General features: G+C 40.3%; 2 long non-coding RNA genes across 2 annotated transcripts; one reads left to right on the top strand and one right to left on the bottom strand.

The window, feature by feature from the left end:
* Positions 1–16,583: 16,583 nt before the first annotated feature.
* On the bottom strand, positions 16,584–113,042 carry LOC307020901. Its single transcript, XR_013803004.1, has 3 exons — positions 112,944–113,042; positions 112,077–112,168; positions 16,584–17,422 (listed from the first exon to the last, which is right to left on the bottom strand). It is a non-coding gene; the product is annotated as an uncharacterized lncRNA (long non-coding RNA).
* On the top strand, positions 65,097–66,185 carry LOC307020911. The gene is made up of 3 exons (XR_013803006.1): positions 65,097–65,247; positions 65,541–65,613; positions 66,105–66,185. It is a non-coding gene; the product is annotated as an uncharacterized lncRNA (long non-coding RNA).
* Positions 113,043–130,313: the final 17,271 nt, after the last annotated feature.

Genomic DNA, 130,313 nt, shown 5'->3' with positions numbered 1-130,313 from the left:
TTCTGTACCCATTGGCTATAAATCAATATATGATTGGTTGATCAAACTGTCAATCCAAACGTTCGCTCTCATTCAGTGCAATGGCCAGGGCATTCATCAAGGATATAGAATACCTTGGTTGAATGATATTCTACCCAGAGACCCAGAACAAGACCTGATTGGTTGTGTGGGGGAAACTTCTGAAGCAATTGGAAACGGGAATCAGAGAGACACGAGGAGAGCTGGAGCTTTGATGGCAAACACTGGTGGTTTATTTGGAGTTACGGCCGGAGAATTGACAAGACAGGTGGTGTGTCACGAGTTGACACAGCGGTTGCCAAACCAATTCTGAAGAACTCTTTCTGCAGCTCGAGGTTTTAACTAGTTCGGAGTGTAATAATCAACATTCTTCATCAGTGAGACTAAAGCAATCTTTAACCTACGTCCCTGAACTGTTAACTACCTCATGGCGGCTTGTCCTCGGTCATAGACTGGCTACAACAATGCGCCCAAGCTGCCCCTCCTTAAGAGAGAGAGCAGCAATACCCAAGGCCGTAGACCTATGCCATGGGAAAAGAGACAGTGAGAGGAGAAAATGATGAACTGTGTCGAAGGTTGCACAAAACACAAAACCACTAAACACAAAACCACTCAAATGCGTAGTGGATGGAATGAGAAAGACAAACCAATCAACGTAACACTAATATTACAGATCAACAACACAGATACGATTGTCATTTATTCATTTGTTACGACCCCCTCCACTCCACTAGGGGTCTCTGCCTTTGTGTTCTGCTTGCTGGCTCTTGTTTGTGTTTCAGGTGATCAACCTGATGAGCCACACCTGGGCCGTCGACATAAAAGGCCAACACCAACTGCCCTCTCACTCTTTTGTTGGACACGGCCGCGTCTTTGTTTCTGCACATTTTCACACACCCATACACGCAATCATTACTGATAACTGACTTCCACAATTATTAGGTTTCTTTGAAGACCTTTGGTTTTTGTGGTATTGTAAATAAATATGCTTTTGTTACACTTAACTTGTCTGGTCTCCCATCTTTGTTGCAGCCTATGAGCCAGGCCGTAACATCATTTTATTTCCATTTTCTTAAATTGTATTTATATAATTAAATCGATTTTTTGTTTGTTTTATCTGAGTGTTTCAGGGTATTCTCTGAATACCGTCAAGACCCTGACGGTTCACCACCGATTTTATCTGACAAGAGCGTTTATGGCTCCTCATCCAGTCTTGATCAACCCAAGAGAGAACTAGACAATATATGCAAGCACAGCCAATCAAAAGGAGCCACTAGGTTTTAATTACAGGATGTACTAATGCCATGTCTGTTTATAATAATACATCTACATTTGTAAAGTTAATACAAAAGCTGGACATGAAAACTGAACTCAAATGATGCATTCCTTTCATGTTCCCCTTTAAAATCCAATTCAATTACAGATCGAAGGACCTTCTTTATATTGAGTCCATTCTTTTTGAAAGGATATATAAGTTTGCTCTATTCGGAGCTCTGTTGTGCAGCGGAGGGTAGCTTGTTTGTGGATTTAATGCAAGGTTACAGGAAGGTTTTGGCTATTTCCTACAAATTGAATTTGTCCCTATCAGAACATCAACGTTTCAAATGGATACAGCAAGAAAAGTAAGGCCAGACATCATTTTTACCCCCTCATCATACCTGAGGGCTCTTGTTTTTTATAATTAATGAAAACATGGACATTTTCTCTAAGGATAAGGGCATTGTTAGCGTGACACTCATCCTCAATTAGCATTGCACTCTGCTTCATTATTCAGTGTGAAATGTTTGTAATGATGCCAAAGTAGAGGGCATGGTGTTCAAATTGAATTCATCCCAGAGTGGATTGTCCCTATACCCAATTACAGATTCTGAGCCACGAGACAGTCCTGCATAACTCTGCTTGAATCCACGTGGGTTTATTCTGCCTGTTGCTGATAAAAATCAACATTTGTAATCCCCAGCATGACGGATTATCCCTCCCAACTGGGGAAAGTTTAGTCGTTTAAAAAGCTGGAAACATCCAACTGAGAAATCACCTGAAATAGACGGACATTACTTTAAAAACAAAGAAGCCATCCAGACATGCTGCATGTCAACAATCAGCAGTGAACCGTAGTGGATGCAACCCAATCTCATAGTTCAAACTAGATATAAAAACACAAGATTTTTTGTTTAATAAATACAAAATGTTATTATTACATTTAACAGACGCCAACAGCATACACTGACACATGCAAACTGTAGACAACCATCAGCAAACACTGACCCTGAGATATTATCATATTCCATTTACTCATGTTAATAATTTCTGTGTCCTTGCATCCTAATTTAAATACATGGCTTTTTTTCACGCGTGTGTTGTATCAGGCCGGCTTTGTTTGATCAAAGAATATCAGTTTAATTAACCTGCATGTCATTGTGCCTTGGATGGAGAAGTCCTTATTGTTGTTTCATTTCATTTTAATATAAATGAATTAAGCTGTGGACACACATCCTGTGTTTTTTGGAGGCTAACATAACAAATGTTTAGGTTATTGGATTATGCCCTCGTTGCAGGCTTTGGAGAATAACAGTTTCCCTTTAGTATTCATTGAGGATACAATAGGGAACGCCACATGTGTAAGTGAACATACAGTAATCCTAAAGTGCAGAATCTTAACACTAAGCTGCCTGATAGGAAATAATGTGAAGCTGACACCCTTCAGATTATGGGTTTTATAGGAAATGTGTTCGTTTAGCTCAACTAGTAACTCATATCAAGGAATACTCAGTTAACAAAGCGTTTTTCCCCCTTAAAACACACACAGCCTGGTGTAATGAGCGGCACTCGGGTTACTCTTATTCATAATCACTGAAAAACTCCCAGCCTATCCAATTTCCGTCCCCTTTTTACAGTTTGAATCTCAACGCATGCCTCACAACAGTAGAAACAAATGAAAAGGGTGACATGAATCCAGATACATTTGAATTCCGCCTCTTTATTAGTTTTATCTGAAGTGTAATAATGCATTCAGGGCCAAGTGGAAGCATGCCGGGGGAACGGGGGGGGGGGGGGAAGCATCTGTCGGAGGGATCCAAATGCAAAAGCAGAAGCCCAGAAGAATGAGAAAAAGGAAATCACACACTTAGACATATACTTACAGCGTTCAAGTCAAAGTAAAACTCCACGCTCAGGCAGGGAGTAGTGTCTTTAATTAGTCATTATAACTTTTGAATGATGAAAATAAAATGTCATATACAGTAGATTTCTCAACAACCATCAAGCCAACTTAGTTTTACTCATGAATTTCCGTGTGTGTGTGTGTGTGTGTGTGTGTGTGTGTGTGTGTGTGTGTGTGTTAAAGTGTCGGCACATATTCACAGTCAGTTTGCTATTTCTAAATTAGTTTAATCACCCAGTATCACACAACCTCAGGGATGCATTTCATTGTCTAATCTGCATACTGTTATGATTATAAATGAATGTCAGCGCCTCAATATCTGATATAACATCTACTTTATTGCAATAATAACAATAATGGCCATGGACATTGTTATTTATGTATTTGAGGCAGAGCACAAAGTGGAACGCATGCTGATGTCCATGTTAACAAGCCCATACAAAAGATTCATAGAAAGATATGAACAATGGGCAAATATGTAGACACAATATTGATGTCTTTGTCTTTCCTGCGAAGACACAACTAAACACACACACACACACACACACACACACACACACACACACACACACACACACACACACACACACACACACACACACACACACACACACACACACACACACACACACACACACACACACACACACACACACACACACACACAGAGGGCGTTAGATAGAGTCAGGGATGGTGCTATAAATTACAAAATGCAACTGCAGCTTATCTCAACGTTGATTAAAAAGGAAAACTGGCCCTGAATACCATCTAGATGCCCAAAATGGTTAGAAATGAATAAATCATAGCTCTTATCCCAAACAGCAGAAGGAGAAAATGAGCAATATCCTAGAAAGCTCTAATTTTTTTCCTAGCGTAAATATGAAGGGTTGTTTAGTGAATTCTAAGCAGATGCTTACCTGATTGGAATTTGATGCACAGCAGCAAAGGTTGAGTTATGGGCGATCCAGTGACAGGAGCACATTTTAAAATCCATCCTTTCATTTCACTATGAAGAGTCATTTGAAAATACTCCAGCAAGTACATCTAAAAATAAATTGGCTGTGTAATTGGGCCTTTATTGAAGATCAAGACAAAGTAGAGAAGTTAATAATGAAATGTTTTTTGCAAGCATAAATATTGTACATTTCAAGGTTTTTGCAGTTTTGCTTCTATCCCGACTAAGTGACCATGTACTAACATTTTGCCCAAGTCAAATTAATAATCACAATATTTTCACAATAACAGCCTGCATATTTTTGAAGTAGGCTAGAAATAGTTAATAAGCCCAGAATATAGATTGGTTTATTTTTATCTCAGTCATTTGCAGGAATGAGTTGGACAAATGGCTCTATCTGTTTCTATAAATGATGGAATTATCCGCCCTATTTAAAATGTAGGTTATAGCCACTGCTCTGATTAATGAATTCAAGAAGAAAAATGTAAATGCATGTACTCATCCCAGACCCAGCTGGGTATGTTTCCCTCCTCATCGCCACGTAAAAGAGCAGATCTTCACCTTCTGAAATCTGAAGAGCTCAAGTAAACAAGCACATCGCTCAGCCTCACACTGGCTTACTTTGATTCCCCGTTGTATCAGTTGTGAAAGACATATAATCTTTTGCACTGCTGCTCTTTCATTTCTCCCGTCTGTACAATGAGCATGACCAACACAGAGGAGTGAGAGAATAAAGTGGTAAAAAAATGTGGTGCAAGGGCCAGAGGAATATAGCACAGGTCCTGGTGAGCAAAAATAAACAGCTAGACTGTGTAATGATATATCGGGGGGCGATGTTCTAACTTTATGAAATATAGCCAGGATGAGTGATATTAAAGGTCCCCTATTCATGGGGTTCCCAAACTTTTCAGCCCCACCCGTGCTAGTGAATTAATTTCAGTTTTCCGGAAATTATACAGATGGCTAGTCCGCCCCTGAAAGAGTCTATGCCAAAAAAAAATATTTAAAAAATGTATCAATTTTTTAAAATAATTTTTATTTTCCATTTTTATTTTGTAATCATATTTTAACCCCACTTTGGGAACCCCTGCCCTATTCGACTGTTTTTCATCAATATATTATAGGTCTCAGATATATACAAAACATGTCTCTGAAGTGTTTGGCTGAAATACCAAACAGATCATTGCAGCATTACCCATAATCCCCTCTGTTTCAGCCCTGTTTCTAAAGTGCTGATTCTCTGTCTGTTACTTTAGATGAAAATAAGGAGCCCCTCCCCACGCCCCTCTGAGAGAGATTTGGTTACAAAGAACACAATGGTGCTCTAGGAGGAGGTTCAGGTGATAAGGTGGTGGGGGGGTTACCTTTGTCGGTGATTGGCAGCAAAACATCGTTATGACATCATAATCAGCTCATTTTCAGACAGGTGTTTATATACGATACGATACGATATTACTTTATTTGTCAGATCAAGTCTGAAATTTGACTTGCGTCACAGCAGCTCCATGTCCAACATCAACAGACAAGTATCCAGACACAATACATGAAACACAAACAACAAACATTTAACATAACAGCACTATGAGTGAGAGAAAACATGCTCAAAGTTAAAAAAAAATAAGATATATAAATAGATCAGGACAAAAAGTGAGCAAATCTTTTTTTCTGAAACTTTCAGAATCTCTTCAGAGGGGACACATGTTTATGTACAAAGGACATAAAAAGTGGATTTTGCATAATAGATGACCTTTAAAATGGATCCAATATGAATGAGAAATGTTAGAAAACACAGCTCTTGTTGGATAAAATAAAGTACATTTGGTTTACATGTGAATAGACCTAGAACTGCAGAGCCTTTCTCCCCCCTTGACTAGCTGTGAACCAGTATTATCAAATAATCATCACGATTTGGTGTATTTGAACATTTTGTTGCTACAAATTCCATCTATTTTTCAGAATGGTCAGTGCCAGACTCAACTCTATAGGATACAAAAGCAGCAATTTCCTCCCATCACCAGAATATGATCCAGCACGACTGTTCCTATTGCGCACTGCGCTCTGCAGCTGCTGGAAGTTTTGCAATCCATTCTCTATAGCAACCAATCCATTTCTCAATCTAGTGCAAACTCTTCTTCCTCTCGTGTTCTCCAGTGGGAATGTTATGTCTTCTGAGTCAAGCCTGCAGTCATCCATTTAGCTTTTTTTTCTTGTTGTCATTGCTACCGAGAGCATTAGTTTGTACATTGAGTAAAAGGCCAAATAGAACACTTTTAGTAACCTCATGATCTAAACGTGATAGTGTTGTCTTCATCTCCAGTGGTACATTCAAAGAGTATAATCAACGGATCAACTGTCGCAGAAGCAATATAAATGATAAAAGCTCTAAAAGCAAAGCACGGTCGACCTCTATAAAGCCAAGCACCTTTTTCAGCAGACCACTGGCAGGCGAGAGATACACTTTTAAAAACAATGCTTTCTAAACTTGTATCCCTTGAGTGTTTTTGACAGTGGGTGTGATTAACTTCAGGGGGTTTACACAATCTCACATGTGATTTTGTGACAAACTACTGAATGTGATTGGAATTTCAATGAAATACTGGGAATGTGGATTTTCTGAAAAATACACAGTATCGCAGGCATTTCAGAAATAACTAAACCATTTGCACCAGCCGGGAGCATGGTTGGAAATGGGCTTTTTAAATCACAGCTGTCTTCACACTGCATGCCCTGAATGTATTACCATGTAAGTTTTCTCAATAAAATCCATGTAAGTGATTTGTACCATTCAGTTGGTTAATTTGGGCTTCTTTCAATTTGAAATGTGCAAACAACTCACGTTAATGTTAACTGATTCACAATTAGGGTAGGTTTTCTGCACTAGTAGAGTGATGTCTTCATTCAATCTGAGAGCACATCCTCGAGCACGGGAAATGCCACAGAGGCCAAGGAGGGCAGGTTTTCTTTCCTGAGTGAGTACACACTGTGTACTTCACGGATCAAGCTATTTTCAACCAGAGAGCTGCAGCTAAGTCTCTGCGTGATTAGCAAATCAGAGAATACTTTCCCTAAGTTTCTTTAAGAGGTGTTCGGTCTGAACTTCACATGAATTATAGAGGTAATGTGGTTGCATACAAGGTCAATTTAAAGATGTGAGAGAACAGGGGGAAAAAACGGGGGAGGTTTTACAATCAGTCTTGGGTCTTACATACTGTAGCATACCATACAGTATACACAATAAGGTCAGCTAGATGAATACGTTTCTGCTGTCATGTCCATTTGATACGGCTAACAAATACAAGCTACAAGAAAAATAATCAGTTGAGTGGTTACATCAGTCTGAAAAATAGTGTCATTATTTTCAATTTTTTGTCGGTTCTTTTTTTTGTTTGATAATTCCATTTGAAGTCCAACTATGCAAGAGTATATTTACTCTACTATAACACCTCTTGTTAAATACCAACTATGTGCAATATATATTATATGTGCCGTTAAAAACTATACAATATATACCTGGCTGCTAAATCCTTAGAACTGTTACAGGGTGTGTATTTTGGAAAAATGTGTAACTCTTTTATTATTTTTGTAAAATATGTAACTTTTTTATTATAATGTATTCTTTTATCTTGAGTACTTTTTTTGTATGCATGCTTAGGTAACATCAAGCTTTCTTTGGCTCTTTTCTGCTGTAACAATGTACATTTCCCCTCTGTGGGACTCATAAATGATTCTGATTTCCATCATATCTAGCACTTCAATATTTCCTATATGACATTAGCTCACATGCTTGATATCAAAGGAGGCATCATTCCTAACATAACAGTTAGGAAGTCTGGAGGGCAAGAACACGTCATGTCTTAATCCTCTTCTTCTCCGTCTTTTCTTCCACATTATGTGTTGTTCTGACTGTGTCATTATGCAGCTGCCGTATGTGTGTTTGTGTCTTTACAGATGTGAAGGCTTAGCGGGGTTGCTGACCACCTGGTGCTTGACTGGCATGTTTTCTGCGCAGCAGGTAGCGTCGGCACGTCTCCAGTGACATTTTTACACAACCTTGTTCCTTTTCATACAAGTTCACCTGCCTCCCTTAGTCACTTTATAACATGCTTTGATGGTAAAGGACATTATCAGAGGATTTCAAAGCCTGTAACAGCAACATTAATCAGTGGTCCGGGGCAATTGTGTCTTTAAGTTATAATTGTAACTAGTGATTACGTTTTCTAATGAGAATTGTGCATGCAATCTGTAATTGTTTGTTTTTTCATTAAGGTGAATTAGTATTGTTAATGTGGACATCAAAGAGATTCTTAATTATACTTATGTAGGGCTTAAAAGTCTGAGTCTAGAATGTATGATTGTGATGGCTATGGTGTCTATGTCGCTGTGTGTGTTTCTACATGAGTGCATGTGTGTGTGCTTTAAACCCTTGAGCCATGAGAGCTTATGGCTCTGAGGGCCCAGCCCCTCCAATTATAACACGTTAAAGGCAGAATTCTCTTTACTTCTCTCCGCAGGGAACCGGTGGAGAAGCCTTGTCTAGTTTCTCACTCTACCCCGAGTAATAATTACCTGAGATAATTACTTTCCTCTCTCAAGCAATTAATGCCAATTCCGGGGGCAATGGTTTGGGACTCAGGCGGGGACTGAGGTTATGCACACGCTCAGACATTAACAGCAGGGAGCTTTGATTTTCCTTTAACTGTCTTTATTAAAGACTTTGAGACATGAAACCTTAAGACGTGAGAGCCGCAGTGTGCTGAAGTGAAGCAGAGGAAGTCATATCAAGCAGCGGTACATGCATACAAAAAACTTGTGTATTGGGGGGTGAAGTTAACTATTAGAGAGCTGTAATGTTTAGCAGACTGATCATTTAACGATCAAGAAAAAAATATCCAACTTATCTTAAGAGTTTTATTTATGCAACAATGTCAGAAAAAGTTGTTTTCAGCGTCTTAGGTATATCTTCATCATCTAATTTCATATTAAACGGAATATCTTTGGGTATTTGAGTGACAAAACAAGACATTTAAAGATATCACCTTGGACTTTTAAAATTTGTATTGACCACAATATCAATGAATTAAGAAAATGATCAGCAGAGATGAGAACAACTGTTAGTTACAGTTCTAAAAAAAAACTTAACGAAAGAACACTTGTATGTTCCCGAGAATGAAACCATAGCACTCATACACTTCGACAGGTATTAAAAAAATAACAAAAAGCAGCTATCTCTGACTATGTCCATTAATGACAACCCTTCTGACAGTGTCACACAGAGCAGCTGTTTCTGATCCTGCTGTGTGTTTGTGTGCGTTTGTGTTTGCACATGCACACGTAAGAATAAGCAAAGCTGATAGCTATCACATGCAGCTGCCACCCCCTCGTTCTCGGGTGCCAGTATCTCATCATGGGGTATGCAAAACATTGAAAGAGAGTGACCCACGCTCACAAGCATTCATCCCCCCCGCCCCCACCTTGGAATCCCGCAGCTCTCGAGATAGAAAGACACAGCAGGGAAAGATGAACCCCCATCTCATTGTACGGCAGCGGATCCCATCAACTGATTAGTTATTCTAATTCTTGTTTTTTTTATTCCCTTATGGAATGGGCTGTTAACAATATGGGTTGTTAACAATATGGGCTGTTAACAATATGGGTTGTTAACAATATGGGTTGTTAACAATGCAGCAGGTATATGACCAGGAACCCTGTTTTGTAAGCTCTGCATAATCAGTGCTTTGCTGCTTTTTGAAAGTTGTTTCCCTTGAGACGAACTGTGTGCATTGACGTGTTTTTCATATTCATTATGCAACGTTATCATGCGTCAAAAATTGGTATAGTATGGTTTTCCGAAAGAACAGATATAGAATTTCCTTTCTGTTTTCCACTTCAGAACTTTGCAACCTAAATGCCGTTATCTAGAGGAATCTATGAACAGTGATTCAAATAAGGTTTAGAAATAAGAAGAGTTTTGTTTTTTTATTAATTAGGATATGTATCTATGTATTATAGACACGGATGACAGCAGCATTTGTAGTATACAGAGAAATCCAAGCTATATTTTGCATACTTTACAAAATAGTGACTACTCAGAAGCAGATGTATTTCCATACAATTAAAAACTGCATTAGTCCGAACAGAAAAGGATATTCCAACAAACAACCCTCAAGTGTCTTTGTATCATATTCCTATGAAATTGGATATTATGCAAGGAAAAACATGCACTCGTTATAGTGACAGTGGACCCTGGATGAGATAAACAACCATAATCAACAACATAAATTATAAAGTGCAGTCTTCAATGTCATAATACACAGTAATAATGTGCAGACAGTGCAAAAAGAAGGCAATTTGATCGTAATGACCCTTTTACCTTTCCTGTGTGCAGCAGCCATTAGGCCAAACATTTCATTTGGGGATAAAATATGTCAAGATGTAATGAGAAATTTAACTGATGCCTTTAATGCTTCCCAGAGGATCTTTGTCCATTTTGGTCATTATGCCTTTGCTAAGCCATCAGACATTGTATAATGTGAAAGAGAATAATACACGACACCACATTAATGTAGTCATTATTACTCCCAAAATGTAGAAACATGCCATCGCCCTGAGGTCAAACATCACACTCCTACTACCAATCTCTTTGTTTTTCGGTTGTTCAGAATCAGAATCAGAATACCTTTATTAGTCCCACAGAGGGGATTTGCATCGTTACAGCAGGAAAGAGCCACAGACAGCTTAATGTTACATTTGTTAAAAAAAAGTTATGATATGGAGGCGTGTGGTGCAGTGGGTTGTGCGTTGGTGTTCGGGTCAGGGGGTCATAGGTTCAAACCCCGCTGCAGTCAGCATGTCGTTGTGTCCCTGAGCAAGACACTTCACCCAAAAATTGCTCCTGTGGGGATTGCCCACAGTATTGAGTATGTTAGTCGCTTTGGATAAAAGCGTCTAACAAATGACATGTAATGTAATGTTATTAAAAAAAAAAAAAAGATGTAAAAAAAATAACTTTTCAAAATACAAATCTTGTAACAGTTCTTAGGATTTAGCAGCCAGGTATATATTACACAGTTATTAAATTGCATATTTATATAATAATGTATATATTGCACATAGTTTGATGGTATTTAACAGCAGCAAGTTACACAATTTACAAAATGCAAAAAACACACCTTGTAACGACACAGTTATTAACGGCATATATATATATATATTACACATAGTTGATATATATAGGATATAGGACTGTGTCTTTGGTTAATCAAAGAGGACACAGTGTTGTTTGATGCCAATGCTTTGGATTGTACAGACAATTGACTGAGAGTCTATTATATGTATTGTTTTGGTTGAGCAGTTTCATTTTAGTCAAGTTTTATTTATTGAGGATATTTCAATAATTTGATATTCAGTGTCCAATGTATAATAATAATAATAATAATAATAATAATAATATATTTAATTGGTTAGCGCTTTCACAGGTGCTCAAAGACGCTTTACAGATAATAGTGAAGAAAAAAGAAAAGAGAAGAAAGGAACAACAAATAAATATATAGTTAATGTTAAAGTCAAATAATACAAAAACAATCACACATGAAAAGCCAGATTGAAGAGTTTTTGTGAACAACATACATATATGTATACAACATAATACATGGCTTGCAGGAAGTCGCTCTCAGTTTTTAGAAGCTGCTCATAGCATTCACTAGTGGAAGGAAACAGATTTATGTGAGCTTTGACTGAAGCAGAAAAGATAGCACTACTTTTGCCTCATACGTTTTATCTCTCTGAGGGGTGGTGATCTATCATTGGCATGGTGAGAAAAACCCTTGATTTGTTTCTTTGTTTTATTTGGAGTAAATTGCTTAATCCCCTAACGTTTTATAGTTATAATGGACATATTGTTTAATTAAATGTTTTTCACTAGTTGACACTAAAGCAACTAGTACATGATTTTGCATATTAGCATATTGTGTTTATACATGTGATTTATGAGTGCTCCTTTCAGCACATGTTTGTAGTGCCTGTTTATTCCCACTACGATAAGCAAAGCTGATTTACAAAAACATTAGAAAGATAGTTCAAAAGCACAGCAAAAACAACTACTGCCTCAAAACTAACCGAGTGCAATCAATGCCCCTCTGACACTCATAAACAATCAGCTTCATAAATGTCAGATTTATTAAATGCCTCTTGTAGCCCTATCGAACTACAATAGCATTAGCTAAGTGCACCTCATGAACTGGCAAGCCAGTGTGCCATGTACAACGTGCTTCTCTCACACACTGAGTACACGTGTCACTGAAGTTGAAAAAAGGAAAGCACTGCATCAACATGCACACAGGAAGTCACTTAAAATATCAGGAGACATTAAATCCCCCAATCTTTCATTCTCACATGCAGAGACAGACACAAAAACACTTTCTGTGAGTAATCTGGGAAGAGTGACAGACAGAGAAAGAAAGAAAGATGTGTGAAGTAGTTAAGAAAGACAGCCTCATACAGGGAGATGGCATTTCAAATGTATAGCTGTTGATGTTGTTGTTTGTGTGCCATTACCATGAGATTCAAAATGACCACATTGTGCCATCAATAGGGAGTAAATGACAGTGCGTCACCTTTAGAGTGAGCTAGAAACAATACCTGTAATGGCTCATTTTGTCCATGAACACAATGAGCCCATCCTTTAAGGCTGTTTTTGGCTTCTGGGAACAGATAATGCGCATGTTAAATATTCATGTAATTACTATAGATGAAGAGCCTTGCTTGTGCCGAGAGGTGACATTTCAAATGCCACTCTATAAATCCTCAAGTCTAACCTATAATGCTTAACAGGGTTCTTATTCAGGTTCAAACAGATGAGATGAAATGTAATGATCCCCACAGTAAAGAAGGGCCAGTGCGACAAAGAGTGGTAAACTGATGGAGGAAGCAGGAAGAGTGGAATATAGATTTAAAATGAAAAGTGGTATTTAGAGTGTGGATTTGAAGGAAAATGTGCACAAAGAATATTCCAGGCTTTTCCATTTGGAAGCAGTTTACATTACGTTGGTCCTCTTTCTTAAAAGACAAATGTATGCTTCTTGATTTTTGCAGCACAAAATAATTATGGAAATAAAAATGCAAAGACATTTATAGCTGACTTTCAGTCTCCTGATTTGAGAGATAATCTGTATTAAAAAGAGTGGTTTAAATTATAATAACTATGAAAAGAATGAGTGAATTTAGTGATGATTAACATAACAATAAAGTTAGTGTGTCTATGAAGATCTTATAGCATATTTCAATGCTACATTTTGACATCTAAGGTTATATGAGATATAATATAGAGATTAAAAGTAGAACAATCTTTAGAACGTTTTGCACACACAAACATACTGAATGACATGAGATGAAAAAAGGGCTAAGTCAAAGAGCAAAGTGTTTAAACAATAAGTAAAGGGGCTTTTTAGAAGAAAAGGTGATTGTTTTATGCTTATTTAATATGCATTAGATAAGATACGCGATCAATTACAGTCTGATTTGTAGAAGTGGGAGTCAGTATATTCTGAGGGATATTTTAAATTATATTATATTACTGTCAAAGGGTACCAGAACTGCTAATTTAAATCTTTGTTGTCCGATCTATATTTTTGTTTATTGATTAGTTCAAGTCCTTTCATATTTTTCTACCTCTGTTTCAGTCATCACAGGGTATATGCAGGAATCCTGAAGTCAAATGTAAAACCTTTTAAGACCTTTTTTAAGACCCTTTCCTACATTTTAAGACCTCATCGTCACTTGGAGTTTTAACCGGTTACCTTGGCGACACACTTGACCTCACATTTACTATATACAGTATTGATTGTCCTTCCTCCTTATCTTCCAATCATTTGGACGCAGACTTGCATTTCCCCATAACGATGTTGTTTAACAACCGGCGTAAACGTACCTTCGCGCGCTATCAAGCAGTGAGCGTGTGATGTCCTGTTCAGATGACGTCAAACCCAACAGGATGCCATAAATAAACTACACAGAATCACACTACACACCTACGCAATGATTACATTCAGGCAGGCTGTAGAATACAACCTCTTTGCACAATTGATATACTTATTGAAAACAAGCTACAAAATGTAATACCTTGGAAAATGCCGTTTAATACTTTTTAATAGCCTTCATTTTCCCTAAATTGATTTATCAACTTTTAATACTTTTTAAGACCCCGCGGACACCCTGCATTAGCATCTGCTTAAATATAGCAGATGAGACATGCCATCCATATCAAAGATACATACCAAACAAATGTCTGTATATAAAGAAAATACATTAATATTTATAGAGTATGCCTGAATGCCTCAAAATGTGTTTTTCTTTGTAATGCCATGAACGATTGAATGAGTCATAGAGACAGAAGATGAAAGAGGAATGGATGAAATCTGCATGAGAGAGTGACCAGTGATGTTTATGTTTATGTGAACAAACGCTGGATTCATGTCTTCAGTGCTGGCTCCGTCAGATCATGTTAGAGTTGGGTCACTCATTCAGCAGCTAATGGGCTGTTATCAGCACGGCACCACCCAGTGGCTCACAGAGGCCTTCAGCTTACAGCATGGAACAGTTTCGTTATCCATATTTGCTCTGTGATCACTGGTGTTATCGTCTAGTCAAACACGGTCGTACTGGGGGTAGAACAAAAACATTAAAAAAAAAACTACATTATTATGATGTTCCAATCCTAAATAGTCAGCTCAGTTTTTGAGCTGCAGTGTATTTTAGACCCTGACATTTCTCTCAATCCTTCACTGTGATTGTAAGTTCAGTGGTGTTTTTCCCATTGACTTTCTTCATCTGTAACTCTCAACTAATTGCCTCCCTCGCTGCACCATCACTTGAAAAAATGAGATTAAAAAAGGTTATTTTCCTTTAAATAAAACAGATAAATAAAACAATTTGATTATTTCATCATCTCTTTGGTTTTCCCAAGTGTGTATTATAAAAACACAAATTCACAAACACATGCTCCTACATATAGTATATATATTACATTACATGTCACTTGTTAGACACTTTTATCCAAATACTTACATACTCAATACGGTGGACAATTCCCACAGGAGCAATTTTGGGTGAAGTGTCTCACCCAGGGACACAACGACATGCTGACTGCAGTGGGGTTTGAACGCACAACGCACAACGCACACACATATATATATATATATTTCTATTTTGTTTAAAATCTGCTTTGCTATTTGGAGAATTCATCCCTTTCTCTAAAAGCCCCATCTATTTTCTTTTCTTTCTTTTCATTGACAGAAATTCATTTGGCACAGTAAAGTCATCTGTATAGAAGACTGATGGCTAACAATTGACGTGCCAATCCCGTCTAGACAGCAGCACTTCATCCAATTATGTTGGAGATACAAACATGATCGCAACAACAATGGCAGGATTACCAACACCACATAAAGGAGAGGAAGAAGTGGAGGAAGACAAGTGATGAGGATGAAATTGACAAAGAAAGATAGATGGTGACAAGCCTGGACTTTGGAAGACAAGATGGTATCAATAGTGAGAGATGGAGGGAGGAACAAAAAACAAATAACGTAGCCTCTTGCCATGGTCCCATTGAGTGGGCATCAGTGAGAGGAAGCCTTGGGATTAAGTGTGTAGAGAAAATGTCCATATGAAGACAATAACACATACAGATCCCCACACAGACACACAGCATGAGGTGTTAAAGGGGACCTATTATGCAAAATCCACTTGTTCATGTCTTTTATACATCCACATGTGTCCCCTCGTTGGAAAGAGCTTCTGAAAGTTTCAGGAAAAAAGATTCTCTAACTTTTTGTCCTGATCCATTTATATAAAAACCTGTCTGAAAATGAGCTGATCAGATTTTGGCCACTTTATGATGTCATAACGATTTTTTGGATTAGCCAATCACCAACCAATGTAACCCCCCCCACCTTATCACCTGAATCCCCTCCTAGAGCACCATTGTGTTCTTTTAAACCAAATATCTCTCAGAGGGGCGTGGGGAGGGGCTTCTTATTTTCATCTAAAGTAACAGACAGAGAATCAGCACTTTTGAAACAGGGCTGAAACAGAGGGGATTATGGGATGCTGCAATGATCTGTTTGGTTTTTCGAGCCAAACACTTCAGAGACATGTTTTGTATATATCTGAGACCTATAATACATTGATGAAAAACAGTATAATAGGGGACCTTTAATGTCATATCGTCTGCTCAGAAGTTATCTTTCATCAAGAGTATGGCCATCTTTTGATGTATACCTTTGTTTCACTCACAGAAGCTAATGTAATATTTCTGGTGTCTGTCAAACATTAAAAGACATTTCACAGCGTTCTACGAAAAAAAAAAGGATGAGAAAAGATAAAAAAATACTTTATGGTTGTTTATGATGTCTGTGATCAAAAAAGCACGTTAATAAAATACTGTAAGTCCGACAGATCAGAGCTTCCCATTTGCACATGAATGCATGCCAACTGTCATAGTGACGAAAGAAAAAGAGAAATGGAAAAGTAAAGATCTGAACAATCATGTCGAGTAATATCAAATTATCCAAATTGTTTTTTAAATCAAACTTTTAAAGATACTGTTCAAGCTTCAGAAAAACACAGTAGGACAGTATGCAGTCCCATTCTAATAAAAATATGGTTTAATTACTGCTCTTGTAAAAATACAGTCTACAAACAGCACTGTATTAGTTGTGTTTTGAAAATATCTTCCCGTTTATTTAATAATCCATGCCCTTTAGAATTGTTGGTAAAACGAATCAAATATTGATTTTTCATTTGACATTCTGTGATGCAATTAAAGCCTTGCTAAAAATGTGAGTATGCAGTGTGTGTGTGGTCTGGTGGAGGTTTAATTTAGTGTGTGTGGAGGGGGCAGGAAAAAATGCTGACGTAATGTCTGATGACCATCTCCACAAATAGGCTTCCAGCCAGACAGTTAAAGATGATTTGTTGATAGACCAACCTCCTCTAAAAGGTTTGCACTTGCTCACACCAGCATCCAATTCTGCTGCTCAGTGTGTGAATGCCAGAGTGTGTGTGCTTGCATTTCACTTTTGAACGTGTTTTTATGTCTTTACATTTCTCCATCCGCTGCCCTATTTACTCACCCCTTCTGATGCGTAGAGTGTTGGCTTCGTCGTCCATTTGTCCCTTTTATTTTGGGTCAAAGTGCAAACCTCTTGTTAGTATTCCTTTGGAGCTGTCTCACCAGGTGTTGGCAACTTCTTTCCCACATTCTTCCAGAAGTCGTGTTGTTTTTGGTTTGCAATCTACAGTGAGAGAAAGAAAAAGAAAACCAGCAGTTAGCTGAAGCTACCTCCTCCATACTTGTTTCTGCGGATGTGTTTGTTGATAAAGGTCAGCATGTTGCTAATAGTGACCTTTCGGTTTTATCAGTAGGTGAAATGCTAAATCTGAAAATACAAAGCTTTCCTAGAACTAGATAAACAGTGCCTTTTCACAGGCATTAGTTTACCCGTCTTTGTGGCTACCTTTTTAGGGGGGTAATTTCGGCTTTTTAAAGGGGACCTACTGTATCATCCAAAATGCACTTTTTGATGTATTTTATATATTACCATGTGTCCCCGGTGTGTCAGGGAACTCACGCAGCATCAGAAAATAAAACCCTCTCTTTTTTCCTCCGTACCCAAATCTCTAAAAACGGGGATACAACGGAGCTGATCTAGATTTGTGTCCGATATGACGTAATATCGCAAATGTAGGCTGGCTTTACACCCACGGCCCTATCAGAAACGTTAACATCAGAAAGAATGCCCGACTGTTTTGGACGTAATATGGTCTGTGTTTACATTAGCATCGCTAACACTCAGAGCTAACCTGTACTGGAGAGAGCATGTGTGTGAAGAAGCAGGAAATAAAAAGGAACTCACCTTGTGGTATAACCGGCAAGAGAGAAAGCCTTTGAGCTCCATACTGTTTCCGAAATAATCCATGATAATCCATGATATGGCGTTTCATCACCGCAGTATTTAGTTTAGACAGTAGCTGCCTGGTCCCACATGAGCTCAGCCCCCTCCTTTTTTTTATAATTGATTTGTATTTTAAAGCGTTATACCCCAAATCAGTACTTTTGAAACAGGAAGTGAAATAGAGGGATATGAGGCATGGCTAGAATGGGTGATCTGTTTGGTATTTTGAGCAAAACACTTCATAGACATGTTTTTTATATATTTTTTATATATCTGAGACCTATGCTATTGCCTAAAAATAGTATGATAGGTCCACTTTAAGCACACTGGGTTTGTGTTGACAAATTCTTGGAAACTTTAACCCTGATCATGCTGATGCTGGAACTTCGTGTTTAGCTTGTTGCGATGGCTGTGAAATTAAAAGTACCTGAAGGTTGTCTGCTGAATCATGTTCCTCTACAGAGCCGACTGCTTCAGTTTAGCAGTCTGACGATTAATGGATGATTTGTTTCACTGCCTTATTTAACCCTCTGCTTGACCTGATAAATACAGCCGTACTGACAGGAGTGATCACATTTGTAGGTTGTTAATGATGTCACCCTTCAAGAGAGATCCTGAATAGTGACTAATGGGGAAGCTGCAGCCAAATCTTGTAGGTGATAATGATCATGATTTGCAACCTTGTTGTTAAGCAAAGCAAAAAGATTATATACCAATTAGGATTGTTTCATATCATTAAAAAGGTGGAGTTTTCCTGTAAACAAACCAATTTCCAATAGATGTTGATTATAAGCTGTACTTTCTTGGCTACTTGTATCTGTTAGAGCGTTATTAGGACTTCACAATAGCTTTGATGAAATGCATTTTCAAAGTCAGAAAGAGGAGTTTAAATGTTTTGTCCTTTTATTTATTTCACCTCAAGAGTAAGAGTCGTTAATTATTTAGAAACGTTATAAACTAGATGGAAGAAGCTCCCTATGTTGTGCCAATGCCAGTAAAAAAAGTAATAAGCAACTAAATGTATTTATTTCCTCAACCATGTAAGTTGGCTAATGTAGGATGTTGTGAACGCAATGTTTTCCTGGTTTAATGATTTTCACACATAGCAAACCAATGCTTAATTAAAATGAATGGTACATATCTAAAACATTGATGCTTATTTCAGAATGTTCTGCCTCACGGTGTCTACATGGGTTCAAAGTTTCTTTATCAATTGACATTATTTATGATATAAATATGAGGAAACTTGCATTTTGAAGGTTGCAACAAACAATTCAGGCATAATATAATGGAAGCATTGCAGTGTTGATGATAAAGACTAATTTCAGCTGTGAGGTACCGTTAATATGATCTGATTTTGACAAACTACTTGTTATTAACTAACTCCTACTTCTTTTCAATCAGAAATGGGAAGGCTGCTTCTTAAGGGTAAAGGCATTAGAATTTCGGAAAGATCAGCATGCCAATAAAGTGGTTCTGCATTTCAATTAGGGCCGGCTCATTACAGAGTCCTCTGAAACTGCACACTCTGAATGAACAACTCCTTTTTAAAATGTGACATTGGCTGCCTCTGAGGCCAGTGTGCTAATAGAAAAGTTAATTACATCAGAGGCATTCATGTTAATGTATGTACTTTGACAGAGGCAATACAATAAAAGGTTAGAGGAGTGTGTACCAGTCCCTCGATACCAGACACATTTAATTGCTTTGTCTTGGGTCCCGCGGTCAATCACTTTGGCAATGTTGGAAGTAAAATACAGTTGTGTATTAATCCTGATTGGCTTATTAAGCTTTGTTAAGACCAGAAAGTGCCATTTTGATATATGATGATTTCACCGGAATATTATATGTACAGTACTGTATATAGATTGCAATATCAAATGTGTACATTTTGTTAATATGTATTCTTTAGGCTTTGACCTAGAGGCATGAAACATAAAGATTAGAAAAATCAGGGCAAGAAATGACCTTGCAGTCTTTTAGCACACCAACAGGACGAGAAAAGTTGCCCTGCTGCAACACGATCAACATGCATGTAAGATGTTAATATCCTAAGTAAATTAATTGGCACCAATAACTGTATTTTTAGGAAATTTTTCTCAGAAAATATGGTAGATAACACTGATTTAGAGAAAAACAAGCAAAACCACCCTCATTTTCTGTTAACGCTATAACCCTCTTGTCTTCAAAATGATGACAGAATTATATTATGTGACCATTTTAAAATGCACTTTACATTACATTTTGCAATGCTGGCTTTTATACTGAAACAAATCTACTTGCAGAAGCCATTTATGTCCCAGGCACATCACACCTCAAATGAAAGGATTACAAATCTTGCACCTCTAAAATGTGAAGACAATTATTCAACTTGCGTTTATACGTCATATTTATCACTTAAATGGCTGGCTTGCTGTAAAGAACTGTCTGATATTCTACAGCACACACTTCTGGACTTGTATTAAAGAGCCTACAGTAAATCAGGACTGATTGCATCGTGAAACAGCTTTACTAACACATTTATGAAGTGCTTTACATATCATATATTGTTAGGTGATTATCTTGGAAGATTCTAGTGGTTCACATAATACTGTTATGTTGGCTGGATTCTAAACGGGGACAGTGTATTTTACACCACTCAGCGAGCACAAACACACACACTTAGATAACGATTGTGTGAATATCAAATTAAATTCACATAATTTAAGGTGCAAATAAACCCTGTAGTTGAATGGTAATTGCACATATAAGGTGTGAAAGCAATGTGAAATTTCACAGCTTTCAGGTGTTTTATAAATTAGATTATTCATCTTTTATTCATTTTGTATTTAAACTTTGATCTATGAAATTGTACCCATGCAAAAGGAACAATTCTGTATGTGTCTTCTGTATCATCAATTGTTTTTAGTAACACATGTAAAAATCTTGATTTAAAGAGAGAATACATTTGAGAACATTATTTAGCCTGTGTCAGGGTTATTTCCATGATTCACGTTGATTTCCACATTTCAATTGAACCACTTATTTGAACAGATTTGTTAAAGTATTTTTAAAAAAAAAATTAGAACTTGATTTTAACACTCAAGATAGACTTGGTAATGTAATAGTGTAATGATGTAATGTAATGCTTCAACGGTGTAATGGTATAAATGTTAGGTTCTTTTGGAAACAGAAATATAAGGTTCCCTATTCTGTGTTGGTGTGTTTTTGTCAGTTTGAGCCATGCAAAAATACAGGCTCTGGTTGCTCTGTTAAAACAACATGATGTGAAATGTGTGTACACCATAGGGTGTACATAGAATACAAAAACAAAGATGAAAGCCTGCCAGCTGGCAGACAAAGGTATTGTGGGGGATGAACTTTAAGAATCTTGCAGCAGAGGTGGCAGCACCTATACTGGCGATTCCATAGGTGATGGCAGAGGGCAAACAATCCTAATCAATTCATATCTAAGCCAGATTCCTTACAGAACAATCTCCACCAACAATATAGCAGGGACAGGAGTCGGTTGGAGGCACGTTAGCACCTTTAAATGCATGGAAACCGAGGATTTTCCCAATGCAGTGAGGGTAAAGCTTACAGAGGTAGACAGTGATATGGTGTTCTGTGTGGTTTAAAGGGTGTCACTGGCTGTTTGCTAAGTATGTCTAGTATGCTTGCCATGGTCATCCTTTGAAGCTCTCTTTAGAGCAGGGCTTGCATTAAAAAATAATAATAAACCTATTTGTAAAGTGGGGGGACACAAACGGGATTTCGACCCATTGGAAATTACGCCATGCGTATATGTGCGTCAAGTGCAATACATATATATGCACAGTCCCACCTAGTGTCAGCAGAAAGTAATGCAAATAATAATTCCCAAAATATGCACAAACAAAATATGTTAAAATATATTTTAAAATCATGTTTAGTCATCTGATCGTATGTACATTGCTGTCTTAGTCTGCATTATTGTAATTAATGTCTACAGTGTGCCTATTGAGCCGTGTTGAGCGATGTGGGGCAAGCCTCTCTCTCTGCTGTTAAAATGAACGTGTACTGTAAAAACTACACTGCGCAAAGTGCGCATGCTCAGAGTATTTTTCTATTCAATGTTACCGCAAAAAAAGAATCATCGTGCTGCCATAGCTTGGTTTCACTTGACGTCACACCGCTGCGTTCCTTTGGCGCGAAATTCCATTGGAGTTCAGGAAGTAATTTTCTACAGAGGATCTAGCTGCTGTTACCATTGTGAAAATGCCGGAGTGTTGTGTAGTTTACGGTCGTTCCAATCGATCCGGCCGAGAGAAAAACAAGAGGTTTTACCGAGTGCCGAAGGTTGTCGTCCATAAAGCTGAGCAATTTAAGAAGCTAACCGAAGAACGCCGGAAAAAATGGCTTTCAAACCTACATCTGCGGTCGGGAGGAGCAGAGTCGTCTAATGCACGTGTCTGCAGCGACCACTTCAAAAGAGGTATTAGCTAACTTGGTTTTTGTGGCTTTGTTTATGTATTATTGGGTTGTGGTTAAATGCTTATTTACTTAGTAATACTGATCATGTTTAAGTTACCTGTAGTCTAATATGGACTTTGTTGGGACTTTTTAGGGTGCCCTAGCGCTTTGGGTGACGTTGAGTCGGTAGACTGGGCTCCCACTTTTAGCCTCAGTTACCACACAACAAGTAAGCCCAGATCAGAGGCATCTCTTCGACGAGAGCAGAGGATGGAGATCAAGGAAGACCAACAAAGACAATCAGAATGTGAAGAGGCTTTGTTGGATCTCCTGCAGACAACCGAGAGCCCAGAACCGACGCAGCCCCCGTCTGACAGCCCACAACCAGAGGACACCAGTGGGATATTAAATGACCAACAAGGTAAATTAACCACCAGCATTATTATTAAATATTACAAATGTGATTGTCAGAAAATTAATGCAAACTTTGAATTAGGTTTAGGTTTAGAAAGTACTGACTTGAGAATCTGCAATAATTGGAACAGAGAACTTGCATGTCTGTAAAAAGGTTGTCAAAAAGATGACTTCACAACAATTCACATTCATATTTGACTATTTTAAATAACTAATTATGGTTGCTACTGCTATAGATGCAGGATGCCAGACTGATTTAACGATGGAGGACATCGAGAGGATGGAGGATGTTCTGAGACAGAACACAACAGAGCTGGGAGATCTTTGGACAAAGGCACTGGACACAAAGTTCAACCAGGAGTCCTTTGAGGACAACGAAGAGAAGACAAAGTTTTACACCGAGCTCCCCAACTTCTTAGTTTTACTTCAGGTTTTTCAACTGTGCGAGCCCTACATCACCTGTGGCCCTATGTCTGTGCTCTCCAAATTTGAACAGTTCATTTTAGTTTTGCTGAGGCTGAGACTAAATCTCCCTCAGGTTCAACATCTCTCTCTCCACTGCTTCTAGAATTTGACATAAGCTAATTGACATACTTCATGAGAGTACAGAATGTATAATTGAGTGGCCGGAGCGACATGTACTTCAAGCTACAATGCCAATGGGATTCAGACAGGTATTTAGATGTAGAGTTGCTGTGATTGTTGACTGTTTTGAAGTTTTTATCAAGAGGCCCTCTAATTTACTAGCTAAAGCACAAACATGGTCCAACTACAAGCATCACTATACTGTTACATTTCTGATTGGTGTTGCTCCCCAAGGCTATGTCACTTACATATCTTGTGCCTGGGGAGGAAGAGTTAGTGATAAACAGACCACAATACAGAGTGGGCTCCTAAAAAACCTGTTACCTGGAAATATTGTCCTAGCATACCGTGGGTTCGATATTGGCGATAGTGTGGGATTTTACTGTGCTTCACTAAAGATGCCTGCATTCACCAGGGGGAAAAGTCAGCTGTCAGCATACGAGGTGGAAGAAACAAGAAAAATAGCTAATGTGCGTATTCATGTCGAAAGAGTCATAGGATTAGTCAGAAGAAAATATCAGCTTCTGCAAAGCAGGGCTGTGCCCATAGAGCACATGCTAACAAAACCAGGTGAGGCACTAGCATTAATTGACAAGATTGGGGTTATTTGCTGTGCCTTGTCTAATCTGTCAGTGTCTGTCGTCCCATTGGAGTAAAGTCATGGAGCTGTAGTCTTGTAAATAAGAAACCATGTATTATTCAGTATCATTTAATCTTTTCAGTAAACATATTTTTGTGTTCAAACATCTTGTGTTCAAGTCTTTTCAGTAAACATCTTTTTGTGTGTTGTAAATTGTGTAGCCCTACTCAATATACAACTTTCATCTACATTCAGGCTTAATTCATTCAACAATATTCTAGAGATGACAATTGGTCTGGTGACGCTCCCATGTATGGCGATTGAGGGTTATTGTAAATGTAAATAAGAAACCATGTATTATTCAGTCTTCTTAGTATCATTTAATCTTTTCAGTAAACATCTTTTTTACAATAGCAATATATCACACAGCCTTACTTTCTATAGTGAGTGTGGTCAGTGAATATGAAGGTGTTGTAATGCAGGTTAAAGAGCTGCCACTGTGCAAATAATAATGCAACGAGGGGAGAACCACAACTTCCGCTCACAACAAAGTCTTCTGTCACCATGGGGCAGCCAATCAGATCCAAGGAGCAGATGAATGGTTGGACCAAACGTCATCTCATAATTCAGAGAGCTGATTGGCTGTAAGTACGTGCCGCGAAAAGTGTAGAGACGAGAGAGAGGAGCTTATAGATTCAAATCAGTAAAATGGAAAGAAAATGAATGAAGTTGACCATCTACTTCAGCTTTGGTAAGTTAATTGTATGTTATATCTTTTCTTGATCTTCCCCCCCTTCTCTCTCTATCGGGACCGGATAGCCTACAGCTAAGTTGTTCGTGCCCCAACACTTTTGTACATATAAAAACGCCACTGTATATGCAAGTTGCAACACACACACAGTAGCATGAATAGGCTTTTTTTCAATGGGGCTGATGTGTTGTGTAGATTCTGCAAGAAGGAAAATCACGGTCAAACTCCTTATGAAGTGTGGTGAGGTGCCGCTCCACATTGCTTTTCTTCCTGACTGCAACGCTGGTCCCGCAAATCATCAAGCACCTGATTGGTCGATATTCATTGCGGGGGCTGGGGGGAGGAGGGGTGTTAGATAGATATAGAGTTGTAGTAAGTAGAATTCGCTATGATTGAGGTGTCGTTTATGCATAGGGTAGATTCTTTTAATTACATTTCCTTTTTTTTGTGTGTATTTTTTTACATTTTGGATTTGCTTGGCAAGCTACTTGTTGAGGGCATGCGAGCTACCGGTAGCTCGCGATTGACGTGTTGGAGACCCCAGCTTTAGAGTATTATGTGTGGCTCCAAACACAGGAGGTGGAGTCGCCTGGCAAGAATGTTTTAGCACCTTGGAGTGAGAGACATAGCAGACTGGGTTTGATTGTGTTGGCACCGTGGAGAGACACACACTAAATACTAATGCTGTTAAGTAGACACTTTGTAATAATCTAAGGGTGGCACAGTCAGAGAGACCGGGTATGAATTATTTAGCACGAGTGAGAAAATATTGCACAAGCAAGCATCACATACTACTAAACTGTCCTGACTTAATAGCATGACCAGTGTTTCTAGATCTGGAACTAGACAGAACCGTCGTTGCTGATGATTGTGTGTGTAAATAGGAATAAAAAGCGGAATGTGTCTGAAAACAAAATTATTCCAACTTTATGGGCAATAGTGGAATTGCAATAGTGGAATAAGAGTATAGCTAATTTTAGAATGTATTGCAATTTAATGGCCAAAAGAATACTGTGCATCCACACTTGATCTAAACCCCTATTATGAGGATGTATTTCATTGTCTATTATATATTTTTATATTGCCTATAAAATGCTTTCATTGGCTATGTTGAATGGTAGTGTAAATCTTTACAAACTAAATAAGTGGATAGAAGCAACATACCAAGTGTGAGGCTGGTTGAACACTAACGTCCCACTGTGAGATACTAACAGCTTACTGTAATGACAACTTGCTGCAGTGCACTGCGCTGTAGGAGATAGACCAGCTTAAAGGGACAATGTTGAACTCTATTTTCACCTCAGCCTTTATGTTGGTGTATATAGCGAGAGGCGAGCCCTGTCAGTGATATGAAACTGGGCTTTACTCCCAGAAGCCTTTGCTGCTGTGCAGTGAGATAGAGAGGACAGATGGACAGGAACAGTGGACAGATAGAGGGACATAAACCAGATTAATCATCACATCATGTGTGATTAATATGGTACTGAGCACCATTGGCAGGGCAACACTATGAACTAGACTCCCTATTGACAGGTCAATATGTTTACACTGATGTATTTGCCCTCATACACATGCACACACACACACACACACACACACACACACACACACACACACACACACACACACACACACACACACACACACACACACACACACACACACACACACACACACACACACACACACACACACACACACACACACACACACACAATAAGGGTCTTCTTTGAGTCAATATATTTGATTAAAGAAAACACAAACATAACATAAACAGTATATATTAAGTTTGCTCCTCCTGAGGTCATTTAGTTTGAATTAATGGCTGACTGAATATTAACAACAGCTGTTTTAGCAAATTACATTTGAGTTAATCAGAATTGAAATATTCATTTGATTATTTTTCATGTTATATTTTTTAATCACATGTTGCATTACTAAACATTTGGACAGAAGTTTCTGGGCCATTTGAAGCCAGCTGGACAATACATCAGGGCTGGAAACGGCTTCATACATCTGTTGGCTGAAGAATAAACCAACCTGATTTTGGAAGTTATCCGGCTATTTAGTTTTTAGCATAAGGCCATTTTTTAAATGTTAATATTGAGGTTACAAGCTGTTCATACAAGAGGACTTATTACTGAAGCTATGGCAATTGATTTTGATTTGTGGGTTTTTACTTTTACTTTTAATTTGTTGTATTTAAGAATTAAAAGGTAAAAGTGTGATTGCTCTTCAAATCTATTGCATGTCTATTGTAACAAATACCATGCACCTTGTCACTGTGACAACTAGGCTCATCAGGAATTCGAAGGAACAGTGTTATATGATGTATGCATGCATGTCTGGACTATCATATTGTAGAGCTGGACTGGAATGCTGATATCAAAAATATATTTATATATATATATAGGAAAAGTTTGCTTGTATGAAGGACAGCCTATCAGTCGAATGCCTTTCACAGCAGAGTGATGACCAGCACAGTGTCTAATGGCCTCTTTCATATAGTACTTCAAAAGCCCACCCTTTCTCTGGCAGGAATCAAAATGCACAGGGGAGGAATACGGGGGGAAAACAATGGCGTGTCACCTCATGGCTGCAGAATAAAAAGAGAGAGAGATGCTTTGTGTGGCTCTATTTTTCAAACGCACAGGTGTTCTGGCAAACAACTCAAAGTGGGTGTATGTGTGTTTGCTTATCCGCTCACCTCTACTGTCCTGTTCTGAACTGCCCTTGATCACTGAAACGTACTGCGTCATCAAAAAAACGACACATCAAAACGGAGAGTGTTTGCAAAGTTGTGAGAAATGCTCTCTGGGGATCCGGTGACTTTTGTGTTGTTCAGGGTCCTGTGGAAAAAAGGCAGAGCGAAAACAGGAGTGCTCCTCTGTCAGTCTCCAGGAGATAAAGGGAAGGCTTTATCACAGGAATGCACCTCGCCGTGGCTGCCTGTGTGTCACAGCAGAACAGAATCAAGTCATCTTTGTAGATTCAGGATACAGTATTGATCGTCTGGTGCAAGTCCGTACTATAGAGAAGGTTGCCGAGTCAACATTTTCTTAAAAATCATTCCAAACTTTAAATATTTCCACAACAAAGTACCAATTTCATCATGCATTTTGAGCTGGAAAAGTTGAACACTGAATTAATTTCTCAATCAGCAATGTAGAAAAAGTGTATTATTATGTCAAGAGGAATATTCTGCCATGTCAGTTGCACAGGCCATTAAATGTAGGCAACATGTATAACCCTTAAAGTAATGCTAGCAGGTTGGTATATGATACCAACGAAAGGTCAAAGCCATTCAGACGGACAGGATCGTAACATTTTCGTAAAAATCCAGTATTACCCGTTGGCCTTTACACAACTCCGATTTGTACGGCAATGTTAGGTTTGGAAACGGTATCATTTCCTTTTTGGCGGGCATGCATAACACGGCATAACACCTGAGATTCGCTGTGGGGAAGCTTTGGCGCTGTTCCGAGTTTTTTCTAATCTGTCAAAATGACGGACTGCTTTCAGATTTTTCCGTCATTGTGAAAAAAAATCTGAAAATTATTCGATTAACGCGACCTCTGAAGCCATTCTACTTCTACTGCTTTTTCACATTCTTAAAACTACAAGAACTTTCCGAGAACGCTATCGTCAGCCAAGGTCATGAAGTATCTAGCAATGTGAACAAAAGGGAAAGACAATGTGTGCATCTGCCCATTGATTTGGAATAGGTCCAATATCGGCTTTTCTCCTGGCTCATGCTACTACACCCTCTCACAAAATGTCATGAAAATTGTGTTTTCCGTAATCCTGCTGTTAGACTAGCTGACAAACAAAACAAATTGTAAACATAACGACTTTGGCGTAGAGTGGTCACCAACCAGTCGATGCGGGTAGATCGCGCACCGTTAATAACGTTTTTAGATGTAAGCCTATCATCCACCACCCCGTTAGCAGGTGCCACTTGATTGACGTATCTTTGAGACATTCCTTGTTGCTCCCGAAAATCACAGACTGACTTCAACTGATGCTGCATATGTTTGAACTCATTGCACTTATGGTAGATACCAACTACAACAAAATGAACATATTTTACAATGATTAATTGTAATACACGTTTCAAAATGGTTTCGAGTAACTGCATACTGATACCTCTTAGTAAAAACCATGAATTAATGCTTTGACAAGTGTGCAGACAAGACGGCAGGCGAAACACTTTTAAAATGCGTGTTTTCTGAATGGAGGCTAAACTAACGTTGTATCTGCTCCGTCCACACTGAAAACAACGTGATACAGACACAGATACAACAGCGACTGTATTCACCATGACACAGACAGTCTGTGGTTTGTACATGTTTAACTTTTGTCCTGTTTCTCAACAGATATGAGGAGCTGTGAGCTCTGTGTGCTAACAGCTAACGGCTGATGTTTTGGTTTTCTGATTCAACGTTAGTGACGGCAGGCTAAGATCCTCACCACTGATTGGCTACCGCGCAAGCGTCATTCGCATCGGCCGAGTCTGTCCGCGTCTTTGCATTGACTTTACATGTAAATCACGCCGCTGCCAAAATCGCATCGCGTCCGGTGTGAACGCACCAATGCTCTTAGTATGCACGGATAAAGAATGTTGTTAGAATTTTGAATTTGTAAGAATTGTGCTAAAAATAACTAGCTTTAATGTTAATGTTGCACTTGCATGAAGCTTCAGTGGATAAGCCTCACAGTTAAAATGGCACTTTATGTTATCTGCTCACTGCAAGATGTTATTTTTGTCTTTGATGTTGTTGCTGTCAACAAAATAATTTACTCATTCACTCGAACAAATGGAAAATAAGCTACATACATTTATATTTAGGATTGTAATGAAGGAATGAATGAAACTTAAAATGATAGGTATGATGTAAATATATATATTTTTCCTATTTGACATGTTAGTTATGTTGTGTTCTTGGTTAATCAAATTGGAAGCTGCACCAAATGATGTGATGTAATTCAGATACAAGTAGCCTACATAAAAGGCCTCAAATTGGAAGTACTGTCTGGGCTGTCTTTTTCACTCAATTCTGCAATATGTAGATCTCGCCTTTCACCAAGGCCGAGGTCGGGATCTTGGGCTTAAAAAGGTTGGTGACCACTGGCGTAGATCAATGTATTTAGAATGCTATATTTGTTCTATACATGTCCTTATATCCTAGTGGTTGATCTATTCTCCTAATTCCATTATCAGTGGATATTTTTGATGAACAAAGCTACCAGGTTTTCCAGTCATATACATTTACAGTCTGGTTCTGATGTTTGGCAATTTGAACCACCAACGATAGATTGGGATTGAAAATTGGTGCAGGTATATCTACATTTAGCCATGAGGTAAGAAGTTGCAAGCAAGTTCATTTTTACCTTTGGGTCAAACTCGAACATCCAACAAACACAATTAAGATAAGCAAGATTGTTCAAATGATTTAATCAGTAGATAGAGAATAAGTAGGAGAAATAAGAGAGATTACACATAATGTTAAATTGCCTCCTGATATTTTTATCAATGTTCCATTTTTTATAAACTTCTTTTATCAATCTTTGTTTCTACAAACCCCAAAGTTTTGTGAGTACTCTGTATCTGGGCTTTTATAGCAACAAAATTGAAAAGCACAGTGTGATAAATTGAGCTTTCCTTGACAAACACTAAAGGAACAGAAAGGTTTCTTGATTGAAAACACGCTATTCTAACCTCCAGTAAGCCAATGGGATCAGTGCAGGTTACACCGCTGGGCTCCATATAGCAGAATATCTATCTTGTGTGACGAAATTGGTTGGCAGTGAAGGGTAGTATTTGTTGGAATAATTTGGTAATAGTGGCCTGTTGAAATTAGATGAGACGTAGAATGCAATCATTCAGGATTAACAAATGTGAGGAAATTGTGGGTTATTACGGAGCATAAAAGGCAACAAAAATGCCTTTATCAGCAGGAATCTTCATTCCTCGAAATAGAAATAGCCCCATCAAATGGAAATATGCTGTGTGTGTGTGTGTGTGTGTGTGTGTGTGTGTGTGTGTGTGTGTGTGTGTGTGTGTGTGTGTGTGTGTGTGTGTGTGTGTGTGTGTGTGTGTGTGTGTGTGTGTGTGTGTGTGTGTGTGTGTCTTCATCATTGGCTGAAAGCCCACATTTCATTTTATTCAGTTCCATAGAACATGGAGCTTTGTTTGGGCCTCTTAAAAGGATTCCATCTATCCAATCACTCACTGGTATGCATGCTCATGGAGACAGGAATCAGCTCAAGCTCAATTTAGTTCAGCAAGTTTTGAGGCTATGGGCTCAGAACAGTCTCATAATACACACATGCACACAGAAGGATTCACACATGTATTTCATGATCCGCAGAAGGATTCACACTTGTATTTGTCAATGCACACACAAATGTGTTAATCAGATGTCTACTCAATTCTAAGCCAATCACATGAGCGCGCCCCCACGAGGGTAGATTTCTTGCGTTCATGACGTAGCGCTTCATGTACGCATTTTGCGCAGTCCGGAGCTGACAGGTCCATGGAGCCTGCCTGCAGGCGCTAATCTCAGGACACCTCCACTCTCAGTACATTGCCACTTTCCGAGCAGGAAATGCACACAAATAGAAGCCTTTATATTATTAAGGTACAGCGCCACTTTCCGAACCATTAATGAATGCTTGTGTGTACACAAAAACGGCAGGCAAAACCGTTTTAAATGTGTGTTTCCTGTATGGCGAACACAGCTGCTTTATTTATGTCTGTATGAAGTTGTTGTGAGTGTGGAGAGAGCAGCTACAGGTTAGCTTAGCCTAATCGATCAGTGCACTACGAAGCCAGTGCTAGACAGTGAACCGTCAACGGGGGGAGCCCCGCCGGTCATTATCGGCCGATATTCACTCTAAATAGTTTGATCGGTGCTCTCTATAAAGGCCGATCAGGAGAGCTGGATCTGATCGATATGGACATAAACGCGAGTAAAGTATAACCGGAGGCGAGAGAGAGATCAGATCAGCTGCTGAGTCTGACGGAGACACGCAGCTTTGCATGATCACCTGAAGCTCCGCCCTCTGTTTAGCGAGCTGACCGGACAGTGCAAAATGCGTATATGAAGTGTCATGAACGCAATAAATCATACCCTCGTGTGATTGGCTTAGACTGGAGGAGACATCTGATTGGCTATAGATAGAAAAAATGTACAAGTACGAATCGGGTGAGCGTCAGCCAAACGGCAGTACTACACTTCCGTTTGGTTGCCAGGCTCGGAAGCACTTTTTCCCATTGACTTACTGTACGTGGGGAAAGAGTGGTCTGTAAATCGTTGGATAATTTTTTAAAAACTAAATAAACTACCCAGTATGAACACTTGTATAGCCCTTATTAAAAACATTCGTCCCTCAAGTTGTAAAAATGTGCTAATAACGTTATTCTGAGAGTTATTTCCCTCTGCATTATGAACGTGAGCTAACCCACGGGACCGCGCCGCCAGTTACGTGTTCAGCATGGTCCCGACCAATCAGAGCACACTGTGCTCACAGGGAGGGTGGGGGCTGGAGCTATTGGGGCTACAATGAGCCGTTAAAGGCAGAGAGTGAAATTCAGTGATTACACGTAGTTTACAGAGATGCTGTTTGAGAAACCAATGCATAGCCGCGGGAAGTAGGGGTGCTGGGGGTGCTGCAGCACCCCCTGTTGGCGAGTGGTGTACATTTTAAAAACTGAGTGACCACCTAAATAAAATTGATTAAACTTCATAAAATAGTTACGATTTTACTTAAAATAAAATTAGCTGTATACAGTAGCATATAATAGTCATAGTATATATTTGTATCAGTCAGGTGGCTTGAATTTATTTTCCAAATAAATAAAATCCGAGTCATCTAGGTCGTAGGTCGTGGGATAGTGACGTAATTGACGCGACACACACACTACACAGTGACAACTTTTTAGAATGGCGCAAAAAAGGATTTTGGATTTTTTTCTCCAACAAGCAACCCAATAAAAAGAGTGGACCACCAGCTACTCCAACTAGAGTAATATGACACAGAAGAGACTGACACATCTGACTTTGATGCATGTCCATAGTAACATTTTGGACAATGTGGCTGTATCTGCTCTAATGAGGGTCTTCATTAGTGCCACCCCAGAGAGGAAGGCTACATTTGGGGTTTTGTGAAGCCCCAACACATACGCAAGGTAAGACGATATTTTCCTTTAATGCTGCTGCCGCTGTGCAGTGTTTTGCCTTGTCAATCAGTTAAAATTGAATTCATAGTTTTATTAATATTGTAAATAATATTTTCTGACTATTTGTAATGTTATGTAGGTCTGTAAGACCCATAGTTAGCGTGTGGGCATGTGCAGCTGTTGCTAAGTGATTTAGGTCTATAATGGTTTATTAAGCATAACAGTTAAGGCAAGACAGCCCAGGTGAATAGGGTAATTTTTTTTTAACTTAAAGATATCAGCTAGACATTTCTCAAGTTAATTACCTACAATAAGGCAATTGTTTCTTGTATTACAAGTTTTCTGAATATGCAAATGAGCCATTCTCTCATTAAAAATTCGCATATTTGTAACACATTACCGGAACCGAAATCTGAACTTTGGATAAAGCAAGTTTCAAAATTATTGTTTCATTTTGTATTCATATTAGCATCCAAGGCTTTTACAGAAGGGATTTTGGATATCTCTTTTTATCACTCCATAAATCAGAAAATACTGTTAACAGCCCTAAAATATCAATTTTCGCCATGTTTTTAGGTATACAATCTTATATAATTCAGGCTATGAATGATATATGAACAAATCCTTTCGTAAAAGCCTTCATAATGTTGATAGGAATATAACTGGAAGGTTTGGTGTATGTAAGTGCAACTTAAGTGGACATTTCGGAGAGTAGGAGGAAAAAACTCATTTTGAGAAAACGACCTTTAAAGATTGCAGTGTGGCGCTAGCTAAACCCTCCTGTTCTTTGGATGACAGCTTGCGCCTCGACGCTCTCCATGAATGTATTTCATGTTCGGGGTCATTTGTTTTTTGTATAACCTTGCTTCGTGAAAGTGACAATTGTTGCTGTCTTCTCTGTGAAAGTTTTTTCGCCGTTCTTTTGCCATTTTGAGATTTAAATTTCTAGCGGAAAGCTAACCAGGAAGTGTTTTAGCACACCACGTGACGCATCTGAATGAATCATGTTGTCAGAAGTTGACACCAGCCAATGAGATTTCGTTTCTTGGTTTAAGACCCTTCTGTACTTTGCTGATACAAAGGAAATGACCATATTTGGATCCGATGAGATTGTGCAGGAGAGACGGAGCTTTCCAACGATATCTCAGATGACATGGTGCAAACAGCGGTTGCGGTACTTTATGTTACGTTAGAATGCTAACTTTTGGTGAATTTAGGAGAAATATACAGACGCAAATAGACAAACTATAGTAAAATAAACTTAAGTGTGTATTTTGTACGTTTTCCTTCCAAAAGCCTGAAAGAAAACATGTTATGGAATCAAAATAGCACAACATCTCAAAATGCACCAGTGTATGAAAAAATATGTTTTTGCCTGCCGTGTCTCGCCTATAACAAACAATGTATGCTGCTCGTATCGCTGACAGCCGGGCTGGCCCGGCACCGCCTTTTTTCTTCTTTATTTTAAGCGGCTCCCCTCCCCAGTTTTGGCAGCACCCCCTGAGCAAAATGACTTCCCGCGGCTATGAACCAATGTGAGTTGCGTTTATCTTTACCCATGGATACACAATAAGAACGGACCCATATCGTCTTACTGCCATCCCACGGAGCTGTAATAATGGATATATTGCACATGTTTGCTGTAATTCATTATTATACTACATGGGCTGTATGATTAAATATTGTACCATAAATGTTGTATTAAAATAAATAAATAAATAAATAAAGTTAATATTACCGACATTAGATTAACCTCCCTGTAGCTTCTTATTGCACTAAGAAGCTTATTGCACTGTATAGGCTATATATACATATATATATATATATTACAGTGCAATAATTATTTCATGCTAAATGAAGCTCTGTTGCTTGGATATCACTAGATACTGTTACAGCGTAATATAAGTACATAACGATTGATGTGTACATTAGCACAATTACTAGTTAGCTGCTAACTGCCACCTTGTTAATATCAAATCCATCATAATAACAAATCATTACCATGCTGTCATGAACGCGCGGTACTGTTACGTGTACGCAGATTGACGTGCTTGATGTGAACGAGCATTTTGGTTAAAGTTGCGCATGCGCTATGAGTGCACATACGGGTACTTCTCAGACATGCCGGGTAATCTGTGAGGTTTCGCTCTCTCAAAAGTTGGGCCATTTTATCATCATGCGCCAATGAGCAACTCTCATAGGAATGAATGAGGCCCCGCCTCCCACGCTGTATCCAGTTCTTCTTATACATCCATGCCATGGACCGACCCCAGTTCGTAGACGGTTTAGTGTGGTCCATACGTTGTCTCCTCCTATGGCGCCATCTCCTGGGTCTCAGATGTAGCGAGTGCCGGTGTGTATTATGAGACTGTTCTGAGCCCATACAAGTCAGACAGAAATACAGCTAACACAAAGACGAATGGCAGACTGCAACCACTACTTCATTTAATACCAGAGGTGGGAAGTAGTGGAGTACAAATACTTAGTTACTGTACTTAAGTTTCTGGTATCAGTACTTTAATCCACTACTTATTTTTCTGACGACTTTTTACTTCAACTTCTTACATTTTGAACACAAATACCTGTACTTTCTACTTCTCACATTTTCCAAACAGGCTGGTTCCTTTAGTTTGAATGTGTGTTTGGTGGCGTGATCATTATTATTTAGAGTTATTGCGTGCCTATTGATTTGAACACGATCCGTGTATCCATAATTTCCTGGTCTTCTCTAAAGAAGAGGGACCAATGAAAACGTGATCATGTTGCCGTTGTTCAGCATGGAAACATTCATTAGCTAACAATGACATAATTGTTCTATTAATATAAAGGGAAGTTTAAACACGAGTATCTGTACTTCTACTTGAGTAAAGGATGTATTTACTTTTGCCATCTCTATTTATACACTTAGAAAATTAACATTTTCTCTCTTAACTTTGTTGCAATAACTATAATTATCTGATTGAGTAAAGTAGAGAATTTTTTCTTCCCATAATGGATTCACGTTTTAGTATTCTATATGTCAGGGTTAGAAACAATTATCCTTTAGCTTAAACGTTTATTAACTGTCAATGCAAATGTTAGACTAATTACTGGCTTAAATTACAACTTTTTAAAACTTGTTTATGTATTTTTGTATCAGTTTAATTAGTCCATAATACATGCTTATGTTTTTCATGCAGGGAACTTTATAATCGCTGTTTTTTATCAGTGTAAAAAGATGTTACTATTATCTGATGGTATTCTCACCATAGTTTGTTGGGGCTTTGAAGCAAAAATAAATAAATATCACAAGCCTTTCAAGTGATGGTAAACTGTTTTTTTAACCCTTCTGTAATTTCCATGTCAATAGCGTGCCTCTTAGCAAGGTGAGCCATCACATAAAGTAAAGAGGTCTAAAGTGCTTCAAGGTTGACGCTGAATTGGAACATATATAAGTCACTTAAAAAAGTCCATCCCTGTGGATGCCCTGAAATAGTATGAGTTCAGGCTTTTTAAAAAAGCACTTCAGAGGTTTTATGTGCACAGAAAGTCATCAGTTCAGGCTTTGGTAAAAAGTTGTCGGGTTATTGTATATTGACTCACTCTCTTCTCCTGAACACATGGTATCTGTCCAGGGAAAAATATATGAGTTTTCTAATCTTTTAGAAATATAACTGATACAAGAACAGCTATGCAATCAGTCAAAATTACACTTTATCAATACCAGGACGCGTCTTGTATTGTTGGCTTTTATACTTATTGCAATATGTACCCTGGTATTTAAGAGGGTATGCCTGTTTGACATATTTAATAGTTATAGTGGCTGGTTTGCAGACCACTTTATTGTAGCCTAGCAGGGGGTGGGAAGATACAAACTAAACTGGCCTTTCTGAATATTATCTAGATCCAGAGATATCTGAGTGGCAATACTCTGAGTTTAAAGGGCTTGTATGTTTATGTGTATGTGTGTGTGACTGATCTGATGATTTGGAGGGCCACCCAAGCAGACAGGGATGGCATTTGTTGCATGAGAGGGGGGTTGTACCGCTTCTGTCAGCTACACAATCACACACAAATGTTAGAATACCACACACAAATGCCTACCACACACACACACACACACACACACACACACACAGACACAGACACAGACACACACACACACACACACACACACACACACACACACACACACACACACACACACACACACACACACACACACACACACACACACACACACACACACACACACACACACACACACACACACACACACACACACACACACACACACACACACACACGGTATGCAAACAAAATTGCCTGTGGCTTTTCAGATGCCCCCTGGGCTTTTCCTGTCCATCTGTGGTGACAGAATGACCACTCTGCCCCCTACAACTTTAGCACAGCCGTGTGGCCCACACACACATACAGGAACACAACATCAAGCTTTACAGAAAGCCGCCGCTTCCCTGCAGAAAAGCAGCATGAATGTTGTTTGTCTAATTGACAGCATTCCAGACAAGCAAACAAACAAGCCTTGTTGCAGTGAACTCAGTGACACATTTAGCTTGCAACACCTATGCCCTTCTGTTTAATTGATGCGGTAACACACGAGGTGAACTTCTGTGAAGGCTAGAGCTGACAACAAGCCTTGATATTTCCCTGTTTTGTTTTTCAGCAGCACTACCTGCAACATATGGACTCATTCCAACTTTGTTTGTGCTTCTGTTGATGGCGATTAAAACAAAAGTCCAAGAAAAAATCTGTATAATGTGGTGTAAAGGTAGAATTCCACATATTTTTCAAGGTGGATGTGATCTTCTTAAGACAAAGTTTAAACAGAAATTGTTCAAGGATTTAAAACAAAATCCACCTCTTAATTACAATTGTTACAAAGGTTACCTGATCCAATTTTCTCTAAGGAAAGTGTGGCTCAAAAAGGGAGTCAAGTGATCCCCTTTTCCCCCAGGATACTTTGTTAGACTGGAAGAAAGGCAGTGTTCTGGTTATCTGTGGTGCTAAACGGTTCTTGGGTGAACTTCAAGGAAAACATTGAAAGCTTCAATTTGCATTTTAGACAAGACATTCAACAAAAAAATACTTATGTCTGATAAATTGGACTACAGAGCAAATCTGTATATTTATACATTAATTTAACAAGGTTTCAATAAAACATTGTCTTCCACTCCAGACACATATTAGACTTTTACAAGAACATATTTACAATGGCAATGCCAAAAGGATATATGCACGATTTTTGATGTTGTCGTTAGTCAGGTCACACAGCAGTTTGTTATATGATCTTTGGACGCAGACAGACAGAATCCCCTGCCTCACAGAGGGATCAATTTTAAAATAGATTTACATTTAGGACAGACAGCTTGGCAAAGGTGCACATGGGTTCCGAATTGACTGATCAAACTGAAATCTAAAAAACATGATTAGAAATATTGCAATATACATGAGAATGAATAATGTATGTTGCTGTACAGCTTCAATCAAGGAAATGAGATGAGCAAAGCCCTGATCATAACAGGGATGGCTTACATCAAAGCCTCATAAATGTGTGTGTGTGTGTGTGTGTGTGTGTGTGTGTGTGTGTGTGTGTGTGTGTGTGTGTGTGTGTGTGTGTGTGTGTGTGTTTGTGTGTGTGTGTGTGTGCCTGTGTGTGTGTGTGAGCGTCTTTGTAAATGCACGCCCAGTCTTTGTAGGTGATTGACCGAGGGATTACAGCAAATAAAAATGATACGTTAGAATTGTCTAAAACAAATTTTAATAGAGATTAAAGTATGTGTTGTGTGTGTCTGTCAAACCAAAGCTTTTGGCTTGATCTGTAAAATGTATCCTCTGAGGGCCTGTGTTCCTGTGATAAGGGCTTTCATAGGAACCAATTGTTTGGTGCCAAGTGGATGCCAAAACTCTGAAAACGCAATGCTATTGGATTATCGACAACAGTGCTTCTCAAAGTGTGGCCCCCTAGTGGTCCGTGAGTATATTGGTAACATTTCACATTTTTAATAAATAAGTTAATTTAAGTTTTCCGCACTCTCGCGGGAATATTTCCGCAATGGAACGAGCGTAAGTTTCACTTTCTGTTGCATGATATAGCCCAGCGCAACACCTTCGTCACACATGTTGCCACCTGTTTGTACCATTTTCAGGCGATTTGTAATCTGTTCTAGAAAAACAATGTGTTTTTGGAGATTTGTGGAGTTAGGTGGTCTGCGAGTGTTTTTTTATTGGTTAAGTGGTCCTTGGTATGAAAAGGTTTGAGAAACACTGATTTACAACATCATATAGGTACCATCAGGTCTCTAGACCAACAGCTTCTTGATGTTCTGGGGATATTGGACATATTTTTGATATTATTGAGGCTTACAGGGGACATTTTCTCTGATAATGCTAAATTGTGAATGGCAAATTTGTGTTGATATAGGCAGCTATGTAACATTTGCTGATAGCATTCAGTGAACTGAGGTTCCATAGAAGTTCATGAGTGTGCGTTGAAGCTATATTCAATTTTTGGGGGCAAAACTAATTAAATAAACACAGTTGTTTGAACGGGAGGTTTTCACAGCTAAATAAAATAGGTATTAAAGAAGGAATTAAAAATCTGAATGCAAACGGTAATAACAAAGTGTAGATTTGATTATTGTGTTACGTTTTCATGGTATCAATCGGAATTGTGGAATTTGGTATTGATATACATGTATTTATTTATAATATTTGGACATCCCTAGTTGTGATGACAAATGTAAATAATATTGAAACTATTTTTTGAGAGTGGAAGAGAGGCTCACAGCCAAAAAGAGCCATGTCCTCGACTCTTCAGAAGCATTTGTAGCTGTTGGCAGATGAGGAGAAAAGACATGTTATTGGGCACAAGAGTCAGAGTCAGATGTTTCTACTTGAGAGCTGCTAAATCCATCTTTTCTGCCTCCCACTGCCTCACTTGCTGGAAATAAGGTCATGCTCCTTTGGAATCTCTTTCAGATTGGGCTTTTACTGTTTGCACATTACCTGATCTAATTGGAGGCTTGCGAGCACTTAAAAACATGAGACCTCAGTTGCAATCACTTATGTTATGGGATGTTAAACAGGATTTAGATGGTTGAATCTTGATGTAGTGCCTGATGTATGAGAAAGCATGTGAACTGTTGTGAAAGAGTTGAGCTGCAAAACGAAAAGAGATGAGGGCTAATCAAGCAAGGGCTGTTTATCAGTACTTAGCTGTTTCTGTATTTAAAGGCCTGATCCACCATAATGAAGTGTGTAGGCAAACCAAATGAGGATTTTCTCCTACTCCTCTTTTCTCATCCTCTTAACTGCTTTCTACTCGTGTCTTTCTCTTATTATCTCCGTATCCCTCCCCACAATTGTATGAAGAGTGACATTAAATATAAATAGAGTGAAAAGATGGGCTGGGATATCTAATTGTTTATACACCATATTGGATTTAAGAGATCCCTATTGAATTAATGATTTCATCGTTAAAGATTCATGATGAGATTGTGAGGATGTTGTTTTAATTCTGAGAGAACCGACAGCCTGGGCAGTCGCAGGAACAGAGAGACAGGATAAAATACAGTCACATAAAACAGATAAATAATTCCTGACCTTATTTAACTCCTGAACAAGTGCTCTCAAGAGACAATTGGAATAAAAACCAGTACAGTGCCGGGGCAATCAAAACCAATCCAGTCAATCATAATAGAAGTCCCCTTTAAAGTGATAGTCTGTGCAAAGACAAGAACTGTTACATAAAAGATCAGCTTTTCTCATCTTATAGATGTACATGAGCAGCATTTATGTCTAGGCACACACAGGCACACACACACACACACACACACACACACACACACACACACACACACACACACACACACACACACACACACACACACACACACACACACACACACACACACACACACACACACACACACACACACACACACACACACACACACACACACACACACACACACACACACACACACACACACACACACAGATGTAAGGGAGACTTGTACCCTTTCTTCCATCCCTTTAGGAAAGGATTGCAGGCAGCAGTTCCTATTTATCAGACTGCCAGCCATCTGAAATCAAATTTCCCCTGAAGACACCATGAAATTACAGATATTTTCTCTCCCAGTCCACCTCCCTCCCAAAGCCCACAGGATAAATATCACAACTCTAAGCCTTTCAAGCTGCTATAAGCTGGCACGTTGATGACATTTTGACCAGGCCTGTGTTTCTCCCCAAAGCCTTACTCCAACTCACTCACGCACACACACTCGCATGACATTAACACACATGTACACTGTGTCCAGAGTTTCTTCCTTCTCTGTCCCCCTCCAGCCCCTCTCCTAGTGACAGCTTAGCAGTGCAGTGATCCATGCTGCTAACCGCCTGTTTATCCAGGCTAAGTGCTCTTTGCTGTGCCACTCCACTTTTCTCTGTTGTCTCGGACCTGTTTGATTGATAAATATTGCAGCCGGCAGGCAGAGCTAGCCTTTGACCTTAAGGTAATGGAAATATTTTGAGAAGTATAGGACAAAAGGCCAACCGCTAAAATCACTTCACCGCCATGTTCAATATGTTTGGGGGAAGACATGCAGGTAAGATGGATGGAATAAGGATGATTCACTGTTTAGCCAGGTCCATTCTCTCCATTTAAATGCATTTTCACATCCACAGTAAAGTGATTTACTATTGGACCAAGGAACACATGAGTACATGGCAATGTGTGTGTTGTATGTGTGTCTGCATCTGTGTCTTTTAGAAGCCCTAGGTGTGACCTCATTTTGTGCTTGTGAAAGCTTGTTGGATTTTCTACTCATGCAATCCGGAGCAATTTGCTGAATAGGCTTTGACGTTGTACTTGGGCACAGCAATGCTTTGAGCTAAATGCTAACCTGCACACAATAAAAATGCAAACAGCTAACATGGGCCTGGACAGAGTTTCCAACACTTGACAGATTCCCAGCCCCTGATTGGTTTCCTTGTTCACAGGATGGTGCTCCTATTATTATTGCAACAACAACTTGAGTTTCTTCATTATTTTCCTCCTGGACTAGCTACTAACTAAACCTTGCCATGCTGAAAGATGGAGACACCTGCAATTAAAGTGGGTGTAAAGGTGAACATGTCCTGTGCGCAAGGTAAGTCCTCCATGTAAATGATTCATACTTGTGATTTACAGGCAACTATCAACCACTCAGATATGGCAGGAAGACAAAACCTTGAATATTGTTCAGTCCCAACTCTAGGCTGCAAAGATCAAGGAGCTGTGAGGCGATTGCAAATGTACAACATGTTGCAATGAGACATACGAAAAAGCCCCTCGGCGCACCCTACGTGCTTTGCGTGTGTGACAACCAGAAAGAAACAAAGGAATATCCAAGTTGAAGGAGTATGTAGAGCAAAACAGCAGGAACCAGCTTCCCAACTGTCACGTCTGCCGGAGACCTTCACTGTAAAGCTATGTCTCTGGGGAATGCTGGCTTGTTTTAGAGACAAGGAAGTTACAGACTCAAAGGGCTGATTTGGAATATCAGAAAAAAAATTAAGACAATGCACTGCTACGTTGCAATATACATCTGTTCTACGTGCATTGGTGGATTTGACAGACTCCTGTATAAAAAAGAAAAGAGAAAAAAGATTCTTACAATCTACCTCAACTTTTGGCTGATCCAACTTATCAACTGACATCGGAAATGATCCACAGCCACAGATTGTAGAATAAAGGTAATACCTATCAAACTCTAATATGCAGCTCAGCATTCCACTTTATAATCAACACCCAATGTGCCTCAAGCTCTCATTAAAACATCACTTTTTGCAATGCCATTTGTTGATAAGACACGTTTTTTTTAAATTAAACAGTTTTAGGCTCTGAACATTTGAAAAACAAAGATACAGATCAACACATGAGGGGGTATTTTTTTGTTTATACCGTCTCTTCGCTGCTGGCAGTGCAGATATTACATCAATTTAATTTGATATAAGATAACTGGAAAAGTGTTTGTTCAATAATGACATAAACGACTATAAATATCATTACTAATATATGGTTATTACATAAAGCAATTATTTATGGTAAGGAACCAGATCCTTTCTTTTTTTATATTATACTGTTCAAGTGGAAGGGTTACATGATTACAAGTTACAACTATATATGAATAATTATTTCAGCACGTCTGTCTGTCTGTAATTTAGTCACTGAAGGTCTTCTTCCTGAATCATCAAAATAACCACTGAAATAAGTTTTGAAAAATAAAAAGGTAGAAAGATGAACCTGTTCAACTACATTTCCCTCACAGGAGAAATTGCTCTGACTTCGAGTTATAAAGGACACATTTGATCTGTAATCTCATCCCATATTCTGTTGTATAATATTTCTGTGGCACACACCAGGTTTCATCTCAGTAACTGGTTCTCCTGCTCTCCAGTCTCTTGTCCATTTATTTCACTGTCTCCTTTCTTCCAGCTGAGCCCACAGGGGCAGTGACCTCATCTAAACCCAAACTGTGTGACCGCTGGGCTTCCTGTGTGTCTGAGAGGAGATGAGAGTGCCTGCCACCTCTCTTATTAAACCTCTGTTTGGCTATCACGTCAGGGGGATACAAGGCAGAGACGGGTGGGCTGGACCAAACGGACTATCTTTTGTCATTTTCAACATTACACTCTAATTGGCTCCCATAGGTCTTGAGCTTGCCGAAAAAATAACACGCACAGACATGCATGCACACACAATTACAGTTATAGTTTGAATGAAAAATGCTCTTGTCAAAAAAACAACAACCTTATAGCATATAAATATAAATATGAATATTAGAGGCTAATAACTTAACATCGTGCTTTTTTTATTTGAAATCCTATGATTAAGTAGAGTATAACACAACAACAACAATTTATAATTGCTTAAGCTCTTAACTAACTTCATGCATGTACTGTATATCTTTGTGACAGACTGCCCTGTATAATTGGCTTCCTGCCAGGTATCCTAACAAGCGTCTGTCTGTGACATTACAAATTGTTGTTACGTGTAATCTTAGAAGTCTGTGCAGGCTTTATGTGGAGGAAACAACCAATAACCAGAAGTGGTCTGTCGTTAAAGGTAACCTGTGGAGATTGTGACCAACTTTGGACACTTCATGCTTATGTTAAATAGCAGTTGTAGAGATGCTGACATTGGAATTGCACCAGTATGCGGAGGAGGAGTTATAACAGCTAAACAACTGTTATGCTAATGCCCATATGGCATGTTAGAAGACCCCCAGGTTAAAATAATCAACTTAGCAGAAAGGAACATGTTTACATGCAGCCTGGTATCGCAAAAAGGTTTGGGCCGAAGCAGACAACTATGTGGGAGTGTGAATTTTTAAGCAACTCTAAAGCTTATAGTTATGTATAGTTATGGGCAGTGCTGATTTTAGTGATAGTTATGTGCCATAAGTTAACATTCCCTGCTGAGCCAACCAAATTGAGCTTCACTATGGCACTTCGGGAACCTTTGGGTAACATCAGGGACGCTATATCCTTGTTCTAAACAGTCCATGGTGTTAATCTACATTATATTGAAAATTAAGCACTTACCCATAAAGCAAGCAAAGAAAATATGAGAAATAAGCGAAAAAATCGTAACTTAATAAAAATCAATCTGTTTGAGAACTATCTAGGTACAGTGCAATGCAATTCCTTCAAGTCATGTTTAAAATGGTATGATCACTCGTTGTTGAAGACAGTTGACCCGAAAACCCAGGATAACACATTGCTAATCACTTCACCAAGGTTATACTAAAATTACATTTAAGCATTATAACAAGAGTGACAGGAAGTTACTTTCTATAGCGGTAGGATGTCTTAAATGACATGTAACCACAGATGCAGATATCAGAACATAAATGCAGAGACTCTGAAATGCCTGCAGTCATGTGTTTTTTCCTCTGTGACTTTCTACGTTCCATCATGTTCTTTGTGACTTTCTTTCTTCCATCAATATGACACTCAACGCTGAAAAATGAATAAAGTGGCATCATTTAGGAAGCTCGCAAATTATACTCCATTTCTGCTCACCGTTGACTGAGTCTCCCAGGTTTTATATGACCCGCCTCGTCAGCTAAATCATCCTCTCTGTAACACAGCCTGCCATCAACCGTATCCCGATGGCACATTCACAGACTATAGATTAATTCACTTTCTCATATAACAATGTTTAATTACACAGCCTTCAGAGCAGCACCATCACAGGAGGAGATTTATGTGTGTTTGTCTGCAGATATGAAGTCTATATAACAGTATGATGTCATATTCATCATCCCAATAGATGAAACTGGTTTAATTCCTCCCTCTGTTGGGATGTAATTACAGAGGTTTACTGAGATGGAGAATCATTCTGACAGAAATACACACATGCCCACAAATACACATATTACACATCACACCAGACATTCCCACAGATGAGAATGTGCTCTCTGTTGTGCTGTATCCAGGACTTTTTTCTGCCAAAAATGTGTGCCCAAAATAAGTCCCTACCTCCCCTGCTCACTCCCATAGGAATTAATTCTTGTAATTGTGATTCAGGAAGCAGAGATTTTGATCTGGCTAATCCTATTTACATCACTGAAAGTCTTTCTTTTGGAGTATTTTTGGCACAAGTGTCAAATAAAAACCGCTAATGTAGATGGAAATGGTTCTGAAAGTCTCTCACAAGCACTCTTAGAGGAAACGATCATTCGAGATTTACATTTTTAAGCGGATGCCAATCCTGAATGGCCATTTGAACCCTTAATGGTGTTTAAGCACACTCTCATGCAGCTCCAGATATTTCCTTAGGCTTGGCTAATTGCTGTAAGTGTTGCCATTGATTGTAGATGAGAGGCTGCTGTTTATATTCAGACACAAAGCAGAAGCCGGTCCACCGTAATTGGTCAAGCCAAAGAGGGTAGAGAGCAGAATCTGAGAGCTGGCAGAATTACTGTAGAGGGACACTTTTTTTATTAGTTATTGCATGTCTGAAATATGAGTGTGTGTGTGTGTGTGTGTGTGTGTGTGTGTGTGTGTGTGTGTGTGTGTGTGTGTGTGTGTGTGTGTGTGTGTGTGTGTGTGTGTGTGTGTGTGTGTGTGTGTGTGTGTGTGTGTGTGTGTGTGTGTGTGTGTGTGTGTGTGTGTGTGTGTGTGTGTGTGTGTGTGGGTCAGCAGGGAGGTAAATAGACAGTCATGCTGTACTTCTGACGTATTGTCAAGTGACTGGCTACAACCACCACCACCACCTCCTCCTGCACCAAGCTGTCAGAGCTATCAGTTACATTTTTTATGCCTATCAATCACTGGTTCTCCCCATGCCAATCACTTCACATCTCTCTCTGGATGCCTGTCAATCCGTCACTTTTCCCCCTCATTTCTCCAAAACTGTTACTTCCCCTGCAAATCCCATAGGTAGGTCATTGTCTGTCCCTAAAATGTTCTACTTTAGCTCCATATACACAGACATGAGAAAATAAATGCTTGGGTAGTTATTTGTAATAGTCTGCCACTGTTTGAGCAAGAGTGTGGCGATATGTCTATACTTTCTTTTTTAAATGCAATATGTCATATCCCACTTGAGTGAATATAATATAGTCACCAAAAAGAAAATAAAGTGATATAAATAGTATGTGGCCCACAATATCCCCCCCACTGGAGACAGACCTCTTCCTCTCTACTAAACAGTATCAGTGTCTAATTTGGGAGATTATTGCTTTGAGGGAAGAACTTGGAGACTCATTACATCCATGGGTGCTCCTGAAGGTTCATGTGACAGGGGAGTGAATATAGTTTGACCACTGTCGAGGTACTTACTCAGTACAAACAAGACTGAGCGGAAGAAGTTGGCCTCATTTCTCATCTATTCCAAAAAAGTCGATGAGGAATAAGCTGATAACTGAGGTTTAAAATAGGCAGGCTCCATTTGGTTGAACAGGCTCACCTACATTATGTATACAGTATAGATCATTTTAGTTATACAACACTCATGGGCGTAATTTCCACTGGGGACAGGGGGGACATGTCCCCTCCACTTTTCTAAATCCCATTTGTGTCCCCCCCACTTTTTAAATGTGTTTATTATTATTATTTAGATGAGAGAGAGAGAGAGAGAGAGAGAGACAGACAGACAGACAGACAGACAGACAGACAGACAGACAGACAGACAGACAGACAGACAGACAGACAGACAGACATCCTCCTGAAGTGCCAAACATTCAACCAAGTAAGGAGCATTTACTGGAACAAGTTGAACTCTGTAATCCCAGGTTTCAAGGAGGTTGATGACCTCTCAAGACTGAGAGTACTCCTAGGACAGGGGTCTACCCCCCTAGAGGATGTGAGGTCATCCCAAATAAAACAGGTTCACATGGATAGGATACTAGATAAGTGTGCACACATTATATACACTACACATTTTTCTTGGATTTCATAACACTATAGTCCCTAATATATTTGTAGAAAGGCAGGAAATGGAATTAAATTGAGAAAATGTTTCATTGCGGAGGACCCCCTGTTTTGTCCCCCCCCCCCCCACTTCTCAAACCAAAGTTACACCCTTGAGTACAATCATATGCAAAGATAAGCAGCTATGCCTAGGGAGCCATGTCAGAGGTCATATCATGTATGAATTGCGCACTCCTCTGTTTATAATTCCGAATAATTGTGACAACTGCCAAAAGTGATTGGCTTGTAAACATGTACCATAATGGTTGCACACACACACACGAGCAAAGGGAGACGTAAAGTTGGATTGTTGGCTGATAGGTGCTTGCTCCTCTGTGAGAAATGGAGTGTGACAGCTGTGAGAAGAGGAAGGGTTTTTCTCTGTTGGGTTTAGGCAGTATAATGTGTATGTGTGGTCATGTGAGTGCATTTGAGAAGGGGAGGTTTTACGAGGATTTTCTAGTAAATCAGGTCCAGCATAAAAAAAGAAATTGAGAAAATCTAAGAACAAACATAATTATTGCATACAATTCATACTGATTGCAATTATAGTTTAATCAGAGAGAATGGATGGGTGTATAGGAGACAGAAAGAGAGTGACGATTCTTTGGAAACACAGGTAGAGAGGCAATCACAAACTATGAATTGTGTTAAAAGATACTCTTACATTTATAAACAGTTTAGTAATAAATAATGATAGGGCCATTTGTTAAATAATACAAGAACCGTTTTTTACAGTAAACATTGACCCTAATTGACTTATTCTTAACCATATTCCCTAAAAAATGTGTGCGGTTTAAGAAGTGTTAAAAGCACCTACCATATTAATCTAAGCAGCTTCAGACATTTTTCTCTGAGTTTGCACATCAACCCAGGGACACTAAAAGTGACCTAGACAGAGGCTGAAAGAAAATATTTGATTACTCATGCAATTTTAGTTCCAGTCTACACCTGCACCTTTGTCTTAGCATAACTTTTGGTCAGGGCTTGGAAAGACTTGACAGGTTGCATTGTCTCTCTCTGCTTGGTGGAGAGGCACTAACTGCAAATGCTACAGCTCTCTCGTGAGAGCCATTTAATTGATTTGTATTGGAAGACACTTCTGTAGTGTCTGCCTAAAAGGGCAACAGGAAGTGTGCTGTGTGTGTGTGTGTGTGTCTGTGTCTGTGTGTCTGTGTGTCTGTGTGTGTGTGTGTGTGTGTGTGTGTGTGTGTGTGTGTGTGTGTGTGTGTGTGTCTGTGTCTGTGTGTGTGTGTGTGTGTGTGTGTGTGTGTGTGTGTGTGTGTGTATGCGTGAACCAATGCACCAGCAAAAGAATGCGAGGACAGTAAGTTATTAATTATGCCAATGACACTAAAGTGGGTGCTACAGTATTTCAACACTCCTCCCTGACTAACTTTGTGTGTTTGTATGCACATGCGCACAATATGCACTGATGTCAGTATGTGGAGTGTGCACATTTTCTTGCTTTAAAAAGGTATACTCTGAAAGATCAATGTTTGTTTGTTTGCCTTGTGAATTATTAATTACTTGCTAGGCAAGTGGGGTATTCCTCTTTGAAGCGGAGCTACGCAACCTTGCAGATTCCCTCTAATGATATAAGCAGAGCCTCAACCCTCAAAGACCCTCAGAGTCCCTTTAGTTTCCACATGGCTAAACCCAGCTAAGCCTGAAGTGTTAGTTGTTTCGTATTATAATGTTATAGATTCACACACAGAGAGAGTCTGTACTTAGAGTCTTTTAAACAGCACATCCAGCTTACCTTTCTCATGATACCTGTGCCCCTGGTGAGCCATTCATTAAATAATAGAAGAGCAGTCCTTGGATGAAGACAGCTCAATGCATGCCTTCCGTTTGGAGTCAATATACTATTTCTCAAAGTAAGGATAGATATCACATAGTCTCTCAAGGATATTTACCACCAGATTTAGAGGCTGAATGAGTGAATATGATGGGAACCAGTGTGTTAGGATCAATATTGGAATACTGGATCCAAACCAAGGGGAGAGAGAAAACTGGAGGAGTCTGTAGTCTTATTGAAAAGAGAGTTAAACATTTGTTTTACTTCACTATTTGACAGTCTTAGGTTCAGCCTAAGGTTTTGACAAGAGATGAAGCACGAGGGAGATTTGACGGTAGACTGAGTAGCAGATTATCCCATGTTAGCTCATACCTTGTACAGAGAAAAGTCCCACAGTGCAGATCTGTGTAAGACAAGAGACAACAGAAGGGCAATAGGTTGAAGTGAGGACAAAATGAGGTCCTAACATCGTAGGCAGTAGGGCAGAAAATCAAGAGGACAGCAAGCTGAGGGTGTGTGTGTGTGTGTGTGTCTGTTTGTGTGTGTGTGTGTGACTGGACACATATGAGACGTGATAGCACACTCCATCTGGGCATCAAGTAGCTCCAAGCCTTAGCACCAGGGCACCAGGGCAACAGGGGGGCACTAGGGTCCTTCGCCCAGACAAAGAGCTTCTGGGATTGGGAGCCATCTGTACAGTAAGAGATGACCTGTGGAAATGTGGCTCAGACATTCACAGTGTGATGGCAGAAAAACAGACGGAAACTCTCAACGGTTTCTTCCGATACCAACCCGCACCCATGCTCATGTGCTAAAACAAACTGTGTGTATTCAAGACACAGACACGCAAACACACCCTAATGTCCATGTCTGCCATCTTGCCACTAAGTGAGAATGCGGGAGGTAATTTCCTATTTACATTGTAAAATATATATTATATATATATATATATTAAATTCAGGATTATACATTTAGCTAAAAATCTTCTAAATGTGTGGGACAAATTCAAGATGTGTGACAAATGTAACCACAAGCACGCACACATATGCATTACTTTGCTTTCATTATCCATTCCATGAGCATTTGATCTATCAGGGTATATGCAGGAATCCTGAAGTCAGATGTAAAACCTTTTAAGACCTTTTTTAAAACCCTTTCCACACATTTTAAGACCTCATTGCCACTTGGAGTTTTAACTGGTTACATTGGCGACACACTTTACCTCACATTGACTATATTCAGTATTGATTGTCCTTCCTCCTTATCTTCCAACCATTTGGACGCAGACTTGCATTTCCCCATGTTGCTTAGCAACCGGCGTAAACGGACCTTCGCCCGCTATCAAGCAGTGAGCGTGCGATGTCCTGTTCAGATGACGTCAAGTCGTACGGGATGCCATAAATAAACTACACAGAATCACACTACACACCTACGCAATGATTACATTCAGGCAGACTGTAGAATACAACCTCTTTGGACCATTTATATACTTATTGAAAACAAGCTACAAAATGTGATACCTTGGAAAATGCCGTTTAATACTTTTTAAAACCCGCGGACACCCTGTCTATTTCAGAGCTTCCCCACACACAACCTTTAAGTCACTCTAGATCAATATTTGTCGCAATTCTGTTGTTAAAATCTGTTTTGGCGAGGCCATTCAAGCCCAGATCCCACCCCTCTTTAATGAAGTATTGGCAACGAAGAGCCATTATTAAACATTTGTCTCTCTTTCTCTTCATAGTCTTTATCTTTTGCTCCTGAATTTGCAGGCTTGCACCGCACCTCAACTTACAAATCAAACCATAATTGTAGACTTCAATGGACTTCCTTTTTTACTTTCATAGAACAGCCTGCGGCAGGTAAAGTCTTAATTATTACCGGTTCATACCGGAAGGGTTAAATTGGCCATTTTAAGAGAAGAAATGAAGAAACCAAATAAAAAAATCTGATCAGAGTATAAATCTGAATTGTGTTCCGAGGCTTGTAATGTGAACACAGTCTAAGCATGTTAACATACTTATGCAAGTTTAATCCAAGCAAAATGCCAACAAAACTATCAACTGCAGACAAGAAGAAAGAAAGAGACGTGATGGTCTATTCACTTTGAAGATACAGTTATTAATGTAGTAATAATGAGAGTGATGACCATTGCCAATGACAAAGGTTTGTATCATTTGGTTTTGAAGGAAGCTAAAAGGGACTATCACCATCATTGAAACAAAATTATCGTTTAATGGCTATAAGGTTTATAGCTAAATACAGTGTTCAATTAGCAAATGACGGCTTAGGACTTAATTGAAAGATGAGATGGGATAAACAAAGGCTGAGAGCTGAGGGTCCTTTTGGGACTCTGAACAAGTGGCCAATCTGAAAGAGCTTTTTCTTCCATTCAACAGATGAATTCTCTATCAAAAATTAAAGACTGATGTACTTGTTACATCCATACAATATTTTTACAATGAAAATAAACTAAACAAAAGAAGGAAAGGACATCATTTCTGAACAATTGTAGTTCAAGTAATGAAAGCACCCACCAATGCAGTCCTAAAATGTAAGACGAAATCAAGCCACGGTAGAATTAAACCTGTTGGAGATCTTGCATGTCTTTGTATTGACTCCTCCATTTGGACATTCAAGGGACCAGGAAGTACTTAATAATGGTACTATATAATCATAAATGCGATTATGAAAATCACTCCCACTCCTTTCGTAGAAACAGAATACATAATGCGTAACTCAACCAGTAGAGTCAATGGTACTTTGAGAAGGGCTTGAAATCTCATGGACTGATCCATTCTCAGTGGCAGCATGTGGCTGACTTTTTACCGAGCACCTCCAAGCACTTAAATCAGCATGCTTATCGACTTAACTGCACCTGTAGTCAGGTTTTTTTATTTATAGAGACTAAATGTTACCTTTAAGGCGGAAATGCACCACCAGGGCTCCATTATGTGTTTGAGAGTTCACTTTATCATCTCAGGACTGAATAATAACTTTCATTCCAAGCGTTGGAAGTGTTTCAGCCTGCATTATATCGCTTTTTCAGAAAAAAACATTTCAATTAGACGTATTTTTCATTATGCTCAAAGTAGAGTTAGATGGAGCCAATTGTTACAATGTGTAGTTTTAGAGTAAACCCCTTATAATGTATGTATGAATGCAAATGCACCAGGCTGAGTGAGGGGCTTTTACTCCGCAACAACCTCTCAACACACACAAACAAAAACACTTTTAAACCTGGGAACAAAGCATGAGAGAAGCTGAGAAGTTCAGGTGATGATCTCAAGGCCATCTTTGTACTACATTGTCTGTTAAAGTGAGACATTCTTTCTGAAAAGGTATTCTGTACTAATAACCTTAAAGACACAAGCAGCTTTCTCTCAGCTTGACGATTCTACACCGTTACCAAAACAGCAATGACGTGCCTGTTGTAGATTTCTGAATGTTGAGGGTTTATTTTATGTTTTTAATCTAAGCTTTTGGTTCTCAAAAGGTATTTTACCCACTCTTGCAGTATTTTCAAAAACATACTTAAATACGGTGGATGTTGGATGTGGTACAGCAACACAAGACAGCCATTTTGTATTTACTATTATACAGTATTTTCACAAATACATTATGAAAACAAATTGTGTTTGTGTACAAAGTGTTCTCTGCCTCAACCCACACACAAACCCCCCCCCAACCCTGCCCCCTGACCTAGATGCTACAATTGAGCACATAAGTAATTGGGTAACTCGGAGGAGCAGTGTAAAGATCTGGTGCAGAGACAAAATAACATCCATAGTTATTCATGAGAGACCGTGGCTAGATAAGGAGGGATCAGACCATGGCCGGAGCGTTTCTCATTATGCCCTCATTTCAAGGTTTGGGAGCACAAAATTAGCCACAATATTACTTTATTCCATCTCTGTTTTTCTAATTCAAGAACGTTCTAAAGCGTGACCAATCATGTGTCTCACTGTCTTTATTGTGCCATTAAATCAGAATATGGCCATATTGGTTACTAGATTAAAAAAAAAATTAAATTAAGAGTTGATTATCAACAAAGTTTTTCCAACACGTTTTCCAAACACACTAATTTCACACTTCTACCAGTGCGTGATTTAAATGTGTTTACTTGCTTCTTCTTTATAGTGGAAAACAGTATATTATATGAAAGCAGTAAATAATATCTGTGGTCAGCGAGAAAGGGTTAAATATGTATTTAAATGGCATTTAGGATATTTTACCAGTGGGGTGCTTTAGTTTCTTTGTGCACTGTAAAGGTGTCAGCCTCTTGTTGTGTGGACCATGTGATTTCATGTGTTTTTGTGATCATACGAGTGTAATTACTGTACCTAACTGAAGTACTCATTATGTGTAAATGCTGCTCTTCACATTGAAGCACAAGAGGTGTGTGATCTTGGATCCTTGCACTCAAACTGCTGAACAACACTTCAGAGGCCGAGATTTTATGATAACAACTATCTTACCACTATCCATTATTCAAGACTCGTCCCACCCCTTTAAAGGCCCTCTTTTAGATCATATGAATATTATCATCGTGTCCCTCCTTTCCCTCTGCCATTTCCACAGCCCCTTCACTGTGTATGTGTGCAAGCACGCAAGAGTTTGTAAAGCAGTGTTAAATGAAGGATATAACTATAGAGGCTTAAACCAGACACATTATCATTCCTGACTGTTGCTAGAGGGAGGAATATGAAAGTCATATTTCCACATTTCCAGGACAAGAGAAGAGAGCGACATGATACATAAAGGAAGTATCTACAGTTTCTATCCATCTATCTATCTATCTATCTATCTATCTATCTATCTATCTATCTATCTATCTATCTATCTATCTATCTATTCATCCATCCATCTGTCTATCTATACATCTATCTATCATCCATCTGTCCATCCATCTGTCTATCTATCCATCTATCCATCCACCCATCCATCCATCTGTCTATCTATACATCTATCTATTCATCCGTCTGTCTATCTATCTATCTATCCATCCATCCGTCTATCTATCCATCCATCTATCTATCTATCTATCCATCTATCTTTTCTGACAGCCTTACATTTATGTGCAACATGGCAACAAAACTACCCAGCTTACTTACGCTCCAAACACACACACGACCAAAGAACAGTCTAATTGTTATGTATTTGTAATATAAACTACATAAATAACCTTCATGAAATGTAATTGGCGAAGACGTGCCACAATGTTAGAATAACAACTTTGCTGAATGCACCAGGGAAATGGATTGAAAAATCATCAGGCTGTATCAGCAATAAATAAATCATAATTGCAAATTCTCCACATACAGTAAACCTCTTTACTGAAGTTGAATTGTATTAAACCGTGTATGAAACTGGCCATAACATCTAATGCAACGAGACCAAGCAGCAAGGAGAAAACTAATGGTGTTGCATCAGCAGTTGTGTTTTCATAACATCTGCATTTTTGCTTAAAATCTACTGCAACAAATGTGCAAGCGATAGTCCACTGTCATAATAGCAGTCCTTAATTCTGGTAGACGATTGGCCAGTGTCTCATTTTTACTAAATGAAGTGACAGGGCATGAGGTGAGAATAGTCTTTCAGCACTTTTCCCCCCAGTTGGCTTAATAAAGCATAATCTGACAGTTTTTCCCCAATTACTTGAAGTTTTAGCTGACAATTACGGTAAATAACGCTGTAGTTAGAGGATTTAGTTGGGGATTTCTGCCTGTAGTTGTGCAGGTTCATCCAGTTTGAACACATGAATAGGGAACAGTATGTTACAATAAATACAGTAAGCTGAAATGCTACCTTCATGATCATCACATACTAACATAATACGCCTTTTGGTCTTACTTTCTATACTCCACTTATACCTAAATCAGAGACAAAAAAACTATTTCCAATTACATTTTAGGGTTGTGTTTTTTTTTTTTAAACTGAGCGCTAACCACAGTTTCAGGCATTATACAGTACTGTATTCACAGATATACATTATATATTACATATTACACCCACACTACCACTTGAACAACATAATTAAGGAAAACGTTTTTTAACCAACTTATAGGTCTTCTCCTGGAATATCTTAGCTATCAAACTTTTAGTAATATTTGTTGCCATATGGTATATGACATTACCAACCATTTACCATTTACCAATGTGGAAGTGTTGTGAACTTTTAACATCCATTACAATCATAGATTACACAGATTAACTTTCAGCAGAATGTCAACCGGTAACTCTGCTCTCAGTCGGCATGGAGTTACTGGGGAACCTTTTATATAAAACTGACATTCACACAGGAAGTTTATTGGCCTGTTATTAGACTTTAACATTTTCCTAAGTCACACTCTTCCAGAGAGTACAATGTGTAACATGATAATTATTGTTAAATGTGCCATTTGAACAAGACTAAATAGTCACTGCCTGCTGGTTAGAAGTGCCATCCACGTGTCTTAGAGGCACCAAGCACCTGCGCAGATAATTTTGAGAGCATGTGGAAAACTAAGATAAGCTTTGGTTTCCTCGCAAAGTTTGGGCTAATAACAAGTAGTATTTTAATGTGCCCCCAAATGCCTTATGCACTTTTTTTGTTTGCTGCATGCAAACTTTTACAAAGCTACCTCTTTTACTTTGAAATCATTGTTTATCCATGATAAATATGTATGAAAATGTGTGATGCGTTTTCTAAAGCTTCCCGTCTGCTCCTCTCTCTCCCTCTAGGCCTGCTTGTTTTGCCTTTAGCACACTATAGAAGGTGCCAAGAGTTATGCCACATGTTTTGTTTAATTTCCTACTTTGTGACACCAAGCTGAAAATATATGGTGAGGACACTCTTTCAGGTCTTTTACACAGCGACATAAAATCTGCTTTGATATTTCCTTTTCTGATTTCAGGAAGGGATGAAAAGGCCCATTGAGTAACTACTCCATGCAGTAGATACCTATATGCAAGCTTTCATGGTCAAAGAAAAGGTTTTTAATACATCAAATATTATATTCAATGTGTTACCATGGTGTTTTGTTGCCTTCTTTTGAGCACTTTTACTGAAACTACATAGGAACAGCTTGAGCATTTTCAAGTTCAAACATGATGATATCATCAATGTATTGTGATTTAAATTTCCCTTTTATTTATTTTTTAAACTTTTGAAAAAAGCTAACATTTTGCACGTTGGGCCTCATCCTGAACCAGGTTACATTGACATTTGCGTAAACCTTCTGAAGGAGTATTGTGTTTAAAGTGTCACCTATACTGTAGTAATTTATCCACATTAAATGATCAACCAAATGTTCAGTTCCCTTCAGTTTTACCATGCCTTTAAATCAGGGGTCTGCTTTCCGGCCCCAAGCTTTACAGTTTCATCTCACTCCAATTTGCACCATTTCTAGCCACAGACAGCAGGCTGCAGCTTTGAGTGAAAACAATGTCATAAAAGCTGTGTGCACAACCAGATGAGCACCAAACATCAGAAAAGGACCGTCAGCTTCTACTGTAGATGTTGGAGTCACATGTGTCACAACAGTTAGTGGAGACCAAACCAGAGTGAAAAGAAGATTGCATATTATAGTCATCAGGTGAGCAGAAACACAGCCCCAAATCCAATATGTCTCTCTACTGTGGATCTCTGAATGGGCACTGTTTGTTAAGTTAAGCATGTTCACTTAAAAAGAGGGTTGGCATGTCAGTATTCTGTGTTTATAGCTTGCTTTAGCTGAGGACAAGAAATGTGTATAGTTTAAGGTTTAATTAGATAAGCAGGAAAAACCAAGATGAATAGAAATGTAGCTTACCTCTAAAAGAATATATATATAAAACACCATCAGCATGCGAACAAAAACAAGAATATTGGTTTTCCTTGCAGCTCTTCTTCTTCCTAGGATGTTTGTTTTCTTACAATTTAGAGCCACATTAAAACCTCATCAACACGCCATGCCACTCTTCTAGATTTCTTTATTCACACATTGGCTGAATCAGACATGAATTACAATTTCAACTCTTTGGCTGGTTGTGTGAAGTCTGTTCAATGTACGATTAAACTGACTTAGAAATGTGTGTTTTTAGATTCTGCTCCTCCGGTGTAATGTATGAATAATACATACCATGCATGTGTGAAAGGGTTTCATGTATTTCGATTGATTACATATGAACAAAAAAAACATTTTAGTGTGATAACTGCAAATATTTGGTTCTCAATCCATCTATGTGTTTTAGTTTTTACCTTAATTTTGCAAGAGGGAGATGCTAAATCAATCAATCAATTATTGCTCGTATTGACCATGGGGGGATTCTGACCAGTATACTCAGACTGAACAAGTACTTGACCAGCCAGAGAAGATGGTTAGCGTTGGTCGCTAACTCACAGAAGCTGCTTACTTTTGACCTTTACACACGCATTGGATGAGAAGTTGTGTAACATTGAGTGAATACTGAGTAGACTGGCTTTATGAAAAATTCATTTGGCAGAAGTGTGTTGAGTGATGAGTTATAAAATGAATCAATACGAAATATATTACTTTTGCAATAATATCTTTAAATATATATTTTTTGCAACATTGCAGCAGATCAACTCTTATGACGGGTCTTGCAGTTCTGTGTCATAGTCACGAGTCAGGTCACTTTAGCATAAGGATGATTTAAATGATACAATGGGAATTTTAGGACACAATGCCTTACAGTACCATCCCTTAAGATAATCCATAGATGTCACTTTTAGTATCAGAGGCTAAAATCCATTCACCCCCTTTGTATCGGTGTGAACATCCCAAAGTTGAAATAAAGCTTATATAGATATATTTAGCTCAGTGTTATCAATTAAAACATATACTGCAGCTCTAAAGTGCAACAACATGAAAATGCAACTAAAGGCCCAGATACACCGGCCCGAAATCGGCAGTAAATGGGAGTCGGGCCGAACATGAGCGTGGGCACGCCGTATTCGGAGTGGTGTGCGCCGCACCTTCGGGTCTTTTCTGCCGACCTGACGCCTTTTCTTGCTGAATCGGCGTCGGGAACACCACCGGAAGTCGGACAAAGGGATAACACTGATTGGCTGTTCATCTAGCGAATCAGTGCATGAGAAGCGTTAACGGAAGTGAGGGAGGTAAACAAATGATTTGAAATGGAAGATGGAACACACACGGACGGCTATTTCACCTCATCGGTTTATAGAGCTCCTGTTCGTTCATGTTTTCAATGGACGAGAGGGAAAATGGAATGGAAAAACGCTTTGTTGTTTGTTTATATCACGGAGTCTGTTCTTCTTCTCTGTCTTCCGGTTGTTCCGGTTGTTGCCTCTTTTGAATGATGAATACACACTACCGCAGCCTGCTGGTAAGGAGAGTTATTGCCACTCATGCATGCGCAGTTCATACGTGCTCGGCTCGGATTTGCGGTGTGTTCCAGTGCGCGAAGTCGGAAAATATGCAGGAGAGTCCGGCGACGCAACAGTCGGTGTCGGCGTCGGCGACTTCTCAGGTGACTGGCCGGTGTATATGGGCCTTAAAGTAGACTAGCTTTCCGTAGCATACTGCTTGGCGTTTGAACTCTAGAAACTTGATATTGTATGTCAACTCTAATTATGTGGGCACTGCTGGCATTTGAATTTCAACTAAAGGCTGCATAGTCTGTCTTGAAGAACCGTGAGTTAGAGCCCCATTTCTTGAGAGCTGCTGAGATACAAAAAAAAAGAAAGCCAACCCATATCCCAGTTCAGACAGAAAATGACACACCAAAGGTCACCATTGTACATTCAAAGTCTGCACAAGTAAAAGTGACTGCTTAGAGCAGTGGCTTTGTGGTTTTACAACAAGCCCTTTTGTCTCAGGGGGTATGCAGAGGTCTGAGTGCCTACTAGGCTACAGTAAATTGCTGACGATGGTTTAAAAAAAGACATTAAGTTTAAATGAATGTGCTCAAAGAGGATGAGATGTCATCTCCAAGGACCTGCTGCTTTCTCAGCAGGTGCAATAGGTAAGCTTGGAAACTACATTTTGTTTTAATGGAATCGGTGTGCTTCACTGTTTCTTTGAAAATACACGTGATGGTTAGCTCTAAAATGTGAAATGTTCTTCTTTTTTTTAAATCAATTTTTGCTTCAGACATGTCACTGTTTTCACAAAGGGGCATTCAAAGCCTTGCAAACTTTGTATTACCTATCTTGCTGCATGAAATATAACCCATTAAATCTGCAGTGACAGTCGAACTAAATCATGGCCCGGCTTTAAAGAAGCCATTGACAGGGAAGAAAGTCCTTTCAATTTTCTGAGGCCAGATAGGGGCTGATGAAGTGTAAAGCATGTCAGAAGCTAAACATACTTTAACCTTTTACAGTAATTCAAAGCGGTGTGTTTGAGAGCCTTTCAAACATAATACAACAGTCTTTTAGAAGCTCAAGGATATCTATGAAGAAGACAGACTATATCCAGGTGCGTATGTTTATGGACGACAGGAAATCTTGTGAGTTTGCGCCCCTCCGAGTTCTCCTAACAGAGTTTTTACCCACCTGCCAAAGAGCAGGTGCACAGCCTCTGAAAGATTTAAGAAGCTCAGAGCTAGACAGCAGACCTGGGACATGCTAGATATTATGGGTAATTATTGTTCCAGGGCCCAGCTTTAGTCATGGGACCTTCTACAATTCTAGCAGTACCCTTGCTTCTGAGTCAGTGTTAATTTTGGAAGCTATTTTATATTTAGACGAAAATGGTTATTAGTTATAGTCAGATTTTAGTCTTTTTTATCCTTCATAGTTTTAGCCTAGTTTTAGTCGATGAAAAATCATTACATTTTAGTCAACTTTTAGTCAAAATGTTTTCTCTTTAAATTAATTCAGTTAGGCAAATACAGGTATCTGAAATTGGAATCAAGGTGACAGCATCAAGTATTGAAATTCGTAAAGCAACATTTCACTCGCTTAACACTTTACTTGTGTAAATGAGTGACGTGTGCAGACAAGACGGACAATTGGGGGGAAATATCCTGCATTTTGAATGTCCTATAGTCCACCATTAACACCTTACGCACGGCGGCGTGCGTTGAAGCTTGCCGGTGAGCTTGTCTGAAGCTCGACCAACAACCAATCACATGAATCTCCCGTCCCGGACACACAAGCACGCGGTTTGATTGGCTAGAGCTTGTACTGGCATATGATTTGATTGGCTGATGCTTCCGCCGAAGCTTCATAAGTTGAACATTGCTCAACTTTTGAAGCGAGCAAAGCGAAGCAACGCTCCCACAATGCAGTTCGGCAAAGCTTGAAGTCACCCCATTCAAAGTGAATGGGCAGAAGCGTTGAAGCTTGAACGCACGCCGCCGTGTGGACGGACCGTCTCATCTCGTCAACAAAAACAAAATATAAATGTCGTCATAGTTTTTATTATCAAAAATCGATTTTTAGGTCGTCATCGTCTCGTCTTAGCCCTGTAAAAAAGGTCGTTGACGAAAAATGTTCGTCATAGTTTTCGTTGACGAAATGAACACTGTTCTGAGTTGAAGTTAATCCTCCAAGCTCACCACCACATGTCTCTTGTATCATCACTACAGCATGAAACCTATCAGAAGGTATCATTTAAAGAGCCCCATTTATATTACTTTATGAGAAAGCTCCCAGTGCTCCATCGCACATGTGCACTGTACGGTGAATTGAGCCTCTAGCAAGGTGGAAAATGGTCAATTTAGCTTAGTATCTCATTCTCACACACAACCAAAATAACATAACCTCCCCCACTGAAACGCTGGCTAGAATCTTTGTTATTAACTATGTACGTCTACAGAACATGGCTTATATCGGCATGTATTTGTGTGCGTAATGAGATGAAAGAGCAAGGGATAGCTGGAGATGTTTGTCGAGGCTACACTCCCACTCCATCACAGCAGGAGAGCCGTAGCTTCAACTGCACCTTGAAGGAAGAAAGCTAAGAGACCTGCTCTATATGCACAACTCGTTGCCTAGTGGAGTGTTCAAGATGCGTGTGTCTCCATGCGTGTATAATATGCATATACGTCGCCTAATCATTTAGAAGACAAATGCTCCTTATTTGAGAGTGGTACAGGTTGTTAGTTGACTCACAGCAGTGGAATAAAACATTGGGCTTGTAAAAATAATTACGTGTTCCATTAACTATACCAGATGTAAGCAATAAGACAGTCATATAAAGCGACAGATATAGTAAAGTGTACAGTTCAGCCTTGTTAAGATCTGGCAATCCTCCAGCACACGACTCCTAGACTATAAAAACCTACTTCTAAAAACAAAACATCTCAGACACCATCAACCACCTTTTACTTGTCCGTAAGGATGGAAAAATGGTCAGGATTAATAGCCTGTAGTCTTATTAAAGGAATCTAATACCCATCCAGTGTGTTTCATGGTAGTTTTTTATAGAAACATAATACAAACACATCCACTTGGACTTTGTATCAAGTGTATATCGACTTTAATATCAAATTAAATGATCGATTCAAAACAATCTATCGGGCAAACTTAAGGCGTGTCTGTGTTTGTGCTTTCATTGTTTTCAAATGCCATAATTCAACAACAATAGACAATAAAGCACTTGCACAGCAGGTACAATATACACTTAAAGAGTAGATTAGGTGTTGGAGTACCTAGCAGCATAAATTTGCATGTTCATGAGGAGAGATTGCATGACATTTGGAAGCTCAAGTACCTCTTGTTTGGAGTAGCTGTGATTTTGGGTGGGTGGTATCTGAGATTTTGCAGTGCATTAGACTCTGTTTCCATGATATTGCAAGTTGCCGAGCCGATATTCCATGTGTTATAAATTCTCAGATATAAATCAAAATTGTTTTTATGTTTTTCAAATAGCAATGGGCAATAAAACTCAGTATGTCCAGTAAGTCACGGAGAGGCATAAAGAAGGTGTAGGCCATTTTTGTCTCATTTAGTTGTTGCAGTAGCTTGTGTCAAAGCATGAAATGTCCAGCACCATGATTTGTCTGGTTCCAGCACTTCAGGCTTTCATCAAACAACATCAAACAAAACAACAAATAGGAAAGTCTTAGAAAGCCGGGGATAAATTCAGACTGAAACTGATTGGTCCAGATTGATTTCGCAGCTGGAAGACTTTATATAATGTGATATAATCTTGTGTGGCCTCAATGGTTCTCTCTTACTTTGCCTGTCTCTCTCTTACTACACTACTCTGTCTGATATTTAAACTGTTTTATAACAAGTTACATCATTTCGATCTGATTTGGTAGAACTGATTGAACAGTGTTGGGTGATTAGTGGGATAGAATCACAAATACAGCTCATTGGTTTTATATTCTTTTAAAGAATGAAGCAAAAATGTTTAAAGACATTTTTGTTCATTAAAAGTGATCATATAATAAACCAGGAGGATATAAATGAAATCTTCATGAGTCGAATCCAAGATAAATAGGCATAATTTCTGTGGAAAATGTGATTTGAGACAAACTGACACGGTACAAAACCCCATCATGATGGAAATAAATATGTTGATTTTCGAAAAGATGGCTCTATATTTAAAAAAAGAAGTCCTCTCGTCATAAGGGAAGGCTTTTGTTTGATGTAAATGAATCCTAATGTGGCTTGTAATTGGGGTTAGACAGGATCTGACTAACGGTCTTGTCACAGCCCTAATATCTTCATGTCACGGCTGATTATTAATAGGTGGGGGTAATTTAGGCCAAGCCACATATCACCAGATACCATTCCACTGCTTTAATACAGATGACATGACAATATACCTCTCTGATATTGTGCCAGTACATTTGTTTTTTCCATTGCGCTCATACAGGTAGGGACATTACGCAGTAGGGCTGTTATAATTGTATTGATCTAATTGTTATTTAGAAATGTTGATTGTACAGATATATGATTGTACTGTGAAATGTTTTGTTTCTGTTATTCTGGACATGTATACAGTCCGGAAAGCTCAAAAGACTTACTCCGGAATACATGCAAAAAGTGAAAACTAACGCAAACTTGTAATTTGTTTTATCTCTCTATCATGCTTTCTTAAGATGCAGTGTTTTGAGCTTCAAGGGACACACAATATATGGAGTGAGTGGCCGTTTCTCAATCTCGAGGAAACTGGCTTCCAAGCAATATTTCAAGGATACTACGTCATCGAGTGCCGCCGAAGGACTTTGCGTCCTTCAAATCCCCACAATGCTTTGTGCACGGACCAATTTCCCCAAATCTGTGGCGGAAAATGTAAGGCGGGGCCTCTCATATGACGCACACCTGCACACTTGCTAGCTTGTTCCACTCTTCGTTTTCCAAATGCCAGGAAGGATTCTTGCCTAGCTTCTGAAGGAAGTGACTCGGAAGACATGTGCTACCAAGCAAGCATCCTCGCGATTGAGAAACATCCAGTGTGCAGGTGGGCGTCATATGACACACCTGCACACCGGCCTTACATTTTTTCCGCCACAGATTTGGGGAAATTGGTCCGTGTGCAAAGCATTGTGGGGATTTTAAGGACGCGAAGTCTACCCATGTGCAGCCTCAACATGTCCCCCAAACCAAGGACGCGGCCTCTGTGGAATTCCAAGTATGCTGGAGATTGGAACAGTCCTTCGGCGGCACTCGATGACGTAGCATCCTTGAAATATTGGCTTGGAAGCCAGTTTCCTCGAGATTGAGAAACGGCCTGTGTGTGTGTGTGTGTGTGTGTGTGTGTGTGTGTGTGTGTGTGTGTGTGTGTGTGTGTGTGTGTGTGTGTGTGTGTGTGTGTGTGTGTGTGTGTGTGTGTGTGTGTGTGTGTGTGTGTGTGTGTGTGTGTGTGTGTGTGTGTGCTCTTCATGCGTTGTCAGCACTATACCCTACTTGCCATCAGGGAGCTGATGCTACGCTTTTCTCCAACATGACCTCAACGTGGACGCTCATGAATGTGAAATGTATGTATTCCTAACTTTTGAAGAAAGTCCTCCACAGTCAAACAAGTCACATAGCAGCTACTCAAAAGACACTTAAACTATTTTAAAAATAAAGGGGAGTAAAGTATTTATGCCTTTAAGCTCATTTAGACCCAATCCTTTGATTGTGCTGTCTAGCGTTCCTTTTTCATGCTTCCTTTCTTTCACATTCGCACACATGAACAGTCTTCTGCTTAGCGCTTTCTTCACTCTGAAATTATTTATTCTTTTTTAAATGAATCTTTTTCATCAGCGTCACCTTTCTCTAAAGCTCGATTTGTTGACAGATGTGACAAAAATAACAACCAATTATTTGTAAAAGAAACAGAAAAGAGGGGATGTGTGTGATCCTTTTCCCCGGCTTATCAACAGTCATCTGTTTAAACACTTTCTGGTGTATTGTTATTGATGGAGTCATTACTGAGAGCATGACATTTCTACTCAGATACAATCTTCTCGCCATGCGTTTCATTTGTGGCAGGAATCATGTCTCGTGTCCCTCGCCATAACAACCCTGTCAAGGTATCTTGGCAACATGTCAATCTATTTTATATAACAGCAGGGAATGTGCTTCTTGACTCTGGGCAGAGCTTATTGTCAGGTTTTCTTAGCGCTTTTTAGAAATCGGTGTTGGAAATGATAATATGCCCAGTACATACTTTAAGAGTACGGGCTGTAAATTAAGTTTGAACGCTTTCCTCATACCAGATGTGTCTGACAGGCATATATTTGCAGCAGAATGCCAAGCAGAACGCCATATGCAGCTAAATGGCGGCACAGAGTTGGGCCAGTTCCCTCTCTGCATGCAGACACTCTGCCACGGTGTGGGATGGTGTTGAATGAATGCAGAATCAGTCATTCAATAACACCGTGATCACTCTTCTTCCACCTCTTCCCCACAGCAGTCTTACATCAAATTCAGCCTCCGCATATTTCTTGAATCCATTATCACTTGTATTCTATTCGTCTTCTGCACACCATGGTTTCCGTGTGAAGCAGTTCCTGATGCAGACTCTGGTGGGTGCTCTGAAACCTTGGATCTTCCAACTTAAAAAAGGTAGGCCCCATTCAATGCAACAGTTTAAACATTTGATTTTCAGCACCTGATGTGAGCCAATGCATAAATATGTGTATGTGTGTTTTCCTTCACGTGATCATTTTGCGGTAGGGTTGTTTTTGTTGTTGTGTTTAATGTGTATGAGTTAAATTATTCCGATGTTTCGTTTATCAAGCCATCTGTGGCCAGTGTTATAAAGCACATATTGCCAGTAAATAAAGAATACTGGCTCTGAAGTGCACATGCTCCTGCAATAGGTTACTTTCTCAGATTTAACAATTTGTCTTTCTTAGTGTGAAAGCTGGCAGCAGAGAATACTTCACACCTCACGTTGGCAGAGCTCAGGCTCGTTTAAGGAACACACATGTGAGTTCTGTAAGCTATATGTTGTTATTTCAAACGTTAGATATCTTTTGTTTCTTCATGATTATTTATACTCACTGTAAGATGTATTTTTTGCACAAGTCAACCCTAATTTTCCTGTTATCAGACACATTAAAAAAATCAGTAAAGCTTTTATTGTTTAATGTGCTTTGCCCATAGTGAGGTGTCTATAAAGATTGAAGAACAAATTGTTGAAAGAAACACGGTAACACTTTATATTAAGGTGCACATATTCACCATCAACTAGTTTTACATGCCTTATTCCACATGACCATATTCTCCCAGTGCTAGGTCATTAGTTAAGAGTGTTTATTCATTATGATAGCTGTCTAACAGAAGTTAAATCCATTTCTCACTTATTCTGACAATGTACTTAACCCCAAATAAAAGAACCCAATAAAAAGAGTTGTTGAATAATAGTGAAGTCACATTGTAATAACAATAACTCATCTCTCTCTCTCTTTATTTTTCAGCTTTGCCAAAAGCCACTGTGTCAAGTGTCCTTCTTGGGTTGCCGTCCGGAGTTGTCCAATATGGCGGACCACCTCGCACATATCTGCAGATCTGCAGATCGGGTAGTGACAGAAGTTGTTGTACATGAGTTGTGGTCTTAATATGAGCTTAATAAGGCAGCAGTACCACAAGAATAGCAATTCTCCCATAATAACACCAAAAAAATATGGTATGTAACAAGACATGAAACTACAAGTGTTAATTGTGTCAAAATAACCACAAAAAAAAGTATTTATAACTCTATAAGTGAAGTCTTGTTCATAACCAATAAGCTAGCAGTTTGTGTCTAATATGTTAATTATTAACTAGTTGATGGTGAATAAGTGTATCTTAATATAAAGTGTTGCCAAAAACACAGTATTATAAGGATTCACAACATCATACAAACTTGTAAAAAATGCTGTTAGCACTGATGGAGCCTTTCCAACCGGCTGGCTTCCTCTCACTGGCCCTGTTTAATATTCGCCTCCTAAGCCTGTGTTTTTGATAAGGTACATTGCCATTCCGGGGTCCTGTCTCAGGGGCTTGTTTCAACACACAACTTTAATGGGTTGGAGCGGAAAAAAACAACGTAATGATATTTAGAATATGAATTTGAATAAGATGGAACAAGCCAATTAAAGATGTGCTGTGTCTCAGTAGGCATACATAAGTGGTTCTGACTGAATGAAAAAGAAAATGAAATAAAAAATGTTGGCTTGTTCAATTTTCATTTCAAACTTAAAATACATGGCAATGCATTGTCAGTCAGCCGTGTGGCCACAGTTGCATAGCAGATTAGGAGCTACAGATCTGTTGTATTTAAGAGCTTTTCTTTAAGTACATATGAGAGGATAAATACATTAGCGCGGCTGATTTTAGACTGATAATAACGGATAAGTGCTTTGCGTACATGGTGCATTTATGTTTCTTTGTGTTCTGACCTTCAGGCATAATTGCAGATTTTCTCAGTAAACGCCTTCTTTCAAGTTTTAAGTCCCAGTAATTATTCTACCAATTTGTTCCCCCAAGTACATAATGAAACCAAATATAGTTGCTGTATGTTACGCCGAGGTAACATTGAAGTCACAGCAGACTTTTTCTGTACTAATCCAAACAATAAAAAAATATATACATACAGTATATGTACTTATACACAAACCGTTTTGGCCATTAATTGTATTGGTTATAATAATTACATAGTTTTACATTAATTTGCATAATTGGTCACTTGCTCGAAACCAGCGTTTCTGCCAGGGGGCCGTCTTGCCGTCCTTTGCCGAGGGCGTCCAAAAAAATAAATAATTTGAGAGAAGATCGAGAGTTTTTATAGCTTGAAATAACGAAAAGGAAAAAGGACAAGGACATCCCTCTGTTGGAGGAGGGATTCCTGTGACGGAAAGTGTACTGCCGGCGAGCCTTGAAGGGGGGGTGCTAGTGGAGCACGTGCGTGAACTGCCTCGCAGCGGCGAAACTGAGGCTCCGTGGTAAACTGTGGTAACATGAAGAGAAAGAGCTGGCTCTTCTTAGTGAGCCGAGCCAAATGATCCGGCTCTCTAAAAAGAGCCAGAATTCCCATCACTAATACGTAAGATAGTATCTATAAAGGGACGGCTCAATTTAAAATTCAAGTCACGTGACACGACGTGACCTCACGCGAAAGGAAGGGGGACACAGTATATACCCCGGAGGTAGAGTAAGCATTAGTGTCTGTGCGGAACAATACCCCCAACCTGTAGTTCCTTGATTGAATTATGTAACCCACTGTTTTAATAAGTGATCACTACACAAGCCACCCCAGAATTCAACCATGGACACAATCCCCGCGTCCGGGAGGAAGCCCCACAGGGGCCGAGGAGGGTGGGGCCGCAGGCGAGGGTTAGGGCCCTAACGAGGGCGAGGGCATCCCCACCACGGGTGGGGGGCGGTCCGGAACGGGCCGTCGTAAGCGGGCCACAGTAGGCGTCGTGGCGAATGAAGAAAACATCCGCCAGCCGTAGAAAGCAAGGCCGCTGTGCTGCGACGTGGGGACGGGCGCGACATCCCGGTGGCCCCCAGCAGGGAGGAGCGCTGCCCGGCCGCATGCGAAGGCAAAGCAGCGGCGGGCATGAAGTCTTCAGGAGGAAGGAGCCGTGTCCCCGGGGGGCAGGAGCAGTATCCCCCGGGAGGCGCCGTGGACAGGGGAGAGGCCAGACGGGATCCGACGGGGCGCCGTCCGAAGCCGCCGTGGAGGCAAACTGTGAGCCTCGGTAACAGGAGAGGCCAGGCAGAGGCCAGATGCGCGCCACCCACGGGTCGATGAAGGCATGGGCGACGTCCAAAACCGTAGAGTCGAGGCAAGGTCCAGAAGCGCGCCACCCGGGCGCCGATGAAAGCGTGGGCGACGTCCGAAGCCGCCGTCGAGGTCGTGAAACAGCGAGAGGGTCCACACGAGGCCGACCAGACATGATCGAACCTCCTCTCAGGCACCAGGGAAAAGCTCAAAAGGGTTGTCCTGTCCACGATCAAAAACAAGTGGGCGAAATTGTGAGAGGATCCACATGAGGCCAAGGTCGAACCTCCTCTCCGGCACCACAAAAAAAAAGGGGTTAACAGTCAGATGTCAACCGATGGATGTCGATAGCCGTTAGCAGCTAGTCGTTAGCTGTCGTCATTAGCCGCTAGCTGGTAGTCTTTGGCAGGGTTGCCAACTTTGGGTACCTGGCTGGAGTGAGATTTTGATATCATGGGTTTAATTACACATATGCGCACGAAATGACTGCTATCGTGTCAGCAGCGGGACCTTAGCATATATATAGGATATATATACAATATATATAAATACACAATATTGGACACAGACTATAAAGGGCACACAGTTTCATTCACTAATGAAAGTCAAACACATGTTTGTTTCCACTGTTTTATTGTGTGCCTGTCGCGATAAGCAATTAATTGACTTATCGTACGATAAATAAAAAGGAACTCGATAAATTGCCATTTACATGAGGATGTGACTAGCAGTTTGAAAGGATGTACTTTAATTATTATTATATATTATCATTATGTCAGTGGTCTAAAATGGTCATACAACGGTGCCGACAATATTATCGTTTATCGCAATAATTTCTGGGAAAATGAATCCAACAAAATTAATTATCGTGAGAGGCCTATACTGTACATGAAACACACACACACACACAAACAAATCTACAGACTTACTTCAAACTGCCAAATATATTAATTAACACACTCTCACTAAGATATACTCTTTGACTCTATTTTGGCCTAGTAGAACAATAAGCAGCAGACTTTTACTTTTTTTATCATTTCTACTGGATCTTAGATCTGCGCATGCGCAATAAGGGTCGGCAGTGGCGGCTCCAGAGTATTTTTGTTGGGTAATCTATGGTAGGGCTAACCCATACCGTGGTGGGGCTCAAGTCAGTATATGCAATGTAATTACATACACGCTCCCCTTGACAGTGAAACGCCACGTGTGAGGTTTAGATTATTCCCCTGTCTCAATCCAAATTGAACTGTATGAAATAAAGAGGCACATTTGTCTTGTAGTAAATGAAAAGAGCGACCTGGAGCCAATCCTGCAATTTCCCCACAGGTGAAAGAGTTGACATGCTGAAAACCCAACCCCTGCAGGGGGGTCTGGGGGGATTCTCCCCCAGGAGATTTTTTGAAATACTAACATAAAATACACATTCTGGTACTCTCTTGAGAAGAAAATAAATAAATCTACTACACGACATATTTAAAAAAATGAATGCCATTTTAGTTTTTTGTTACTTTGTTCTGAAAGCTGAACCTGCTGCTCCTCACAGAGAGAAGAGGAAAGAGGCTGTGAATTAATTTACATTGTGGATAAGGGTGGATGTGGATAGCCCCATTGTTCTGTGTGTCAAAATGAAAGACAGCCCACACACCTATCAATCATCAAACTGTGGGGTCTTATTTCATTACGTGTTGATTTCTATCAACACGTAATGTTGTATCGATGTATATAGAGATGTACTACAGCAAAAGTATTCTCCGTCGGGACTTCCTGCAACAACACCACGCCGTTATTGGGATTGGCCAGAAGACATTATCAAAGATGTTCTATTGAGAAGACGATCACTACGCAACAAAAGTTTTCAAAACCGTTTCTAGTCTTCGGTATTCTTGTTTTTGGCGTGAGAATAGTTTGGGCAGCGTGAGAGCGTGAGATTGAGAGTGAAAGCGTGTGTCACACGCCAGATGCGTGAGAGTTGGCAACCCTGGTCTTCGGTAGCTGCTAGCCGTTAGCTGTCGTCGTTAGCTGTTAGTTGTCGTTAGCTGTCGTCGTTAGCTGTTATTGTTAGCCGTCGGTAGCTGCCAGCCGTTAGCTGTCGTGGTTAGCTGTTAGCTGTTGTCGACGTCTGCTAACCGTAAGCCGGCAGCCATTAGTCGATTTCGACGGCCCCGGAGCCTCTTCCCGAAGAAACAGCTCCATGAGGTAGAAGTCGGAAGGCTTGCTGTCTCCCAGTGCCGAAACGATGTGGAAATAGCGAGCGTCGTCCTTGGCCATCCCGCGGAGGGCGAACTGAGCCTCAGTCCGTGCGCACGATGCAGCCACGGGCGTCTCCAAAAAATCTCAGGCATTGCGAGAAAAACTGCTTTTTTGCCATGTTCGGCTCAGTCTCGGATACTTCGCGAGACTTATGTCAGGGTCACCAATGTAGTGCCGAGAGATAGGAGTCGGAGGCGGTGCATCGAAGGTGCAAAGTTGACTTTATTCAGGAGCAGCAAAGGACATGTTGTCGGGTCGCGGCCCGAGAAGAAAAGAGAAAGCGAAAGGAAGGAGGACACAGTATATACCCCGGAGGTACAGTAAGCATTAGTGTCCGTGCGGAATAATACCCCCAACCTGTAGTTCCTTGATTGAATTATGTAACCCAGTGTATTAATAAGTGATCACTAGAACATCTACTTTCACTATGAGTATTTGTTCGTGTCAATGTGAGCATGTGAGGGCAGTCACTAATGTTCTTACTAGCTACTTTGAACAGAAAAGCTTTGAGCCTATTAGTTTCAAACAAGAGAAAAGTAGAAGAATGGATTGCGCTCACCAAACAGAAACCAGGCGAGAGATAGAGGTGTGGGTGGATTTCATTTTCATTTACAGATGTTGAATATTTAGCAGGGAGAGTAGGAATGTGTAGGTAGTAGAGGCGTAGCATACTTGGTCTGTATAATGGAATAAAACGAGGGTTCTGGTGACAAGAGGCAATGTAGGAAAGATGAGTTGAAAGAAAGGGGACTAATTCAGGAAAGTAACATGTCATTATCATTGAATGCGATTTAGAAAAAGGGGGCAAGTTCGGGGAAATTGCACAAAACAAAAAGCTGACACAAAGACAGACAGTTGGTGGTTATAGAGAGAAATTGAGGGCAAAGTGATAGCACAGGGATAAACAGGAAAGCATGCATGGATAGAGAAAAAGAGAGGTAGGATCCTCATTCCTGATATCCCGTATTTCCCTGCTCAACCTCAGGCCCATTAAATTCACTTTAACGTTTGCTACATCTGTAATGTGGCATCTCAGCACCCCTTCCACCCTCCCCTGGGACACCAGGATAATCTCTGCTTAGCCTTCAGGAGAGAGGGATTTTATCCCTCCACTGACAGATAGAGAGAGACAGAAAACGGGTGAGTGGAAGAGAGCTGGCTACTGGAGGATAACGACATAGATAATGAGTTAGCTGTCAGAAGACTTTTTTTCTTCCTCTACTCAATGTTTCTCAACTCTCCCAGCTGCTTAATCAGTTACGTTTCCACTTGCTTAATATTGTATTAGATAAACTGTATATAGACCTTCACTAATACTGGATGTGTGCGAGTTATTTCCCTTCCAAGACCAGAAGTTTCCTTATGTGATAACTGTGGAAAAATTATTGTTCACACAAATAATGAAGCTGTTTCCGCCTGATTAAAACATAGCGTGGCATCTCCTTCTCATCGAGCCCCCAGGAGGCTGTGATGTGTTTCTTTGTGAAAGCCACAGTTGGAATGGCAGGTTCCGAGTGCAGAGCGGTGAGAAAAGAACAATGCTTTTTGGGCACACATGACTTATTTTAATATCAGAATTTTAACCATAATACCATTAAAGAGTAATACATTTCGAGTCATGACTCTTATAACCAAGGCCGGATTAGTACCTCCAGGGGCCCCTGGGCACTGAGCACTCATGCCCCCCCCCCCAACCCACGTACCAACATGTAACACCACGCCTACCCAATCCTACCAACATGACCAATATTTCGAATTTTCAGTCAATCTGGCATGTCAAATTGCACACCTATTTGCCAAAAGCAGGGACGGAGCCAAGTAGTTCAACCAAAGTAGGTCTAGACGTTTGCTCTTTCAGTCAAAAATCACAAGACTAAGATACAATGGATAAGATCTCAAGACAGTGTATGGCTCAAGAAGACCTAGGTAATATCACTCAAAACCTCAGAACAGCACCCCACTTAATGCCAAAATATGACTGGCAGGCTGTACAAGTACACAAGGAGTTCTATTTGTCACAAACACCGAGAGTTACAAAAGTAAAATATGTAGTGAAATTGTGTGGTTGCTCAAGGGTGGGGCTGTGATTTGGCTATACACCTCCGCCGCGTAGTAATAAAGTTGATCGCATACATAGTGAGACCTACAGTACAGAGACCTACAGTAATTTTACCCTATGTAAAAGCTGTGTTATTTATGGCGAAGAGTGAGTGTCATTTAAAACAATGTATGATGAGAGGTTATTTTGTCAATGAGGGCCCTCTTCGCTCAAGGGCCCCTGGGCACTTGCCCAGGTTGCCCATATGGTTAATCCGGCCTTGCTTATAACCAAAAAAGATTGAAGAGTTTGGGGCCATTAGTACCTTTCTCAGTGTTTTGGGTGATCAACTTTATTCAGGTCTATAAATATGTACAAGGTTGTTGTACTATTTACTGAGGTAAATAACTTTGTTTTTAAATAGCTTATTTAATAGTTTTAATAACCGGTTTATTGAGCTTTTGAACATAGTGTTGGTTCACATAGGGCTAGGGTCACAGTACATTTTTAGTCACACCTGTTGCTAACCTTGTAACACATAATAGATCACAGTAGGGAAAATTCTCTTTGCCATGACCTTCTCAGTGGAAGAACAGCTGGTAGGAGGAGTAAAACTGAGTTATAGTGTGGTTTACTTTTTAGTTTTGAGTAAATGGAAAACAGGTTCCCCCCTGAATATGATGCCGACTGTTGACGACAGTCTCCAACTGACAGTTAAAAGTAGTATACCTGCAGTTGGACATTTTGGGAAATATGCTTATTATTCATATCTCCCCATGTCTATATGGTAAATATGAAACTAAGCTAGTTTCGCTGAGCAGAATGACTGGGAATTTGGAAAACGGGTAGCTAAGGGTTTGCCTATAGCAGCATCTTTAAAATTGTATTGAAGAAAATGTGTTAAAAAGTGGTTCTGTTATATGTAAGGTCATTTAACCAACCAAATAATGGAATAAGTCAAACAAGTTGTATAAGGAAATCCAAAGAATGCTTATTTCTAGGGAGTAAAAACTAGAATGGTTCTCTTGAGAGCGCAGAACTCCAGCAAGGCCATTTCCATTAGCTAAACCAAAAATTGGGAGTAATGTCTGTAATCCTGCTGAAAAACAGACAGCGTTCCAACAGATAAACAAACCAACGAATCAAGCCTAAAACACTCCTTGGTGGAGGTAATGACCACATTAACCCAATCAATCACTTAAATCAAGCAGTGAGAGTGTTGAGGTCTGTTCAGGGCTGATTTTGAGAAATAAATCCAAATGACTTTTGTTGAGGGAAGCACAATTCTTTGACACAAACAAACTCTAGATTCTTGTTAGGGGTATACACAGTATATGGCTGAATTGGTCTCATGCATGGACAAGCAAGCAGTGTCTCAACAGGAGTCCTTTGAGATAGCTGATATGGGAATGATTGTAGCAATATAATATGAGCATTTTGACCTATAGGCTAATGAGCATCAAGTTGCAAGGAAGATTTACCAAGTTAAGAAATATATGTAGTAACTGAACAGTATTGCATTATGCTTGTCCATAGCACCATGATCTTGTATTGGACATCTTCTGACCGGGCTTTACATTGGTCAACTACCTGTATGTTAACTCATATGTTTTTATATGTTCTTTAACCTGCGCATGATGCATGTAGATACACATGTAAAACACATCTGTATACTTCTGGTGCTGCACTCTGTCCCTTTGGCACTCAGTTATGCCAGCAAATGCATTAAACGTGCATATAAACATGTCACATCTTGGTGGGACTGAAATATGTTTATAAAGTGTGTGCTTCTGGACATCACTAAGCTATGAATATAACAAGGAGTAAGGTCAGGGTAAACCAAAAGAAGTCAAGATAGAATAACAACCAACATAATGAATTTAAGGAACTGCATTCAATGTGCACATTTCTCTGAAAAATCCAACCATGTTCAGGTCAATGTCAGATCAACGCAGCAGCTGTTTGATGTTGTCAAGCTTGAAAAAGACACAATTCTTACTTCCAGCCGGCATTGTCATGGGTAAGACCCAGCAGGACATTCAGCGCTAGTAAGACAGACACGCTGGGACAAGAGATCTGCCACTGCGACCAAATACAGAGTGACAGGAGAAAGTGGATGATAAAAGCACCAGCGCTGGGAGCCTATATGACAGGTGGGAGTGCACAGAGCTATATAGTCTATGGTACACAGCCCAGTTATGAAACACATTTTGCACATCTCCAGCTTCATTGGGATTCTTGTCGAATAAGACAGAAGCGGACATCCAGTATTTCAGAATCGTGGAGCAAATGTTTTCCTCAAACAGCGATGTTGGTGAAGGAAAAAGTGGTCCCCTACAAAAGGATATGATGTTTCTGTATGGCCTTCAATTATGCGGTGGCAACAGAATCTTGAGGAAAGCACGTACTGGCGGTTACCACGGCAACTTGGCTTCTTGCAGAGTTTAGGTAAAGGCAAATTGCCAGCATTTAGCAAATTGAAATTGCATACATTTTGGCAATTGCACAACACAAAACTACAGTGGAAGTTCCCATTATCTCCTAAAGCCTGGAAACTGTGACTAGACTGGAGTCCTCTCACTTTGACAGGGGAGGCCTTTTTTCACCAGATGCATACATATACATATCAAATCAAAAGCTTTGTCTGGCTTTGGAGGCTAGCTTGTATGGCCTCGTTGGCAAAAGTCAGTAGTGTAAGAATTCAGCCTAGAGGAGATGAAAACGAGACTTTATTAGAATTCACAACAACCAGTGTGTGTAAGATAGAATTTCTCCGACCTCATTTAGGAGCAGGGTTTTCCATTAGTCAAGTGTTGTTGCTGCTTGCTTAACCAAGGGGAAAATGGGTTTTTAAAACTGCCACTCCTGAATATGTTCACTGTGTGTGTGTGTGTGTGTGTGTGTGTGTGTGTGTGTGTGTGTGTGTGTGTGTGTGTGTGTGTGTGTGTGTGTGTGTGTGTGTGTGTGTGTGTGTGTGTGTGTGTGTGTGTGTGTGTGTGTGTGTGTGTGTGTGTGTGTGTGTGTGTGTGTGTGTGTGTGTGTGTGTGTGTGTGTGTGTGTGTGTGTGTGTGTGTGTGTGTGTGTGCACGCACATACATCTCTGAGGTGAATCCAGTGTGAGCCGAACCAGAGTGCACAGAGCAATAGGGCTCTGTCTAATGGATTTAATGCTGACAGTGGAGTTCAGCGGAAGGATTTGACAGTCATTGCATTCTCCGTTGAGGCCATAGAGATACATGTAGCGCTGGGAACAAGAATAACTTTAAATGAATCATCCTCAAGCTTAAGAGAAAAAAAACATATACTGAGTCTGTATGGGTAGCTAGTGTTTCAAGGAGTTTGGGGTTAACAACATCACTGTCTGGAATGAATGTGCATAGAGAGGCATAATCAAGTTTTTGGCAAGAGCTGGAGATAAAAACAATCAAGTCTTAGTGTTTGTTGTGTATATACGTGTTCTGTGGCACTGTGCGTCACAACCTGCCAGTTCCATTCTCCTTCCTCAGCAGAGGTGTCCTAGACACTCGAGAATAGGAAAGCTAGTGTTTACAGTCACTGTCAAGCACATTGTTTTGGATGCAGGCACCAATAATCCTTTACTCCGCCAAACCAACTTATCAAAGCAAAACCAAACTTTCCACTAAATACCTGACAGCAAATGCAGAAAAACATTCTGGTACCACAAACTACCCTTCAGGTAAAAATCTAATGTCGTGAAAAGCGTACTGTATACAACATGCAAGAGCTGTTGCTGAATATGCACGTGTTTAAGAACTAGCCTGGAGCAGACTGGAACAAAAAGAACACAGCAAGAATGAGACGAGCAATCGGCTGTCAAGGGGGACCATCCCACTAACACAAACTCCCGCAACCTTCAAGATGAGTATCATTTTGAGTTTCAGTCTCGCTGGAACAATTAGAGTGGAAGGGAAGGCTGAGCCCCTGTCTGTTCATCTTGACTGAGGATTCATTAATTTTTACGATAGTCTATGAGGATTACAGCAAGGAAATGAGGAGGGGGTGGAAATGAGAGAGACAATATTTGTGTCACAACTTAACAACAACTTTTACCAACTTTAAATTTGAGGCACCGCATTCGGAATCAAATACAGCACTTTGGCTGAATTGGTTTATCAAATGTCTTTGAACCAAGATGGAGGGGATTTTAAACATAAATTAGTATTTTCCATAAAATATGTGTCTGTTTTCATATATAGTAATAGTATTTCTCTTACATTGCCGTCTTTCATTTTTAAGCACATTTTTATGAACATGGTGAGGATTATAAAAAAAAATATTGAAATCTTAAAAATCTGCTAACTTTTTTTGCACGCACATTTCCCAAAAATGCATTCGCTCGTAGCAGAGTCCCTCTCTTTACTCCACTCCAGTGCCTTGCTATGCAAAGAGTGATACAAGCAAAGAATGAATGTGCAAAACCCCAGTTGGCCCAAGCGCAAATACCAACCCCCCCCCCCCCCCCCCTCTTTCGAGCAGCAATGCGTTATATGTCAGCTCACACACTAGGGAAGAGTGTGAGGAGAGCCCAAAGCTATTTGAAGAGATAGAGAAACGTGGTTCACTCTCAGGGGATCCATCATGTGCTAGAAAACTCTGGAGTCACAATATTGGACACCTGCACTTTCCACTGATTTTTTTACATGACCAAAATGTGTGGAATAGGAATGTTACATGTGGTACTTTAGAGAGTCAGACTACAGTATGAACCTGAGCACTCTGATGACCTTATAATAAACCTCAACCATTAGATTCATTATGAGATGCTTGCAGGAACTTCAGAGTAAATGCTATTTGATGTGGTTTTAAAGAATAGAGGAAAAACATTATTTCCAGTCTACCCTCATGTGAAAAGTTCACTTGCTGTAGCTCATGCAATGTCGTTTTTTTGTCTTTTGCCTAAGGCTTTCAGCAAAGTTTGCTCAACTTTTTTTCTGCTGTCTCTCTCTTTGTATCAGAAATGAAAGAGAGCACGGACTTGGCTTTTCTCAAATCATCATGGGATTGTCTGTGCAACTCTTTCAAGCATCCCTCATCATCTCCATTTCTCTCTCTCTCTCCTCTAAACCCCCCTGTGGCTTGTGTTCAGACTGTTGCACATTAGGTGTGTGTGTGTGTGTGTGTGTGTGTGTGTGTGTGTGTGTGTGTGTGTGTGTGTGTGTGTGTGTGTGTGTGTGTGTGTGTGTGTGTGTGTGTGTGTGTGTGTGTGTGTGTGTGTGTGTGTGTGTGTGTGTGTGTGTGTGTGTGTGTGTGTGTGTGTGTGTACATATGTCACTGAAATGTGGCTTTACATACCAAGAGCACAGGGTCTCATACACCTCTCATGGAGTTTTCTCCCTTGGGTGTCCCCCACACCTTTTCATTTCCAACACCAACTTCCTTCCCCTTGTACGATCACAAACATCAAATGGGCCCTATTTCGATTTTGAACGTAACTCCAACAATGCATACATTAATAACTCTCTAGTGACCAACTACAATTGTCTTATAAAGTAATTAGTTTGAAATGTATTACATTGCCAGCTAAAAACAACATATTACAGATTCATTTGTGAAGGTAGCGTGCTATTTCTTCTAATATTTTTAAGAACCTGTAGAGCCCCACATGAATGCGTGATTTTCGATCAATCCGCTCTTGAGACCAGTTTGTACTTTCTGAGGTTTAGGCTCATTATATTTCTCATAAGAAGTAGATATGTTTCCCAATTTTCTTTCATATTTCATTGGGTTCCTGGTAATCTTCTCTTTTCTAAGTGGTTCGGTCTGATCAGCCAAAAGTGTTCCTATGGCTTAATGGAGTTCATTGAATTGAACAGGCTCGCAGACGGAGACCTACTTAGTTCTAATTTTGGGGTGATTTTGAAAATGATAGCCTCACTTATTAAAGAGATGAATTCATTTTGATGGCTTATTTTTTTGGGCAATTTGTGTAAGAAACGATCAATTTCTGTCTCTGTACGTCTGTACTGTCTGCTTTATAGTGAGTTAGTAGAGGCTGAGGTAGCTTTTAGCAGGTGTAGAGATACAATGTCCAGAGATGCAACAACACCCACTGCTTGAGATTCACCACTCGCAGTCAACACAGGAATATTGGCATACTGCAGATTGCCCACACCTTCTAAACTTTATATTTCCACATTGAGATAAGTATCAGCAATTTATTGTTGCTATAGAAACACATTCACCCTATGAGCATGTTTCCTGGTAGCTCACAATGAAAAACTTACAAAGCAGTAATGACTACATAATGCATATTTTAGAGCCACTCTAGGTAATATGGACATGAGACATATTTTTCAATCGCAAATAAAACGTTTTTTCAAAATACATAAAACAGTAGATACATCTGAGCAAACATAATGTGTCGGCAGGAGAAAACGACATATGGTGAACTTTATTTTATACCATAAGGATAAATGTGTTTTGTACAAAAATATGTAAAAAATTGTTGAACAGTCAAGGTATAGGGAATGACAAAGGATTGAAGGCAGAAGGATTATGCAGTGAGCTGGCCGACATGACAGTCACTGAATAATGAAGAAAGGCAGTGGGCCAGAAGAAAAAGTAGACATTCAGTATAATGACAGACAAAGAAAGAGAAAAGAAACTGGATGACGAAGAAGTGTTTCAGAAGGTCAACAATGTAGAAATGTGTGCTTTAGAGTCCATAAGAATCCCAGTCGCAATATATTTTTACTAAAGGTGATAGACTGCAGTGTGGACATAAAATGCACCCGTATTTTCTGTGTGATACCTTAGACTTGATAGAAATATCATGAAGTTGAATGTGCTCCAATATGAGCACTCGAAACAGCTGGACATATTGAAAATATGCGTGTATGGGTTTCCTTTTTGATGTAATTACTATGGCAATGAATGAGTCCTTCAGATTTATTTTCCGAATCTGCTGGTAGGCATGTTTATGGAGGAGTCACACACAAGCAGATGTAGGCTGTGGGGCCGAGGTATTATAAGAAGCAAAACAAATGTTATGAGCTATTATGGACATCTTTAGAGAGACAAACATGCTTCTGACCTAAGAGTAAAAGCCACCTCCTTATTGTGCTTCAGAAGACCTTTGATACACGTCTCGAACAATAGTTCCATTATGACTGAAATACCAGGAGTTTCTGTTTCAGGGAGGACTTCTTAAATATTTAGTTGTTTTGATCAACTGTGCTCATCTTTATTTCTAAGCTGCTCTCTCAAAAAACGGAGACTGAGATGAGAGGGAGAGACACATAAAGAGACTGACGGCCAGACACTCAGAAACCTTGCAACTCTCTGTCTGTGTTTGTGTGGATCCACGTCCGTGTCTTTAGAAAGTGCTGTCAGGTTGATGCCCGGGGCGAGTTATTAAGCAGCAATCCTGGTGCCTCAGGCCACTGTAAGACCTTTACGGTCTCCTAATGCAGCCATGGACTGTGTAAGTGTGTGTGTGTGTGTGTGTGTGTGTGTGTGTGTGTGTGTGTGTGTGTGTGTGTGTGTGTGTGTGTGTGTGTGTGTGTGTGTGTGTGTGTGTGTGTGTGTGTGTGTGTGTGTGTGTGTGTGTGTGTGTGTGTGTGTGTGTGTGTACATCTTTCTACAAGCGAGCTGTGGCAACAGTTTGTCATTTCATGTGTGTATGTCTAGTAATCTGAGACTAGTTGCAGAATAGGAAAAGCATATTCGGGTGGGGAAAGAAGAAGAGAAAAATAAATATGTGGTTGTGGTTTCTCTGGAGATAGCTGAGCCTTCTCTCAGTGCATTTGTCCTTATCAGGTGGGGAATACTTCAATTCTCACCCTGCCTCACTTCAAAGTTTGCTTAGATGTGTGCATCTTTTTAAAGCAGGTATAGTGATAAGTCTCCTCCATCAGAATATTCCAGCAATGTGTGCATTGTGAGCTGCAGATTGCGGCTGGCACATCCGGCCAATTCTAAAGTTATGTTCAAGTTTGCCGCACACTACAAGTCAATGGTCTTTATGATGAATGTAGATGTTTGGCTGCATTCAAGAAAAGGCACATCCATGTGTGTGTGTTCTCCGTTGGCCTGCACTGTGAAATTGTTCAGGTCAGAACTATTTACTATTTACTGCTGAAATATGTGTGTGTGGTTGTGTGTGCCCCCACACCGTTCCATTGCTAAATGTTATTGCTAAAGAGATTAGAATCCTTATATACCTATTACCTATAGCTGCTGTATAACTTCTCTGCCTTTCCCTTTACCTCATGTTCGACTCTCCATCCAGCGTATGCTTTTAAACGTCTTGCTCTTTCAACACGTATCACGCTCTTCTTTTAATTCTCTACTTCTCCTGGGAAGCCCTGGAGTCAGGGAAGGGCTTAAACAGCAGGGTAAACGGGGTGATACTGCATTTTGACACGCCACATATTATTCCCCCTTCAATTCCGCTGCCTGCTGCAGAATGTGGGACTTTCTTTCTACCTGCATCTCCTCTGCTTACCCTTTCTCCTTATCTTCCTGTCATAATGTGTTGCAGGTGGGAAGTTATAGTGGCTGAACTGATTGCACTATACCTTCCAATTCCCTCATTTTCTTTCCCATTTATTGACTGTCCTCTCTTCAACAAAAGTTAGCTCACAACAGCATGAGGGGATAGCAGAGAAAAAGTTCGGGACAAGTAGATTTTTGCATCTCATTTTCGAACTTTATCTTAAGCTGCATCTTGCATTGGCCCCAACTTCAATCATTACGTTTATCCGTTCAATTACAGTGGAATCAAAAAAAATGGACAGTATTTCTATGTGACTCAAAGAAACTGCAGAGCCCCATGCTGTGTTTGGAGTTGTTCACCAACACCTTTCATAGACCCATAGCATATAATAAGGGCCAATAAGATTGCTTCCATGCAAAGAAAAAGAGATTCTTTCCCCAAACAGTTTTGGTGTTTAAACCGAGGTGTTAGTGTTTGTCTGCTTGCTGATTAATCCTCTCAGTTATCTCCTAGGTAATCACCAATATAAATACTAATACAAAAAGAGTTGGCACAATTACATGACAAAGTATATTTGCTTTTGAAGCACCGTTTTGTAAGCTAGCTGTAAAATGATGATGCATGATTATATTTCACATTTTTGACAGCAAACGACTCAGATGGAAAACATTTAGGTGTGATGGCAAGCATGTCATTCGATCAGTTTTTGGCCACCATGGCATGCCTTCATTCCTCTCTGCCTTTCCGTCTACCTGCCTCCCTTGACTGTCTGACAGGCAGATGTTTGGGCTGCGAGGTGAGGAGGTGACTCCGCTGGGAGTCCTCTCCCCAGTAATTGGCTGTCACACACAGCTCCCAAAAGTTGGCAAACGGATTTCTTGGCATCCGTTAGCATAGGGGGTAAGGCCGGGGATAATATGGCAAGGTGAAGGCTTTAACTGCAGGTGTAAGAGTGTGTGCTTAACCTCTTACTAGCACTCTCTGTCCACCTCTCACTTATCTACCTCTTCACTTGTCTTTCTTTCACTCTTACTCTCTAACCCTTTTCTGATCTGGTACTCAGTCTTACTGTGTACACACCTGACATTTCATAGTAGTCTACCACAAGTTCAAACATTTCTTCTTGCCTTTTCTGATATATTTCCCTCACAATTGCCAAATTTTCAACACACTGCTGATCACCCCTAAGAGTATTGTTTTTTAAACTTATCAGTGAAGCTGCATAGACAGCAAATGTGGTGTAAGACGTTTTTATCTCTGCCAGGCTCTAAATGACTAACTTTTTTTAAATTAAAGACTAACGCATTAAAATATGACATAACAGGTGAACCACACTAAAGTGTCTCATGAACAAGAGATGTAGTTTTAATTCTAAGCATAGAACATTTCAGCGTAGGAGTCACCGATAAAAGAATGTAATGTTAACTTCATAATGATTTTTACGTATACAAAAATAATGAGGAAGTTAGACCGAGAGTAGCAAAACTAATACACCAATGTATGGCACAATTGATTTTACACTTTAAAACACATTCTGTTAGATTGACTATGTCTTGAGGGTGTATCCACCAGCTGACATTAACCTGTGTTCAAATGCTAATGTCTAACACGGTTTAGGAGAGTAAGCACTAGGGATGTCCCGATCACCTTTTTTTGCTCCCGATCTGATTCCGATCATTTGATTTTGACAATTTGCCGATACCGATTTTTCCCGATCCGATCTTTATGCAATGCATTAAGAGAAAAAAAAGAAAAAAAGCATTCAAGTTGTCCCTTAAGGTTATTTTTTTATTTAAATTGGATATTCTATCCAACATGGATATAGCTTCTTTTTTTCACAGCAGCATTGGATCAGTTCAGTTGTGCAGCATTGGATCAAAACTAAATAAAGCTTTCAGTACTCGTTAGCTTACTGCTACAATTAGACACTGCGCCCACTCTGTTGCCAGATTTGAGAGAGATAAGCAACCAGGTCTGAAAACAAGCCCCAAAGAAGCAACACATACATCATGTTGTGTAATTTGAAAACCAAAACTAAGGCCTCAGGATGACTTTAAGACTTGAACATGGTCATTTTTGTTTTGTAACATTGAATACAACATTTAAAAAAAAGTATTTAAAAAATTTTTTTTTTTAAATCCCCATCCCCGATTTTTTTTCTCCCGATTCCGATCTTTTGAAAATCACGTGATCGGCTCCGATCCCCGATCACGTGATCGGATCGGGACATCTCTAGTAAGCACCATAATTCCTAACTTCAACTCCTTCTTCCAATTTATTTTATCCTCCTCTGAATATTCCCCCTTTGTACCTTTCCTTAGTGAGGACTACATATCTTTAATTTGACCTAAACTGTAAGCTCATAAAGCAACTGGATAGGTCACAGTTACTACCAAAGTCTTATAGGAACTGAGAAGATTCACCTAAACTGATGACAATTGCGATGTCCGTTCAGGTGTCATTCATTTCTTTATGTCTTATCACAGCTGTTTATGTTCTGTATGTTATATTGAAATTGTGTAAAGGTGGTTGTCAGTATCTGATGGATGTATATGTTGCATGGACATACAGACAGAACATGTCTTACATTAGTGGGGATATTCTGAAGACTCTGAGGAGCACCGCACTTGACAGGATCTTTATGTGTGATTCTTGATGCTTTTCAGAGACAAAGAGTACACATTGCGTGCCTTAAACTAAGCTCTACTGTAGCAAAAAGGATCTGTAATATCATTATTCAATTACAGAACATCCAGTTTTCAATGCAGTTTATCAACATGGGCTCAGATATCTATAGACATACGTGTGGTTAGGGGTGGTATGGTGGGGGGGGGACTGTGTTGTCTCATTGATGCACACATTTGAAAGCTTTACCAAAAGTTGCAGAAGAGAAAATAACTATGTGGATACTCTTTCATTCCTTATGAGAAAAATGACAGCACAAACTAAATGGTTTGGTAGTACTGTAACAAGGGCAATAATAGGGCAAACCAGAACTTTCTTTTAAGTGGCGCTTAGTGAAGCCATCTATCCACAAAGACTGGCTCCCTAAGAGAAAGAACAGCCTTTGGTTTCGTCTACATGAGCAAATTAAAAAGTCAGCGCTTCCTGGATTTCACTTATGTCAAATTATCTAGAGAAATCATTTGTGCTGATAATAAACATTAATGTTAAACACCCTAAAACCAGAGTGCATTGCGTCTTACAACTGCATTGATACTGGTGGCTTCACCATGGTGTAGTGATCCCCTTTAGATCCACTAGAGTTCTGGGATTTTCATCGGCAACAAGAGGCCAGCTGCCGTTAGTTGTGATTGGATTTCATGCAGCTCTGCTCACTCTATTGTGCTGAATTTCTCAGAAAGATTCCCCCCATTCCACCTTGGTGTTCAGACAGGATAAGAGAAAAATATCTCTTGATTTTCACACAGTGTCTGTGTCCAGACTGCCGGGCTGTCTGCTGCTTCGGGGCAGCTGAAATAAGGTTTCATGGATAAAGACTAAAAATGATTAGAGGTTGTGTCAATGAGACACTGTGACAAAAATCTGAAATGGTGTGAAATATGTCTCAGTAGCTTTCAGAAACACTTCATACACTCATCACTTCCCAAAGGGCAAGTACAAAATAACTTTATCTTATATTTAACTGCTTGGCTTTGTAGCTCCATTACAGTATGTCATGAGAAACACGGGCCAATAGCAGCTACACAGAAACTTTGAGAAACTTTCAAATAGTCTCAAGTAAAGTAAAAAGGTCATATTTAATGAATAAGGGCTTTTTTTTTTATTATTCTTTTTTTTGAAGTACAGATCTACCAGCATTTGTGAGAATGAAAAATTCTTTCCTAAAGCCATAACGAACAGAACTAAAGCTTGAGCAAGTAAATAAATCAGGCTGTTCCAAAGAGAATGAACTGGCGGCTGTCCCAATCCCTTCTCTGTGGGTGAGGCTTCAGATTTTACATCTTGAGAACAACACAGGTTCAGGTATTTATTAGATGTTCAGGGTGTAAAAGCACCCAGGGGGACGGTCTGGGGTTATGGTAGTATTCTATTCTTGAGCGAAAATAGCACTCACATTACAGAAAGAAGAAAGAATTGTTCATTGAAAATCCCCATACCCAGTAATAAGACTCTCTAAGCTTAGTATTATACCACTAAAGGTAAAACGATCCAATATTAAAGTGTCCATTTATTCTAAAAAATGAAGTCAAAAAAGCACTTATTACGAACAAGCAGCTCTATTCCAAACTGTTCTTTTTCTACATTTTATGCAGCAACCTTTTAATGTCTCTAACATCTAGCTGCATTCTGCTCTGAGCACCACATTTCTCTCTGTGATCAAGCAAAGACTATTTACATGGCTAGATGAAAGGAGGGCATTTGAAATGGTTTGATAGCACCAAAGGAGCCAGCAGTAGAACGTATCAATACGGGAATCCTTTAGCCCGAGGCTGTTCTGACAAACATGAAGCGCCCAAATGGAAGCACAGTGTTGAAGTGTGAGATAGCCTGATGCAACTTAGCCCATTACTCGACACTCTATTTGATTTGCCCACGTGTTTTCACGACCTCGCGTTTTTCATTTCCCGGAAATTAATTTCACGGTTTGTGTTTAGGTGAATGTGAAAATCATTTTTACCAATGTCAAGTTAAGAAAAAAGAGAGTGCATGAAGCTCAGGTGTGACTCGAGGAGAGGGAAAAAGACGGAGCAGAGAAAGAAAAAATGAATTTCTACACAAAGCTTTTGGTAGCCGTAGTCAGCCATGTTTGATGTTAACAATCTTGATTGCTGGAACGCACATTTTATTACAAATGTGATTTTTTTTGACCTTATTTTCACACTCCTATGACTTATCTTCCAGACAAGGATGAGGAAAAAAACAGTTTGAAAATTGAGGTTTTAGTTTATTTAAGTACACTTAAACATAGAGACCTTTCCCTGTGTGATGCAAGTTTACTAACACAGATTCCTAAGATTCAACATGTGAAGAACTACCAAGAATAAAGCATTCAGTATGTGACAACTACCAACTCTACAAATGGAAAATATATTACTTTGTAACCAAATTCTTGAAATTCATCCATATACAGAAGAGAAGGCACTGAGATCTAATATGTAATCAACCCCAAAAGCAACTTTTCTAAAAAGGGGTGCTATGGCAGAAGATTGAAGCTTAAATCAGATTTATATAGTATTTCTTTTTTAGCGATTATTGCGATATGCCAACTCAGGTATGGTATCAATGGGACACAACTGAGCTGAGTATATTTCTACTTGGTTTTAACCACGTATTTCCCCACAAGGAAGCATCAAGGTCAGTGAAACATGGGAATGTGAATACAGCAGCATCATAGGGTAGCAGTAAAAGCAAGGGAAAGCTTGAGGCTGTCCTCATAGAACAACATCAGTCATTCCCCCAATGGCCAATTCTGACATATGTTTAAGTTCAAGTGGTATGACAGTCTGTCAGGAGCAAAGGTGGAAACAGCATGACTTTATAGAGCCATAGAGTCCACAGAGAGATGAAGCTGAGGCAGGTTGTGTGTCAAGAAAACGTGTGACTTTTACAAAAGAGATTTGTCTTCACTTCCAGTGATAGGAATGTAAAATAGTAGTATGTTGTTTCCAGGTACATTTGACTGATATGTGGTAAGGTTACTATAAACAGCTACAGTTGTGAGTAATATCTATGATATGTATACATCAATGTATGGCTAACTGGGAGTGGAGATGAGGCTTTTGCAGGTAAGGCTGCTTCCAAGTATCTATGAGATTAAAACAGTATCATGAGATTCTGAAGAGAAGATCACCGATACATAATTATATGTCTATGCTTACACATAGATTTTGTAATGAATAAACCAAGTTTTCGTGGATTTGGCTCTACATGCTCAACGTGTGTGTGAAAAAGGTGCATTTGTGATCTTCAGGTATACTCCCTCTGGACTTTCAGCATTGCACGAGTGTAAAATCACTCTGTTGCATCATCCGAAGTAACAGCAAGAACTTACTCACTGCCTGTAGGCAAGGTATCGGGGCTGCATGTGGAATATAAAGTAAATAATTAAAATGTTTTGTAAAACACTCAAGAATGTATCGTTCCCAAGCAGTTGTCCATCACTGCCACTGCTTTTGGCTTATAGTCTTCCATTTGTCTTACGCTGCTGTCAAAAGAAGGAAAGAGGAAGAACGAAGCTCTATTTGTCAGCCCAGCTCGTCTTCATTCGACGGCTTTTCTGTTCCAGATTACATCAGGAGTCTCAGCGGGTGCAGCCCTCATCAGTTCATAGACCCGTCCATCTCTATAAATGTGACTGGGTCATTAAACCTCACTTCTTCAGGTAGACTAAATTGCATGACTTGTGATCACGTGTTATGGGGGAATTCAAATAAACGTTTTTATGTTGGAACCGTCTTCTTTTTATTTCAGTCAAAACCTCTCAAAGCTTTTTGTTTGCAACAGCCCTGAGATGCTTTGAATAAAATAGTCACGGTAACAGTGAAAAGCTCCCTTTCTTTATACAAAATTAGGTAAATATATTAAAATGTTGTCAAGTATAATCACTCAAATATATTTGTGATACATAATTTACTCAAAAGCTGCCAGAACTGGGAAGGTTTTGGTTACAGTTTTAAAATTAAATAATAGAAAGAGATTCAGGGTTAAGAGCCTTGCTTTGTTGTTGTTCTTGTTGTTGTTACTGTGAATGTGGTGCCGGATGGTAACAATATGTTCAGACTCACAGGGTTGAGGCATAGACTGTATGGGTTGAGGCTGATCTGTTTTTCTTTTATCTAAACGTTTCCAGCTATTGACCTTTACTGTACATGAGGGCCGCGCTGTACAATCTTCACTCGGAAATGTACTTTTGTCCAAAGTCATTGCATGCACTGTCATTATCATTGTCGCCATCTTTTTACCCTTATCTCGTACGTGGTAAAAAAAACGGAAATCTCAATGCATCTTGCATTTCGGGGCTGACATTTATTTCAGGGGGATCTAGTTTTTTCTGATAACTGTGAATCAGAGAATACAATCCATCAAGATATTTCCAAAGCAGACAGAATACTAAATCTAATCTATGATAGAAATCAAAATCAAAGCACTATATCATTTGTCATTTGTTGCTGATAATCTGAGTAATTCAGTGAAACAGACCGAGTAGGTGAAGCGGAACGTCTTTCTATTCTCTCCTTTTTCTGATATCCAACCATCATGGAGAGAGAAAAATGAAAGAGGAGACGGAACATTATTTCTTGATACTTCTGATATACAAGCGAAATAAAACTAAGCAGCAGGATATGCTACATTTAAAAAATATATGTTATGTTCACTCACATGATAGCTAAACAGGAGTCATGCCCACACGCCTAGCTTTGATTGAAAGCAACACGTTCACCGTGTTCCTCTAGGCTTTTTAAACATAATAAACAAATGAAGTGAAACAAATGAAACAGCTGAAGAGGAACTGGACACGACAGGTTGAGGGGAAAGTGGGGACACATATAACCTAAATATCAACACAAACAAGGCACTGAAAACAAAAATGTATATCCTGATTATAACAGCATCCACAGTCATACATAAACCTCTGATAACTATTACTCCTACAGCAAAATGACATCATGTGACAAAAGTGATTCTCCATAAACAAATCATCAATAATACTGGGGGGGGACTTTAGGATTTTAGACTTTGCAGACCATTGACATGCAGAAAAACCTACACACTAAACAAAAGGGAATACCCCCAAAAGCATAATAGGGCCCCTATAACAAAAAACATTGGTAGATTTAAAGTTTGCTTTCTGCTTTCATGTAATCGAATGTAAACACTGTTATTGTAATTTAATTGTTCTTTAAAGGGCCCATGTCATGCTTTTCCCGTTATTACCCGTCCCCTTGTGTGTTATGAAGGTTTTTATGCATGTAAACTCTAACACAGAAAAGACCTGTCTGTGCTGCCCCAGAACGCCTCGTTGGAGATTTCTCTTTTTCCATTGTTTGCTTCCTGGGTTCTGTGACGTGTGAACACCCAAATCAACAACAAATGACCGGATTGTCCCAAATGGACCAATCCGCGGAGCACCTCACACACCAGGACCCCTTGGCTAACTAACAGGGAGTCCCCATTGACTTGCATAGAGCTCCCTGAACGCTGGTAATAGACGAGTTGGGATCGCGGAGAAATGCTCTCCGCAGACCCATTCTCACAGCGTTATAAACCTTTTTCTTACTCAAAATCAAGCCACACTTATTGTTTTTACTTCGGCTGTGAGTGTTTGTGTGTGCTCAGGATGAGTTTCGCTGTGTCTCTCTGTATCGCCGACCCAGAAACCCGTCCGCTCCTCGCAGCAGCTCGCAGCAACGAGCCTCGCAACGAGCCTCGCAACGAGCCTCGCAACGTCCCGACCAATCAGAGCACACTGGGAGGGGGGGGCAGGAGCTCCAACAAGTCATTTAGGACAGAGAGTGAATACCGGTGAATACACATACTATACAGAGATGCTGTGTGAGAAACCAATGTGAGTTGGAAAATTGCACAATTTAAATCTATTCTAGTAGAGCTCAACAATGGAATTATGAACAGTAGAAATGGCCATGACATGTGACCTTTAAGCCATGCCACCAATATGACCCAAGGAGTCACCTTAAGGTGCTGGGAGTCAGGTGGACTGAATGACACAGGAGTGTTGACCTTTGAGAATGTCAGTACCATAGGTTTGAAATCCAATCTCCCATCTCACCTCTTCATTATGGAGACATTGCCTTTTTTAAATGCTTGGAAAGTGTTTAAAAAGATCAAAATACAGAAGAGCTGCTCTGTTAGAGGCAATCTCATGGTCAGGCAAAGTGCACTTCTGAGTAGGTCATGTTTGAATGGAAGTGCTCAGTGCTTTTCGTTGGAATTTCAGAACACAGGTTTTAATCTATTGACCTTTACGTAACCCAATTTCAAAACTATAACTGCCTCTTATCAATATAAATGCTCTATGAAGGATCCTGGATATTGAATCATCTTGACATGGCGGAGCAGACTGTATTTTAGCTGAAAGTATCAGAGAAGGTAGACTCAAAATTGCAACCGAGTCATTATATGTGATCAATTTCGAACAGAATTACTATCCTTAAAGGTTGTTATCTTTATTTTTAGTTATCTTTTTTTGTGTGGCTCAGTATCTGCAGGAACATACTGATTTCAAACAATGCTGAAAGGAATTGTGTCTGATGTTCTCGTAGGAATCTCAGACTTATAGCAAATGTAAATGTTATTTTACTAAGCATTATTGAATTGCACATAGTGTAGCAGGGCGGTGGTGGCCAAGTCCATAGGGACTTGGCTTGGCAACTGGAAGGTGTTAGAAATTAAAATCAATGTTGATATGGCGTAATTTGAAATAAATACACTATTTAATTTAAATCAGTTTTATTCAGAAAAACCGGAAGTTCACACTAACTATTAACTTAATACTTTTATTCTGAAAATTCTATACTTCCGGTTAGCACTAGCATGTGGCGAAATACTACGTTTTCAAACCGTGAATCGAAGGTGAAATGACGTGATGTTGTACACTGAGCACACTGGGTTTAGCACTCATTTATTGCCGCTGAATAACGTTTATCAGGGAATGTTTAAATAACCACAGACACCAGAATTATGTAATTTAACAACAGAAAAAGGCAGGAATTGCATTGGACCCGCCCCCCGACGACGCCGGCCAATAGGAGAAGACCTCAGATGACAACAGGAAGAGCAAGCCAAGAATTGGGTTATGGCTAGAAAGGATCCGTCTAGTGTAAAACTGTCGCGATAGTTTGCAAGTCACGTGGCTGAATGTTTACGTTTGGCAGGCAGCCTTTCAGTTACGATCGTTAACATCATTGGGCCACAGCAAATGATGGTGAGAAACTAAACCATCTATTAATTAAGTCAATGACAGGGAGTGTGATTGTTGAAATAGGGTGTTAGCGGTCTTGCTGTTCAAAGAAGAATGACAACACTGTAGATCACCAACACTATGGTTTATTTTTTATTCACAGGCAAGTCAACGTTGTCGCAGTAAAAGTCCCAAGATAGCTCCTGGTGCAATGAAATGTTCCCTTTCAGTGTTTTACTATTATGTCTGATGTTTCTCTATTAATATTACTGCTGCATTAATGTGTATGTTGCATGTTACTGCTGTAGGTGTGTTTCCGAGCCGCTCCAACGAGAGTTACAACGAGAACGTGACGTCATATTTACACAAGACGGATCCTTTCTAGCCATAACCCAAGTCTTGTGTAAAACTCTCGCGAGAGTTTGGCTGAATGTCACTTGGCTGAATGTTTACGTTTGGCAGGCAGCCTTTCAGCTACGATCGTTAACATCAGTGGGCCACAGCAAATGATGATGAGAAGCTAAACTATCTATTCATTATGTCAATGACAGGGAGTGTGATTGTTGAAATAGGGTGTTAGCGGTCTTGCTGGTGTCCAAATGTAACCGGCTGTGTCTGACTCTGCGTTGTGTTGTGTAGAAAGACGACGACCCAGACGTGTAGCTTCATTCAGGATGTACATTTATTTTCACTCCTGACGAAACAGCGACAGAAAGAAAACATTTCTCCAGTCAGTACTCTCTTTAACGTGCCCCTCTCCCACAGAGATCAGTATCAAAAGGGCATAACGTAAAAAGTAACACAACATACCTGACGAAACAGCGACAGAAAGAAAACATTTCTCCAGTCAGTACTCTCTTTAACGTGCCCCTATACAAATTAAACAACACAGAAATACATTGTGAACACCCGTGAGACACTACAACAAAAATAAGTAATAAAAAGTAACTTAAAGTGCATAAAGTCGACACTAAAACACGGAAATTGCTTCTGGCTGAAGAGCCGCCTACCTCTCCCACAGAGATCAGTATCAAAAGGGGAGAACGATGCATGAACCCCGCGAAAAAAAGGGGAACAGTGTCACATGCATAAGGAACGTAGGGGTATACGCTAAAATTATAGTTCCACATACTGATGTGAGTCCTACTGCGTCAGGTATTAACACAAGATGAAACAAGAATAAACACAGATTTTGTGTAATTATATAGACATATTTACATAATATATTATATACAAATGAGACATAACTGTCCCTGTTACACTCACCCCGCTAGAATTATGCAAAATTCTGGGTCGCAAAACAATCCACATATAAACACACTGGCCATTACAACAAGCAACAAAACCATATGAAACAGCAATAAGAGCTTCCTACCTAAAGGATAAGAGAATGAGGGACTCGCTTGGGCCCAGCAAGAACCCACAGTACTCTACAGACAAGGTGAGGTGCAGTTTACACCCCACACCCTGGCCAAACGATGTGGATGAGCGAAAAATAAAAAAAGGCTCAATACAGCAGTATATCACCAGAGCACAAATAATGGCTAACACGCCACATTTCACACATTAATAACAGCACGCGGCCTTATCTCAACCCTCAAGAAGGGACTCAAGTTGTGCCATGGACTCAATGAAGCGGCGCACAGGTCTAATGACTCTGCCGAATCGTGAGGTAACCTGGCCATCTACATGTGATGCTTGACGCTTATTGGCAGGGGACCGTTGTGGCAGAGGAGCTGGGAAAGCCATTGGGGTCTCTACAGCAGTTGCAGGGTCACTAGAAACGGGGGTGACCAACACAGAAGGAGGTGGTGGGTGGTCTGGATGAACAGAGTCATCAAAAGGGGACTGCTCAAGGACCCATGAGGCGGTGCGGCCATCCTCCCCGTCAACATCCGAGAGGGAACCAGCTAGGGATGGCCCAGCTGTTGCAGCTGCTGTGTCTAACTCGGACACCTCTGTCCCATGCCAATCAGATGCCGGAGCGGTATCGGTCATGCTAGGGGTAGGTGCGGGCACAGGAGCATCATCTTCACCATCCGAGGCCTCCTCCAGCGGAAGGAAGTTGACTTGCAGCAGCAGGTTTCGGTGAACAACACGCTCATGTCCCTCTGGATCCCTGATCCGGTAGATATGGAGGGCTGGTTTTGAGGCCACCACAGTGTGCACAACAGGCATCCACTTGTCAGAAAGCTTGCATTTTCCCTTGGCGCCTTTGTTCGCCAGCAGCACCTGGTCACCGACAGACAGAGGTTGGCCCCTGACCCGTTTGTTATACTGGTCACTCTGATGTCTCTGCTCCGCTGTGCAGTTTTTCTGGGCCAGTGCCATGGCACAGTGCAGGTCTTCCAAGAGGGATTTCACGTAGGCATTGTAGTCACACACAGTCACATCATGAAGTACATTCCTGAACAGAAGGTCCACTGGCAGCCTTGGGATTCTCCCGAACATCAAATAGAAGGGCGCGAACCCAGTGGTCTCATGGACAGTGCAATTGTACACGAAAGTCATTGTCTGTATTATCTGCGGCCACTTCTGTTTGGAGCGAAGTGGTAGAGACCTCAACATGTTGCCCAGGGTGCGGTTGAACCTCTCTGTGCCGCCGTTCCCCATAGGGTGGTAAGGTGTGGTGTGGGACTTGTCAACCCCTGACAACTGCAAGAGCTCAGCAATCAGCTCACTTTCAAAGTTTGCTCCCTGGTCAGAATGAAGGCGCTGAGGGAAGCCATAAACACAGAAAAAGTTGTCCCACAGCTTCTTGGCTACTCTCTTAGCTGTCTGATCCTGGCAGGGGAAAGCATGTGCCAACTTTGTATAGTGATCGGTGATCACAAGAACATCCACAGACTTGTTGTGACGGTCTTCAGCTGACCAGAAGTCGATGCACACAAGCTCCAGAGGGGCAGAGGTCTTAATGCTCTCCAGTGGGGCTCTTGCGGAAGGTTCAGGAGTCTTGCTGAGAACACATCTGTGGCAGTGCTTCACATGATTGCGGACATCCTTCTCCATGTCGTACCAGAAGAAACGCTGGCGGGCCAGAGACAGTGTGCGGGGCTGACCTTGATGGCCAGCATGGTCGTGAACACCAGATAATGCATCTGCCTTTAGCGACTCCGGCACCACGAACTGGGACCTCTTCTGTCTAGTCAAGGGATCTTTCGTGACCCTGTAGAGGACGCCATTCAGAAGAGTCAGTTTATCCCACTGCTTCAAGACTCTCAGAGTCGGCTGACTCTCATTGTAGCGTTCCCGTCTGGAAGGCCTGCGCTTCCTGTCGACATAGAGAGCGACCCTGGAAATTACTGGGTCCTGTTGCTGGTGTGACTGCAGCTCAGAAAGAGATAGGGAATGCAACGTGTCCTGGCCAGGTGGTTCAAAGGTGGTGAGGTGATCAACCAGGGAGGCTGCACGCTGCCTAGGAGCAGAGTCCCACTCGTCCAAGGAGGAAAGAAGAGAAGAGACCTCATCCTCAGACATTGAACCTTCAATGGCGTCAGAGTGAGATGGACCCTCCAGTGACTGTGGTTGGCAGGTGAGGCGGAAGGCATCTTGCACAGACCCATCACTGACGTCACAGACCTGGTCCAGTAGCTCCAAGTAGGGTTCACGCAGCAACCGTTCCCTCAAAGGTTTCACGAAAGGGTCTCTGCTGAGGGCATCCGCCACCACGTTCAACCTGCCGGGAATATGTTTGATTTCGAAGGAATACGGAGCCAACTTAGCAACCCACCGCTGCTCACAGGCGTCAAGTTTCGGCTTGGTCATGATATATGTGAGAGGATTGTTATCTGACCAGACGGTGAATCTGTGACCCTTGAGCCAGTGGCTAAACTTCTCACAAACCGCCCACTTTAGAGCCAAGAACTCCAGTCTGTGTGCAGGATAATTGAGCTGGCTGCGACTGAGAGTTTTGCTTGCAAAGGCGATGGGTCTTGCCTTCTCCTCACCAGCAGAAATTTGGGACAGTACAGCACCCAGACCATCAAGGGAAGCATCGGTGGAGAGGATGAAAGGCCTATCAAAGTCTGGGTGTGCCAGCACCACGCTGTTGAGGAGTGCGTGTCTCAGATCATCAAATGCCTTCTCACAGGCAGGGGTCCAATCCTGAGGAGTCAGTTCTCGAAAGGTGCCAGCTCTTCTCCGACCGAAAGAGCCCTTGGCTTTCCTCTTCTGCCCTGCAGTTAAGGCGTAGAGTGGCTTTGCGATGGAAGAACAGCCAGGAATGAAGTGTTGATAATACAGCACCATCCCGAGGAAAGACCTGACCTTCCGCTGAGATGGGGTGCAACCGTCGTCGTTCATGAGATCCTCCTTCCCGAAAGCTGAGATGACCCTCACCTTCTCTTGGTCGACTGAGACGCCACTGCTGTCTATCACGTGACCCAGAAACCCCACAGTCCTGCGAAGGAAGTAGCACTTCTTCTGAGACAGCTTCAGGTTGTTGGCTCTGAGCCGCGAGAAGACAGTCTCCAGCCGTTTCAGGGCTTCCTCCTCGGATGGAGCAAAGACAAGCAGGTCGTCCAAATAACAGAGGAGGCTGGAGAAGTTCAAATCACCAAACACACTCATCATCATCCGCATAAAGGACGCGGGACTGTTGCAAAGACCTTGGGGAAGTCTGTTGTACTCATACAGGCCTAAGGGTGTTGTGAATGCCGAGTACTTCCTGTCAGACTCATGGAGGGGGATGTTGTAGAACCCCGATGTGAGATCCATGGTGCTGAAAAAGGCGTTTCCACCAAGGGCAGCAAGACAGTCGGCCTGGTGAGGCAGCGGGTGGGCGTCCTTGACGGTCTTGGCATTAAGCCAGCGAAAGTCAGTGCAGATCCTTAACTCTCCTGACTTCTTCCAGACAAGGACCAGCGGCGATGCATACTCACTGACTGATTTACTGATGATGCCTTTCAACTCCATCTCAGACAGCACCTCTCTCAGTTTGTGATAGTGTGCTGGAGGGACACGGCGATAGGGTAGCCTGAAGGGGTGATCATCAGTGAGATGAATCCGGTGGACGAACTCTTTCGCTTCCCCACAGTCCAGCTTGTCTTTGGAGAAGACATCCTGGTAAGTGAGCAACACTTCAGAGAGTCTCTTTTTCCATTCATCTGACACCGCACAGCCTTCGAGGTCGATGTCTGCCAATCCACAGTCTTTAAGCTGCTGAGTGTGGGTAGAGCTGGCATCTGAGTTGGGAGGAGGGTCAGCTGCCTGACTGGTCTGTGGCCTATTCACACCCTGAGAGAGGGGAAGGTCTTCCATCGCGACACAAGTAAACACATCGGCCACTTTAGCATTGCGGCGTAGTGTCACGGGACTCTTGGTTGGGTTAAGGACCTTCATAGGGACCCAACGATCTCCCCACATGGGTGCCACAACCCGTCCCACAATAATGTCTTTGGGGGCTGAACGGGAGGAGGTGGGCTCCACAATGACAGTGCTCCCAGGGGACACAGGAACACTGCCAGGTAGCTTTCCCCACACCAGATACTCCTTCTGTGGTGCTAGAGTGATAGCTTGCCGTAGCTTGACCGTGCCAACCTTGTCAGGCAGTTCAGGACCAGACCAACGAGTGATGCAGCTGAGCAACTGAAGAAACTGCTCACAGTCGGGGTCTGAGGTGTTGGACTGGATGAGCTCCCAGTACTTCTCATCAGACTTCATCCTCTGTAATATGGGCCTGATGACGTTGCTACCAATAATGAGTTCGTCTCTCTGCCCTGGGACAAGGAAAGTTGGCACAATGAATTTAGAACCGTAAACCTCAATCTCCAGGTCATAGATACATCTGGGTTGTGTCATAAGGCCACCACAGCCAACTAGGACCACCTTCTCTGGCACAGGCTGAGGACAAGGGAGGACACCAGCAGCTCTAAGATTGGACTCTGCCTCTTCGCTGAGTGTGCATGACATGCTCCCTGAATCAAGCATCCCCCTTAAAGTTGACTGACCCCCTACTAACACTGGGGTATAAAACAAGTCATTGGCTCCTTCAACTCTATGTGAACCCACAGCAATCACAGTTTTGTCATCAGGAAGATTACTACAGCAGTTCACATATGTTGATCTTAAGTCATTTTCCTCACTGAGGGTGTCACTAGTGCCGCCCATGCTATCCCTCTCACTGCACGGGCGGGCTAGTTTAAACCAGCATTGGAGGGAGAAGGTGGCATGGCTGAGGAAGGAGAGGCCTGTGGGCACTGATTTCTTATGTGACCAGGACTGAAGCAGTTAAGGCATAATCTGTAAAGCCTGCAGTGTGCATGGGTTGAATGGTCCCTGGAGCCACAAACCTTGCATGGAAAGGACTCAGATGCCTGCTGGTAACGGGGTCGACCATTCTGACGGTGGACTTGTTGGTGGTTGCCTGGCTGACCATTCTGACGGTGGGCTTGTTGGTGGTTACCTGGCTGATGGTAGTCTGGCCTTTGACTGGTTGTAAGGGAAGCGTTGCACATAGCCAGAACTCTGTCAAACATTGCAACTACCTGTTGAACACCAGCGTCGGTAGTAGGTGGGTTGACGGTGGTAGGGGCTGGGTCAGAGACAGCAGAGAGAGGCAGGGATAAGGGGGACACTTGGGGACTCACCCTAGCATGGTCTGGCTGAGGCTGACTGTAAGCAAGGGCAGTGGCCGGTAGAGAGTTGGGAGGGGGGTCTGGTTGGTGCGCTAATGAGGCCTGAGACATCCCCAGATTGACAGGGCGAAAAGAATCAGTCACAGGGCTCTGACTATAAACTGACAGACCCACCACATTATGAGACTGCGCTGCTGTTTTTCTCACATTTCTCATATGGGCGTCCAGACGCTCCTGAACCTCAGCCGTGGTCCACCGCTCAGGTGCCTTCAGTTGGAATGATATGGCGAGACTGGGGTCAGGACAGTGATTAATGAACATCAAGACCACTTCTGCACTGGGGTCATCTACACATTTACCTCGCCTCCGGAGGCACTCGTCCGCAGCATCTATTGACTTGTTAAGGCGTATCCAATAGTCCATAGCACTTTCACCAGCACGTGGAACAGTGCCGTAAAAATCTTTCATGGGCAAGTTAGAGTATGACAGCTCACTAAAGTTACCCTTTAATATGTCAAACACAGCTGTGGGCAGGTCGGTCGCACTCAAGTCAGGTCGGCTGCGGATTGACACTTTCACCACATCCCTGGCTTTACCTGTTAGTCTTGACATAATCAGATCAAACCTTTCTACGTGAGTGTCACATTTCACTCTATTCAGGTAACATCTCATCATGTCCTCCCATTCATGAATAGAAAATACATCAGCACGATCACCCCTGAAGTAAGGCGGAGCCTTGGTGTCTGACTGCACCACAACCTTCAATTGAGACAAATCAGCCTGGTGGGACGGGTGTGGATTGGTGGGAGACTGAGGCTGGGCAGCACTGGGCTGGTGCATGGTGCTTGATATGTTCTCACCTATCTGTTTAGCCAAACTTGTTATCATTTCCCCAAAAGCTTCAACAGATACTACTTGTGTAAGTTTACGGTCTGGCTGCATAATAGGTGTGGAGCTTGCAGCAGGTATTAATGTCGGGTTGAAATCACTAGCGAACCCAAATCTTTCACTACCTTTAAGTCGCTGGCCCCTCCCCAACCCAAATGTGACATCATGCCCACTAACATCCATATTGTTAATGACAACAACAAAAAAATCCCACAAAGCAATCAAAACACAGTTTAAAGCCACCCACAAGAGATAAAACACTAAAATAAAATAAAATGATAAAACACAGATAGACAGATATACTCAGTGATAAGTGTCCTCTCAGACTCAGTGCATCTCTCAATTTGAATATGTACACTGTCCCTTTAACGCACCTGCGGTCGCAGCAAGAGAGGGGGAAAAAAAAAAAAGAGGAAAAAAAAAAAACACACACTCCAGTCTTTCCTTCTTCCCGCCGGTGGGCAGCAGCTTTACCCCGGGGACCAGACGGCGCTGGTCGCGGATACAACGGGTCGTCACGGCACCAAGTGTAACCGGCTGTGTCTGACTCTGCGTTGTGTTGTGTAGAAAGACGACGACCCAGACGTGTAGCTTCATTCAGGATGTACATTTATTTTCACTCCTGACGAAACAGCGACAGAAAGAAAACATTTCTCCAGTCAGTACTCTCTTTAACGTGCCCCTCTCCCACAGAGATCAGTATCAAAAGGGCATAACGTAAAAAGTAACACAACATACCTGACGAAACAGCGACAGAAAGAAAACATTTCTCCAGTCAGTACTCTCTTTAACGTGCCCCTATACAAATTAAACAACACAGAAATACATTGTGAACACCCGTGAGACACTACAACAAAAATAAGTAATAAAAAGTAACTTAAAGTGCATAAAGTCGACACTAAAACACGGAAATTGCTTCTGGCTGAAGAGCCGCCTACCTCTCCCACAGAGATCAGTATCAAAAGGGGAGAACGATGCATGAACCCCGCGAAAAAAAGGGGAACAGTGTCACATGCATAAGGAACGTAGGGGTACACGCTAAAATTATAGTTCCACATACTGATGTGAGTCCTACTGCGTCAGGTATTAACACAAGATGAAACAAGAATAAACACAGATTTTGTGTAATTATATAGACATATTTACATAATATATTATATACAAATGAGACATAACTGTCCCTGTTACACAAAGAAGGATGACAACACTGTAGATCACCAACACTGTGGTGTACACATTTCATATGTACACCACCGCATCTTTTGTGTAATTAAATGCTGTTAACTTTTATAAGCTTCCCTTAACTCTTTTCAGTCTCTCCGGCTCTCAGGGTTCTAGAATTGCTAACAAAGGTCACCAGTCCCGGAAAGACCAAGTGCTACCGAGGTGTTCCTGAGCAAGGCACCGTTCCCTACACTGCTCCCCGGGCGCTGTACATAATGGCAGCCCACTGCTCCTAACACTAGGATGAGTCAAATGCAGAGAAACCGATTTGTTACTAGTAGCTGTACTACCTAATGACAATAAATTGAATCTTCAATCTACGTATTTATTGCATACATCACAATAAAGATTATAGCTCCTCATTTAACAATTCTGTTTTTCTGATCCAGCAAATGACCAGGAGTTGGTATTTATAGTATATAAAGGGGGGATGTTGACGGCAACGAGTAGGGGAATGGCAGTTATCTGAAGACAGAATATGACAAAAAAATGTAAGGAAATGAAAAATGTGCATGTAGCAACAGGATTAGAAAAGAGTGATGTTTAAAGTCAAATGTCATGAAAACTAAGAGAAACACGCCTATCTCTAGTGTAGAGTTAACATCCTTATCTAAAATAACTGCCACATTTCATTGAGGGAGTTCATAGTGTATTTTAAATCATGGACAAGGTTCCACACAATTATAAAAAATAAAGAATGTTATGCAACATTTTCAAAACATCTAAAATCCAGATTTAGCTGCTCGAAGAAAAGTGACAGTGGCTATGATTTTTAGGACATGAATTGAAAATTAAATCTTTTCATGTAAGGGGCCGGGTACAGTGTTGGAGACGATTTCAGTAAATAAGCTGCCAATTTGCCTAGTGACTGAAAAAAAGGGTCTCCTGCTCACGCCGTTTCTCACCTGGTTATAATCCTGTTATCTGTGCCTCCCTGCTCAGCCTCTGGCCCTGTCTCCTCCACACTTTGCCCGGCCAATCAAACAGGAGCCATCTCAGAGTTAGCCAGAGACTGGAAGAGCCATGCTGAGCGGACATGGTGACTGTCACTTCAAATCAACTACTGAATAGAAAAATGCCATTTCTTTTGTAGTTGAAGCCTTTGGTTAGAAGAAATGAATCATTTCCATGCTGCTTGCAAAATTCTTAAGCGATTTCCAAATAGGGCAAATGCAGCAAACTATCTTTAAAAAAAGGCACCAGGCACGACCACAAACTTTTAGCACCCACTAAGTGCTCACATTAACAGCAAGCAATTTTAAAAAGTGTGAGTTAAGCAAGATGATGACAGACCCTCATGAGGTACAATTAATGCATTAGTAAGACAGACTAATGGAGACATGTGGGACCTTCTCAACTTTATGAATTTCCCTTTATACATTTAACTTTTTCTCCTTGCATTGTTTAACACATAAACAGGAGAACATCTGCCCATAAGTTATAAGAGGGTTTTTTCATGTAAATGGACATTTTACCAGCCGTCACAACATAGCTGGTTTTGTTTCCGCCTTGTGCCTCTGTGTGTGTGTCATGATGGCAAAATGTGTTCTGAGAGACATCTAGTGTCGGGCAAACCAACACCGAAGCAATTTGAGGACAGATCTTTTAATTCACTGTCTTAATTTTATCATAGAGACAGCAATGCAACAACACTTTTTGGATAGTTGGGATCAAGATAAAAGGCAGAGTTGTAGATTTGATTGGGTAGGAAGTGGGGAATTGGTGGCCCCATCAACCTTTGGTGAATGGTCTTTAGTTTCACAGAAGATTTATGGGAAAACAGCAAACCTCTATTGATACTTGTTTAAACTTAAAGTGGACCTATCATGCTATATTTGAATAATATAATGTAGGACCATACCTATATAAGGCATATTTATACTTTTTATTTTTCAAAATACCAAACAGATCATGCATTTTAGCCATTCCTCATTTCGCTCAATGTAACACTGTCTTTGCATGGGCTGATTCTGTGAGAACAGCACCATCTACAGGCCTGGCATATGTACTACAGCATCTCCAGCGCTTTCGAACGGCAATGTCCGTGGCTGTCTCCTCCTGATTGGTGGAGTTGGCCCAATAGCCGTAGCGCCACTTCTGTGACGTCATAGAAGTGTTCAAATCTGGATCAGTCTGTATCAGATCCGTTGCAGCCCCTTTTTAAGAGATTTGGGTATGGAGGAAAATAGAGAGGGTTGTGTTTTCTGACACTTGGTGAGTTCCCTGGAACACCGGGGACACATATTCATGTAGAAAAGATGTACAAAAGCGCATTTTGCATGATAGGTCACCTTTAAAACGATACGTGTACAAATGTAATTGAGTACCCAAACAGCAGAATAGACTCTTACATGCCTTAAAACACTTTTCCTATAGATCTCTTTCAAAGAATGATGTGATGTTTGTTTCCAAGATCTCCTTTTAAAATACTAAATGACAGGGTCTTGACCATGTTGTTCACACAGAGCTGCTCTGTTTCTCTACCAAGGCCAAATATGTTAACAAGGCAGCGGACTCCAACACTCTGGGACCTTCTCCAAGTCTGTCTTGGTACCTGTCCAATGTGTGGCTGCATATGTAGTGTATACAATTGCCTAGGCTTGCAGGTGGCAGAAAGGAGACAGATGTTGGTCCTTTGTTTTCCCCTTGTTAAATATGTCTCCAGAGAGCTTTTTCCTCTGGACCAGATTACTAGAGTTTCTGACACTCACACTCTCTTTCTATAACTATTTTCTCTACACACAGTCAAACACATACAGTATATGCACTGCTGTTTCTCTTGGCTGCAAATAAGTGGGAACAGACAGACATGAGTCATCTAATCAAATCAAACGGTGTCTGTCTGAGATGACAAAACACGACCACATGAACAGCTTCCTTTGATTTGTGTTTTTTCCTCTATGAAAATTGGGATGATGTGAAATGTGTCGAAGCTCAATTTGGTGATAATGATGCATGCATATTTAAAAAAAAAAAAAGGTGCGACAACAATCTTTCCATTTTCTTTCCATTCCAACATGTTTTCACATTTGAAAACACAGACTTCTAACTTGTACATGCCAGTGGTTAAAAACAAAGTCCAAGATTTGAAGATACAGAGCTGTGTGCATGATGTAATCTTGTTCTGGTCATGGCTGAAGGCACACATTGAGTATAGCTAACCACTCGTGCTTTATTCCATCACTCCCTCTCAGTTTCTCATGGGTCTCCTCCTCTCTCTGGTTTTATCCGTAGGTTTTTTTCTCTTCAGGCTTTTCATTTTAAATCCTCAGGCAAACCTCACTCCCACCTTATGTTCAGCACACCCTCACCTAACTTTCCCCCTGCTTTACATTCATTAGCCTCCAGCTAGATAATGCTTCCTTGTCGTGCTGTTTTCTCTCCTGTCTGACTGATGACGCTGTTCGAATGATGTAAGATTGCTGCAGGTGTGCAACACATTGTCTCTAGGGGCTGAGAAAGACAAACAAACCAAACCTAATAAATTGGTTCTCTGTGCTTATATGTGTCCACGTCGTTCAGATTATCGTAGGCCTATGATCCATCTCTGCGCTCCAGCTCGATTCTCTGCAAACTCGTGGGTTCTGAATGTTTAAAACTCTTTTTTATCCGTTCATCTTTCCAACTTTAAAATCACGAGCACACTCATCCAAAGCAACTTATTTTCTTGGAACACGAGGCCCATGTTTGCATAGGGAAGGTTTCAACCATTCCACTATCAATGCCAATGAATGTGTTTAGCATGTGGATGAGCTGTTGTCTGTGTATAAGTATAGATGGTGGTGGAGAGCCGAGCTTGTTCTCTTGGCAGCTCTATTTTACTGAGTTTATTTTGTGAAAAGTGACAGGAAAGACACAACCCTAATGTCAGGAGTGTAGCATGCAGTGGAAGAGTAAGGCAGTATGGATTGGGAATGAAGGAATAAGAAAAAGTAAAGGAACATTAAGAGACTGCAGTGTTTCCCCTAGGTTTACTGCTTTGGGGGGGGTGCTGCCTGAGCGGGGGGGGGGCATTGGGATATATATTTTTAAATCCTCTGCAGCAGAGAGAGGAGCTGTGGATTATTGTTATTGATTAATGCATCAGTGTTTCTTAGGGTCAGAAACACGAAACTCACAACTTAAAATGAAAGCTTTTAGTTTATTTAATAAAAGAGCACATGTTCAATGAGAAAACCGACAGTACTGTACAATGGTAGAGGAAACACTGGACTGTATGATATCTGATCGTTGTTTTATTACACAGGTTAAATATTGTTTACTCTGCGTTAGACATGCTAGTCTTTCTTTTTAAATCTGTATTAAATCAATAAACAATAATGATATCTTGTAACACAGACAAATATATATATTTTGGGATTGTAGTGTCATTTGGGGGGCATTGGTTGTATCTTTTACACTAACCTAGCACAAAATAAACCCAGTGAGAGCTGTGCAAGCAAGTACAGCAACTACATTTGCTGACACTATATCTTCCTGTTTCCACAAGGCATGGGATTCAAAGGGATCGGAGCAAAGCCACAGTCCATGGCCTCTTCAGTCTTAATAATCCTTGTATTTATTATAGCGCTTTTTCAATTACTCTCAAAGCGCTCCTTACAAATACACATTACACATACATAGCATACATACATGTAATGGTCATGTACTGTGGACAATACCCACAGGAGCAAATTCAGGTGAAGTGTCTTGCCCAAGGACACAACGGCTTTACAGATGCAGCAGCGGCGGATTTCGCCCCCTTGATCTGATAATCAATGCACTGCGCACTGCGCCACACCGCCCATCTTCACACCTCGAAGTCATCGAGGCGCTTTACAAGTACACATTGATATCACACATGTACTGTGGACAATACCCAAAGGAGCACATTCGGGTGAAGTGTCTTGCCCAAGGACACAACTTAAGGCTTCTCTATAGCAGTGGAGCTATTAAAGTCTACTAACTTTGAAGTTGCAAATTAATTATGGCAGTTCAACAGCTACCAAATCTAATTTAATACATGAAAAGAAATGTGAAAGTAGATTATTAGAAAGAAGAAATTAGAATATACTGTATGCTCATCCAGCTCATTAGAACTTGTCAGAGTTTGTTCACAATACAATGTTTAGAAATGAGTAGCAATCTGTTGAAAGGTGTTAACAAGCTTAAAAAGCTGTACTCTCTTTCTGTTAACTATTAACAGTAAAGCAAGGTATCAAATAAAAAAATAATTCACTGTGTATTATCACCTCCATGTAAAGTATAGCTGGCTTTGAATTTAGACTGTTTCCTCTGAATCAAATATCAAAAAGGAAAAAGAATGAGCCGCTGTGTTTAGTTCCCCTTTAGCATTAAGCAATTTAGCGACATGCTTTTACTTCGGTATTGTAGGACAAATCGGAGGGTAGGCTAGGAATGGAATAGTATAAAGTAAATTCCAGCTTCCATTTTACTCAAGGGTCCTTACAAAGACTTGAAATCCCTTCAAACTGATGGCGCCTTGCTGGGATCTAACCTCTTTCTGCCCCTGCAAGATCAATAAAGTATCACCTTGTTTTCACATTGTATTGAAGGTGGGCAGCTTTCAGTTTCCAGCAGTTAGGAGTTTAAGATGGAAGCTTCTAGAGGATTCTTGATCAGATAAGAAGTGCAGAGGAGAGAATTGGGGGGAGCCAAATCAACCATAAAACATTGCAGTGCAGCGGAGAAGAGACTTGGATTTGGACAAGGGGCTGTGAAAAGTGCAATCAAGTCTCTGGTTGAGGTGAGCTGGAGGACATCCGTCTGAAAACCCAACCGGGACTGAGTGGAGTGAGAGGAGTATAATCAGTGAGGTTACAAAAGTTTGTGGGAGAGTGGAGAAGGGTCATGGTTGGGGATAAGTGCTCGGAATGTCATCAACCTTTTCTTCAAACAAGCTGAAAAATACAGAGAAAAGGGGAAGTGGAGATAGAGAAGAGCTTCCTGAAGGTACAAGCAGAGTGTGGAGTGCATGACTACCCATTGTGGACCACTGCAACAGCTTTTTCTACACATTTTCAAAAGTCATATTGTCTAAATCAGCGGTGCCCAACCTGTGGGCCCCCTAGTGGTCCGTGAAGGCATTGCAAGTGGGCCGCCAAATAATTTGCAAAACATTATGATGTGTGGAACCATTTCATTATTAAGATTTTCTTTTTATTTGAACATCTTTTCCTTTTTCTTTCTTGATTCTCCTTAGCACTGGTCATTACAGTCCTTGACAGCGGTCTGTACTACAGGGCTAACAACGTGTCACATGTTCTGAATTGACCAATCAGAATCGAGTATTCAACTAAACCGTGTAGCTAATACAAATGTTTATTTTTTACTGATAGCCAGCTCCTTTTCTAATTAAAATAAAAAGTAGTCTGATAACTTTATTTAGCCTCCGTATTGTTTATGGTTGAATGTGGGCCACGAAACATTTTTAGATTCTTAAGTGGGCCCTGAGTTGAAAGAGGTTGGGAACCGCTGGTCTAAAGGTAAGGTGGTGTTTGGTCACACTTGAACAAACAATGTAGTTTCTAAGTGAAATGGTTTTAAATATTTTCAGTGCACCCAGCATTTGACGCTTTAGAAGTGGTGAATACATCGGTTCTGTCCCGCTCTTATTACTACCTTGCTGAATAACAATACAATATAGATTATAGTGTTATTCATTTGCCAACAGCTTGTCTTTGTATCATGCTTGAGTGTGTGCATGTGCGGGCACTTGCACATGCTTTGTAGGCACTTTTCAAAGAGTTTTCAAAATGCTTTATAGATACAGCTTGAAAGGAACTCAAAACATTATATCTACTGAAAGAAAAAAAATGAAACTTAAGTACAAACATCTGTGGGGGGGAGAGCAGTACAAAAGAACCAGGCAAGCAAATTAATATTCAAAAACAAGGCTGTAAATGTGTGCTTTACATTGTACTTATGTGATGCCGGTGATTCTTTTATTTCATTCGCCAAAAGGGTTTCCTGAGCTAGTTAGTGTTTGGACTCAGAAGCTGATAGCTATAATGAATGTGGACTGATGCATGTCTAACCCAGGTTAAATCTAAATATCAGTGAATATCTAATAGATGACTGAGAATTTGATGATTAGTAGTTATACATTTCAATGCATTTCTCACTGTAATTAAGGACGATTTTAAGAATAATACATGAGGCTCTGCATCCCACATAACAGTGTAAGAACTGAAGGGTTAGAACCTTTTAATTTAAAAGGTCTTATTCCACCAGAAGATCCGGTCATTTATCAAGGGATTTCAGTGCTAACTGGGATGGCTGCCATTTCATTTACCAGCCCTTAACTTGTGAAACTTTTCTGAAATAGCACTCTTTGAAATAAGATAAACTAAGTAATGGCATGGAGGCTGGACATAAAGTCTTCTTTAAAGACTTAATATGAAAAAAAGCCTTTGTAGTGAACAGAGCCACGACGAGTTCAATATATTCTTGAAAAAGCCAAGGCCTCTAAATGTGACATGATGGCAGACAGGTGCAGAATGGAGAACTGAGGCAATAAATGTTCAAATAAACAGCAATATTATGGTCTCACTGTGCATTACTGTGCCCAAAGGATGCGTAGGTTTGTAGAGTGAAAGAAGAGGTAGTGGACAGAGTAGGCTATTTACAGATGCAATGCCCACACGGTGTATTTCCATCTCTGGCTGGGGTAGTGTTTTCATGCTTCAGATTTTGACGTGGCAGCTGTGCTTTTATTGGCGTGATTCTGGCACTAAGCGGGGGCTTCCAACTCAGTTCTCCAAAAGCCAGTGCTGAGAGGTTCATGGACTGTCCTGAGGGGCCTTCTGACACCATGTGGGGAGTAAGGAGGGAGTGTGCAGGGGGGTGATAGGAGACTGGACTGACACCAGGGGCTGATAGCAGGACTAAAACCACTGACTCTCTACCTGTCATACGCAAACAAATGCACATATGCACACACAGAGGAGGCTGAACGGAGGGCAAAGCCTGGGGGTCTCAGTAGGAAATCTATCGTTGGAAAGATAGATTTCAAAGTGGGGGCACTGCTCTCTCTCTCTCTCTCTCTTTACACATTCCCTTCTATACTCCTTCTTCTTCTTCATCCCTTTCTATCACTGCAAGTTGGAAAAATGACCTAATGCAAATGTCAGCTAAACACACACACACATACACACACTACTGTATATGCCAGAGGTGGAAACCTGCATGGTATTTTTGTAAACTTCTCTATACAGGGCAAGTATTTAAGGAAAATCACAATGTAGGACATAAGGTATCACCATAGCTATATTATAAGGATAAGCATGTTTTCTGTGAAATCATCAGAAAAATGGTCTATATAAAAACCACTTTAAAAAGCCTATTTAGTACTCCTGTTAAATGAACTACTACTATTCTCTTATTTGTTTTAACTATAGTGCAAAAATGAACAACAAGTGAAATACTATAAATAGCCTATATACCGGGAATACGGATACAATTATATAAAAAATACATTTTGATATCACTTGATGATATACATATGCCATATCGCCCAGCACTATATCTTAATTACACAACACATTCTATATTCGGTGGTGTAACTAACCCCTCAGAGTAAGCACACACTATCACAGTTTAAATGAATGTCTGTGGTGGTGCCACAACCAAAAAGATGGCGAAAGTTAAAAGTTAAAACCGAACCATCGGTGTGCACAGATGACAAAACAAACAGGGTCATGTAGAAAAAAGGAAACAGACATCCTATTCTTGATCATGTCGTTGACACAGACCTCGCACAAGCACACACACTTATGCGAGAAATCCTAATTATAGCCTTTAACAATAACACTGGCAGCTCTCTAATTGCCAATTAACTCAGGGTCACTGCTGTTATCTCCCCATCGCAGCAGCCTCTGTGCTTTGCCCCCTACTCCTCTTCCAGGAAAAGAGGGAGCTTTACTCCATCCCTTGCTTATTCACCTCCTGTGGGCCGACCCAAACCAAAGCTGTGTTTAATTTGTTGTAGTTCTTTTGAAAAAGCTGTGAAAATAGCAAGGGACATGACAATAACTAAATGGTTATCTTTTGTGTCACCACTACAGAATTGTCTGAGCTCCTGCTTGCCCCGGCTGGTCTGCATTCTGCCCCACTGCCACTAAATCAACTAAACCTCACACACACACACACACACACACACACCACAGCATTTTGCAAACACACACACACACATACACACAGACTAAGCCACTTAATCACAGAGAGCAAATGTGACAGGATAGCTAATCTAACTGTAAACACATTTGCAGTTAATCCTGAAACAGAAAAGGCCCTTTGAAAATACAAAATAGTAATGGGAGGGAAAAAACAAATTCATCTCTAGAGACAGAGAGCTTGAGGTGAGAGAATGGATGTTTAATTCAAAATAACCCAAACTCACAATTTTAAACTTGCCGATACACACATGAACAAACACGTAAAGCTGTGTGTTCAGTTACCTGTGCCCTTATCACCACCCCCCCCCCATTGAGCTTGGGTTGTTTGTAAAAGTGCATACACAAGACTATAGAGTTCAATGCTGTATAAAACCAAGGCCAACAACTACAGTAAGACACGCTATATTCCTCTAATGCTTATGTACAACGTGTACCTTACAACAACAATATCAAACATGTTACGCTCATTTCAATGCGTTGCTGTCGGCAAAGGCATGCACTTTCACGTGCGTGTATGCGTGGTTTCACAGTATTCTTCAAGAGAAAGAAAGGGACTTTAATAAGCGCGGACCGAGTCGTCATGGAAGCATAGAAAACATCTTAAGTACTAGGCTTTATATGAAACATAATGGCAGATGCAAAAAGTATTTTCCTTTTAAGTAGACTGCTTAGTATTTCAGAGGAGTTCTTTAAACGTCTCCCTGAGAAAAGAGTGAATAGAGGGCAGGTGGTGGGAGGATGAAGAGACGGGCGACTGAGCAAGTAAACCAGGGAAGGTGGAGGATTGAAGTGGACAGGAAGAAGGAGGTATTAAGGGCAGTTATATCATGAAAGGGCTTTCAGAGTTCTGGCACTGAGGGGTAATGAGTAAATAGCTCTGTCTATATTCATTTTTCTCAACGTGTTCCTTAGCCAATGCATAAGCACATGGTCTTTTCCTTTGATCAATGTCATTTGCCGGAGAGAGGAAAGGTTAAAAGGATCAGTGGTTTTACAGCTTACCTCTCTTTTCCATTACGTAGGCTACATTTACCATTATCCTGACCGGAGAACTCATAGCAAATATCAAAACTGTAATGACAAGGTTAATAAACCCCATATTCACACGGCGTCAAAGTAATATTTCCGGATCATTGAAATGATTCCCTCCCTAACCTTCACATCACGAGAGTAGAGTGAAACAAAACAAAGGTTACACGGTGTGTCTAAGTTTTGAAGAAGAATCTCTAAGGACAAACTTAAAAAGCAAAGTCCGTACAGTAGTCATGTCCCACAAAACCGCAAAGACAACACTATGATGCTGTGTAATTTGTATCAAACAGTTGAGAGAGGTTAAGAGTGTATTCCTAATTTTTAAATAATGTGAGGATTCAATGAGTAGTGAGAAGTGGATCAAGTACAGCATTAGGAACTAAAACCACGTGGTACTTCTTCTTACAGCAAACCCATAACCTCTGAATGTATCTACATATATTTCCGTCTTACCCTTTCATGCATAGAGGTCACTACAGTGGACAGCTATTCAAAAAGGTGTTTTCTTGTATATGCATTCTTTTTTTTTTTTGCATAGTTGCACCATCAGCCACTACATAGGACCCTATTGCATCATCCCACACACTGCTACTCAGTGCCAAGTCAGTGTAAGTGCATGATACATGTCTCTAAACCAAGATGGACGACAGAAAGCCACATGGACCAAGTCACCCATCTATATCTTGCCAATCCTTTTATGGAAAGCGTCCCCTGCAGGTATAAAAAATTTGGTGACATCAAGTAACAACTAAGGAATCACATAATTCATAAATTATCAAAGTATTGATTTTATGTTTGCAGGAAATCATGATTAACCACCTGTCCACTACAGCGGACGTCATGTATCACTGGCTATACAATTACTACAATTATACTGGTACTGCTGCTGTTGTTCCCAGGGCCGTCCCTCCCTACAGGCAGATCATGCAGACTGTGTGGGGCCTCACCTTTTGGAGGGGGCCACACCTTGCGGAGGGGGGCCTCGTCTGAGGTGCACCTATGCGCTTATGGGGCGCAATTAGGGTGACGCGGCACGGTTTCGCCGCTGCGAGGCTCCACTAGCACTCATCAAATAACTGTGCATGGGGTCTCAAATTGGCCCCTGGCCGTGGTTATTCTTGAAAATACTTCATTTGCAATATCTTTTTGGGCCGTAAATCAATATACTTATATTATTATAATGTAAATTTAAGTTTGCACATCTTTATTTATCATTTTTTCTAAATGTACATCTCTTCAGTTCAAACCCTGAACGCATACTGTTTACATATAAAAATCTATTTGAAAAAAATTGATTAAAAAAACTAAAGTTCAAATCTAGTTTTTCATGCCCCAAGAGCAATAATAACACTCGATAAAAAAATCCTGACTGAGGTTTTCATAAGTCATGCATGAAAGGGTTAAAGTTAGCTTAACAAGTAGCCCTGTGGTGTTTGGCTGAAGAACACAGGCCTAGCCTATAAAACGGACTATTTCCAGCAGTTGTGTGTGTTTATTTGTTTCGTTACCCCCATTATTTATTCATTTTCTTATTTATTATGCATGTCAAAAATCCAATTTTTTGCCATGCCATCTAAATGTTTTCATATTTTTAGTGGGTGACGTCATTTGCTTCACTGATTGTTTAATTCATTATTTCATACATTCATTGTATTCAAATGAAGCAATCTGCTAATGTTGCAGTGCTGCTCTCCTTTACAACAGACATGTTATTCAGTAAGGACATGCTGCATATGATAATTAAACGGCTGTGAATGTCAAGGATTTGGCAGTACTCAAGTGACTGAGGTTGTCAAAATGTATACTTGTTAAGCTACAATTCCAACTATCATACACCTACCTTTATTCAGTAACTTGATAAGGCCATATAAAACAATAGTCTGTTGTCTGGTTAAAGGTTCTCATTGAAGTTCTATACCTGGCCTGCCTGTGCAAGCATAGGCATGAATAGGTCTTCCACACTATTCCACTTATCCATAGGTGGTGGTAACACGCCACAATGTACTCACAAAGAAGGAAGAAAAAACAACAAACTGCTCACAAGCATATCCTCATTCTGCAACACAAAAGCAGTGTCCTTGAAGAAACAATGACCGATGTACCTACCAGTGCAAGCTACCATAATAAAATGCATGCGCAGTGATAATTTGTACTCACAATTCAATGGAAATGTCTTTTGAAGCATGGTGAAGGAACAAGTGGAGGATGGGGGAGGGATGGTTGGATGACGCCACAGTCCATCATGGCCGCTGTGTTAAAGTATAGCAGGTGAAGACATCTTTACAGGGTCCAAGTGGAGAGTCTTCTCAGTCACTTTAATCAACCAAAAGTTCATAGATGATAAGTTAGGTTATTCACATAAAAAAATATACAGTATGGGGACATCGGCTTCCACCACACTGAGAGATATGCAAATGGTAGTGGCTGCCAAGGTTTTTTTTGTGTGTGTGTGCTTTAAATAAGGGGCTTGAGGTGTCTCTGAAAATAGGCATTATCCACAGGTGTTATTATCAAGTTAATTAGGTCATTGTAAAATGCAGTCTAAAGTCTCTTTATTCCTCACACTGAAAATGCTATGACCTTTTGCTATTGGAGTGGCTTTCAAGCAAATATAAATTATCTTCTATTTATTCTTAGCAAATCCAATATAAAGAAATAAACAAACGGTCTGAACAACAACACACAACACACTTCGCACAAATTGTAAAAAATAAAATAAAAAGTTCCTTGTGTTGCCTTATTCATTTGATTTGTGATTTTTTTTATTAAGTTATTTTTCTTTTTATCTTTAGATTGTCAGTTGTTTTTGTATGCAAAACATTAAACATGCACTGCCTTGTTAATGTTGTTGGAATGGTAAACATGTGGTAATTTCCAGTGTGTAAACAAAGTAAACAAACGAATGCTCCCGGTGTTGAAAAGCTCAACGCGATCACCATCACAACTTTCACAGTAGCCAATAAACCATAGACTCTAAGCAAGGTACAAACAATTACACACAAACACATGTACACATGTATTTACCTTCTGCAGATTGCAATAAATCACGGGGTAATATGACTCTGCGTGATCCGAAATTATTATGCTCAGTGCGTCATGGCCTCGATTTGCATGTGGGTCCTCTACGACCCCGCCCCTTTTACTTTATTGCGACAGGTTACATTTGAAAAAAACTTTATTAAAAATGACAACGGTAAACATTTATCTTGTTTCCCGTTTAAACAGTTTAAAAGTGTATTGTTTTACACTCTCACTGAACACTGTTGAAGTTGTGAAAAATAAATGTTGTCAATTTATTTTCATACAACTAAACATTAATTTTTAAATACTTTTTTCTTATCTTTATCTGCTTATTTATTTATGCCTACAAATAACTTAAAGAAGTGTATTCCTCAGCGCTACTCAACAATTTCAGCAGTTTTACTCCAAGGGACATTGTTTCAACACTTACGCTTTTATAAGGGTTTCCATAATATTTGCCAAAATTGGACAAGAACGTCTCAAGATTCATGTTTATTTATGGGTGTATGTTTTTGTAGGTATTATACACGATGCTCTCATGGGAAGCAAGTTCATAACAGTACTGAACATCTCTTTGTTTTTGCTCTTCGTCATTTCTGTGAGTGTCGTCAGTAGCGTTGACGACATCAATGAATAAATAATATGCTGTTTACAGTCATGGGAGGCAAACTATGTTCATGTTTTCATCGTTGTCAGATTACAATCATGATTTTCAGGAAATCTGTGGACATAATTGAGAAAACTGATCTTACCTTAAGGCCCATAGTAGCTGGGGCTTTTGTTCATATCTAATGATCTTCATCGGTTCATTGAGTTTGTCTCAACATGTCAGAAGTCAAAATGTTTAGCAACTCCGACTGGTCTTGATCACAAAGCCATTCAAGTTATCATTGATCACATTTAATGAAGACGCCAAAGTCAACCAATCTGACAAGAGCTCTCTGTCGCTCTCTGTCGCTCAATTACACTGCTGCCAGTTATTATGGATTTTTCCTCCGTGGAACATGCCACTGTATTGGCTGATATTTTATTTCTCCACATCTTTTCCTATTGTGTCCGCTAAGTGTCAAAGGCATCTCTTGCAATTTGTGTTCCCCATATCTCAATAAAATGTGATTCTGTTGAGACACAGGTGAGAAGGGGGTTCTCTGTCAAATAAAACCATACAAATATGTATTGCCATATATCTATAGTCCTATATGAAAATATAAGAGGGTCTCAGACAGGGATACAAGGTATTATATCAGCTGTTAATAGAAACCTGCCACATTTTGTATAGCTGTCATTCCACAAAAGCATATACTTTTTAAAACACAGACTTGTTTCAAAGCTGACTGAAGGACAACGTACAATTAAAACTTCAAGAACATGGATTTTATTTATGCAAATGATTCACATTGTTTAGGATTGGCCCTTCAACCAGAATCAGTGGAAAAAAGGTTGATTTTATTAACACAAAAACTCTAGAGCTTAAGCTTAACTTAATTAACACAGAACGTTTAGAAAACATGGTGAGTCCTCCTCTCTCCCAGAGACATAGTTAATTGCAGGGGAGAGAAGACATGGCTCTTCTTTAAAAGGTGGGAGGGGGCTTTGATTAAGTGTTCATCAAGAACACCCCTCTGGTTTAACAAGAATGGATCAGTCCAGTCACTGGAGCCACTTAGGCAGGTGTGATTCAGCTGCTCAAACGTTTGCCATGAGGTGAGCTACAAGACACTGAGAGGAAGAGGTTAGCACCTTCAAATTTACCACCTTCCATTGTGTGCAATCAATCCAGCCAAAACTGTCGGTGTCAAAAAGAATATGGGTATAACTGTGATGTCAAACCAAATAACTGAAAATATAACCTTTTGCATGCTTGGTTTATTTTGCGGATAGTAGTTAAAGCGTTCACAGAACTCAATTGGTTGACTACATTTCTGTATTTATGTCTAGATCGACTTGCTTGAATACACAATGTGGTTCGTAGACCAAGCAAGTTAAATAAGTGTGAGTGACCGTGTCTCTGGGAGAATTGGTCATGTCACTGTTGGTATCCGAATAACTGAGGGGTTGAGTCATTCCCTCAACTTAAAAAACAGTAACATATCTGTGAATGGGAACAGCTCTCTCCCCAAGGCAGATAGGGTGCCAAAAACAGAAGAACCTTATTTGTAATGTCATATCAAACCTTAGCCTCGAGCGGCTCTAGTGAAAAGGAATGAAGCCCTGACTGTGGACGCGCAATATGCTTGTCTATACTTTCCCGTTTGTCTTCGTATGTTGTTCTTTTATTGCTTCTGTAGTTTATACTTTTATTTGCTGTTTCTTTTGCACCTCCCTAATGTTCCTCAATGATTCAGCTTTTGATCGATCTACTTTTTGTAACCTGCCATTTTTATTTTCTCTTATTTTGCTGAAATGGTGCACATAAAAACGATCAAGTTTTTTACAAAAAAGCAGTCTTTGTTCATGGTCATTTCAAAATACAAGAGACACAATAACATTGTCTCACTGTTTCAGATCTAAGAACTGAAGCAGCAAAGCCTTGAATCTCATACAAAAACCCCACTTGACACGGCAGCACCGTTTTTCCCATTGCTTTATTCAGTTGTGTTTGTGCATGAAGATCTAAAGAGATTGATTGAGCTAGCCTACCTTAAGGGATCATTGTGCCGTTGGACATGGTCCTCAGTCACACCTCCAGTAACACTGCGGATTCACTGAATCAATTAGATGCACCAGATACTTGTTTATTCCCCTCTTCATCTGCACACAAACACAGAGTGGAACACACGTACAGCCTTTGATGTGAATAACAAGAACTGTAGAGAGAATTCAATCCCACGTTTAAGTATCCCGAGTCCCACCGTTTTTTATTCGATCACTACCTTTCAGCCTGTATAAAACACATGAAATTGTTCATCGATCAACATCTAACGAGCTTGTAAAACCAAAACCCATCCTGGTGCAGATGTGAAGGCCATTCATTTAGATATGCAAATGCTGTTGTCTCTGAAACCGGCAGAACACAACAAAAGGCCGCAAATAAATGAGATGTGTTCAAAGCACTGTCGATATTTGTTTATAGATTTAATTTGCTCTTCCTTTTCCGATGTATTAATTGCTGCATTTGGTGTGCATGGATGCTTTGTTACCGTTGTTGTCCTTTGGCTGTTTGTCTGGACCAATTATGGTTGATCCTCTCAGGAGTAGACTGGACTCTTCAGATGTCTGCTTATAATCTATTGATTCCTTTCATCTCTGGTTGCTGTTGCTAGTGTGTGTTTGCCTGTGTGTGTAAGAGGGTGTGTTTGTCAAAGACAGATGGGGGTTGGTGGTTGTGTCTATGTGTTGGAAATGAGTCGATCTCATTTGCACTGGTCTCTCTTTGCCCGACAGGGGGAGGGAGGGTGCCTTGTGTGTTTTGTGTTGCCTCTCTGTTTCTCTCCTCATTGTTTCTCTCCCTGTTCTCCACATATGCTCGTGGCATTCTGTCGTTATCGTTCTCCGTCTCAGTTACTCTACTCTCTCAATCCTTGCTTCCTATTTTTGCATTACACCCTCTATCTTAGTCTGTCCATCTTTGTCTGATTTCTATTCTTCTGTCTATTTCTATTTCACTATCATTCACTCAGAATCTCACCTACTCTTTTTCTATGTACCTATTCTGGCTCCATCCTCATCTTTTCTTGTTTCTCTTACCGTCTACATTGGAAAAAAAAAACGATGGCTTAATAAATAAATGTATTATGTAACAAATGACACATAATTGTATTAGGTTAGATTAGATCAATAATATAACATTTAAATACAAAATAATACGTTCACAAAACTATTGCTTTCAAATACAATTATGTGGAACCTGTTGACATAATACATTTAATTAAAGTCAATGTTTAATTTTTTCAGTGAATCAAATAGAGTTAATCCAGAATCATACTTGTCAAAATAGTGTGATGTCGAAAGCAAAGCATATCATTTAGGACTTTGTGCGACGGGGAAATTGTCGCATATTAATTTCAATTCAACAAAAGTCATTTCCAGAACAAATGTCTTTGACTATCGTGGTCTTATAATTAGCTGTTTGAGTCTTTCAAACAACAAAGCAACTCCGGTGGAAATTCATCAACTGGAAATTAGCTTCAAAGCTTGAACAATTCTCATCGCAGCAGCTTTGTTGTTTCGTCACATCGAAGGCCTGCCACAAAACAAGGAGGATCGGTGTCGATAGAAATGTGTGGATGTGTGAGTCTTAGAAGGTTTGCATTTATTCTAATAGACACACATCTATGTATATCCCAAATACTTGATATTTATGAATTAAAAGGTTTGTAATCATCCTGCCATACTTAAAAGGGAATTGAATTTCAAAGTGAAACTGTTCAAGATGTGTGTCATGTTTGTATGTATCATGTGTTATTCCGTTGTAAACAGAGGTGTAACATGTCTCTCTAAAGGTGAGCAGTTTTGAGTGGATGGATTTTGCTCCTAGAGTAGATAATAGGACATGAGGCGATAAGCTCTCAGAGAGGGAAATAAAGCGCTGTCTGGTTTTTTATACCATGATCATGATCCCATCACCTCACACTCATTATACAATTTAGAGCGGCTATTTCGATCAATCGCCATCCATTGTATCATCACTGTAGCAACCTTGAAGCTTTCAGAGCAAAGGGGCTTTGTATATAACTGACTTAGAGACTGAGAGTGAGTAGAAGCACAATGACTCTGTCTGTCAAAAATGTTCGCTCTCCACTTGCACTTTTATGTCTGCAAGGTTGGGTTGGTTGCTTGGACAAAGACGGTTTGAACATTCATTATTTGTATCTGTGTGCATTTATGTATAAGTGTGTAGGTCTGATACCTAGTTGGAAGGTAGGTTCAACCTAGTGCACTGCTTTTTGTAAAGTCTTGCCATAGTTTTCCTAATTTCATAGTATGTGACAAACACAGACCTTTGTTTTGACTTAAGCTTTCTGACTTTCTACTTCACTAAGAATTTGTCCTTGTTTTGTCAAGAACTTGTAAATTGCAGGGGAGCTGCCGGCTTAGATGTTGTCTAAAGTTTAATGTTGAGATAAGGTGTTGTTGTGGCTGGATACAAAACCACATTAGCAGTAATTGCATTGTTTCACTGAGCACCCTAAAAACAACAGTTTTGTACAACAGTTTTGTTTGATTGTGTTTTAAAGGCAAGCATAAGGAGAGTTGGAATCAAACACCTTGGGGCAGAACTTGCTTCCTCAGCAATAACAATAAAATGGCTTTGTGAAAAAGGAAAGCACAATTTTTAGAGTGCAATTAAGGAAACTTTAATCACTTCTGACTGTTCACACTGTCCGTGTGTATAGGTTTCTCCACTTTATTAAATGCCGCCATCTGTGTGTGTACTTGCATGCATGTTACCTACGCTCTGTATGTGTTAATTTGTTTTTGTATTTTGCTGAGCTTAACAATGTGAATTTAAATTGGCGCTCCTTATTGAGATGTTTGTTTTAACCACAGCTTATTTTCATTTCATTTTCATTTGTTCCGTTCATGGCACGCAAAACCCAATGTACAATAATTGTCAACAAAATATGTCTCTACAAACGCACCATTGAGCGATAGATGGTCTGTCCTTCATATTTTCATATTCACAGCCAAAGTTATTCACAGCTAAACATAACAGTATCTCAGGATACTAAGAGAAACACAAAAAATACTTATTTCCAACTTGACGGTTTACGGAAAGAAACCAAAACCAAAACATCACATGTATAAGGAAAAGGAAAAGTGCAACACCCTCATCCGAGTCCTACTGGAGAAGAAGGTGGAAAGCAGCACATTATAATTATAATAATAATAATAATAATAACAACAATAATAACAATGGGACCTGCAATTATCTATATTTAACAAAGGGCAGTGTAGAGTTGGGGAGGGATAAGGGTTTGATATGCAACAAAGGTACCATTTATTATTGATTAATAAGTTATTATATATGGCATGTTCTTTGACCAAGGCTACCAAAAAGCTCAAAGCTTTGATCTTATTTCAACTAGCCAGAGGAGAGCAGAGGAGGAGAAGAACTGCCTCATTGTGACTTACTGACTTTCTCCCTGGAACTTTTCTCCAGCTTTTCTTGTGCTTCATCTAATCACAACTAAGACTTTGCCCGTGGGGTGGAGGAGGAAGTAGATAAGCAGATGTGAGAAATAAAAGAGTAGAAAGTAGTAGTTTTGTTATGCAACTGAAGTTCTTTCATTGTCACGCTATTGTCCTTTGACTGTCCTACTCACATGTCAGATTTGCTAGTGACTATGTTCCCTTCATGCATTGCTGTGCCACATTCCCCTTCTAAAGGGGGTGCACAGTGTTCGGTCAAAGTCCCTTACACGTATGAGTGAGTCTCTCCTGAGGGATTATTTGAGCAGTCACTTGAAACCACTCAGGCAAACATTTAGCAGAAGCAGCATCAGTCCAAACATCACTTTGAGACAAAGACTAAGCAGCCCATTGGAGACCAGATATGTGACCCCACATCCGAAGAGGTTGGCTCCATTTGTGAGTTTGGGCTTCCAGTCAGCACCATGCCGGCTCACTGAAAGCAAGGGTCCTCCACAAGGTCCCTGCTGCAAAGAGGAAGTAAACCACACTAATCCCCACTAAAATGAAGGAGCAGAGGAGCATCTGTTGTCAAAAAAGGATGCAATTATCATGATCAGTTAAGGGCTTCGGTCCCACAAGGTGTTGTCTCCCAGAGCACACTAGCAACATTCTACTAACACTTATCCTGTCTATCATGTAGCTCTGAGATGCATTACCCCCCACTCACAATGTCATTTGTATTCAACTGGTCATATATACTACTCAATGCACAGAACTTGTAATATGTTATCTCCTTGGAATGCTGCCCACTTATATTATACGTATACGTCATATTACCGGGGCTGCTATAGCCTCTGCTCCCAGGGCATCATCACTCTCTCCATCCCCTCAGTCCGTACAGTATTTAACAAAAATATCTTCTCCTACTCGCCCCCTCAACCTGGATCATTTTCCAGAAGGAACTGAAGCTGTCTAACTCGGTTCACCCTAGGGATTCAAAAATACTTTAAAGAAATACGGACAGAAAATTGGTGGGTGTTTGATCATATACATAGTATACATCACCTTAGCTCCTTTGCACTTTAATGACTCTTTAACATTATCCTTTTTTTATTTTTTTATCATCATATTGACCCTCAATTTGAGCTATTTGTAGCCTAATGTGTTTTGGACCACACTGATATGTTTGAAGAGATGTCTAGCATAGTAATGCTGTAATACATTTGACGGAGACTTTGCTTAGAAAAGTCTTCAGCGATATATATTCAAGCAACTATTACTGTGAGCTGCACAAAGTCGAAAAAGAGGCTTGCTAGGTGTAATCCTGAGTAAAAGTTAATGTATTCAATTTCCCCTAGAGCATATCTAAACCTGTCCAGAACATCCTGTTAAAGATAGTGTCTGTACGGGAGGACATGTTAATGAGTTCTGAGTACTTGTCTTTTTTTTTTCTTCACTATATGAGCATGTCTGTTTCACAGTGGCCATTTCTCAATGTCGAGTACACATGCTGCAGAGCCACTATTTCAAGTATACTACGTCATCGAGTGGCGCAGATTGCTGGGTATTTAACATGCATTTAAACAGTCCTTCAGCGCCACTCGATGACGTAGTATACTAAAATAGTGGCTCTGCAGCATGTGTACTCGACATTGAGAAACAGCCAGTGACTCACAGACTTACCGCTTTTGTGATTGGCTTCTCACTTGTTGAAGATGTCTTCTACTCACATCATCTGGCTTGCATGGGACGACATTGACACCATGTTGTATCAAGAAATGTTCCTAACAGGCCCAACAAAGGGGAGACATCTGATGAATCTTTATTAGCATGTTTGTGAGGGTGGAGTGACATTATAGGCCAGTGGTTCTCAACTGATGGGTCAACCCACTTTTGGGTCGCGGACCCGTTTGGAGTGGGTCCCGGATGTGTGAGTTTGATGATTGACAGGTCACAGAACAATGGGAGCAATCTACCCTTACCCACAATTTAAAGTAAGTCCCACAGACTATCTCCTCTTTACTCTTCTCGCAGCAAGATGTCAGAACAAAGTGAAGAACAAACAATGGCATAAAATATTATTAATATGTCGGGTAGTAATAGATTTATTTATTTTATTTTCAGAGTGTACCAGAATGCATAGTTTATGTTAGTATTTCAAAAGATCTCCTGCTCCAGACCCCCTGCTGGGGTTGGGTTTTCAGCATGTGTGCCTTTTTATATAGTTCAGCTTTGATTCCATCATCTCATTAAACCTTTTTTAAAAGCATACTTTAGTTCTGTGAAGGGGTATATGCACTGTACTTCACTTGTATTAATATTGTATGCATGTTTTTTTGTTGAATAGGTTTGAGTGCTTCAAAATGTTGGGTCGCGATGTATTGACCAAGTAAAAAGTGGGTCCTGAGGCCTGACCAGTTGAGAACCACTGTGTAGGCAATACCACTTATGTGTTCTCTTTAATAGCATTACCCATGTTTCCTTTGATACACCACCCTGATCCTCAACACCGGAGCCCCTCAAGGCTGCGTGCTAAGCCCTCTTCTCTACTCCCTGTTCACTCACGACTGCGTGGCCATACACAGCTCCAACACCATCGTGAAGTTTGCTGACGACACGACCGTCATCGGCCAGATCACAGACGGCGACGAGACGGTGTACAGAGAGGAGGTCGAAAACCTGCCATCTTGGTGCCAGGATAAAAACCTCCATCTCAACGTCAGCAAAACAAAGGAGCTGATTGTGGATTACAGGAAGCAGCAGAGAGAGGTACACGCCCCCATCGCCATCAATGGGACTACGGTGGAGAGAGTCAGCAGCTTCAGGTTCCTCGGGGTCCACATCACTGAGGACCTGACATGGACTCTTCACACCGTCACCGTAACCAAGAAAGCTCGACAGCAGCTCTTCTTCCTCCGCAGGCTGAGGAGGTTCAATATGGACTCCAGAATACTCTGCAACTTGTACAGGTGCACCATAGAGAGTATCCTGACTGGCTGCATCACGGCCTGGTACGGCAGCTGCACCGCCCTCAATCGTAAGGCTTTACAGAGGGTGGTGAAAACTGCACAGAACATCACCAGGACGGAGCTGCCATCCATGGAGGACCTTTACTCCCAGCGGCTCAGGAAGAAAGCCCTCAGGATTATAAAAGACCCCCATCACCCCAGCCACAAACTGTTCTGCCTGGCAGCATCTGGACTAAAACCACCATACTCAGGGACAGTTTCATCCCACTGGCAATAAGACTGTTAAACACCTGAACTGTTGAAGCAAAATCCACAATATTCATCTGGCTGCTACTTAGAAGTGATTGATCTATTTACCTAATATACCATATTTCAATGACTTGCATATAGACTCTTATTGCACTATTTCACTTTTTTAAACTATTTTCTTCTTGTATTTACTATTTATTCTTTACTTGCACTATATTTGTCTGTTTATCTGTGTTTTGTGTTGCACTGTTGGAGAAGCCTGTGACACAAGATTTTCATCGACATAACTACACTGTAGCTATGTTCGTTGGACCAATAAAGAACCTTGAACCTTGATAACCGTGGATTATTTCTTCCATTTGTTACCAAGTGTTACTTATAGAGCCAATTCCAAAGCAACATTCTAATCTTAACAAACATTATTTTATTTGTTTTGCTTGAACAGATCCCCTTAATATTTCTCAAATCATTACCCTTCAGCACATAGATTAACACATTTAAGGGTTGTTACAAACAATGGTGTCCATCCATGATTAGACTTTGCACTTTCTTGTTGTGTGAAGAAAGGATTAAGCCAACAGTTATTTTTGACACATTTGCTGGGTATTCCACTGATTAGCATTAGTTGCTAATATACTTGTTGAATCTGAGAGATACACTCGAGGAGCTTGAGTATGTCTTTTTAAATTATTGCCTTTTGTCACAGCTCAACTTCCATCACCGCCCCCTCCCTTATTCCCCATCCCCTTCAATTGTTCCCAGGCTTTTTCCTGGTTGTTGTCTTTGATAGTTCTTCCTCTCTGTTGCTCCCACCATTCCTCTCCTGTCTCAAGACAGCTTGGGCTTAGAAGAACTCTGCTGTGGCATAACTTCATTACAAAGCAACCAGGGGAATCGAGGGAGGTTGAAAGAGAGGGAGAGGGGTGGTGGGGAGGGAGAGAGATACGCAGCAGTGTTGTTATAAAGCCGTCTTCCTTTTATGCCTTCATCTCATCTCTCTGCTCTTGTCCTTCACTAATAGAGAGATAGTCTGGCATTACATGGGGAGACACTCACCTTCTCCAGGGTAACACAATAAAAAAAATATCAGTCCAATGCTTTAAATAATGATGTATCAAGTGATTTCAATTTTTTTCGAATCCCGGTTGGTTTGTTTTTGGTTTCGAGCAAAGGGGGAGGAAAATGCTGCGTTTTTTTCTTGTCTTAAAACAATGCTCATGATGCGACCAACAATCGAGCGCTTACTTCGAGTGTTTTTGATGTGAACTATAGTTAATCATTCTTACCTATGTTCATTCCCATCTCCTGTGTCCTCTCCCCCACTCCCCTTTGTGCCGCCCCATCCCCCCTCTCTTAAGGCAATGTGTTGAAACTGTAATTAAATATAATATGTGTAAATATGGGCCCATAACGCTATGAGGCAGTCATCCTAACATCATTTAAGTTCCTTTAATTGAATCCCAACAGGGAGAAGCAAGTCTATGAAGTCAGCCTTTGGTTCCTCTTGCTCTCTGTATTTGTGTGTGCATGTGTGTGGGCATGCATGTCAGTGTTCGTCTTGCATATGCAGTGTAATATCCGTCTCTGGTTGAAAGATATTTCTGTCATAAAAACGTTTTTTGTAAACAAGGAACTTGAAGATACTTTGCCCCAAGGCAGCAAGGCTATCATCTTACTCACTTACACATACACTTGTCTTTAGGGGTTTGCCGGGGTTCTCAGCTTCAAGAGTGACACAGAAGGAACAGTATATGTGTGATCAGCCTTACATACCATAGATGGTGTATGCAATTGGAATTTATATTCTTAGTGAATTACCCTTTCGCTGTGTTACATTAAAATACTATGACTATTATATAATGGTGTAAACATGTTAATTGTGATTATACCTTGCATGAATTAAAGACCTGATGGAGAAATGTCTAGAGCTCCAGAACTCCTACACTTCTAGATTATTATCAAACAATGCAAATTCACTACAAAAGGTCCCCTAACATTACATTACATTGCATTTAGCTGACGCTTATCCAAAGCGACTAACAATAAGTGCATGCGACCAAGAAGATACAAACTTGAAGAAAACAGAATCATATAAGTACATCAGGTTTCATAGAGCTAAAACATTTCAAGTGCTACTCAACTGGCTTTAGACAAGCCAGTCCTTCATTAGTATATAAGTGCTTTGTTAGCAATTCTTTGTTAGTAATTCTATCGCTCGAAGTGGAGTCGAAAGAGATGAGTTTTCAGTCTGCGCCGAAAGATGTGCAAGCTATCTGCTGTCCTGATTTCAATGGGGAGCTCATTCCACCATTTTGGAGCCAGGATAGCAAATGTTAACTGTGTTCGTTATTCTCCCGACCAGGAGAGAAGCTTTAAAATAGGAGACTAAATGGAGTCTCTGTGAAAGTTCAATTGGGTACTTTAATTAAAAAAGGCGCGGTAGTGTTACAGACAGAATATTGTTCAGTCAGACAAACAGCTGTGATCCGCTCCTCGATAGGGAAGAGAAGAGCCTGGATCTCTCCTCCGTGGCTGTTTATATATGGTGTGCTGGTGTTACAGTATAAGTTGAGTCATGACAACTGGCGACATTCTATTATTTTCGTCATCGGAATCCGGGGCGTGTACATTGAGGACCCATTGTTGACTTACCAGGAAAGAAACATCGTTTGTCGTTTACGTTCATCTTTTGCTATATCTGCCTTCCTAAGATCCATTTGCTGCACATTCAGTACTCGTATGTGAGGTTGTGGGGCAGAGGCCGATATCGTGACGCTTACAGGGAGGTATCGAACATTTCAAAGTAGGTGACTGTGTGGATGCCTGTTCAAAACATTGCAAACTTCAATAAATCATTTAAATTATATATTTGTGTCCGACTTTCATTTGTTCATCGTTCTTAATGTGATGTATAGTAGCTTTGATAGCTGTCCATACCTTCAGACAGCCTAAAAGTAAAACACAAGTTGTTTATTCACAGCCTGAACGCTCATCGAGATGACTGGATCAGTCATGACAACTTGTGATCAGCTCCGATTAAATTGTGATATCAATTCTGTAACTAACCTCCAGGGATCACGTTTATTTTATGAAATACCTGTATCCCTCTCATCACAACAAGACTCTACACTGTGCAGGAAAAACAATTACATACATGAAAATAACCTTGATGCATGGGAATTAAACACACAAACTATCTTCCGTGGCTATATTGATATGTCACAGTAACGGTAAACCACAGAAAAATAAGTCCAGCGGGGCACAAGTTGAATACATATAATACGGTAGTTCTATTATGCCTTTAAGCCTATACGTTTAACCCATAAGAACCCGGACCCATTTCTACTTTTGGGGAAATTAAGGGGAACGTCATTTAGACTAAATAGACACATTTCTGACAAGTAACCCCCCCTAGTGTCAAATATCTGGGCTTTAATGGTAAAGTAACTCTTATTTATAACTTAATTAACAAGGATGATGTTTTGGTTTGCATTTGTTTGAACATACTATGAATTGAAGAATAAAGCATATGTTAACTAAATATAATTGAATCAGCTAAATTAACTGACCAGACCATACTCATATTTCTAATTGTGCATATATGTCACTCCGGGTTTACTGTGAATGTTTAGGGTTAAAGTCCCGATGTGACACCATGTGTCACAGCAATATTTATGGCATTTGTTTCATATCAATTTCATCAAGAAATGTTTCCATAACAGGTTAAATGTAATCAGAATCAGAATACCTTTATTTGTCCCACAGAGGGGAAATTTACATTTGTTACAGCAGAAAAGAGCCGAAGACAGCTTAATGTTTAACAAATGACATGTCATGTAAGCATTTTTATTCTTAAATGGCTTGAATATTAACTTTAGCAACAAAAAACCTTTCCAAATCTAGCTAGTTCTGTCACATGTTTTAGCCTGACACATGGACATCTTGGACATGTTGTTATGGGAAGACAAAAGCAAATGACAAGGACCATGACCCCAGACTGTTCAGTGTGTGTCACTTAGGGACTTCATGAGATATAAAAATCTCATGAGGAATCTGTATAAGGAACTTTCCAGAACCTTTAAATTTCATGTGACACCCGTGTCTAAGCAATTCTGTCTGCCTTCCGTGTTCCTTTTGTTATTTACTTCCTCTCTGCCTTCTTCTGATGATTTATCTGTTAGTTTGTGTGTTTAATTCCCATGCATCAAGATTATTTTCATGTATGTAATTGTTTTTCCTGCACAGTGTAGAGTCGTGTTCTGATGAGAGGGATACAGGTATTTCATAAAATAAACGTGATCCCTGGAGGTTAGCTACAGAATTGATATCACAATTTAATCGGAGCTGATCACAAGTTGTCATGACTGATCCAGTCATCTCGATGAGCGTTCAGGCTGTGAATAAACAACTTGTGTTTTACTTTTAGGCTGTCTGAAGGTATGGACAGCTATCAAAGCTACTATACATCACATTAAGAACGATGAACAAATGAAAGTCGGACACAAATATATAATTTAAATGATTTATTGAAGTTTGCAATGTTTTGAACAGGCATCCACACAGTCACCTACTTTGAAATGTTCGATACCTCCCTGTAAGCGTCACGATATCGGCCTCTGCCCCACAACCTCACATACGAGTACTGAATGTGCATCAAAGTGATCCTATGGAGGCAGATATAGCAAAAGATGAACGTAAACGACAAACGATGTTTCTTTCCTGGTAAGTCAACAATGGGTCCTCAATGTACACGCCCCGGATTCCTATGACGAAAATAATAGAATGTCGCCAGTTGTCATGACTCAACTTATACTGTAACACTGGCTCCTCCCCGCCAGCCGGCTCGCCTCGTCTCCAATGTCCGTTATTGCATTTAAACAGAGGATAGGTTCTTTTCACATTCAATATATGCTTAACACGCCGTTTCTCCTCATATTCTCTTTCATCACTTTTCATTTAACACATTCTAAACGCTGTAATCAATACTCTAAACAATACTTCTCGGCTCGTTTGGTTTCCGGTCATTCCGGATGTTGTCACATGCTACTCTCGTCTGTAAACAATGTATTCAAATAAACTGTACCTTCATTTAATATTCAGCATGGTAGTATCTCGACATCTATAGTTGTAGTGTTAAATCAGTAGGCTTCGGTTTGCACCACTCCATATCATTTCGCTACTAAATTCACCTCTTCAGGAAATCGTATATTAGCCACATGCTAAATGCTAACCGGAGATGAAGGATTTTCAGAATAAAAGCTTAAAAGCTTAACTGCTTGTGCACAAGAATTTCTGGTTTTTCAGTATAAAAGAGCATTAAAACTGACGGCATGTTTAAACTACATTTCCCCATTAAAACATTGATTTTAATTTCTAACACAAACCAACTTTTGAGTGAGCATAAAGCAAGCACATGCAAACAATAAACGGATGATGTGAACACAGAATTGTACTTTGTTTGTGCTTCCTGTCTCAAAGTGGCAATCCTGCTACCATTTAGCTCCATCAAAAAAAGTTAATGTATTTGCTGACACATTATGTCAGTGTGTTTTCGAGGCTCAGAGCTAATAAGATGGCACAATTAAAAACAAAATGCCTCCCAAGCTAATCCACTCGAAATGCACAAACTGCATAAAAAACACTCTCAGCAAGTCTGAGTTTGCAAAACAACAAACAGATGTGGACTTTAGGATCTGCATCCCAAAAGGCTCTCTACATTCTTTGGTTGCTTGTCCAGTCTTCTTTTCCTCAACTCAACATCTAATGACGCTTATCTTTCCAAAATGGTCACTGAGGGAAGATAACAAGGCATGCGCGATACTGCATATGCGAAAGTATCCCCTATCATTGTTTTGTAATTATACCTGCATTGTTAATTAGTTCATTATTTTTGGTCCTTTGCAGGGAGAATGCAATCGTCAACAATAAAGCAACCCTTTTGGCACTGTAGTATTTAGCTCAAAAACATTCAGCGAAGTTGATGCTTCCTCAAAGAAATAGTGTTTTTTCTGTGTCTCTTTTTAGTAGCGCTACTTCCTGTCTAACCTTCCTTGGTGTAAAGAAGCCTATTGATTTGATGGCATTATATTTAATAAGAGCCACCTCCAGGCTATATATCACTGGATTGCAGGGCTAACACCTGTGTTGCAGCTAAATTATGACACACAGTCAGAGGAAGGAAAGAAAACAGCAATTTTAGATGTCATTCGATACAACACCTTGTCAGCAGTGGGGAAATAAAAGAAATGTAAGTGTGTACAAACATCTAATTAATGCAAGTTTATTATTCTAGATTTTGACATTACCGGTGTCCCTGTCTAAATCTCCCTGCTGCTGTCACAGAACATGCACTCACCAAATGGCTCATGGCTGCTTAATAAGAGCAAATCCGAATCACATTTTCAAAAGCCTTTCGAATTTTCAAGTGCGAAAATGTACACAAGCAAGCCAGCAGAGTGTCAATTAAGTTTTTCATGGGAATCAATGACTCAAGCATTCACAGTAGAATTACCTTTTGTAAAAAAAAATCATAGCTTCTCCCGATACCTTACTCTAAGCTCCCTGAGTTTCTGAACTCTGAGAAAGGAAAAGTGGTAGGATGAGAGAGGTGGTTATCAAATGCAGGTAATAATAGATAAATGAGGTCTCGTAGCAGAGGCAGACGTCCGCAAAGTCCCTCTGCTTTTCTCATTTATCCTCAAAAGTTCACACATTCAACCTAACACTCTCACCTCTAAAAAGACGACACCTTTTCCTTTCAACCTTTCAGGAGGAAATCTCTTTCATTAGAGCTATTTTTTCTTTTGTATGGCAAGGTTCAGATTCCTTTTTCCCACGTCCAAAAATCTCTCCAACACTTTTCCCAATTTTTCACTCGGCTCTTTTAGCTTTTCGAGTTTCGAGTGATCTCAGTCCTCTGATGGAGGACAAAGATATCACAATACAGAGATGATGCTACACTTTCTGTCTCTGCCTGGTTTCTACGTTCCTCCCTGAGTTTTTGATTGTCATGCCTAAATTGTGTAAGCTCATCAGGAGAGATGGAATAGCTTTGGACTATCAATGCCTGCACATCTTTAGAAAATAAACGGAAACTACCTCCTCTTGTTGTGATTACCGACAAACCATATGTTTAAAATGTCGAATATCGAACAATTAATCCTCTTTTAGTAGTCCTATATATTTGTGACCGTTTTCCACATTTCATTTAATGAAAACTGAATATTCTACTTAGTCTAATATGCATTTGCAAAGTGCTAGACAAGGTACTGTAGAGATTCAAGATTTCTTTGTTTTGCCTTAAAGCTCTACCCAGCATGCCTCTTCAGTTGGAGGGTTTAAGTGCTTCTTCTCATTGTTCTTCTTCTTCTCTGGCCATGCTGAAAAGCACTGGCGCTTGAAAACCCGACTGGGCCATTAAGGTGCTTTCATCGTCTCCATAATCATTATTTGCCCGATGCATATTCAGCTACAGAATAGCGATGACTGAGCTAATTCACTTAAGATAATTAAGTAAAGTGGGTTTGTTGTGTCATCTCAGCCATCCCCTTTCTTCTCCATCCTTCACTTTTTTCTTTTTTCCCCGTTTTGGCCCAACCCTCCAGAGGAACAATTAGGCCGCTGATCCATTGAACAACACAGACATAATCCATCCCCTTCCTTCCCTAACTCTTTAGTAGGAGAAATGTATGTTTTAGTTGAAAGCCTGAAGAAGAAAAAAAAACTATGTTGCACTGGTAACCATGGAGATAAAAGCAACATCTATAGAATCCATCTGCCTCTAATCATGACTAGAAGCAAACCATGTGACATTCCTGTATGGTTGTTTAGCCAGATCCATACTTTCTACCCATTAATTTCTCCTCCTTCATCTATTTTTTCTGGACCAATTCTGCCCCCTTCTGGGACTTCTCGTTTTATTCATTTAATGTTATTCTAATTCTTCACTTTACAGCACAATAAGCATCTGTTGAGTATAGCTTTCAATATGCAACCTTGTCTTTAACAAGATTTCATGTCCTCATTCGGGGAAGCGTAGCTGCAGAAAGTGCCTCTCACGTTCAGAGTGTCGTTCCTGTGT

Source organism: Notothenia rossii, assembly GCF_949606895.1.
Source record: "Notothenia rossii genome assembly, chromosome: 9".
NCBI lineage: Eukaryota > Metazoa > Chordata > Actinopteri > Perciformes > Nototheniidae > Notothenia > Notothenia rossii.
This window is presented reverse-complemented; position numbering and strand designations above follow the sequence as displayed.